The sequence below is a fragment of the Mus musculus genome, chromosome 8, assembly GCF_000001635.26.
Source record: "Mus musculus strain C57BL/6J chromosome 8, GRCm38.p6 C57BL/6J".
In the NCBI taxonomy this organism is placed as follows: Eukaryota; Metazoa; Chordata; class Mammalia; order Rodentia; family Muridae; genus Mus; species Mus musculus.
Window position 1 is genome coordinate 72126551 of NC_000074.6, and position 112510 is coordinate 72239060.

The 112510-nt window shown below is 47.3% G+C and overlaps 5 protein-coding genes across 6 annotated transcripts; 4 read left to right on the forward strand and 1 right to left on the reverse strand.

Annotated features, from left to right (window-relative positions):
- The first annotated feature begins 8737 nt into the window (after positions 1–8737).
- On the forward strand, positions 8738–26592 carry Tpm4 (tropomyosin 4). Its single transcript, NM_001001491.2, has 8 exons — positions 8738–8903; positions 12038–12171; positions 16900–17017; positions 18128–18198; positions 19902–19977; positions 20507–20569; positions 20648–20717; positions 25192–26592. The coding sequence occupies exons 1-8, from the start codon at positions 8772–8774 to the stop codon at positions 25272–25274; spliced, it is 747 nt and encodes a 248-aa protein (NP_001001491.1). The 5' UTR covers positions 8738–8771; the 3' UTR covers positions 25275–26592.
- An 8057-nt stretch (positions 26593–34649) lies between these two features.
- Positions 34650–54816, forward strand: Rab8a (RAB8A, member RAS oncogene family). The gene is made up of 8 exons (NM_023126.2): positions 34650–34932; positions 41877–41937; positions 44690–44750; positions 47976–48053; positions 49290–49379; positions 49773–49838; positions 51070–51120; positions 53495–54816. Exons 1-8 carry the CDS (start codon positions 34809–34811, stop codon positions 53585–53587), a joined length of 624 nt encoding a protein of 207 aa, NP_075615.2. The 5' UTR covers positions 34650–34808; the 3' UTR covers positions 53588–54816.
- Positions 54817–63117: 8301 nt separating this feature from the next.
- Hsh2d (hematopoietic SH2 domain containing) lies at positions 63118–74408 on the forward strand. The gene is made up of 6 exons (NM_197944.1): positions 63118–63137; positions 66889–67035; positions 70246–70335; positions 71189–71354; positions 71818–71937; positions 73727–74408. The coding sequence occupies exons 2-6, from the start codon at positions 66911–66913 to the stop codon at positions 74228–74230; spliced, it is 1005 nt and encodes a 334-aa protein (NP_922935.1). The 5' UTR covers positions 63118–63137; positions 66889–66910; the 3' UTR covers positions 74231–74408.
- A 3376-nt stretch (positions 74409–77784) lies between these two features.
- On the reverse strand, positions 77785–86536 carry Cib3 (calcium and integrin binding family member 3). Of its 2 annotated transcripts, XM_006509668.2 has the most exons (6): positions 86374–86536; positions 86194–86228; positions 83823–83934; positions 80577–80724; positions 79013–79208; positions 77786–77880 (listed from the first exon to the last, which is right to left on the reverse strand). In XM_006509668.2, the coding sequence occupies exons 1-6, from the start codon at positions 86422–86424 to the stop codon at positions 77859–77861; spliced, it is 564 nt and encodes a 187-aa protein (XP_006509731.1). In that variant the 5' UTR covers positions 86425–86536; the 3' UTR covers positions 77786–77858. The 2 variants fall into 2 exon arrangements, with proteins under 2 accessions (NP_001074281.1, XP_006509731.1); NM_001080812.1 differs by lacking the exon at positions 86374–86536 and having other exon boundaries at positions 77785–77880; positions 86194–86287.
- A 6658-nt stretch (positions 86537–93194) lies between these two features.
- Positions 93195–98484, forward strand: Fam32a (family with sequence similarity 32, member A). The gene is made up of 4 exons (NM_026455.5): positions 93195–93310; positions 93391–93532; positions 95378–95431; positions 95632–98484. The coding sequence occupies exons 1-4, from the start codon at positions 93237–93239 to the stop codon at positions 95698–95700; spliced, it is 339 nt and encodes a 112-aa protein (NP_080731.1). The 5' UTR covers positions 93195–93236; the 3' UTR covers positions 95701–98484.
- The last annotated feature ends 14026 nt before the right edge of the window (positions 98485–112510 follow it).

Below are 112510 nucleotides of genomic sequence, written 5' to 3' on the forward strand. Positions count from 1 at the left end.
TTCAGATCTCCAACTCCTTTTTCTCAATTTTATTGACTGCAATAAACTTCTTTCACTGGGCTATTTCCATTCCCTATTAGCAGCTTTTCTCAGCAGATAGACCATGGCTCTGACATCTCGAACATTTTGGGGTTTCCAAGGCAACTTCAGTGTTACAGCTTCTTGTTTCAATGTCTGAGATCTACAAATGATCTTCTGAGCCTTTGGAGGACCAAAGGGTTTGTTATAACTTCTCCAACTCTGCCCTCTGTAGCACTCTAAGCTCCGGTTGATCCATTGCCACTGCTGTTCTTGGTGATCATCCCATGATACTGGTAACTCCAATAATGCTGGGGCCTTCCATTGCAACTAGGCTTCATCAATAGCCTCTCACAGGGTCTCTTCATGGTGCCAAGTCTCAACTCCTTTGCATGATTCCTTCAGTCCTGGGCTGTCAACTGCATCTGAGGCTGCACCTTCACCAATGGTCTTTCATGGCCTCTCACAGTGCCAAGCCTCAGTTGTTCCTCAAGACTCCTTCATGTCTTCAAAACCAGTACGACCTGGGTGACTCTCACACATTACCAAGTCCAGCTGCAGCACGAGGTACAACCTTGTCATCTCTGGAACACAGCTTCTTTGTGCTCTCAAAAAACACTTCCCAGAAGATTTTGCCTCAGTGATGCTGGTCTCTTCTTAATCACCACTAATTTCTTACCTCCAGCTAACCAGCGTCAATTGTACCAGTAGTTTCCTTCTCCTCATGAATATAAAGCCAGAGACACATGGCTGGAGCTGCCAAGTTCTACTGCTTGCAGGAGCTGGTCCCTTGTTCTATTACATTATCACTAAATTCCTCTTTTCCAACCCTGACACTACCTAAGCTTGGCTGACCTGGATCTTGTTTTGTAGATTGACCTTGAACTCAAGAGATCTGCATGCCTATCTCCTGGGATTCACTGTGTGTACCACCACACCTGGATTTAATCTTTTCTTCAGCTAGAACTTGCTGTCTCAGACTGGCCCCCATGAGCGGTCCATCACATACTCAGTGATCTCCTCCTCATTTTAACTGGTCAGTAAAGGCTAGAGCCTGTGATTGGGCAGTGGAGGGAAAAGTGGGAGGGAGGTCTTTGAGAGTGGGGACAGGTGGAGAGAAGAGTATAAGAGTGGAAGGAGTGCTGATAGAAGAAGAGAAGGGAGCAATGGAGTGGATCAGCAGGGCCAGAAGAAATGGCAAATAGCAAAGGGTCTTATAACTGGGGAATAAGCTAGTATAGTGTTAGATCTGCCCAATCTAGACACATAACTTATAATTATAATAACTGGGTTGTGTAGTTTTAATATGGGCTTATTGGCATTGGAAAGAATAAATTCCAATGTAAAAGTTGGAAGCAAACATTCCACCCTATCCTTGAGTCCAAAAGGAACATTATTATCTCTATAGAAACCAAACAGACCTGCCCTCTGCTCCACAAGGGGAAGATATACACCATAGACAAATACCCTGAACCGTAGGAGAAGCTATACTCCATAGGCAAACATCCTTAGAGGCCCAGGCTGCCACACCCCTGAGACCAGATATTTCAGTGTCATAAGTAAACTGTTCCCTGATAGCAACAGACACCCCTTGGGCACTGACTGATTCCTGAGAGTAGCCTGAGCTGTCCCTGGACCAGAAGAGGCTATCCATGGCTTGAGTAGTGGCTTTAGTGTGTAGACTCCAGAGTCCAGAGCCCATGTGCAACTCCCAGGTCAGATATTTGCATAAATTACTAGCTATGAGGAGCATTGGCTGCTGCTTCAGAGAACCTGGGTTCAGTTCCCAACACTCACATTGGGTGGCTCACACACCAGTAATTTCAGTTCTAGGAGGTCTAATGCCCTCTTCTGGTCGCCAAGGATGCTCAATACATATGGTTCACAAACTCACAGAGACATACAAATACACATAAAACCAAGTAAATCTTTCTCTTTCTTCCTTCCTTCCTTCCTTCCTTTCTCTCTCTCTCTCTCTCTCTCTCTCTCTCTCTCTCTCTCTCTCTCTCTCTCTCTCTCTCTCTTTCTTACTTTTTTTCTTTCTTTTTTTCTTTTTAAAGTAAAACGCAGTGTCAGTATATTGGTAGAATTGTAAAACCAAGTGAAATTCAATTGAAGGCACTTGGCAGAGAGCCGCAGGTGCAATAGGGCCAATCAATGTTTACTGTAATTATTATTAATTACCCAACAGTGCTGCTGAGTCTGTGGCTCTGCCTGTTTTGTAGCTCTGTAAACCACATGAGCTTCCTTGGGCCTCAGTTTCCTATCTGTGAGTTAGAAAGTGGGTAAGCTGCCATGAGGCTCACAGGTAGAACTCTGCTCTCCTGCCTAGAGCCTCCCAGTGAGGTCACAGTCGGCAGAGGAACACTTACTGAGAATGTGGTAAGGTGCTGAATTTCACACCCAGCACTGCAAAAAACTACAGAGCAATGCAGCCTAGTGCTATGGTAAAGTCTGTGACCCCAGTGCTCTGCTAGCCTGAAATGGAAGACTCTTGAGTTCCAAACTAGCCTGGGCTACATTGGATGATCCTATCCCAAACAAAGTGAAACTGTATACTCTCCCAGTTAGGCTGGTGACTGGTGTGGTATGCCAGTGGCTTCACTTGGCTGCCCGTGTGTTTTTATCACTGACACTGTGAGAGATACATTTAATCCGGTCTGATTCTATCACAAAGGGAAATGGAATTTGTGTGGTATGGACACAGACCAAATTAGGGAAGGATTAGCGAAAGAATTTATAAAGTCTGGGCTGGGCCTAGAACCTGGACTGAGAAGAGCTTGCTGCTGAGCCAGGAGTCACTCAGGTAGGCTTTCCAGGGATGTGGCATGGCAAGGGGGGGGGGGAAGTACAGGAGTTTGAGGACATTTTCTATTTTTGTAGGTAGTAGGGAGTCATATCAAGTTCTGAAAAGGAAGACAGTATAGGGTCTAAAAAGGGTGTCAGGAGCCCCAGGCCTGCCAAGAGCTGTAAGTTTGCATGAGATTACCCATGGCAGCTGATGGACCAGGCTTCTCAATTTGGTTAGCTGCACATGAGAGAAACCCTGGTGACAAGAGAGACATAAACAGAGATAAAAAAAAGAGACAGAGAGAGGTATAGAAAGAGAGCTGGTGGTGGAAAGGAGGAGAAAGAGGTGCAGAGACTGAGCCATGTGTTGGCACAGACCAAATGAAGAAAACTGGCCCTGATACCCACTGGCAGGACTCAGCAGGGCAAGGTTACAGACCTGGGTGTTCCGTACTCACAAACCTTCATTCTGCCCTGGAACCAGGGAAACTAAGGCTGCCAAGTGCAAACCCCACCCGTGGCCTGGCTACAGGAATCTTTAGAGACCTACCTATTGTCCACAGTCCCGCTTGGGCCCCATACCTGTGTCACTAGATTATAGCTGGAACCTGAGATGGCTTTTTTTTTTTTTCTTTAAAAGCCTAGGACCAAATAAGCCTAGGGCTTCAGGCTGGTGAGCTGGCCAAGTCCTCCCTGCAGCAGACTTGGGCCTCCTCCAAGACTGGTCAGCAGGAGGGTGGGCGTGCAGGGCCTGCCTATAAGGCCTGGTCCTCCACCCTGGGTTGCTCACTCAGCCCCATACCCATGCCCCACAGAAACCATGGAGGCCATCAAGAAAAAGATGAAGATGCCAAGGCTAGAAAAACAGAATGCCATCGATGGCGCTGAGCAGGCTGAGGTGCACAAAAATGTGCCAAAGACAAGTGCAAACAGGTAAGAGCCCTGTGCTGTGCTGTGCACTGTGCTGTGCTGTGCTGCCTCTGGGCTGTTCAGCACCCTCTCTGTGGTGGTCTTTTCTGTTGCCTCAGGCTGGACCTTCATAAAGGGCTTGGCTTAAGAAAGGGAAATCAAGTCTGTGGCTCTATTTTTCACTAATTGTGAGTGGTTGGTCTAGCTTATTCTCCCAAGGGAGCCTAGTGCTCAAAAGAGAAGCTTTCTCAGTCCCCAAGCAGCTCTGTGGCCAAAATAATGGCGGCAGTTTATCCTGCTTCTCAATGGATTTTTCAGGGGTAAGGACTGGTGATCCTCCTGTCACTGACCTCTAAAGTGTTGGGGTTACAGTACAGGTGCATCCATGTGGCTCTTTTTAATATGAGTGCTATGGATTTGAACTCAGACCATCAATGTTTGTGCTGTAAGTGTTTTATCCAGTGAGCTAGTTCCCCCAGCCCAGGACTTTTTAAAGTTATTTTTGGTTTTGGTTTTGTTTCTATATTTTCCAAGTCTTTTTTTTTTCTCAAGGAAATTGCTAGGAGTAACTTGGGTGGAAATCCAGGTGTCTCTCATTTTATTTGTCTACATTGTGTGTGGGGGGAGTGAGAAGCACACATGAAGACTGGAGGACAATTTTAGGGGTTGCTTCTTTCCTTCCATCTCTGGAGTCCTGGGTTCTCAAGCTTGGTGGTGAGCACTTTCATTCACTGAGCTGTGGCAATGCTGTTGCTTTCGACTTAGGATCCAGATATGTAGCACAGGCTGGCCCACAAGTTATCCTCCTGTCTGAACCTCCCAGGTGCTGGGATGACAGAAGTTCACCAGTGTGCCTGGCTAGAGACCACCATCTCTGAAGCCTCAGTGAAATCTTAGGATGCTCTGTGATGGCCAGATATGGGATACCAGGTCCCAGGGGCCTGGAGAAGAAGGCAGGGCGTGGTACTGAAGGTCAGCCACTCCTGTTGGTGATGGAGGCTGCAGGTTGGCTACAGATAACAATATGGACTTCCCTTCCCTAGACTGCAGGAAGACAGAGGGAGCCAGTCAGGACCCATCTGAACCAACCACTGTCCCCATGGCCCCCAGGGACCTCCAGCCAGATCCGGTTCCTGACTGTGCCTGTCCAGTGGGGAAGCAGGATGGAAAACTGGCCTGGCTGTTTCCTGCCTCACTTGCAGCCCAGGGCAGCAACATCTGTTATGCTGCCCTTTGACCCCATATCCTTCCTCCACTTCATTGAACTGTGTATTCTGTAACCACTTTACTGTGAGAGAGAAACTGAGGCCCAAAGCACAGTGGCTGGACAGGAAAGGCTTTGGGCCTGGGATCTGGACAGGAAGCGACTTGGGCCTGGGGTTGGTACTGCTTCCTTTCTCTTCCCACCTCCTGCCACCGGAAGCTTGGGAGTGTGTAGAAATGGCAGAGTGGGTAAAGTGTTCGCCACACAACCATAAGAACCTGAGTCTAGATTTGCAGACACTGTAGAAGTCCATCACAGCAGGGCATGTCTGGGGGGAATCAGGAACAGGCAGCTCCCTGCCCAGCCAGTCTCACCAAACTAATACACTCCAGTTCCAGTCAGAAACCCTACTTCAAAAAAAACAGAGTGGAAATCATGAAAAGAAGATGCCCACCGTTAACCTCTGCCTCACACACAGGCAAGCACACTCACGCATATGCACATGTACACACATACACTATCCACATACCAAAGATCACTTCCTGTATGTTCTGCTGCTGGGGCCTGTGGTGACTTTTCAGCTGTAAACACAGCTCTGCCAGTCAGTGAGCCCAGGCTGGAGGGAAGAGGGATGTCCCCAGCCTTGGGGTGCTAGAGGGAGGAGACTGAGTGAGCACCCTCACAGTGGATAGCAGTCATCAAACCACCATTGACAACCAAGTCCTATGTGGTCCTAGAGTCCATTCTGCTTTCAGGAACTGTTTGCCACTCTGTAACATGGGACTTCTGTGAGTCTGCATCTCTGTAAGTTCCCAACTGTTCTTGTACAAATGCTGTCTCCCAAACTTTAGGAACTCACTTAGGTGCCCAGGCAGGTAAGGGGACACGTGGTTGTCATCCCAGCCCTCTGGAGGCAGAGGCAGAAAGTTCAGGAATTCACGCTCATCCCTGGCTGCACAGGGTTCTGGAAGAATCCCTAGGCTACATGAGACCCTGCCTCACAACACAAACAGGACTAGAGAGATGGAGCCGTGGTTAATAGCACCTTCTGCTCTTAACACATCACCTGGGTTAGGCAACTTAGAACTGCCTGTAACTCCAGTGCCAGGGAACCCAATATCTCTGCAGGCACTTGAGCATGAGTGTACACACTCACACACTTAAAAAAAATTCAAAACCCCTCAAACACCTTTATAGCCTATGATTCATGTCCAGTAGAGTCAAATCTGATTCACACTGAGAGAGTTCCCATGCTTGGCATACAGTAGGTGCCCCATAAATACTCCACTCTACAGGTCCAGAAGGAAGACAAATGGGTGAAGGCCAGTCTTGGTCTTTGAGGTGTCTTTAAGGGAACTGACTGACTCTCTTAGTCAAAGACAGCTACCTGCCCTAAAGTGTTCAAAGTTCACCAGATCAAGGTATTCATAGGGAAACTAAGGCCAGAAAAGTGACGGGGGGGGGGGTTACATATCTGGGGCTGGGAGCAAGACTCCAGGCTCTCTGTCTAGAGGTCAAGGCCCTCCCTTTAGCCTGAAGTGCTAGGAATGATATGATGGGCCCAGTCACATCCATCATAGTGGCAGACTGGGACCAGGTCCAGAGTGGCCTTGGAGATGTCAGATAAGCCAGCTGGAACAGCTGTCTGCTGGCTCATCTAAGCCTGGTTCTACCATCTAGAGGGTGGGCTCTAACTCCTATCCACTAAAGAGTGTCTGCCTTGTGCCTGCTTCCCATCAGCCCAGAGCCTCAGGACTTCCCAGGTGGCACCTCTGACAAGCTCTCCCTGTGGGAGGAAAGAAAACAACTTTAATCCAGGGTCAAGAGGCAAAGGCAGCAGATGTCTGTGAATTTAGAGCCATCCTGATCTATACAGTGAGAAGCAGTGTCAAGAAAAAGAGGGGGAGCAGAAGTGGACACTTGCATGTTCTCACACACACACACACACACGCACACGCACACACACCCGCCCCACACACACACTCACAAGTGTGCAGACACACATATATAGCTGGTTATCATCGTAATACTTACTGTCCACAGAGATCTGAGTATTGGTGTGAGCATGGAGTCCCTATCAAATTTATTTTAAGAACTGGGGGGTTGGGGGAAGTGGTGAGTGGACGGGTGTTAATCTACAGAAAGGCAACCACCCTCAGTGTTTCCTGCTGAGGAAGGACAGGAAGCTTGGCCTGGAGTACTGGGGGGTGGAGGGGAGTCCTGCTCTAGACCACATACAGCATCAGGGATAGAAGGAGATACAGAGATCCTGTGGAGTTGACACAAGAGTGACCCTAGCAGCTAGGAGGTGTCACATGGCTGAGTGGTTCTCAGAGAGGTTGATGGGATGCCTAAAACAGGAATTGTGGGGGACAGACTCTCAGAACAAACAGCACTAGATTCTGGGGAAGGTTAAAGGACACATTAATTAAAACAGATGCATGCCAGGCGGTGGTGGCACACGCCTTTAATCCCAGCACTTGGGAGGCAGAGGCAGGCGGATTTCCGAGTTCGAGGCCAGCCTGGTCTACAGAGTTCCAGGACAGCCAGGGCTACACAGAGAAACCCTGTCTCAAAAACAAAAACAAAAACAAACAAACAAAAAAACAGATGCCTAACAAATGTGCAAAAGTTAGAGGAGTGAAAATTTGATCTTAGAGGGGAATTGGTCCCTGAGAGTGGGTCTCTTCCAGGACAGACCTGAAAGCCAGGTGTGGGAGCCAGATTGGAGTGGGAGCAGGATGTGGGGCTCTTGAGGGTAAGTTTCTCAGCAGGGGAAAGGGCTTGCACACTGGTCAGAAAGTTTCTGCCTACAAAACTGGGAGTTTCTATAGGCTCCACTTTGCTTAAACAGAGATCACCTGAGAGCTGCATTCAGAAAGTGAGAATGCAAAATCCAATTTGTAGTGTTTCAAACTAAAGCTATGACTTCCTCAAGAGAGTGGGGACTCTTATGAGTCCAAGAATGGCCAGTCCTTAGGTCAAGAGTAAAATCCCTCTGTATTCAGTAATGCACACTTACCGCTCTGTGTATGTGGAGGGAGTATTTTATATTTTATGTGAGGGTGTTTTGCATGCATGCATGCCTATGCTAAGGGGTCATGGAAGCAGAGAATGTTGGCTCCCCTGGAACAGGAGCTGGGAATCAACCTGAGTCCTCTGTACAAGACCTTGTCTATATACACTTTTTACTTTCACAAACTTGTGTCCTCTGAATGAGACCTTCTTTATATAAACCTTTTACTTTCTACATTAATGTGGGCGCATGTGTGAGATTAATGGACTCTGGGCATTAGGCTTGGTGGCAAGCACCTCTACCCATGGAGCCATCTCATCAGCTCATAAAGACTTTGTTCATTTGCAGGGCCTTAAACTCCCAGTCCTTCTGCCTCAGCCTCCCAAACTCCGGGCAATGGACCATTAGGCTGACTCATTATCTTCTGTGTCCCCAGGTGAAAGAGCAGCTGACGTAGTTCCAGAAGAAACTGAAATGCGTGGAGGACGAACTGGACAGGCACTCCGAGGACCTGACAGACTTAAAGAAGACTCTAAAGCAGACGGAGAATAAAGGCTCCCAGGTAAGTGCGCGGCCGCTGGGCCAGGCGGGGCGGGCAGTGAGGGAGGACGAGGAGCCCACAGGGCAAAGGCGGCTAGCTGCACCGACGTCAGCCACCCCCTCCCACCCACCCCCCGCCCGGTGCTGACGTCGCGGCCGGCCCGGGTGACCTCATGGGCCTGACAGCAGGGCCGGGGGGCGGGGAGAGGCGGGGGCGGCCCCGGCGTGGCCAAGGCTGGCGGGCCCGGGCGCGGCCGCCCAGCTGTCGCCGGAGCCCAGCAGAACGATTGAGCTATGGCCGGCCTCAACTCACTGGAGGCAGTGAAGCGCAAGATCCAGGCCCTGCAGCAGCAGGCAGACGACGCAGAGGATCGCGCGCAAGGCCTGCAGCGCGAACTGGATGGCGAGCGCGAGCGGCGCGAGAAAGTGAGAGACCAGGACCCGCGCCGTCCGCGACCCCCGCCCGATCCCACTTTTCGTCCCGCGCGCTTCCGGGCCCGCAGTGCTCCCTGGCGCCCTCTTTTCTTCCCAGCTCCGCATGCTTCTAGCTCCCCCTTCCTCCGTCTCCCCTCCGCCTTGATCATCCATACCCTTGGATCCTGGAGCCCCGTACGCTGGCGGGGCAGGAACTGGGAGGTTGCGGGGGGGACAGTCCTGCGCGGGGCACTCCGGAGTAGTGGGGCAAATACCGCGCTCCCATTGTCTGCGGCTGACCAAGGTGGGGGCGGGGGCGGTGCGCGCTTTTGCTTCTTCGCGCCCGAACTTTCCCGGCACGTCCTTAGGGTGCGGCCGCGACACGTCCGCTGAGGGCGGGGTGGGGACAGGAGAATTTGGACGCTGGCCTGCAGGACACCCACCACCACCACCATCACCCTGTGTCCCCCTAGCCCCAGGTAATATCCACTAGGGGGCCTGCCCGACGCCGGAGCGCCCACTGTATGCGCCTTCCCTGAGAGTTCAGGGACCGGGGTGCATGAATAGTTCGGAAAGAGGAAAGGCCTCCGCGCCTCCTCTTCATCCCTGGGTCAAGCCCGGGGCCAGAGATGGGTCTGGGTTCTAAGCCCAGCTCTGGCACCCACAAAGCGTTCGATTCGTGTCTCCCAAAAGTCTGCTACAGGTGGGTAGAAAGAAAAGACTAGGGAGAGGCATTCCAGACGTTTCCGGGGCAAGGAGAGCCCCTTGCCTGAGTAGTAGGGCGGTGTTTGCTAGCGAAGGAGACTCACAGACAAGGGAAGAAGTGTTGTGTGATTGCCCAGGTCTCCTGAAGCCGTAGTGTGGGAACTCAGGGCGGGGACCCTAGAAACTGAAAGGCTAGGTGGAGTTGGCAGTGCAGGTACCGCCTGGACTCCTCCCAAGACTGCCTGGGCGACAGCCTGGCCTGGGTAGAAGCCTTGAATCCCTCAAGGACCGCTCGGGCTGGAGAAAGCCTCAGAACCGGGCGGAAGCTCTGCACAGTAGCTGTTACGGCTTCTCATACGCCCGTCCCACCCTAGACATCTCCAAAATGGCCTCGAGACTCCAGCCAAGCCAGGAATTTGGCGGCCCAAGGGTGGAGTGCGGGGGATGCCTTTTGGAAAACTCTGAGCTGCTTTAAAAGTTCATGTGGGAAAGCATGCTTCTTTTGGTTGTAGAAAGACATCTCAAGTTGATTCCGGGCCAGAAACACCCAGACTAGAAATGGGGTTGGGGTGTGTGTAGCTGATTTCTGGGCTTGTGTCCCAACAGCTGGTTTCATTTAGATTTTTGTGTGATTAACCGACGTCTTCCTGTTGCTTGGCCACAAGTATCTAGCAAGCCTCTTTTACCTTATAAGGGAAACCCTTTGTAGCCGGTGGAAGGCTTTGATTGCAGGAAGGGGCGGAGCTCAAGATGACTTAGGATGTGTGTGTGTGTGTGTGTGTGTGTGTGTGTGAATGAATGCATGGATGTGAACTAGAGCTCTTTCTGTTTTAAACAGTTGAAAATATGCCAAGATCAAAGTGTGCCTCTTCAGTCTAAGTTCTTTTCCTTTTCTTTGAGACAACTCATGAATGTGGAAACTCAATGTGACTGTGAAAGTGATTACTATGTTGGGTGTGGCCTTGAGCCCCCTGCAGCCCAGGCTACTTAGAGGCTGTGGGGTTGTCATTGAATGGTGGGATACTTGCTTAGTATGCACAAAGTCCTGGGTCCCTTCTGCAGGACTGGGTGAACTGGATGAAGTAGAGCCTGCACTTGAGAGATTAAGGCAGGGCAGTCAGAAATTAGGGCCAGACTATGTAGTTAGAGGCCAACTTGGACTTCGTGAAACCATAACAAAAAAAAAAAAAACAAAAAAACAAAACAAAACAAAAAACCAACAACTAAAAGCTCCACCGACTGCAGATGGGCACAAGGTTCTTTTTAGCAAATGGCAAAAGTTAACAAATTAGATAGTGGTCCTGGTTACATAACTTTTGCTAAATATACTAAAAACTGAAGTGGGCGGGAACCAATACTGCCCCACTTGTTGCATATGATAGGTATTGAAGTTCAAGATATAAAAAAGAGGCACCCATGGGCCCCTGAGATGGTTCAGCTGGGTAGAGGTGCTTGCCACTAAGGCTGATGATCTGAGTTCAGTCCCCAGGACCCACATTGTGGGAAGAGAGACCTGAGACGCACAGACACATATTGGTGTTGGGGGAGGGTGGTCACAGATCACAAACTGGGGGGCAAGGGGGATCCTCTGTATATTGACAGGCAACCTGGCCTTGTTCTTTATACTTTCCCTGCTGTGTAAACTGAGGTAGAGAGGGCCCAGACTCACACTGAGTTTTATAGCTGTCCCCATGTAGTGGTTATCCCTGAAAGGAAGCCGGTAGGTAGCATGGCTTCCTCTGCATTTCCTCATGAACCTCATGAACCCACACACTGTTTGAGAATCTAAACTCAGGTCCTTATGCTGGGCAGCAAGTGATTTTACCCACTAAGCCAGCTCCCCCTTTTTCTGGTATTTTAACAGAGATCTTGCTATATAATAGTTCAGGCTAACCTAAAACTCTTTGTCCTTTGGCTTCAGTCTCCTGGAGCTGCTAATTGAGTCTCATGTGACTAACTTTCCATGCTCTTCCTTGAGGGCGGCCATCCCTGGATGACAGAGGGAAGTCACCCCTTGGTGACAGAGCCCTAAGTCACTATACAATACCACTGCACTGGTGGGACCTCCTTGTTTCCACCTGTAAGGTGGGTGACTTGAAGACAAAACAATATCAGGGCTGACAAGTTTGCTCAGTTGTTGAGGTGTGTGTTCTCCAGAGGGGCTGGGCACTGTGGCTTGCCAGGGAGTCTGAGGCAAGAGGATTCCTAAGACCAGGAGTTGGAGACCAGTCTGGCTAATGCACAAGACCCTGCGTCACAGATCCATAATTTTTAAAATCAAATTTAAATTCAAATGAGTATGAATTCCCTTGAGCCTGGGTCCCTAGGTGGGTTGTGGCTGGATATCAGGGTCACTGAGGGGATGGGGCGTGGGGAGACACTGCTTGCCAGCTTGACTCTTCTTAATCACCCAGATATAAGGTGTATATCTGACTTTCCAGGCTGAAGGAGATGCAGCCGCTCTCAACCGCCGCATCCAACTGCTGGAGGAGGAACTGGACCGGGCTCAGGAGCAGCTGGCCACAGCCCTGCAGAATCTGGAAGAGGCAGAGAAGGCTGCTGATGAGAGTGAGAGGTAGGATGCTTCTGACCTGTGGAAGACAGGGGTGGAGCCAGGTGTGGTGGTACATACCTGTAAGTTCAGTGCTGAGGCCAGCCTGGGCTACATGAAGCCTTTCCTGACTTTAAAAAGATGTGAGAGCTCAGTATTTAAGTGCTTAAATCCTACCACTTGAAAAGCCAGTGTGGTTTCACAAGAGGACTTGGGGTTTGCTGACTGTCAGCCTACCTCCAGGTTCAGTGAGAGATCCTGTCTCAAGGGAATGAGACAGAAAGTGACAGAGCTGGATACCTGACATCCTTCTCTGGTCTCCATATGCACATACACAAATGCACATAGACATGTATGAATGGAAAAAATTTTGTGATGGTACTAATGACCTTGGAGCTGAAGGGATTTGAAGATCTGGTTTTGTTGTTAATTTTTTTTAAAAAAAGATTGATTTATTTATTGTATGTAAGTACACTGTAGCTGTCTTCAGACACCCCAGAAGAGTGCGCCAGATCTCATTATGGATGGCTACAAGCCACCATGTGGTTGCTGGGAACTGAACTCAGGACCTCTGGAAGAGCAGTCAGGGCTCTTAACCACTGAGCCATCTCTCCTGCCCCAACCTGTTTGTTTTTAATCCAATTCCCTTTCTGTTTTATTTTGTTTGAGGCAGAGTCTACCTATGTAGTGCTGGGATGACAGATGCTTCACCATGTGCCCTGCTTGGTTTTCTTTATGATAGCTTAGGAGGACACTTTCCAGGAAACAGAGAAAAGCAAAAATGTGCAGAAATGGGGCTAGGGCCTCAGAGTGTGTTATTGCTTTCTGGGGAAGCCCCAGTTGCCTCTCTTGCCCATTCTAGAGACAATTGAGTTTCTAGATGATGTGAAGAAAAGAGAAGTAAAGATAGACTGGGCAGCGTGGCAGTGTAGACATTTATCCAAAGACTAGGGAGACAGAAGCAGGGTGATCTCTGCCATGTGCCTCTGTGGTAGTTCCCATTGCTGTGGCAAGCTTTAAGCTTTTGGATGATGCCAGCTATATTTTGGAGACAGTACATAACCAACCATCACTGTGTTTACAGCTGACCCTGCTACTCTGGTGATATCTGGGCAGCATTTGGGCTTCCACAGGAAGCCTATCCAACTGTCCCCAGGAATGAATGGTTCTAGCATGTCTTGGCTTGGAGAGCTGAGGGACCATATATTTTATATTTTTCCTTTTCCTAACTTGCTACACTTGTTTAAAATGTCCTTCATAAGACTTAACCAGAGAACAAAGTCTGTGATGGGCATTTCTGAGACTTCCTTTGTCAATGCAATTAATCTGAGTCTTTTCACCTTAGCCTGAAGCAGACATTTCAGACAAGGGCAAAAAGTAGCAACATTCTTCACCAAACTATCACAAAAACAGTCTCTAGGCCACATATTGAAATTCTCCACTGAAACCCCTTGGGCCAGGACCATGTAATTCAAATCACTCTAAGCAACAGAGTCTTCCATATTCCTACTAGGATATCCTATTAAGCCCCATTTAAAGCATTCCACCACTTTCCAAATCCAAAGTCCCCAAAATCCACATTCTTCCAACCAAAGCATAGCCAGGCCTATCACAGCAATACCCCAGTCCCTGGTACCAATTTCTGTCTCAGATAGGGTTTTACTGCTGTGAACAGACACTATAACTAAGGCAACTCTTATAAGGACATTTAATTGTGGCTGGCTTACTGGTTCAGAGGTTCAGTCCATTATCATCATGGCAGGAACATGGCAGCATCCAGGCAGGCATGATGCAGGCAGAGCTGAGAGTTCTACATCTTCATCTGAAGACTGGTAGTGGAAGACTCGATTCTAGACAGCTAGGAGAAGGGTCCATGCTTAAACAAAGCATGCTTAAACAAAGTCCATGCTTAAAAAGTCCACCTACTCCAACAAGGCCACACCTCCAAATAGTGCTTCTTCCTGGGCCAAGCATATACAAATCATCACAAATGGTTTCACATTGTGCTGCTGTGACTATAAACCAGGCACTAAACAGCAACTAGAGGCTGGGATGTGGCTCAATAGCAAGTACCTGCATAGCGTGTGTGTGTGTGTGTGTGTGTGTGTGTGTGTGTGTGTGTGTGTGTGTGTGTGTGTGTGTGTGTGTGTGTGAGAGAGAGAGAGAGAGAGAGAGAGAGAGAGAGAGAGAGAGAGAGATCATATAGCAAATATAGGACCCTAGCTCTATACTGTGCACTAGAAGCAATTTAGTTGGGCTGTGGAGGTAGTCCAGAAGGTAAAGGCGCTTGCTACCAAGTCTCCTGACCTGAGTTCAATCCCTGAGTTCCACATGTTAGGAGAGAACCAACTCCTGCAAGTTGTCTTCTGACCTGCATGTGTACACTTAAACACACACAGTACTCATGTTGGGCAGCTCACAGCAGCCTATAACTTCAGCTCCAGAGAATATTTCTGACCCCTCTGTGGGCACCTACACATACACATACTTAGAAATAATAAAAATCCTAAAAAATGAAACAATGACCAGTGAAATTGCTCAGTGTGTAAAGGCCCCTATTGCTAAGTGTGACAACCTGAGTTCAGTTAGTGCCTGGGACCCACACTGGAGGAGAGAAACAGCCCCTGCAGGTATGTCCCACCCTCCACACAGTGTGCTGGGGCACATGCACTCATGCACAAATAAATAAATGTAAAATAATAATAAAGCAGGTGTTTTATCCTCTTCCACACTTTTAAGAACATGTGTCATCAAGCCTTGTGCCTAGCTTCTATCTTTGTATCTTGGGGATACTGTGCGGGTGATCACTTGACCCACAGCCATTTCTCTGGTGCCCATTACCTTGTTTGTTCCAATCCATATAACTCTGCGAAAGCAGGCTTTGCTCTGAGGCAGCTGAGTTTTTCTGACTGCCTGAGGACATCCTTCTTTCTGACCTGCGTAAACATAGTATCCTCTGAAATGCTTGGGACTGAAAGTACTTAGGAGTTTGTGTGTTTCTAGATTTGGGGATATTTGTGTATCAATAATGAGCTATCTTAAAGGTGGTATCAGAGTCTAAACAGGTAATTCATATGCATCCCATATCCCTTGAACATGGGGCCTGAGGGACATTCCATGTGTTTCTAGTGTGCCCTCCTTTGAACAGTGGCCTGCGACATAAGGAATTCTCCATCTGTACTGTGACTGTACTCACATGTTCAGGTTGTGGGTCTCACTTCAGACTCACACAGCACTGGATAACATAAAGGTTTGTTTTGAAAGCCAGGCATAGTAGTGCATACCTTTTACCTCAGTAATAAAACCAAGAGATAAAAGCCTACATCATTCTGGAGCACTTTGTGCTGCTCAGGCTATACCTGACTTTCCAGTAGCTTTTGCATTCCAGCTTGTCCATTTTGTTTCCATTCAGTCCTGGCCCTGGAAGCTTCCAGGAATTCCCTTTCCACCCAGCATAAACATCCCGCCCATCCTGCCCCTGTGTTCTTTCACTCCTATGTGGTTTTTTGGCTGGTTGATTGGTTTGCAGAGATATTTTTTTGTTTGTATATTTTAATACAAAGTCTCATTTTATAACCCTTGAGAGCTGGGACTAAAGGTGTGTTCACACACAGTGCAGCTCTGACTTTATTGTTTTCTTTCTTGTTGTTGTTACTATTGAGACAAAATCCTGTTATATAGCCCTGGCTTGCCTGCTCTCAAAGGCCTGTCTCAGTCTCCCCAGTGCTGAGACAGAGCATTCGCCTGCCATACTCCTCCAGTTCTCTCCAGACCTCAACTAAGCTCTCAAAAACCCTCTGCTCCGCCTCAGCTCCTACCTGCTCCTCAGCGTTCCTGTAGGTGTGGATGCACATTCCACAGTGACTGCTGGTCCTCAGGCTTGTCTTACTGTGAGGAATACAAAACAGGGGTGCACCCTCAGGGGCTAGCCCAACTCTGCTACTTAGCAGCTCTATAACCTTAGCTTTTCTCTGCCTCAGTTTATTTGTAAACTGGGGATAGTAGACCCACAATATGGTATGCTTGTGAAAGCTGGGTTATTTGCTAGTGTGTGGAGGTCCACCAGTCATGATGATGATGCACGCCTGTCATTCTAGTGCTCCTGAATGCTGAGGGAGGTATAGTAGCCTGGGCTAAGTAGCAAAATCTGTCTCCTAAGATCTAAAAAAAGGGGTGGTGAGGGTGGGTAGGATTAAAGCTCAGTTGATAAGAATGCTTGCCTGGCATCCACAAAGTTGGGTTCAATTCTCAATCCCACATAAGCCCATCACCCTAGCACTGAGGGGGAAGAGGCAGGAGGATCAGGGATTCAAAGCCATCCTTGACTGCATAGTGAGTTTGAGACCAGCCTGGGCTGTATGAGGCTGGGGAGATTGCTCTTCGGGTTGAGTTCTTCAGTCTAAGAACCTGAGTTAGTACTCCCCCCTCATATAAAAACAATGCATGGCAGGGGGCCTGCAATCCCAGCACCGCAGAGGCCAGAGGGTCCTGGGGCTCCATGACTAGCCAGTCTGTGGGGAACAACAAGCTCCAGGTTCAGTGAGAGACCTGTCTCAAAGATACCATAGGCTGGAGAGGAAGGCTCCGAAGTTAGCACTTGCTTTCTTGTAGAAGACGTGCGTTCAGTTCTCGAATCCAGACGGCTCAATGAAATAAATATAGAAGTTGACAATAGGTCTTTATCCTTGCCTGGGTGCTGGGTGGATGCATTTGAGGACCTTGCTGTGATACCCCACCCTATCCAACTTGCAGAGGCATGAAGGTAATAGAGAACCGAGCCATGAAAGATGAGGAAAAGATGGAGATCCTGGAGATGCAGCTCAAAGAAGCCAAGCACATCACTGACGAAGCCGACCGCAAGTATGAGGAGGTGAGTTGGGCCTATGGGATGGCTGCAGGAAGTGGGAGGAAATGGTGCTGCCGATAGGAACCCATCGGAAGCCCACATTTAAGACGATTACCTCTGTGGGTTTCCAGACACAGCCACTTGACTGGGAAACTGTCTTCAAACAAAAGTATGGTGGCCACTTGTCTGAGCTGCTGGAGACCAACTCATCAGTTCACTCCGCTTGTCCCTTAAGCTGGATATAGACCAGTTGGAATAAACTTGAGGGTCATGATTGCTAGCCTGATTCTGCTACCCTTTTCTATTTCTATTCTTTTTTTTTTTTTTTAATCTTCATGGATATAGAATTTCCCACTAACTCAGGCTGACCTAAAATTCCTGTGGCCCAGGCTAGCCATGAACTCTTGACTGTCCACTGCCTCAGCTTTCCAAATGCTAGGATGATAAGTATGAATCACTATGCCTGGCTGTCTTGTTTTTGGTTTTCCAATATATATTTGTTTTGTTTTTATTTTTTCTGAGAAAGGTTTTCCTGTATTCCAGGCTGTTCTCCTCTCTATATAGAAAACAATGCAAGGATGGCCTTGAACTCCTGACTCTTCCCTCTCCAAAGTGCTAGGATTACAGACATGAACAAGCTGGCTGAATTTTGTTTTTAAAGAAAGGGTCTAAGGTATCTCAGGCTGGCTTCCAACTCTTTTTTTATATAGTCTGGGGTAATCTTTTTTTTTTTTTTTTTTTTTTTGGTTTTTCAAGCAGGGTTTCTTTGTATAGTCCTGGCTGGCCTCGAACTCAGAAATTTGCCTGCCTCTGCCTCCCAGTGCTGGGATTAAAGGCTGCACCACCATGCCTGGCAACCTGGGGTAATCTTTAATTCCCAATTCTCCTGCCTCTCAAATGCTGGGATTATAGGTCACCATGACTAGTTTTGATTTGGTTTTGAAACTGGGCCTCCTAAATAGAAGGAAGTCAGATGACATCACCACAGTGGGCTCTTGTACTTCTTCCTTTCCTGGCTAAGTGACTCAGCTCTACCGTTTCCTCCCCTGGCTATGGGACCTGAGATGTTCCATCTCTTGCAGGATCCAGAGTATCCGTGGAGATGGGTCTCAGTTGGGTTTTCTGTCTTTGTAGGTTGCTCGTAAGTTGGTCATCCTGGAGGGTGAGCTGAAGAGAGCAGAGGAGAGGGCGGAGGTATCTGAACTGTAAGTGGCAGAACGGGCCTGAACTGCTCATCTGGCTCCAGGCAGAGGAGGGATAATGGGCTGTGTGCTGGCTGGGAACCTCTTGTGGCTGGGGCTGGCCTCTGCTCAAGAGCTTGGGCATTCAGAGTCCCAGGCTCATCTCACCTTTTGCTTCATTGGCTGACAGCTGCTGATGGTTCTTCCTGACAAGGGAAGCTTTGCTGCATCCTTTTCCCACCAAGATACTGGGCAATTGGGTTGAGACTCGAGGACAGCATAGAGGCCCCAAGTTTCCTTCTCCCTGGGCTTTACTTTCTTCCTTCCCTTCCTTTCTCTCTTTCTCTTTCTTTCTTCCTTCCTTCCTTCCTTCCTTCCTTCCTTCCTTCCTTCCTTCCTTCCTTCCTTTCTTTCTTTCTTTCTTTCTTTCTTTCTTTCCTTCCTTCCTTCCTTCCTTCCTTCCTTTCTTTGATGTTTGGTTTTGTTTCTTTGTTTTGCTCATTAAGTGGTTTGTTTTGTTTTGAGACAGGGTCTCTTGTAGCCTGGAATGCCTAATCCTCCTGTCTCTGATTCCTAGAATAATAAGCATGCACTACCACACTGAGTTTAACTTTTGTTTTTCACAATTTTATTTATTTATAAACACACGCTATACTTTAATTACAACACACCCTCTTTTTTCTTCCTCTCACCGTCCCCCTTTTTCTCAGTATATCCTGACTTTGATTTCTTCTTGCTATCCACTGCAGTTATTTAGTGTATATATTATTAGCATGAAGAGGGGTTATTTACCCGAGCAAGGCAACTTGCTGAGTAGTTACACCACTGAGAAATGTATCTCCTCCTCCCCCAGAGGCCATTAACTGCTGATAGCTACCTGGGGAGGGTGGACCTCATGAGCCCATCTCTCTTCTATGATGGAATGTTGACAGGCCTCACCCCCTGCAAGTCTTGTGTAGGCAGTCACTGCTGCTGTGAGTCAGTCCATGGTGCAATAGCCCTGCCCCATGCAGAAAATGGCATTTCACAGCTCTGCTGCCCATTCGCAAGCTGCCCATGTTCGTCCACCCCCTCCCATTTTCTCACTGTTCCTTGTTGGCTGTTTTGAAATTTTTGGGACAGTTTTGCTGTATGGCCAGACTGCCCTGAAACTTGGGATCTTCCTTCCTACCCCTACTTTGCACATTGAGCCAGGCCATTTGGTTTTCACAGAATCCTGTTTATAGGGGGGGCCGGATACCCCACAAGTGTTTCAGGGCATGGCTTCTGATGTTGCTATTGGTACCTTCCCATGGAAACAGCTCGCTAGAATGTCACAGTCCCAACAAACAAAACACCTTTCCCTCTTGGCCTTGGACCAAGGATTCAGCTCCACCGAGAGTCCTGTAGGGCTGGGAGCACCCTGGTTTCCCAGATGTATTCTAGGCTTGCTTCCTGGAGTGTCCTGTGAACTCTGAAGGCCATCTCCCATCTCCCACCCTTGTCTTATTTGCACACCTTCCTGAGAAAACTAAGCCAGTCACAGATTTCACAAGTCCCTATTGCCTCATCCCTGGCAGATTCCCAGGTTGCTTTACAAACCCTCCAGATGCCCTCCTGCCCTGCCTCTGCCTGTGCTCAGCAGGAGAGGGTATGATAAGTTTCCAGCAGTGGTGGAGTGGGGGGATGGACAGTGGACTTGCTGGAAGGGAATTGCCTACATTACAGCAAATCTTTTTTTGGTGCAGAAAGTGTGGTGACCTGGAAGAAGAGCTCAAGAATGTAACTAACAATCTGAAATCACTGGAGGCTGCTTCTGAAAAGGTGGGTTGGAGGGAAACTTGCTACATCTTGTTCTGTTCTCAATCCAGGTAACCTGACATGTGCTAGGGTATTGTCGTGCAGGCCTTTGCTAATGGGAGCCATATTGAGGATGAGTCTCTCACCTGAAGCTCACCTATTTGGCTAGTCTAGTTAGCCAGCTTGTTCCAGGAATCTCATCTCTACAGAGGGAGCCACACCCATCCAACCTTTATGTGGATGCTGGGGTCCTTGCCAGGCAAATGCTTCACTCGCTGAATCATCTCCCCAGCTCCTTCTTCCTTCCCTTAAGTATTTATTTCATATGTGTAAGTGCTTTGCCAGCATGTATGTCTGCACTGTAGGGCAGGGTGTCAGATCCCCTGGCACTGAACTTACAAAATGGTTGTGAGCGTCCATGTGGGTACTGGGTCCTGAACCCCAGCCCTCTGTAAAAGCAACAAGAGCCCTTAACCTCTGAGGCATCTCTCCAGCCTTTTTCCCTCTTTTAAGGACCACCTTTGGGGTTTGTTGGTTTGTTTTTCTCCCATAGTATTCTGAAAAGGAGGATAAATATGAAGAAGAAATCAAGCTTCTGTCTGACAAGCTGAAGGAGGTGAGTGACCACACCCAGCTTTGCCCTACATTTTGAGGGGCTAATCTGAAGCAGGATAGTGACTCTTTTCTTCCCTAGGCTGAGACCCGAGCTGAGTTTGCAGAAAGGACAGTTTCTAAACTGGAGAAGACAATCGATGACCTGGAAGGTAGGAATCTCCACTTCCCTAAGTGACATATCAAAGTTGAGTGAGTAGGTCTGTGGAGGAACAGAGCTGGGCTTTTTTTCCAGAGTGAAGTCTTCAGAATTCTCACAGAGATGCTTTGCATATTTTAAATGCCTCCAGCTCTTGCTGTCCTTTCTCCCAGAGGCAAGGTTTATCTTAGTGTGAGCAAAGAGGAAAAAGGAGACTGCAGGGCCTCAGTTCCCCAGGGGACACAACTCAGCATTTCTTGAAGTGACTATGTTATTCTCCATGATAGAGCACGGAAATTCCAGACACTTGGGGTTGGGATCTTCCAGGAAGGGAGACTCATTCTTCACGAAATCTTTATCCATATAAGGGAAAATGCTCCTATAGCTGGGTGATTAAGCCATCAGAAGTTATCTTTGGCCCAAGGGTGATTGTAGTGGGGGTTATCTTGAGATAGGGTCTTATAGTGTAAACCAGGCTAGTCTTGCCTCTGCCTTCCAAGTTCTGGGATTAAAGGTGTGTGCTACCACGCCCAGCTCACCATTATTTCAAGGGCTTATCTAGGCTACTCCTGTTCAGAAGCCCAGACCTGTTTGTTTGACATGGGGCTCAACTTTGTCTTCGTTCACACTGTTTGTCTATGCTCTTCTATCTCAACCCTCCATCCTATTTCTTCAACCCCCTTCCTGGAGATACCACCCTCTAGACAAGAGTGCCCAAAAGTTCAGGTAAATAGCTATCAGCAAGGATGTGAACCATCCCTCAGTGACAAGACCTTTCTCTGAGGACTGTAGGTGTCACCTTGGCTCCTAGCCATCTCTAGGTGAACTGGCTCTGGTGCTTAGGAGCTCTAGGGAACCCACCTTCTGGTGTAAACTTTAGCCTTTTCCCCATGTGTCTAACTCTGACTGAAATGACAACAGGCCATCTTCATCTTCTGTTCTTGCCACCTCATCTTTGAGCTGGAGTCCGGTGCCTTTGGCCATGACCAGGATGAAGGTGGGCAGTTGGCTGTCTCTCACAGATTAAATCCTCTTTACCAATGGAAAAATGAGGTCCACATGGCCCTTTTCTGAAAATAAGGAAACAAAAGCCTATCTGGCATGATTCCTCAAACACAGCACTAGCTAACCAGGATGGCAGCGCAGTCACCATTTCTTAATGGAGAGTGTCTGAATTTGTGTCAGCAAATAAAAGGAGGCCCTCTTGATTGGGGTCTAGGCTATGAATTCCAGTGGTTGCTTGCATTCTTTTTTTTTTTTTTAAGATTTTTTATTTTTTAATTTTAAGATTTTTAAATTTTTATTTATTATATGTAAGTACACTGTACTTACATTTTAAGATTTATTTATTTATTATATGTAAATTACATGTAATTTATATATATTATATTATATGTAAGTACACTGTAATATATATATTATATATATTATATGTAAGTACACTGTAGCTGTCTTCAGACATTCCAGAATATATATATATTATATATATTATATGTAAGTACACTGTAGCTGTCTTCAGACATTCCAGAAGAGGGAGTCAGATCTCATTACAGATGGTTGTGAGCCACCATGTGGTTGCTGGGATTTGAACTCTGGACCTTCGGAAGAGGTCTTACCCACTGAGCCATCTCACCAGCCCCGGTTGCTTGCATTCTTATGTGACATTTACCCTAACCCATTTTGTTAGCTGGGCAGTGGTTGTACATGCCTTTAATCCCAACACTTGGGAGGCAGGGGCAGGTGGATCTGAGTTCAAAAACAGCCTGATCTACAGAGGACATTGCTATGGAAAAGTGCTGGGGATGAGGGGGTGGGCCTTTTGTAAACCCTGCCCTATACACCTTGTTTTGCATATGCCCTGGGACAGATCACTGGCTTTGGGGGGTGGAGGGTGCTTTTGTTGTTTGCTCAGTATTTCCCTGAGAAATTTCCAGACACGAATAGCCTCCACCCTTTGAAATAACCACCATCCCTTCCTGCCTCTCTAATCATTCTACTAGAGCCCTACAAGAGTTCAACCCTCTCCTATTGTGTCTGAGCTGTGTTGAGAGTCTCAAGGACAGGGAATACTTTGGGGTGAGGCTCTTTCATTTCAGACCTAATTAACAAAACATGCTAGAGAGGCCAGGATTGGTAGTAGAAAACCTGGGTTGCATCTCACCTCTACTACTGGAACTATACAACACTGAGTGTGTCACTTAGCTTTTCTGTAAAACAAAAGTGCAGTCTGGGTTACCAGGAGAACTAAGAACATGGAGCCTAAGAACATGGAGCAGCTGGCTCACAAAAGCATCCAGTTAACAAGTCTTCACACAGCCAGGTCACAGTAGTTTGTTACATGAAGGCTTCTGTGGCTATAGAGAGACGGCTGTCTTCTGCAGTCTAAAAGTGTTTTGTTTTCCTGAAAATTTCCAGGTTGATCTTATCATAGTTTATGAGGCTTTTTGCTTTCTCCCAGGATTTTAATGACTCCTGGCCTTGTCTTTTATCAGCTGTCACTCACACAAACCAGTCTTCCCTCAGGCTGGTCATGCAGAGCTCTCAATGGCTTTTTAAAATTACTGTATTTTACTTATTTGGTGGTGCAGAGCACACATGTGCTACAGTGCACAGATGTGGGGGTTAGGATAACTCGAAGGGATCAAGTTTCTCCTTCTACCACATGGGTCCTGGGGATGGAACTCAGGTCTTCAGGCTTGGCAGCAGGAACCTTGACCTGATGGGCCATCTTACAAACTGACCTATTTCCTTTTTTAAAATTTTACTTAATCAGCAGAATTACTGAATAGTTTTCCTGCAGTCTTAGGTTGCAGTCTCTGTTATTTACCTGGAGTTATTTACTCCATTGCCAGGGGCACCCTGACAGTGAATACTGTATGCCTGGAATTACAATAGCCACCCACAGGTACTCCAAAGGAAAAATGGGTTACACAGTTTTACATTGTCCTAACAGATGTACTAAGTCATCTGTATCTAGTAGCAAAGTCTTTTATGTGTACATCATCTGAATTCTGAATCCTGTCTCAGTTCTCATGAGGCATCTATCAATCACACACACTGGTGGACAGATAGGCAGACTTAAGACCTAGAAAGCTTGAATGGCTCACTCTAATGATACACTTTAGGGCTTTAGTCCAAGTGTTCTGGCTCACAGATTGCTGGATTTATCTGGAAAAGGAAAACAGGACAATAAATCAAGTTTCACCAAGGCAGAAAAGTTGGTTTTTTATTTTTAAGATTTATTTATTATATGTAAGCACACTGTAGCTGTCTTCAGACATTCCAGAAGAGGGAGTCAGATCTCATTACAGATGGTTGTGAGCCACCATGTGGGTGCTGGGATTTAAACTCGGGACCTCTGGAAGATCAGTAAGTGCTCTTAACCATTGAGCCATGTCTCCAGCCCAGAAAAGTTTACTTTTGTATAGTACATTTTATGCACCATTTGAGATGTTAAATTTTTTAAAAAGATTTATTTATTATTATATCTAAGTACACTGTAGCTGTCTTCAGACACACTAGAAGAGGGCATCAGATCTTATTAAGGATGGTTGTGAGCTACCATGTGGTTGCTGGGATTTGAACTCATGACCTTTGGAAGAGCAGACAGTGCTTACCCGCTGAACCATCTCTCCAGCCCAAGATGTTAAATTTTTATTTGTAGTTTATGTTTGTTGAGGAGGTGCACATGTGCCATGACTCATGTGTGGAGGTCAGAAAATAGGTTGTAGGAGTCTGTTCTCTTCCCACTATGTGAGTCCCAGGGATAAAACTGATTATCAAGCCAGGTAGCAAGTGCCTTTTCTTTGTTTGTTTGTTTGTTTTTCGAGCCAGGGTTTCTCTGTGTAGCCCTGGCTGTCCTGGAACTCACTTTGTAGACCAGGCTGGTCTCGAACTCAGAAATCCGCCTGCCTCTGCCTCCCGAGTGCTGGGATTAAAGACGTGCGCCACCACACCCGGCCTGCAAGTGCCTTTTCTTGATGAGAAACCAGCCCCAGGATTTTTCTTTGGGTTGAAGATAGTATTGAGACAAGATCACATACAGCCCAGATTGGCCTTGAATTGACCATAGCCCAGGATGACCTCTGCCTCCTGATCTTCCTGCCTCCATCCAGGTGCTGGAGTGTCAAGTATGCACCACAAAGCCAGGCTGTTTCTGGACACTTGGGTTTTTTGTTGTTGTTTTTGAGACATGATCTGGTGAGATCACAGGTCTGGCTAACCTAGAACTTGCTGGGTAGTCCAGGAACTTACTGGGTAGACCAGGCTGGTCACCTCCCTCCTGAGTGCTAGGATTAAAATAATGCACCAGCACTCCCAGCCTAATATCCTATAGCTATCTCGTTTGCTCTTTGATCCCTATTACTCTGTGGTATTCTGTGTGATTCTTAGCTGTGGCTCTCATTGTCACAGCTTGAAGTGCCCCCTTTCCCTTCCCTTAACAAAGATGCTTATTAATTCATTTTTCCTGTCTTAATCTTTACCAGAAAAACTTGCCCAGGCCAAAGAAGAGAATGTGGGCTTACATCAGACACTGGACCAGACACTAAACGAACTTAACTGTATATAAACTAAACCAGAAGAGTACTGTTTTAACACCAACTCCACTCCAGAGAGTGTGCCCTGTCTTCCTCTTTTGTAAGAAGTTCCGCTTATTACCAGGTTTCCACCTTGCAGGAAATGCCAAGCAGATAATGAATTCATGACCAAATATTTTGTGTTAGACAAGCTTTGAGCACCAGTTAAGTTTAATTCTTTCCTTTTCCATTCAAATGGCACCAGCTTCTCTGATTATTCTTATTCTTAAATTGCATTTATTCCTAAAATAGGCAGGGAATTTCACACTGAGTATAGTTGCTTAAGTCTGAGGGCATTTGGTTCTTGGGAATTAGTCAGCCCCACACTTTGAAGCACAGGCTCAAGTATCTAATCTTAGCTGGTTGCTGTTGGGGAAGTTTTGTGAGGCTAGGGGTTGTCACAAGAAAATATGTGGAAATTTTCCACCCAGAGCAAAAATTAAGTCTCCTATGGGAAGTTATAAAGCACAACTAGATTAGCCTGATCATACTGAGTCTGCTCCACACGGCCCTGTGCAGAACAGATTGTCTTTAAGCATTCCAAGCGAGAATGCTGGGGTGATCATTGTTGCCCATGTGCCTTCTGACTGAGCTTTAATGCTGTTCCATGTTACATCTTTCCTTCACTCCAGAATTGTTCTCTGAGGAGCAAGCGTCTTATTCCAGGACTTTTCTGCTGTGGTCTAATGATATACCCAGCAGGGAATATGGCAGAGTCCAACCCTTTTCAGCCAGGGCTATACGGCGAAACTCTGTCTCAAATAATAAAAAGGCTTAGTTGCCTTCAATACATTGAGCATTGTACTAATACCAAGTGTTGGGCAACAAAAGGTCTCTCCAGCAGCAAAGTAGTGATAGAAAAAGAAATTGGCTTAACTTCATCTCCATTGTTCAGGGAACAACAAATGGAAGCTTGACTTTGCCAAGACTTGAATTCCTTCGGGAATGACACTAATAAAAGACCAAGACCTCCTGATTGAACTGGATGTGGAGTGCTCTGTAGGCTGCACATTTTTTGGCTTTGTAGTTTTCCTTTCTCAGTTAACATCTCACACTGAAACATTCCACATTCCCCAGCAGTGCGGGGCCAACTCAAGTTTACAGTCCTGACTGAAAGTCACCCTGCTTCTAGCTTATCTGAACCCTGCCCCTCACTCCTATTTATTAAGCATCACACTACCAGGGAGATGAACTTTGAGCAAACTGCAATTGATAAAATCTACTCTGTTCTTTATGTTCTTGCTATTGTATCATACGTAATAGTATCACTTTTTCTACATTTTGGTCAAATAAATTTTTGCATAAATAATGTGTCTGGATTTATTCTTTTAGTTGACAGTTTTGTAGGTATATATAATGCATTCTAGTTATTCCACATACACATTCTTATCTCTTTCCCATTCCTATGTATCCTACCTCCATCAATACCAGTCTCTCAGTGTAGAACATTCACTGGAGCCTGGCAGGATTCCACTGGCAGGTACACAACTGAAAGCAGTGACTACTCCACCTTTTCTGAATCTATCATCAAACTAGTTCTGAAGGATGGGACCCCCAACTCCCTCCTCTATCAACACCTAGCTATTGATTGAACAACTTTGGTTCAACAAATGTTAGCAGAATGTTAAGGTGACTGTGCCAATAGCTCAACAAGTAACTTCTTTTTGCCTTACACTGTGACTCCATGATACAAAGACAGTTATCTCCATACTTCAGGTTGGGAGCACATGGCCTCTGTTACTCAGAATGTCTGGCCCTTTGTTATTACTAATCCTTCCTAAACTAGACTGAGCCAAATGGGAAGGATTTTAATAGATGGTGCAGTGGTTCTCAGTGGGTGGTGACCCCTTTGGGGTTTAACCCCTTTTCAAAGGGGTTGCCTATCAGATATTTACATTACAATTCATAACAGCAAAACTAGCTATGTAGTAGCAATGAAAATTTTATGGTTGGGGGGTCACAAAATGGGGAACTGTATTAAAGCATTAATCACACTAAGCTGTATCACAGCATTAGGAAGGTTGAGAACTACTGAGATGGTAGGAGAAAGGTTTATGCTGTCCTAGTTAGGAGAAACCTAAGGCCTGTTGGGATCAGGCTTTTTCTGCATTGCACACACAAGCCAAGCAGAAAATAGAAGAGTGAAAGTGAGGCTGGATCCACATGATAAAAACAAACTTAACTTGATCAGAAATGGAAATAAACAGCAGTATCAGGAAACTGGTTAAACATCTATTTCCAAAAATACTATGGCTGGTTGGTTTTAGAGGCAGGAAGGCAAGGTAAGTAAATATCACTGAACCAGGATAGGGCCTGGCAGGATGGCTCAGGGTTAAAGTGCTTTCTGTGCAAGACTGACCACCAGAATTGGATTCTTGCCTTGGTATAAGGTGAGAATCAACTTCCAAAAGATGTCCTTTCAGGGCTGGAGATATGGCTCAAGAGTGAAAATCACTCGCTGCTCCTGCATAGACCAATACTGAGCAGCTTGCAACACCACCTGTAACTCCAGTTTCAGAGAATCCAGAACTGCTTCTGGCCTCAAAAGGGCACTTGTGCTTATAATACATATACAGATAAGCAGGTATACACACTAGAAATAAAAGTTGTCCTCCTGACTCCGTACATTCACCATGGCATGCATATACCTCTGCTCACACATGAGATCATCTGGGATGGTAGCTGTTACAAAAAAGAAGTGATTCTTCCTGTTTGGCTATGCAGTAGGGACACGGAGCAAGAGCCTGTCACTATAGTTTCACCACCACTACCACAGTTGCTTTAGTGTTTTGCTTCAAAATCTTACCTTCAAGAGGATTTGGAAAAATCCTGCCAGGCCCTATCCGGGTAAGGGATTGAAGAAAATGAGTAGTTTTTGTTCAGGTGTAGTGTTGCAAGCTAGCCTAGGCTGGAGAACTTGACTCCAAAAAAGAATCAAGTGGGGTGGTACAAAGTCCCAGCACTCAGGAGGTAGAGAGACAGGCAGATCTAAGTTTCAGGCCAGCCAGAGATAAAATTCTCTCCTTTAAGACCCTGTCTCACGCTGGAGAGATGGCTCAGTGGCTAAGAACATTGACTGCTTTTCCAGAGGTCCTGAGTTCAATTCCCAGCAACCACACAGTGGCTCACAACCATCTATAATGGGATCTGATGATCTCTCCGGTGTGCCTGAAGACAGCTACAGTTTACTCATATACATACAATAAATAAATAAATATATCTTTAAAAAAAGATCCTATCTCAAAAGAGCTTTCAAAACATTAATGCAAAGTGCAAAACATTTTAAACCAAATTTAATTAGGAGCTTCCCTATTCCAAGTGGACATTGAGGTTAGATGGTAAAGACAATGTCTTCAAATGGTAGAATCCTCTCCTAAGTGCCATACTAACCACTCATACTGATACTACCCCATCAAAGCTTCATATAGGTCTTGTCTCCCTCCTCATCCCACTAAGTTGGATTCTAATTAAACTCAGATAATTTTGGTCACCTTTGTGCCTCAGCACTTAAAGTGTCAGCTTTATTTAACACTACAATGGGAGAATTGGAGCCAATAAGGCTAATCTCAGGTGTGACTATTGCTAATTGAAAACTTTCCCCAGTATCCCTGGTGAGGACTTAGAATATAGTCAGGTTTGACAAGCTTTGACAGACTCTAAGAAGGCTGAAATATCAAAAAGGATCCAGTGTTTGCTGACTTGTCCCAGTTTTGAGGAGCCCCCCCAGGATATAAAGTAACCATCAAGAATGAGCATACCAGAGTGGACTCTAATGCAAACCATAAGGTGGAGAGTAATTGAGGAAGACACCTGACAAAGCCAACCTCTAGCCTACACACACGAATGCACAGACATATACACATACACATATATACACACAAATGCCCAGCAATACACAAAAAGACAGATATAAATAAAATCAGGACCCGAGAGAGATTATAAAAAGTGCCAAAAATTATTTCAGCTTCACTTATAACTTAGAACAAGATAGTCTGGATAATGACCAGAAAGCAATTAAACACGGGCAATGGATGGGTAATTTTTTTTAACACTATTTGCTCATTTATTTTGTGTGTATGGGTCTGGGTACATGGTGCATGTCATTAGAATGTTTACAGAGGTCAGAAAACAGCTTATAGAAATTAAGCCTCAGGCTAGAGAGATGGCTCAGAGGTTAAGAGCACTGACTGCTCTTCCAGAGGTCCTAAGATCAAATCCCAGCAACCACATGGTAGCTTACAACCATCTGTAATGAGATCTGATGCCCTCTTCTGGGGTGTCTGAAGATAGCTAAAGTGTACATATATATATATATATATATATATATATATATAAGAAAGAAAGGAAGAAACAGAGAAAGAGAGGAAGGAAGGAAGGAAGGAAGGAAGGAAGGAAGGAAGGAAGGAAGGAAGGAAGGAAGGAAGGAAGGAAGGAAGGAAGAAATTGAGCCTCTTCTTCTACCACTTAGTTTTTTAATAAAAACTTCAGTATATTTAATAAAAATACTGACTGATGGTTAAGGTGAGGGTAAGGGTTAGACCAGTGTCTTAGTTAGGGTTTTACTGCTGTGAACAGACACCATGACCAAGGCAAGTCTTATAAAAACAACATTTAATTGAGGCTGGCTTACAGGTTCAGTCCATTATCACCAAGGTGGGATCCAAGCATGGCAGTATCCAGGCAGGCATGGCACAAGCAGAGCTGAGAGTTCTACACGTTCATCCAAAGGCTGCTAGTGGAAGACTGACTTCCAGGAACTAGGGTGAGGGTCTTATGCCCACACCCACAGTGACACACCTACTCCAACCAGGTCACACCTATTCCAACAAGGCCACACCTCCAAATGGTGCCACTCCCTGGTCCAAGAATATACAGACCATCACAACCAGCTTTATTAAATATTAAATACCGACCAAAAGATAGACTTTGGTAAGGAACATTCCCAGGAATTTCCCACCTGAGAATGGCCCCAGCCATGTGTTGCTGGGGCTTATACGGACAAAACTACAGGCCACCATACTTTCCAATGAGGTGTTCTTTTCCAAGAACTACAACTCCTGGCATTCCACGGAAGTTACCTAACTCCTGGGGCAGGAGGTGTTTACAGGGTATTACAACTACATTTGATAGCAAGCACCTTTAATCCACAGAGCCACCTCACTTATCCTTGGATGAAAAATTTAGAATTATCCCCAAGAAGATATTAGAAACCACAGGAAAAATCATCCAGAAAATGACAATCAGATGGAAAGAATCTGGCAGAACACAAATATTGAACTACAAACAAAAATCTACAGATGTCTGCAGTGGTGGTGATGATTCAATAGAGAGGCAACTCACATGAAGAGAGTACCAAGAAAAAAAATCTATCAGAGGCAATCAAGAGAAGCAACTACCACAGATTCTGAGGCCTAGAAAGTGGACATCAGTTCTAATGGAAACTTCCCAAGCAGAGATGAATACAATAAGCTAAATAAAACTGAGAAGAGGAAAGGCACAGTCTAGCTTCCTGCATGCCCTTGGATGAATCTCTGCCTTTCTAATACTCCAGAGTAACTTAAAAGTTGCTACTGAGAAATAGGAAACATAGATGAAATCTTTAAATCTTTTTTTTTTTTTTTTTTTGGTTTTTCGAGGCAGCGTTTCTCTGTGTAGCCCTGGCTGTCCTGGAATTCACTTTGTAGACCAGGCTGGTCTCGAACTCAGATATCCGCCTGCCTCTGCCTCCCAAGTGCTGGGATTAAAGGCGTGAACCACCACGCCCGGCTACATAGATGAAATCTTAAGTCCCCCCCCCCCCTAAGGGCCTCCAACCACTAGGTTCCACCCAAAGAACACTCTCCTTAATGGCTGGACCTAACCCCCATGCCTCAACAGTGTAAAAACCCCAAGCTCTGGACTTGAAAACCCACCAATCCCCACCCTAGAAAGTTCCACCATGGAAAGCTCTGCCCCACAAAGCCATTTAAATCCTATCCTCTGTTCAGTCCTTTGCTGCTTCTCTCCAGAGCAGGGGCAACTACCCTTCTGGGTTCTTTCCTCCCAATTTATCTCTTGTGTGAGGTTTATTGTGCAGAGTCATTTTGCAGTATTCCTTGGCTCCCAACTGCCAGGATACCTTTCTCTCCGGAGCTGGGGAAATATTCCCCAGCCAAAGCAGAGCTGTAACACTTCCGCTGGGGAAGCCTTTCACCTCAGAGCTGTAACACACAAATCCTAGCTATTACTCAGTGGTGGTCTGAGGCTCAGCATCAAAGCACTTGCTTGGCATGCACAAGGCCTCTTTGTTCTTACAGGTACCAATCTGCACCCCAGGGGCACCTGCTGAGGTTTCCAGGCTTATATGCCAGGGACATGCAGTAAGGTAGTAAAAGATAGTTTATTTGATACAAAAAGGGTATTTGGGCTGGAGAGATGGATCAGCAGTTAAGAGTACTGACTCATTTTCCAGAGGTCCCAAGTCCCAGCAACCACATGGTGACTCATAACCGTCTGTAATAGGATCTGATGCCCTCTTCTGGTGTGCATGAAAACAGTGTTTATATATACTCATATATAAAATAAATAAATCTTAAATTAAAAGCGATAGTGTTCCTGACAATGAGTGTAGGCTTATGAACAGAGAATGGGCACCCCTCAAAAGCACTGGGTGACAAGACTCATGACCAGCTCCTCCTGTATTTGTACACAGTGGCCTTATTATTATTTTTTTTTTTGTACATGGTATTTGTTACAGATAGTCCAGGTAGAAAAGAGCTTCCAGTCCTTCCCTGGCAACTGGCATTTTGTATGTCATCCTATCGAGCTGTGTGTTGTCATCTTACATAGTGAAAGGTTTTTAATTTGGGCTTCCACGGGGATACTGAGACAGATTATAAGAGTTATTAACACCATAGACAGACAAGCAGCAGCAGGTCAGGAGTTCTAAGAGTTCAGACCCTGTGGCCAGAGGCAGGTAGACAACAGCATGTCAGGAACTCAGAATTCAGGTCCGTGTAGCAGAATAGAGTGGGCTTTCTTACAGGTTTTACAAAAAGGCAGCGGTTCCATGCCATGTAGTTGAATAGTCCACTGTAAGAACTTGCAGTTGGGCTGATTCCCAGCTGGCATAATGTAGGGAAAGTGGGGAGGGACCCATTTAGTTAACGTTTCCTCTAGGGAAGAAGCATTAGATAACTTGGTGTGTGTTAGCTTGAAGCCTGCATGCATAATCAGCTTTGAGAATTGGGAGACACTGGGCTGGCAGGATGTTCAGAGGGTAAGAGCACTGACTGCTCTTCCAAAGATCCTGAGTTCAAATCCCAGCAACCATGTGGTGGCTCACAACCACCCATAATAAGATCTGGCTCATCTTTTTTTTTTTTTTTATGTATAATAAATAAATCTTTGGGCCAGAGAGAGCACGAGGGGGGCCAACCGAAAGCAGGGTTGACAGGAGCAAGCAGAGGACCTAAAATTCAATTCCCAACAACCACATGAAGGCTCACAACCATATGTACAGCTACAGTGTATTCATATACTAAAATAAATAAATCTTTAAAAAAAGAGAATGGGGAGACACATCTGAAGACAGGCTTGACCTGAGTTGGTCTGCCAGTAAGTACTTCACCTCCTGAGCTATCTCCTCAGCCCTCATATATATTATACACATGTAATATTTTAATTACATGTATTTACTTAAGATGTGCTTGCCTGTGGTGGTAAAAAAACAATTTGTGGAAGTTGGTTCTCTTCTTCCACCATTTGTCTTCATTAGGATCTAACTTTTGTTATCAGGTTTGACAGCAAGCATCTTTATCCACAGGGCCATTTCTAGTGTTGATCTTTCTTATTTTTATTATGTTTTAATGTATATGAAGCCACCATGTGGTTGCTGGGAATCAAACTCCAGACCTCTGGAAGAGCAAACAGTGATCTAAACCCTGAGCCATCTCTCCAGCTCCTTAGTGTTAATCTTGATGCTGCTTCCCACAGATTTATATCTTAGGGGTGGGGTGGAGGTTCCAAAGGACAACTTGCAGGAGTTGGATCTCTTTCCAGTAAGTATGCCCAGGAATTGAATACAATCCTCAGATTTAGCAACAAATGACTTACTTTACTGGCTGAGCCATGTAGTCAGCAACTCAGATCTTTTTTTTTTTAATTTATTTATTATATGTAAGTACACTGTAGCTGTCTTTAGACACCCCAGAAGAGGGCATCAGATCTCATTACTGATGATTGTGAGCCACCATGTAATTCAGGACCTCTGGAAGATCAGTAAGTGCTCTTAAACACTGAGCCATCTATCCACCCCCCCCCACTCCTTTTTTCTTTTTAAGATTTGAGTACACTGTAGTTGTCTTCAGACACACCAAAAGGGGGCACTGGATTCCATTACAGATGGTTATGAGGCACCATGTGGTTGCTGGGTATTGAACTCAAGGCCTCTGGAAGAGTAGTCTTAACCGCTGAGCCATCTCTCCAGCCCTCAGATGTTTATCTTAATGTGGCTTTATTTTATTTTGTCACTGTTCTCCCGTTACTCCGGGACTACACCTCAACATATTAAAAAACAGAAGGGAAAAAAAAATGCTACTCTGAAACCTAGGAAAGTCACTTCACCTGTCTTCAGTATACTTACCATAAAACGAGGAAAAGATTACCTACCAAGCCGGGCTGGTGTGGGGTGAAGGACCTTGACTTATTTTTAAGTATAGATAGCACCCGCAAGCACAGAAAAGAAAACAAAACAAAACAAAACAAAAAACGCTGCCATTACTTGGAAATGATAACATAGCCCTACCGGCGCTGAAGCCCTGGGATCGCTCACGGCAATGGCCGGCTTGCCTGTACAGCACCTAAGTAAGTCCAATGGTGGGCGCCAAGGCCGAGGAGCGAGTCTGCAGCACATCTTAACCCGCGCCACTTTTGCACCGCCGAAAATCCTCCTCAGAAGCATTACCACAGGTACTTCCTGCGCTTCGCCTCAGCGCCGGCTGCGGCTACGGCTGCTGCTGCGCAGGCAGAGAAGGCGGGAAACACGAGGCGTTCTCTGCGCGCGTGCGCTCTCTGCCAGAGCCAACCGTCTTCCCAGTACGCTTGCGCCTGTTCACCAAGCCCGTCCCTCCCACTCTCTCATCAACCAGCGCGCGGAATTGTTGGGGTCCCTCCTGTCGGGGGCAGGGCCTGGACGCTGAAGGGCTGAGGAGAAGGCGCGCACGGGAAGGCGGGGTCAAGATGTGACCACACCCATCGCTGGTCATTTGACGCCCTCACCCTCGACTCTCCAGCACTAGCCAATAACAAACCTCCCTATACCAAGCGTCAACCAATGGGCTGTGCAGTCGGCTGCTTCCGGCTCTGCGCCGCTTTCGCCTTTTTCCCCTGGGCTCTCTGCGACAGGCGGGGCTCCGGGTGGCGGGCGTAGGCCTGGATGATGCGCGGCGGGCAGGGGGCCAATAGGGGGCGGGATCTGAGATGATAGACGGGTCCAGCGACCAGTGGCGAGGCGCCGGCCGTACTTCCCGTCGGGGAGAGAGTGTAATATGGCGAAGACCTACGATTACCTGTTCAAGCTGCTGCTGATCGGGGACTCGGGGGTAGGGAAGACCTGTGTCCTGTTCCGCTTCTCCGAGGACGCCTTCAACTCCACATTCATCTCTACCATAGGTAGCGGGGCCTTGGGCGGCCGGTGACCAGGGCTGGACGCGCCCCTATGGGGCTGGGCTGAGGGATCGACTCAGGATCCACTCGGGCCGAGGATCCGGGAGGGTCACGGGGCTGGACAGAGAACCGCAGCGGCCTCCACCTCCCGCCAGGGAGTCCAGGCCGGGACCCTGGCGGGCGCCGGAGACCAAGGTGCAGACAGGGACATGCAGGCTGCAGTCTGAGGAAGAGCCTGCCCTGGGGTCCTGGCGCCTGTCAACTCTCTGTGTCTTTACATCAGACCTCTACACTGTTCTTCCGGGGAGACCCCCGTCTTCCAAAAGTGGAAACTGAGGCATGGAGGTGACACCTGACCTCGTAGTTTCCTATGTGGCAAGCTTGGCATGTGCAGTATCAAATCTGTAGTGTACTCGTGATGGGTGCTTTGTCCCTGGAGGAGGAATTTGAAACTGAGGGAGGGTGCGGCACGCACTGAAGGTCACAGTCTACAGGTATTAGGGATGAGATTTGAACCCAGGTGTGTCTGACTCCAAAATTCAAGGTTCAGCTGTTCCAGAGCTTCAAAGGACCAGCACCACTGATCCACATCTAAGTCAGGACTCCAACCCAAAGTCCTCCTGCCTTCTCTCTGAGGAATGGTGACAGTATCTGTCATCCTGGTGGGAATACAAGAGAAAAAGTTCCAGTAAGAAACTAAGTCCAGCCATGGCTACGTGCAGCCTTGACTGACTTCCTTTCACTGGGCCAAGAACACCACCTGAACAGCTTTTCCCCAGGGCTGCCTCACGGCACAGTTGAACAGAATTGGCTTGTGATGGCCCCAGTTCTGACGTCAAAAATGGTGCTGACCATGCTCCTTACCATGAATAGTCATGGCTCACATTGAGTGTTACCTGGAAGTAAATCCTGCCAAACAGAGTGACCTGGATGGTGTATGGTCCTGAAACAAGAGAATAGTCACTAGGCTTGGTTTATCCCTAGTCAGGATGTGGTTCCATTGTTGGAACCCTGGGTGCCATCTCCAGCACCCTGAAACCAGATGTGGTAGTGAACACCTGTAATGACAGCACTAAGGACAGGGAGGCAGGAAGATCGGGTGCTCAGGGTCATCCTTGGCTACATAGAGTGTTCAAGGCCAGCCTGGGCTGCATGAGACCCTGCCTTGGAAGGAAAAGGGAAACTGGGGGATGATTTCTGTGTAATGTCAACTAAGTTGTTGTCTCCCTGACCTGACCGTCATGTGATAATGCCATCTAATATCTCCTTCCCAGTCAGTGTTCTGAAGCAGTCGTGTGTCAGGCGTCAAGTATAGGGAACTGGACAGGGAATCATCATACTTGAACTCTAGGTTGAGCAAGCTCTAACCCTCACTGACCCAATTTTATTTAGAGTAGATATGGCACTGTCTGTCTTGTCTGGTGCCCTGGGTGGTTGAGGATTAGATCTATACAACCAGTGGAAGGTTCAGTCTGGAGGAAGCAGAGGGTTTGGGCACAGGTGCATTTAAAGCCTCTCCCCCCACACACACCCCCACCCAAACACTCAGCTTTGGAGTTACCCTCAGGTGAGGACCAAGCAGGAAGTGACAGTAGCTACCCACAGGCTCTGGTTTGTTCTCAACACAGACCTCAGTTTCCCATCCTCAGACACTTCCTAGTCAACACCAACATGGTGACATTAGTTCAGGGGTGTTTTGTTGTTGTTGTTCAATTTGGCATGCATGCATGTGTGTGAGCATGTTCCTGTGTGCATACAGGAACAGTCGGGGTTATTCCTCAATCTTCACCTCATTTTTAAAAATTATTTTATTGGGAGTGTATGTGTATGCTTATGCACATGTATGGGTCAGAGGACACCTTTTAAAGTCTGTTCTTTTCCTCCCACCATGTGGGTCCTGGGGATTGATCTCAGGTTGTCAGGTTTATGGGTGAGTACCTTCACCCACCAAGCTATCTTTGCTTGGTCTCTCACTGATCCTGGAGCTCACCAAGTTTGAGGCTGGATGACCAGCAAGCCTCAGGACCCTTCTTTCTTGTCTCACCAGTGCTGTAATGTTATGTAAGTTTATGCCACCATGCCCAGGTCTTCATGCTTTTGTGGCAAGGACTTTAGGGATTGAGTCGTGTCCCTAGCCCTTGTTTGTTTGTTTGTTTGTTTGAGACAGGCTAGCTATATAACCAGGCTGTTCTGGAACTCATGGAAATCATCTGCCTCTGGCTCCCAAATTCCAATGTCAAAAGGCAACTTACAGGAGTCAGTTTCCTCCTTCTACTGAGTAGGACCCAAGAATTGAACTCAAGTCATCAGGCTCAGTGGCAAGCACCTTTATCCACTGAACCATCTTGCTGACCTGTATTGCTTATTTTGCATCTCATATATGTTTGTTCAATTTTTCTTTTTGAAATACTGGGGATGGAGCCAAGGGCCTCAACACAGGTCAGCTACACATCCTTTTCCATCTGGCTGGCTTAAAACATTTTTTTTAAGTTTTTTTTTTTTTTTTTTAATATAGGTGAGTACAATTGTCACTGTGTTCAGACATACCAGAAGAGGGCATCAGATCTCATTACAGATGGTTGTGAGCCACCATGTGGTTGCTAGGAATTGAACTCAAGACCTCTGGAAAAGCAGTCAATGCTCTTAACTGCTGAACCATCTCTCCAGCCCAGTTTGAAACTTTTGGTCAGAAAACCCATTTAATCCTTCAGGGTCCCGAGGAGACTGGCCTCATCCTTTATAGTGAGGTGGGTGTGACTGTCAAGATCACAGTGAGGTGGAGGTGGCATTTGAATCCAGGAATTGGTATCACATTCCCACAGACCTCTGTCTTCTAGAAAAGTTATTCTCCTTGACCTTGAAGTTATAACCTTATAATTCTGGAGCCTCATAAAGTTTACAGCTCCTCAGTCAATTCGTGCATTAATAAAAACCAGGAGGGCTCCAGACCAAAGCGAGATTCATGACTACAGTTGGTTACACACTGACCCTGGACTTCTGTGTGACACACTGGGGAATGTCTCTGGAAGAGTATGTCCCAGCCACCTAGTCCTAAAATTATGCAGGAAGGTACATCCATCCATACTGGCAGCCAGCAGTCTTCTGTGTTCATTAATGAAGGAGGATTGAGTGGTGGTTGTTTTCTGGAAGCTGTACCCTGTGAATTATTTGTGATGTGAACCTGGCCCCGCAGCGCACTGCAATCAGTTCTGAAGCCAGGCTCAGACCCATTCATTGTTCCAGCACACTGTAGTATCATCTAACCATCTCTCTCTTGTTTGAGATAGGACCTCACATAGCCCACCCAGGCTGGCCTCGAAGTCCCCAGGAAGCTGAGGATGACCTTGAACTCCTGATTCCTCTAGATTGCTTGGGTACACCAGGACACCCAGTTTATTGGGTGTAGGGGTTGATCCCAGGATTTTGCTATGTGATTAGTCTACTAGTCACAGCCTGATTCGTTTTTAGTGTTAATCACATTTTTGTGTTGGGTGCTCCTGCCATAGTGCATGTTTTGGTTTTGTTTGTTTGTTTGTTTTGGGGGGGTTGTTTGGTGGGGCATCGAGACAGAGTTTCTCTGTGTAGCCCTGGCTGTCCTGGAACTCACTCTGTAGACCAAGCTGGCCTCGAACTCAGAAATCCACCTGCCTCTGCCTCCCAAGTGCTAGGATTAAAGGCATGCGCCACCATTGCATGGCATGTGTGGAGGTCATAGGATAACTTGGCAGAGATCAGTTCTCTCCTTCCATCATGTGTGGGTCCTGAATCAGACTCGGGCATTGTGGCAAGTGTCTTTACCCACTGAGCCATCTCATCTCAAACTCATTTGTAGCCAAGGTTGCCCTTGTACTCCTAACATCCTGCTGCTCCCTCCAAGTGCTAAACTGACAGATGTGTACTGCCACCTTAGTTTATAGTGGTGCTGGGCCTGTCTTCAGGCTAGACATGCCCTCTGCCACCTAAACCACAGCCCCACTCCCAGATTTTTTAAAGTTTTTGAATAACATTTATTAATTTAATTGGGGGGTGTGCGTGTGTGGACAACTTATAGGAGTTGGCTTTTTGTTTTCATTATGTGGCACTTAAGTTGGAGTGAACTAAGTCATTGGTCTTATTGGCCGCCATTTGCCAGCCTGGACAGTGGGTAGTTTGTGTCTCCTCTAAACTGAAAAATCTACAGAGGACCTAGGCATAGTCATGCTTCTAATCTCAGCGCTAAGGTGGCTGAGGCAAGAGAATCACTGAGTTTCCAGATCAGCCTGGGCTGCTGAGTCTGCTGTAGTGCCGTCCTGAGTGTAGGAGCTACCCCTCCCTCCCTCGATTTTCTCTCTCTTTTCCTCCACCCTCCACCCCTCTGTTTCCCTGACTGGTCTCAAATTCACACCTGGCTACCATCTTCCCTAGAGCAGCTGAGATAACTCCACTATTGACCCTCCCTGAAGGTGGGATGGAGAGGTTCAGCAGACCTTTGCCTACTCTGTCTGCTGCTCCCTCCTACACCTCCCTCCCAGCACACTGTAGTTCTATCCCCAAGCACAAGGTCACAGTGAGTTCTAGAGTACATAGTGTGTAAGGCTAAGTAAGAGTGGACTCTATCCGTATTGGGGGGGGGGGGTTGTTATTCAGTGATCCCCTTCTCCCATGCTCCTGTGACTAAGTCTGCATGGTTCACTCATCAGAGCTTGGATGGATTTATTCCTTTGCTCTGTTGTTAGAATTTGAATAGACAGATACCTGTTCATCTCTCCAGGAAAGTTCATGAAACAATGAAATCCTGTCTAAAAATAATGCAGGCCTATGAGATGGCTCAGCAGATATAAGCACTTTCAGGCAAGGCTGACAACCTGAGGACCCACATGGGAGAGAGAGAGAGAGAGAGATGCCTCCTGAAGTGCACCCCCCACCTTCCAAAAATGTATATTAAAAAAGAAATCTATGGAATATGTTCAGAATTCCTATGTAAATAACCTGTCATAGTATAAGAGGGATTTGAGCATCAGCAGATTTGGGTGTAGGAGTAGGGTCCTGAGCCATCTCTTGCCTATCATGGGATGTGTGTGTGTGTGGTGTGCTAAGTGTTGGAATGGTAATGGTGGATGAAGGCCCCACAAAGCCATTTTGAACAACAACTTGAGCAGGAGAGGGGCACCAGGTGACTGGAAGTAAAACCCATCACAGAAGAGAGAAGACCTAGGGTACTTGGGATATGTGGGGAACTGCCAGGGGACCAACATGGCTGCACAGAGGGCTGCTTAAGCACTGTTCTATTGCTGTGAAAAGACACCATGACCAAGGCAACTCTTATAAGAGAAAGTATTTAATTGGGGCTTGCTTACAGTTTTAGAAATGTAGTCTGTTATCCTGGCAAGGAGCATGGTGCTAAATAAAGCAGGAGCTAAGAGTTCCACCCTTATCCACAACCCAAGGGAGAGAGAGGCTGGGCCTAGCATAGGCTTTTGAAACCTCAAAGCCCACCCCCAATAATGTACCCCCTCCCAACAAGGCCACACCTCCTAATCCTTCCTATTTTTTTCAAAGACATTCATTTCTTGGCGACCAAGCATTTAAATACATGAGCCTTTGTGGGCCAGTGGCATGTTGGCCCCAGAAATCAAACCCAGCCACTAGGCTTGGCAGCAAGACCCTTTATCTTGCCAGCCCTTAATTTTTTTTTTTAAAGCTTTACCATATCTGACATCTGATTGATCCACGCATTTAAAGCACACAAGCTCAGTGCCTTTTGGGGTGCTTTGACTTGCACATCCATCACCATAAAAATTTTCAGAATGTCTCCTTGTGCTAAAAAGAAATACCAGCATCCTTTATGCCCCTCAGCCCTTGATCTTCCCCATGCCCCAGCCTGGCAGCCTCAGGCATAGTCCTTGTCTCTGGATTTGCCTGCTCTGGACACTTCATGTCAGCCTAGTCACTCCATATGTGGCCTTTCCTGCTTGGCTTCTCTCGCTCAGCGTTGTGTTTTTGAGCCTCTCTACAATATATCAGATGGGTGTCTTTCATTCAGTTCCATGACTAAGCCATATCCCACCATATAGATGGCCCATTAGCTGGTCTTTCTGGCTCTTGGTAGCCCACTGGAAGCTCTGGAGCTGAGGCCAAGTTTGGGGCATAGTTACCGTTAGGGTTGGTTATGGTTTTTGTTGATTTTGAGACCTGATATTATACATAAGTGGCCTCACATTCACTATGTAGCTTACCCTGACCTGTTAACCTTTCTGCCTCCACTTCCTAAGTGCTGGAATTATAGATGGGTGTCAGAACACTTGGTATACACAGGTTTTCTTTCTACGTGTCAGAGCCCTGCTCGAGAGTCACTTAAGACCCCTTCCTGGTGGTGCCACCTTTCCCTCTATAGTCCCCTCTCCTGAGGGTGATTTGGAAGCTCTTTGGCACCCACTGTTCCTTCTCCATCTCCTCTATAAGCCTTGGGCTTAAGATGTAGCTTAGAGGTAAAGCACTTGCATACCATCCACAGCAAGCCTGGGGTTCCAACCAGAGCCTCTGGGAGAAGGCAGTGTGATGAATCATACCAGGCACACCAACACCCAGAAAGTAGAGGCAGGAGGATCAGGAGTTCATGGTTACCTTTGCCTACATGAGATTCTGTTCTCAAAAATATAAGTAGCTGAAGCTGTGCAGTGATTGTGGAGAGAGGATATGGCCCATTGGCAACACAATACACTATGGGGTGGCAGGCCCCAGCCTGTAGAAGGCTTTAGGATGCCCACTGTGAGACTGGGACAGGAGCAGCAGAAAGGTGGAGCGCATCTCCCATTCCCAGCTTCCCTTCAGCTACTGTTGTCGCCACAGCCTTAGGCTGTGCTTCTAGCAGGGAAAGATTCTTCCAGAAGCCACAGCCCTGGTAGCCCAGACTGGTAGCCCAGGAAGTGGCCTGGCTTTGATAACACCTTTTATTCTTCCTTTTCTTTCAGGAATTGACTTTAAAATTAGGACCATAGAGCTCGATGGCAAGAGGATTAAACTGCAGATATGGTGAGTGCTAGTGCCTTGTTTGGGCCCTGAATCGTGGCCCTTCGCTGGACTCTACACTGGGAGCAGAGCTGTTGGTGCCCTTCCACATATGCACACTGTCCTTTTCCTTTTCGTTTTTTGAAAACGTCTGTCTGTGTAGTCCTGGCTGGCCTAGAACTTAGTATGTAGAACAAGCAGGCCTCAACTCACTGAGATCTGCTTGCCTCTGCCACTTGAGTACTGGGGTTCAAGGTATACTGCTACCACATCCTGCTGCAAAGATGACTTCAAATTTCTGACCCTCCTGCCTGTTCCTAAGTGCTGGAATGACAGGTGACAATACCTGGTTTTGCAATGATATTATGAAACCAGAGCCCCATGCATGCTAGGCAAGGACTCTACCAATTGAGCAAAATTCCATAGTACCCAGCCCTGAAAACATAGTTCTGTCCCTCAGAAGATTCCACAGTTTCATATCCAGCTCAGGTAGCCATCCTCTGCTGGCCTCTGGAGCCTAACATTTGTGTTAGAGACATAACTTGTAAGAGAAGAGCTACCCTATCAGTGAGCTCAGTGTCCCGGGCTGCATGAGAATTATGTTGAACCTGGAGAGAACACTCCATGCCAGGAGGTAGCAAAGATAACACTAAAAGAGAAAATTCTGGAAACTTTCATAAGCGAGAATGGATAGGATCCCAGAGGCCCAGTACCCAGCAGATATGCCATAAGCCATGGCCCTCCCAAGGAGCTTGGAGAGCAAGCAGGCAGAGGTGGTAGCATAAGAATCCTGGGCTATGAATTTCCTCTTTTTTTTTTTTTTTGTGACAGTGTCTCACCATGCTAGGTAACCCAAGGTAACCTGGGACTGTAGTCTTTAGTCTCAGCTTCCCAGGTTCTGGGATGACGAATGTGCACCACCACACCCAGCTGGGGGTTTCCTTCTGAGCCCATGGCCTCACCCCAAATTTTCAAGGCCTCACACCACTTCCTGTTTTCTCCACTGAAGAGAACTGAGGCCTCACTTCCTGGTGTGTGGACCTGAAACCCACAAACAACCTTAAAGCTAAGGCCAGACCCAGCAGCCAGAAGTACTCATAGTCCTCAGCCCTGGGGGTAACCTTGGCAGCCAGGGTCAATTAGGAAACTGTGAGCATCTAGGACCCCATCACTGATGTGGGCTGCGAAGTAATCCAACATCCTGGAAGGCTGAATTCAGCCAGCCTTGAGCAAACAGACCCAAGTCACATTAAAGAGCAGTGGTATACATTTGTCATCCCAACCCTCATGAGGCAGAGATAGGAGGGTCACAGCAAGTTCTAGGCCAACGTGGCCTACCTAGTGAAAACTTGTGTCAGAACCAAACAGAAGAGTGTAATCAAACACTCAGCCAGCCAGGCCCCCCTGGGAGGGAACAAAGAGCCTAGGTGCCCCTCCCCCATGGCATGCTCAGGTCTCTTTAGTCTCAGCATGAGCCATCACCTGGCTTGTCAGTATCTCTAGGGGAGCCTCCTGGGTCCCCTTATCTCTAGCTAGTCATCAGTCCTGGCCACATGGTAAGTTACAACCCATAGAAGTCCTCCACTTCCAACACAGTGGCCATGCTGCAGCCTTTGTGCCCAAGTCCAAAGTGACAGTCCTAGCCAGCCAAGCCTCCTGCCCCAGCTCCTCCCTTTCCACCTCACCGCTCAGCATTCTCAGCCAAGAGAAGAGTCACTAGAAGGCTGGCCTGGGCAGCGATTAACATTCTTCACCATGTATGTTCTCTGCAAGTTCCACCAGCAAGTCATCTGAGAATTAACATTAACATTAAGATGAGAGATTTGGAGCTAGGAACAGGACTCAGTGGCAGAGCACTTGCCTTAGCATACATAGAACACTTGAGTTCCATCCCCTGTGCCATAGTAAAATAAGATTCAAAGTCAGTGGGCCAGCAAGATAGCTTAGCAAGTAAAGGTGCTTTCTGCAAAGCCTGTTGACCCTGAGTTCAATCCCAAGACCTAGACCTAGAAGGAGAAGACCGACTTCTGCAAGTCTCCAGCCTGTGCTTTGGCACTCACGAACAATAAAAATAACAGAAAACATTGCAGGCAAGATGTAGAGCTCGGAGTCAGCACTGGGCCTTTCTGTGGAATCCAGACAGCCAGGGCCTTCAGGAAGAGCCAGGGGCTCAGTAAGTCACTTTCTTCCAGACCTAGGGATGGAACTATGACCTTGTATGTACTAGGCAAACACTACCACCAGGTACACCCTGTCCCTTTCTTACTCTCTGACAGTGTCCTGCTGTGAATCCCAGGCTGGCCTGGAACTTACAGTCCTCCTGCTTAGGCCTTTCTAGTGCCAGGATGACAGATGAGTATGTAGCTCAGTAAAACACCTGTTTGTAAACCACACACCCCATATATGCAGGTGGCATTAACTCAGATGCCCCCTCCCTGGACACAACCTCCTTCATGCAGGTAATGACAGAATGCACTTTGGAGCAGCAGCCCCTGAGCTCACCCTGCTCTTTCTGACAGTCAAGACTACGGCCTACCCTCAGCATTGGCTGCAGGGACCCCAGGACATACCTTGGAGCTAATACGTGGAAGGGTAGAGGGGGCACAGGCCACTGGGACATTCGACCAGGGGGCTCGGAAGGGCTTTGGTCTATCATTCCATATGCCCTTCTGTGTAATCACAGGAACAGAGGTGACTCTTTGTTGAGCAGGAGGGACTCAAGGGAGAAATCCAGCAGGCCAAGGGTGTCACTAATACCATTCATCTTTGCTTCTAGGGACACGGCCGGCCAGGAGCGGTTTCGAACAATCACGACAGCCTACTACAGGGGTGCCATGGTACTGACTTTTTATTGTTGAAGTAGAAACAAGTAGTAGTAGTAAGGCCTGAGTGATCGGCTTCTGTTGTTATTGTCTCATCTTATTAAAACAGTCCCAAGATATAGCCCAGGCTGGCCTAGAATTCACAATATAGCCAAAGCTGGCCTGGGACTCAAAATCCTTCTGTCTTACCTTACCAAGTGCACACAGTTTGTTTTATATGTTTTTAAAATGTTGTTGTGTGTATTTGTGTGTGCATGTGTGTACATGACTGTGGAAACCAGAGGTCAGGTCACCCTCCAACATTATTCCTTGAGTGATTCTCACTGGCTTGGAACTTGCCAGTAAGACCAGGCTAGCCCAGAACTCACTTTGTAGTCCAAGCTGGCTGGAAACTCACAATTTTCCTGTCTTAGCTTCCCCAGGCTAGGATATCACAGGTGTGTGCCACCATACCTGGCCAACCTTTGTGTCTTGCAGAGCCTGTGTTCCAACTCTTTAGGTAACTCAGGACCCGAACTTGCTTTAAAGAGGTCAGTGTGCCCTGACTGGCTCTCTGAAACATTATCTCCTCGTATATAATAACCTCTGGACCTCAGACCCAGTGTAGGGATGAGAGAAGCACCAGGGAACCATCCTTCAGGCGAAGGCAAGCCTCGGCTAGCCTCCACAGAGACCATTAATACTCTGGAATTTACTAGAACAACTTGAAGTTTGGACTTACTTGGGGTTATCATTGTTCCATCTTCCACCTGGACCTGCACTAGCAAACTCACCCCCACATATTTTCCCTGTGGAGATGGGGAAGGGTAGAGGGGGAGACAGGAAAGAACAGGTTCCCACCCTGACCAGGTGCTGCTTGTGTGAGACTATGCAAAACAATGCGTGAAGGAACAAAGAAAGCAGGAGGAGCCACTTCAGTCCTACCCAGAATCCTGGGCCACCTTCCAACCTACCTCCTCTCAGAAATGTCCCCACATTCCTGGGGAAACAAATGGATATCTGTCCCAGAGTCCCATTCTTTCACCTGTGCCTTCTGTAGCTCAACCAGCCATTTAGGGCCACAGGCTCCCAGTTCTTGCCAGCATGCTATCCATACTGTGAGCACAGTGTGAGTCTCAGTCCTCGTGGAGGCCTGAGAACTTAATGAGGACTGGGATCAACAGGCATGAATAGTGACATTAGACTAAGTATTTAGAGCATCCCAGGAAGGGCAGCCAACATTGGAGACTCAGTCCTATGGTCTGCAACCATAGCATCTTCTATGCTAAGGTTAATTTTTTTTTTTTTTGCCCTTCCTGGGGACTGGGGTCAGGGGTACCTCTGTCCTCTGGAGAGAGCTATTTGGACCTCTCTAGACTCAGATAGTCTCCCTGAGCCTCTCCCCACCTCCCCCCCATGACTGGTAGCACCCTCAGTTTTAGCCTGGTTCTCGTTGGATCATGGCCATGCCCTGATCAGGTGCGGACAGGTGTGGACAGGATCCTGAGACTTGGCAGTCCAGCCTGAGTTCACACACGGATTCACTGGCTGTGCCCGAACCAGCACCAAGACGGTGGGAATCTACTTCAGTGTTGTTTTGATGAAACATGTTCTCACTGTGTAGCTTAAGCTGGCCTGGAACTTCTGATCCTTCTGCCTCAGCCTCCTGTATGCTGAGATGACAGGTCTGTGCCACCTTACATACATGTAAACCATGCCTGGGTTACAAGGAGCCAATGATGGAACCTGGGGCTTCATGCATTCTAGGCAAATGCTCTGCCAACTGAGCTACATACACTTTTTTGTTTTGTTGTTTTGAGATAGGGTGTCACTGTGTAGCCCTAGCTGACCTGGAACTCACTATGTAGACCAGCTTGATTTTGAACTCAGAAACCTGCCTGACCCTCCCTTTTCCTGGGTATTGCTATTAAAGGCAAACACTGTCATACCCAGGCTGATTTTTCTCTTGGCATCATCTCTGAACCTCAGACTTGTAGTGAGCCTCTGCATCAGCCTCCTGGGTGCTAAAATTAGTTAGTGAATTATTAGTTATAGCTTGCGCGGGCTAGTTACAGCTCACACAAAAAGCCCATGTCACTTTGTTTTTATTTGGTTCTGGTTTCAGGACTGGGAATGGAACCCAGGCCCTGACTCGGGCCTGCCATTGACCTATGCCCCGGCTGGTCCTTCCTCTTCCACGGCAAATGTGGGCAGCCTTAGAGATGGGCTGCTGCATTCTACAAAAGACTCTCCCCTGTAGTGGATGCCTGAGGGAGAGGGGCAAGCAAGGCCTAGGCTCCAGCCAGCTACAGCCTGGAAACACACGGTGCTTCATCCTATGTGGGCCTCCTGATAGTGTTACCAACTAAGCCATTGTAGGCGCCTCATAGGAAACCCAGGCCTAGACTCCTGCAAATTCTCTTTTGACCTATACACACACACACACTCCTGAAGCTACATAAGGAAATCCAGGGCTGTACCAGACTATCAGAGGGTGATTGCTCTCTGATTCAGTGTCCTCTGTCCTCTGAGGCTTGTGTGTATGTGTGTGTGGGGGGGGGGGGAGAAGGGGGGATCTACATATAGCATAGGCTGATCTCAACTTGCAAGAGTCCTCTTGCCTCAGCCTCTGAGTATTATTTCAAGCATGAGCCAGCACTCAGGTCTCATGGATTTCCATCTTAACAAAAAGATCTATCTTCCTATGCCTCAGTTTCTCCTCTATAGTAGCAGTGAGTCAGTAGAGTTAAGCTGGGCTGAGGCCACTTTCTGCGTCTTTTGGATCTGTGGACTCTGTTAGGTATCCCCTCATATTCATTAGGGATCTGAAGAGACCACTTATCCTGGTCTCTTCAGAAAGCAGATCTCAGCTCTGAGTCACTGGAAGGCACATGAGGTCAGACATGGTAGGGTCCCGACCCTTCCAAGGGCAGGGCCTGAGTACATAGCCCAACCTGCTGTAAGCCTAGCACATAGTAGATAGGATGCCAGGTATCCTGAAGAGGCACTGGTTGAGTCTGGGGGTCTTTGAGGGTCCAGGCACACATTTGTGCTGGCATAGGGAGCCAGCAAGGCTCATTACAAAGTGTTTCAAGGTCTAGCTTGGGAGTCAGAAAGGTCACTATGTAGGTAGAGAAGATGACAGCTAACTGGCTGGCCAAGACAGTGGTCATCTCCAACAGTGGCCACATCCAGTCCTGATGGGTACACTGCCTGTCCTGTAGACCCTCAAAGTCCATGTCCCACTCTCTCCCCAACCAGGGTATCATGCTGGTCTACGACATTACCAATGAGAAGTCCTTTGACAACATCCGGAATTGGATTCGGAACATTGAAGAGGTGAGTGTACCCTTTTGCTTCCTCTCCTGGGCTGTGACTCGGAGCCAGGAACCTGGGAGACAGGTAGAGAGAGAGGAATAGGACCAAGACCCCTGCTGTCCACCTGAAATCATCATTGGCCCACAAGCCACACAGTGCTATTTGGCTGCTCTTACAATCATTTCTGTTTGGGGTCACATGAGCATTTGGTCCAAACATTTTGAGCTGCTGTGCAACAGGGTATGAGCCTGTCCAAGTCCACATTTGGGACAACAGGTAGTCATAGAATGAGACCCTGAATTATAAAGGGATAAAGAGGCAGCCAGTCCAGCCTACCCTCCCAAAGCCAACTTTGTCCTCTGTCCAGGTGCTAGCCACACCTATTCCCTCCCTGGCCAGCTCCACCTATAGCCCTGATGACTAAGCAGGTGGGGCATTGGATCTAAGGTGTCAAGAACTTCACCTGTCTACAAAACCACAAAGGAGCACTTTTCGCTCTGGACCCAAGACTGGTGGGCACCCAGGCCAGGCAGAGACGAAATTGAGAGCTTTGAGCTTGTGTTGGGACCAGGCCTTTGCCCTGGCTGTAGAAGTCATCTTGGTCAAAAGAGGAGTTCTGATTTTGGCTTTGGGGATACCCTGAGTGATCCTCTGGCAGACAGGAGGTATGACAGGGAGCAAAGAATGAGTTTCCCCTACAGCAGAGCTGCTCTCTGATATTCTCTCCTTTGGGAAGCATGGTCTCTTCTACAGAGGAGCTGCTGGAGGGACTGATGAGGGACCCATCTCTAGGAGAGCAGTCAGAGCTGAGCCAAGCCTGGGTGTTCAGCAAGAACTTAGCAGGAAGTCTTGCCTGTTCTAGGCACAGCCTTGTTTCTAGAATGTATAGAGAAGAGAAAGTTGAAAGATCCAAGCCGGCATTGGGACTTAAGCTGGCAAGTTGTTCAGTGGATAAAGGCACTTGCCAGCAAGCCTGATATACTCAGTTCAATTCCTAGAACCCAGATCATGGAACCCAGATGTAGCATGGTGTGTGCATGGGATGGCTCACAAGCTAACATGGAACTGCTCTAGAGGGCGTGGATAAGGTCTCTGAGCATCTGCTCTGGGAGTCATGCCTCTGGAGCCTAGTGACCATGATCTGTGCAAGCCATTTGCACAGTCAAGAAGTGTTCAACCACTAGGGACATGAGCTGCCAGCCACCAAGCAGTCCACACCCTGCCCTCCACGTTGACCCTGATCTGCCCTCTTCTCAGCATGCCTCTGCAGACGTGGAGAAGATGATACTGGGGAATAAGTGTGATGTGAATGACAAGAGACAGGTGTCCAAGGAACGGGGAGAAAAGGTAGGTGTTGCCCTCGTGATCGTTTTCAGCTTGGGTGCTTCTTCCTAGTCTTTTTGCCATCCTGACTTGCCTGAGATAGAGAGATCCTTGTGAGGTGATAACCCTAGGCAAGACAGAGCTTCCTCGTGGCTAGCAATGAGAGCTTGGCAGTGAACTCTTATCTTGTCACCAGAACCAAGCAAGGCCAGGCACAGCTGGCATCACAGCAGGGAACAGAGCTGGCTTAGGCTATGCCACATTCCTCTCCTCTGCACCCTCCCCACGTGGTGTGCAGTACCATCACACAGTGAAGGTAACACCCTTAGCTTGAGTATGGTAGCAGCCCATCCCAGTTTCCATTCCTTAGGAAACAATGGGAGTCCACACTGTGTTCATGTGTCGCCTTCATTACAGCTGGCACTCGACTATGGGATCAAGTTCATGGAGACCAGTGCAAAGGCCAACATCAATGTGGAGAATGTGAGTCCAGTCAGATCCTGCAGGGAGCCATGGGCTTGTGGGATCAGTGCTCCAGGGCTGGAGGGGCTTTCCTTTGGGAGATTCAGCCTGGAGTATCCAGAGGGATTGGCCTCTGGCTCAGGATGCCCTCTGTCAGGCACTCAAGACACAGTCTCACTAGCTCAGCAAATGAGGGAAATCAAAGCTCAGATTCCAGTACCTAGTACCCACTACCTACACCCAGCTGTGTTCCTCTCAGCCACACTATTAATTCACATCCCCAGTGAGGATCCAGGTCCCAGTGCTGTGCCCTCATCCTTATGTTGTCCCCAAGGCAGTGCCAGCCTGGCACCTGGCCCTCAGCTTTTCTCACACAGCCCTAGTGACACTCAAAAACAGACCTGCAGAGCTACCTGTAATCTCAGCACTCAGGAGGCTGAGGCAGGATTGCTGAGACCAGCCTGGGCTACACATCAAGACTGGGGGCGGGGGCTAAATCGCTCACATCACTCCACAAAGTACCCAGAGGACGGTGGCCAAGGCCTTTGTCCTGTTCAATTCCCTTCACTCCTACTCCTCCCATAAGCCACTTGGGCCTGCCCTCCCCAGCCTTTGCTACACTCCTTTCCTGCCATCAGATTCTTGTTCCCCTGTCCAGGCCAGCCCATCTCCATGCACTCTCCCCTGGCCCCACTTTCCAGGTCTCCAACACTGCATGGAGATGCTAAATCCAACCTACCTCAGATTGTCCCCTCCATGGGACAGCAGTCATTTGCAAACTGGAATTTGTAGCTGTTCTTTAAAGAGAGGAGGAACCAGGCTTGATAGTGATGCCTGTTGTCCCAGTACTTTGGAGGTGGAGGCAGAAGAAACAGGAGATTTAAGGTCATGTTCAGCTACAGATGTCTAAGGCTAACCTAGACTCTCTAAAATTAAAATTAAAAAAAGGAATTGGCATGGACAGAACATAGCCATGGATAGATAATCCTTCCAGACCCTTCTGAACCAGTTAACCACGCAATACCTTTGGGCAAATCACATGGTCTATGAGCCTCATGTCATCAAGGGCCAACTGAGAATAATGCCTGCTCGCATTCACAGGATTGTTGGTTTGGGGGAAGGCCTTTGTTCCAAGGTGCTCTACAGGGGGTGACAGATGGGAGCCTGACTGGGGACAGGAGGCAGACCTCCCTTCCCTCTAGCCAATAACTTCCCACCACTAGAGGGTGCTGACGGCCTGTTCTTTCCACAGGCATTTTTCACTCTTGCCAGGGATATCAAAGCAAAAATGGACAAAAAATTGGTGAGTCCAAGTCCTTCCTCCATGTGGGGTTCTGTAGGATGCAGCCACCCTTGACTGGGACAGCACATCACTGCCCAGACCTGCCATCCTAGTGAGAGTGTGTGTGTGTGTGTGTGTGTGTGTGTGTCAGTCTGCATGTGTGTACATGCGCAAATGGCAGCCAGAAGTCAGTGTCAGTGTGCTCTTCATTCAGTTCCCACCTTAGCTTTTGAGACAAGATCTCTGATTGGACAGTGAACCTCGGGCCCTTCTGTCTCTCCTACCCTGACACTGGGATTATAAGTACCACCACCCTGGCTTGGTCTTTGTTCAGTTTTTTTACAGTATTATCTTATTGGCTTTTTCATAGTATGAATGTTTTGCCTGCATGAATGTCTGCACCAAATGCATGATTAGTGCACTCAGAGGCCAGAGAGACTGATAGGAACAGAGGTACAGATAGGAACTACCATGTCATTCTGGGAATTGAACCCAGGTCCTCTGGAAAAGCAGCCAGTGCTCTAAACAGCTCTTCAACGCTTATTTATTTATTTATCTGTTTGTTTGTTTGTTTATTTGTTTTTATTTAGAGTCTCCCTTTTGGGGCAGGGAGGACACATGTATGCTGGTACCTCAGAGGCATGGGATCCCTGTAGCTGAAGTCACAGATAGTTGTAAGCTGTACCTCATGGGTGCTGGAAATCAAGCCCAGGTCCTCTGCAAAAGCCACTGGTGCTCCAACTTGTGAGCTATCCAGCCTCCACACCTGGCTGATGTCTGCTGGGGGTCAACCTCAGACTGAGCCATCACTGCGACCCTTTCAAGCCTAGCAGGCCATTGCTGAGAAAAGAAGGCAAAGCTTTCCTGACTGAGCTTAACATGTCACTGAAGCCTGGGGACACTAGGAATACAATGTGACCCTGTCCCCTAAGCTCTTACCCTCCCCAGACCTACCTGTGTTACTAGAGATCAGAGAACAATGGTTAGTCCTGAGGCTCTTTTTTTTTTTCCTTTGAGACAGGGTTTCTCTGTATAGCCCTGGCTGTCCTGGAACTCACTTTGTAAACTAGGCTGGCCTCGAACTCAGAAATCCACCTGTCACTGCCTCCCAAGTGCTGGGATTAAAGGCGTGTGCCACCACCGCCCGGCTCCTGAGGCTCTTTGAAGTGTGATCACCCAACAGAATGCGTGAAATACAGCCTGCCCCACACGTTCAACTGGGCTCTGAGCCACCAGTGAGGCACAAGGTGGACTCGTGGCATCTCTTCATGCTTACATCTAAACGGCAGCATTCCCTGTACAACCTATGTACCAGGCAGGCAGTACAGCACACAACTCAGAGCTTCGTTTGATAGCAGACCTATACTGGAAGAAACGAGCTCACACACACGCACAAAAATAAGTAAATCTAATTTTTTTTTAAAGATTTATTTATTTATTATTATATGTAGGTACACTGTAGCTGTCTTCAGACACTCCAGAAGAGGGAGTCAGATCTCATTACGGATGGTTGTGAGCCACCATGTGGTTGCTGGGATTTGAACTCCGGACCTTCGGAAGAGCAGTCGGGTGCTCTTACCCACTGAGCCATCTCACCAGCCCGTAAATCTAATTTTTAAAAACCTTCTTTGTAAGAAAAGGACTAGCGTTTAGCTCCTGTGTTGCTAGCAACAGGTGGACCTCTGCACCACTGGAGCACAAGAGGCAGAAAACTCTATGCCTCCATGATAGACGATAGGGGTGTTTAGCATAGATAGGTGAGTAGATGGGGAAAAGGTAGGGAGGAAGGAGGAGCAGAGGAGAAAACAAGATGATTGTATCGCTGGAGGATGTGGCTAATGATAGAGCACTTGACCAGCATCAGGGTCCTCAGGTCATTGCCCAGTGGCAGCAAGAAACAGAAGAGTGTGGAAGGAGGTGTCTGGGTGTTGGTGGGGAGGAAAAAAGAAAGAGTAACGGCCTGGGGGATGGTGAGAAGCAGATGAAAGCAGCCTGGGGGCCGTGGAAGGTGAATGAACGGTCAGGAGACAGTGGGATGCTTTTGGAAGAGAGTGGCAGATTTTGAGGGTGAATGACTGCAAGAGTTTGAGTGGATGTGATCGATCATAGGGGAGTGGGAAGGGTGATAATGGGTAGGTGGGGGATTGGATAGGGGGTGGGTAGTGATTCAGAAGATAGAGATTCGATGAGTAGATGGACAGTAAGTTAGCAGGGAATGGTTGAACATCAGGGGGACAAATAGATGGATGGATGGCTAGTGGGTGATTGGATCTAGGGTAATGGATGGTGGAGTGATTAGTTGGACAGTTATGGACAGACCATTTGACAGCTGTTTGTGGGTAGTAGGTAGAGCTGACAAGCCACAGTAAGTAACAAGGCAAACTTGTGACTTCAGGAAGGGAACAGCCCGCAGGGGAGCAGCCATGGAGTCAAGATCACAGTGGAGCAGCAGAAGAGGACCAGCTTCTTCCGGTGCAGTCTCCTGTGAGGACAAGGTCTCTGCCCATTCTGAGCCTGTGCTCAGCCCAGCTGACTGTGCCTGCCCCGGGCCAGCCTCCACCTCTGATGTTTGGACACGGCTGCCCGGACTCGATTGAGAAATTGATTATTTTTTAGTAACCGTCTGATCTTTTCCACCTTCAGAGATGGAGAGAGTTAGAATTTTGCTGTTTTTCCTATGTCATCTGCCAGTCAGGCCTATCCGTCCCCTGCCTCATAGGCACAGATGGAGAGAGGTTGGGTGGGGGCCCGGCAGCCTCCATTTCCAGCCTTCTGTCCTTCCAGCACAGAAGGTAGCCAGCGGTAGTGCCCAGCCTGCCTGGCCCCCATACTCCAAGCACCACCACCGGGGCCACTGAGGGACAAGCCTGCACCTGCCTTCAGCTGTTCTCAGTTGTGGACAAGTGACAGCCATGTCCACTGTCTCCTTACGTGTCAAACCAAAGGGAAGCACAAACTAAGGAAAGCTCACTTAGAGGATTTTGGAAGAAGTGGACCGCTTCCATGGCCAGAGCAGGATGGGAGTCTGCGATTCAGACTGAGGTGACGTCACCACCATTCTCCCATGACCCACTGTCATTGGGCCACCTGCCTCAGTGGCACCAAAACCGCCTCCCCAATCTTCTCTGGCTGGCTCTAATCGGATGTTCATTTTCTATCTAAGATGATTTTTTTATTTTTCCAGATTCCTAACACCATGAAATGAATCTGTCTTTGATTTTCTAGCAGCATACCTGGGAAATTGGGAACCAGAATGACTGCCCTGTGCCCACAGGGCACCTGGTCCCTGAGTCCCAGACAAGCATTCCATGGCACAGCGCTCCCCTGCTGTCTTTACCCAGTTGTGATGTGACAGCTCTGTCCTCCTGGGGAGACTGATTGGGACTGATGTCCTGGTGGGAGGGTGTCCTGGTGGGACTGATGTCCTGGTGGGACTGATGTCCTGGTGGGAGGGTGTCCTGGTGGGACTGATGTCCTGGTGGGACTGATGTCCTGGTGGGAGGGTGTCCTTTGGGAGCACCTTTCTTTTTACTCTAACTCTTCCCCCAAGCTCCAAGCTGCTGTCAGTCCAAGCTGTCAGTATCAAAATCTCTCCCTTTTTTGAAATTAAAACCAACGTACCAGCAATAGTCACCTGCCCTCCCCTGGAGTCTCTGATGTACCATGTTTACACTGACTAGTGCACTCAGAAAATTAGATTAAAGTGCATTTAAAAAGAAGTAGTTCCACCTGTGCAGCACCACCAGGTGGCTGTGATTGGTTACAGGTTCAATAGGTGCCTTTTAGCAAAAAGTGGCCTGAGGCCTAGAGAGGTGGCTCTGCAGTTGAGCACTCGCAGCTCTAACAAATGAGCCAGCAGTCATCTATTGCCAGTGTCTCCTCAGTTTGGGGTGGGACATCATCCTTCCCTCCCCATCCACACTAGGATTTTGGCTGGCATGGTCTTTTGGTGGTCTTGTGCTTGCAGTCATAGAATCAGTGAGCTACTTGTCATGTCTGGCAAACACTGCACACATCCTCCCCTCTGGCTCTTACTGCCTACTTCCTACCTGGGAAGCACTCCACCATACTCCCCAAAGTACCTGCCTCTTAAAGGTCCCACCACCTCCTAAGTCCATGCTGAGCTGGATCTGCTTTTTGTGGGGTGTTTTTGTTGTTTTGCATCGGGCCATCATGTAGCCCAGGCTGTTCTTGAACTTGCAGCAAATCTTCTTGACTCAGCCTCTATGATGCTGGAATGGCAGGCAGTCTTCACCAAACCCAGCTGGCTCATATCATTGTGGGCCACAAAGTGGGTCACAGCTCCCACCTCATAGTTTGGAGGAAGATGCCTGGAAGATGGGGAGTGGGTGAGGAAGACAACCAAGATGTGAACACTGGTTATAAAGTTGTACAAAGTGGCACTCTTAAGATCCTTCCTGTAGGAGCTGAAGATGACTTGGTGGTTAAGAGCACTTGTTGCTCTAGCAGAAGCCCGGGTTCTATTTCCAGCGCCCTCCTGGTGGCTCACCACCATCTTTAACTCCAGTCCCAGAGGACTGACACATCTGGGCTCCAACACTATGCACACACATGGACAGACATACATAATGCAGGCCAGACTCTCAAAAAACTGCCTCCTATCTATAGCATAACTCACATCCCTGTAGAATTAGTTGGCCCTCAGAAAGAGCTCAGCATATCTGGTCCTGCCAGGCATATTTGTAATCTGGGTTCCAAGCCAGTGTTTACCAAGCAGGGTGCAAGGACAAGATTTGGTGCCCACGGTCTGCTGAAAATCATAGCCCCTTTTGTTGACTTAGATTTTTCAAAAACCTACTTTAATAAGGGTTCTTAAACACTTCAACCTCCCTTCTAGCCACCACCTACCAGAGGTTGTAGAAGTGAAAAGTTAATAGGAAATGGGGGTTGTGGGCCTGTTTAGAAATAGTTCTTTGGGGCTGTTTCAATCGTTCTTGCCAGCAGTCGCTCGGCAGTCAGCACTCACACAGGAATCAGCACCAGGAGTACTATCAAGAAGAAACTGAGGCTCTGCCAATCAGTCCAGAGTCTGTGGAAACCACCGGAATATCACGAGAAGTTCTTTGACAAGTTACTCTCTATGGAGTTAGGAAACACAAAGATCAGCAAACCCATACAAGAGCGTTGTCAGTGAAGACTAGCCAGGCAGAGCAAGCAAACCCACGCTAGAGCCTTGCTCCACTCTCCGTGGGGTCATTTTTATATTCTGTCTAAACAAAATATCCTTTAACCCGTGTCTGCTTCAGCAAAACATCATCTGATATAATAGTTTCCAAAGAAACCAGAAATTTCTACTTTAGCCTTTGAGCAGAGAGATGTTTGGGTTTGTTTGTTTTTCGATATAATAGAGTAATAATGAAAATATCTAAGATAAAAAGGGCACCAAGGAGCAGGTCATGAGACCTATTTAGGCTGTTCCCAGTACTGGGGAAGTTAGGACAGAAAAAGACTAGTGTGAGCTCTATATGGATTTGGAAGAGGCTTTTTAAATTTATTTTTATGTGTTCTCCCTACATATGTGACTGTGTACCACATTCATGCCTGTTGCCCCTGGAGATCAGGAGATATTTTGGGTTCCTTAGAGCCACTTACAAGTGAGCCACCATGTGGGGGCCCTACCAAATCCTAGTACTCTGCAAGAGCAATCAGTGTTCCTAACCACCAGCTGTCTCAAGCCCTTGGACTTTTTTTTTCTTTTTTTTTTTCTTTTCTTTTTTTTTGGTTTTTCGAGACAGGGTTTCTCTATATAGCCCTGGCTGTCCTGGAACTCACTCTGTAGACCAGGCTGGCCTCGAACTCAGAAATTCGCCTGCCTCTGCTTCCCAAGTGCTGGGATTAAAAGTGTGTGCCACCACGCCCAGCAGACATGTTTTTAACAATCACAGATTTTTAAAATATCCTCCCCAACATCAAGATTACAATATGTTTTATCGCCTAGTCTTCATGCACAGGCCACTACTTCCCATTGTCCCCCTTGGTGAGTTGCCACTGGCAGCCTGTCATCTGTCTGTAGATTTGCCTGCCAAGCTGTGTGCCAGTGTGGTTACACAAACCCTTCTGCTCCTGGCTGATGTTGCTGAGCAACAGCTTCTGATGGATGGTTTTGTTGAGACAGGGCCTCATTATGTAGCCCCAGCCACCCTGTACTCGATATGTAGAGCACTCTGGCCTTGAACTCACTGAGATCTACCTACTTCTGCTTCCCACATGCTGACATTAAAGGTGAGTGCTATCATACCCTGCAGTAGCAAGTTTTTACCTTATACAAGTTGTAGCCTGGGACAGAACTTCCTTTTTTTTTTTTTTTTTTTTTTTTTGGTTGAGTAATATACCAGTGTGTGGTATCATGTTTTGCATATCCTTCCAGGGTTCTTGGGCTCACAGTTCAAGCCCAGTGTGGCAATGTTGAGGTAGTAGAACTTCTCTATTTTTTGAACTTAAAAAAAAGGGGGGGGGGACTGTTCTCTGTGTGTGTGTGTGTGTGATTCCTGGGGATCAAACTCAACTCAGGTCATCATGCTTGGCAGTGAGTGCCTTTATCCCTTGAGCCATGATGCTGCTCACACACATGCTCACCTTTTGAGATAGGGTACAGCGTAGACTGGCCCAAATATAGCTTCCCTCCTGCCTCAGCCTCTCAAAGTTCACAGACAAGAGGTACCCCATTATTCCTTCTACTTCAACTTTGGCATCTAATGTTGTACCTGCACAGAACTGGTGCCAGTCAGTGTTTGAGAAATGAACAAAAGGATGAACAAAAGAAAGAAGAGAAGCAGGGTCATATGCAGAAAGAAGGATAAAATGGGGCCCCACTCCTGGAGTCTGGGCCAAGCTGATGCAGCTCCGCTGTAGCTACCTACCCTAAAGGCTGTCCACTGAAGCTCACCCTATGATGTCAACAGAAGAAGCTGATGTGGAGAGAGAGGGATCTCAGAGTGTCGCCCCCCCCACCCCAGACTCCTGCCACTCTGTTATCTTCCATCAGGTATCCCTGTCTCCCCTGCCTTGGTGGCCACCACTATTCCCTTCCTTCTGAAAGGACTCTGGCCAGCTCCAACACGGGGAGCATGGTTCTGGCAGCCCTTGCCCTTCGTCCAGATACCTTTGTCTTGCTAAAAATCCCTTTAGATTACGTTCATAAAGCTAGCCCCTGAGATCTATTCCCTTATTTGGCTACTTCCTCCTGAGACTGACTACCAAGTTCAAAGTATGAAGTCCAGCAATAAAAAGCCCACTTTGGCTCACCTAACTAACATGCTGTCTTAGTCAGGGTTTCTATTCCTGCACAAACATCATGACCAAAAAGCAGTTGGGGAGGAAAGGGTTTATTCAGCTTACACTTCCATACTGCTGTTCATCACCAAGGAGTCAGGACTGGAACTCAAGCAGGTCAGGAAGCAGGAGCTGATGCAGAGGCCATGGAGGGATGTTCCTTACTGGCTTGCTTCCCCTAGCTTGCCTCAGCCTGCTCTCTTATAGAACCAAGACTATCAGTCCAGAGATGGTCCCACCCACAAGGGGCCTTTCCCACTTGATCCCTAATTGAGAAAATGCCTTACAGCTGGATCTCATGGAGGCGTTTCCTCAACTGAAGCTCCTTTCTCTGTGATAACTCCAGCTGTGTTAAGTTGACACACAAAACCAGCCAGTACAATTGACCCCTTGTCAACTTGACACACAAACACATAACTATTAAGCCTCAACCCTTACATTCTTATTCATCCCCAAGGTCTAAATAACTTTAAACATCCTACAGTCATTACATATTCTTAAAATTTCAATCTCTTTAAAATGTCCATCTCTTTTAACATCCAAAGTCTTTTTACAGTTAAAAGTCTCTTAACTGTGGGCTCCACTAAAATAGTTTCTTCCTTCAAGAGGGAAAATATCAGAGCACAGTCACAATCAAAAGCAAAAATCAATCTCCAACCATCCAATGTCTGGGATCCAACTCACAATCTTCTGGGCTCCTCCAAGGGCTTGGGTCACTTCTCCAGCCTTGCCCTTTGTAGCACACGTGTCATCCTCTAGGCTCCAGATGCCTGTACTCCACTGCTTCTGCTCTTGGTGGTCATCTCATGGTACTGGCATCTCCAAAACACTGCATGACCCCTTCAGTCCTGGGCCATCAATTGCAACTGAGGCTGTACCTTCACCAATGGCCTTCCATGGCCTCTCACAGTGCCTAGCCTCAGCTGCTCTGCATGACCCCTTCATGCCTTCAAAACCAGTATCACCTGGGTGACCCTTACACATTACCAAGTCCCACTGCAGCAGGAGTACAACCTTGGCTATCTCTGGAACACAGCCTCTTTGTGCTTTCAGAAAACACTTCCCAGAAGATGTCACCTCAATGATGCTGGTCTCTTTTTTTAATATTTATTTATTTATTACATATAAGTACACTGTAGCTCTCTTCAGACACACCAGAAGAAGGCATAAGATCCCATTACAGGTGGTTATGAGCCACCATGTGGTTGCTGGGAATTGAACTCAGGACCTCTGGAAGAACAGTCGGTGCTCTTAACCACTGAGCCATCTCTCCAGCCCGATGCTGGACTCTTTTTTTTTATTATTAAGTATTTTCCTCATTTACATTTCCAATGCTATCCCAAAAGTCCCCCATACCCTCCCCCCCCACCCCCTACCCACCCACTCCCACTTTTTGGCCCTGGCGTTCCCCTGTACTGGGGCATATAAAGTTTGCAAGTCCAATGGGCCTCTCTTTCCAGTGATGGCCGACTAGGCCATCTTTTGATACATATGCAGCTAGAGTCAAGAGCTCCGGGGTACTGGTTAGTTCATAATGTTGTTCCACCTATAGGGTTGCAGATCCCTTTAGCTCCTTGGGTATTTTCTCTAGCTTGCTGGTCTCTTCTTAATCACTGCTAATTTCTTAGCTCCAGCTAACCAGCATCAATAGTCCCAGTAATGCAAAGGGTTTGCTTTAGTAGTTCTAGTATCTTGTTAATCACAGCTGATTCTTCAGCCCCAGCTAGCCAGAACTACAGAATAATCAAACTCCAAAATAGCAATGGCCCTGAAAAGAGTCTTTAATTTTCCCTCTGAAATTTCACAAGCCAGGCCTCCATCTTCTGCACTGTTCGCAACATTATCTTCCAAGCTCCTACACAACATCTGACAGAGCTTTTAACACCGAATGGATCTTCTAGCCCAAAGTTCCAAAGTCCTTCCACAGTCCTCCTCAAAACATGATCAGGTTGTCACAGGAATACCCCCACTATGCTGGTACCAATTTGTCTTAGTCAGAGTTTCTTTTTTTTTTTTTTTTTTTTTTTTTTTGGTTTTTTTTCGAGACAGGGTTTCTCTGTAGCCCTGGCTGTCCTGGCACTCACTTTGTAGACCAGGCTGGCCTCGAACTCAGAAATCCGCCTGCCTCTGCCTCCCGAGTGCTGGGATTAGAGGCGTGCGCCACCACGCCCGGCTTAGACAGGGTTTCTATTCCTGCACAAACATCATGACCAAAAAGCAGTTAGGGAGGAAAAGGTTTATTCAGCTTACACTTCTACTGCTGTTCATCACCAAGGAAGTCAGGACTGGAATTCAAGCAAGTCAGGAAGCTGATGCAGAGGCCATGGAGGGATGTTCCTTACTGACTTGCTTCCCCTGGCTTGCCTCAGCCTGCTCTCTTATGGAACCAAGACTACCAGTCCAGAGATGGTCCCACCCACAAGGGGCCTTTCCCACTTGATCACTAATTGAGAAAATGCCTTACAGCTGGCTCTCATGGAGGCGTTTCCTCAACTGAAGCTCCTTTCTCTGTGATAACTCCAGCTGTGTCAAGTTGACACATAAAACCAGCCAGTACACATGCTCAGTTTAAATTAAACACCTCATCCTAAGACAGGGTTTCCCCCTTTATGAACCGATATTTGCCTATGGGCCACATCAGTCTCCTCTATCCAGAGGCAGTACTTTGTCCCCTTCCTAAGCAAATACCCCTCATCCCCTCCCTTGCTTCTCCTTTGTTTCTCTTCCCTTCTTCCTCTCCTTCCTGTCTTTGTACCTTATCCCTGCCCTATCCCTCTAGAGTAAATAAATCTCCTTTGTGCTGAGAACTTGGTCTTGAGGGTCCTGAGAGGATAGTTTTCCTTTCACTTCCCTTGGAGGCTGTGGCTGTGTCCATTTGTTAATCAGAGACATGAGGGTGGGGGAATTCTACTTTGACAGACTGACAAGAAGATGTTAGTCTAGAGGACCACAGTCCCCAAGCTGCTCAGAAGTGGGGTGGACAAAGAGCCAAGCCAAAACAGCTCATGTTCTCCAAGACTGAGTCACATACACAAGAGAACCCCACAGGACCAGCCCTGCGCAACAAAGTGTGAGGAGGATTGGAGAGGTCAAGTGAGTTCTATGAAGTTGGCCCCGCCAGTGAAAGCACATCTCATCCTGAGTCTAGGCAAAAGTCAATGAATTAAGTCACAATAACTTGCCCAGATGTGCTGACTCAGCTGAACCCTTGGGCCCTTAAGTGGGTCTATCATCAGAGCCTACACTGGTTTCCTCCACTGTTGGACCTTTGCAGCCCAGAAACTCCCAAGCCTATGCCACCCTGGAGAGGAGCAGGGGTCAGAGAGGCACCAACTCTATCCTAGAAAGTGTTCATTCCAAAGACCCAGGATAGGTGGAAATGCACTGGGTGCAGAGGCAAGACGGAAATGCACTGGGTGCAGAGGCAAGAAGGGGTGGGCCAGGAAGCTTACAGCCAAGTCAGCTATGCCTGTTAGGTACAGGGACACATCACCCAGGACCCAGAGTGTGCACATACATTGTAGTTCATTTTAAAATCAGAAGAAAAATCAGGCATGGACTGGGTCTGCAGCTCAGTTGGCAGGGTACTCACATATGGTGAAAGAACTCCTGGGTCCCATCCCAGTATCGCAGAAAATACAGACACCTCTATGATCCCAGCACCCAGGAGATAGAGACAGGAAGAGCAGAGATGCAACATCATCCTCAGTGTTCTGTGGATTCCAGGCCAGCCAGGATGCTGTGAGATCCTGTTTTAGAAAAATAAAAAACAGAAGGGAGAAAAAAACCAGAATAAGATAGATGGACTCTATGGTTTACTCCAGTTTGTTTTGTTTGTTTGTTTGTTTGCTTGCTTGCTTGCTTTCTTGCTTTGGTTTAGTTTGGATATTGAGTTTGAATGTCCCTATGTTAGCCCAGGCTAGCCTGGAACCCCAAATCCTCCTGCCTCAGGCTACTGAGTACTGCAACTACAGACCCAAGCCATCTTGCTTTGATGTTGGCCTAGAGGGCAACATGACTGTAGAATGATATTTCAAATGAGTTTTGCAAAGGAAGGTATGATAGGTGTTGTGTGTGCAGCAAGTCTGTCCTTTCATGTCTCCTTCATGTCTGGGGCATATGCAGTTCCCTGTCCTGTATATGCATACTGTTCCTGTATCCTGTCCCCCCCAAGCAGCCTCTCCTACTTGTTGCCTTTCACTCTCTGATTGCCATATGCCCATTTCCTGACCTATGACTACTTCAAGGTTGCTGTTAAGAGGCTGGGAATCTAGCTCAGTAGGTAGAGTGCTTGTAGCTCAGTAGGTAAAGTGATTGTAGCTCACTTAGCAAGCATGAAGCCCTGGGTTCCATCCCCAGCAATGCATAATCTTGGCATGATGGTAAACCCTGAGGTCGAGGCAAGAGTCTACTTCAGCACCCCAATTGGGGTGCATAAAGCTGTATCTCAAGGGGGAAAAAAACTAGAAGAATACCAATATTGGGAAGCAGGGCGGCAGCTGTCTCAGCGATTCCATAGAGTTGGTAGAGAGTAAGTACTGAGCAAGGCTTGGCAAGAACAACTCCAGCCTCAGACTCAAGCCTTGAGAGTTATTCTGGTCCCACCCTGTTCACCTGCTGGAGGAAACAGGAACTGACTGAGGCTCCTGGCCCTGCCCCTCTGACGTGTGGACCCTGAACCGAAACTTAAACTCCAGCTCAAGCCAGCTCAAGAGCCCTTCGGAACACAACCCAAGCTGTCCAAGGTATGCATCCTACATCCTGCACCCTGCATCCAGAATCCTGGCATCCCTGCATCCCAACATGCCCCAGCTTCAGAGGCTCTGGGACTTCAGCACTGGGTGTAGTGGTGCTAGAAGATGAGAGAAGGGTTTACCAGAGGAGGAAAGCATTGCAAGGGCTAAACTCTGGCATGGCTCTCCACACAAGTCATTGCAGCGCTTTGGAGGCCGAGGCAGGCTGTACACGTTTGAGGCTGGTTTCAGCTAGCTACATGGTGAGACCTGATTCATAGAAACCAAGTGTTCCAAGAAAACCACGAGGGGAAGGCAGAGAGAGGTAAAGCCCCTCCGGCCCCACGGGGTTTTACTGGAGCTGCCAGAGAAAGGAAGGAATTTAACTGAGAAGCTCCGGGAGAGGGTGGGACTGTGGCCAGGGTTTTGTTTGAGCAGGGGAGGCAGGGAAGCTGGCTGGAGGAAGGGACATTTGTATTGAGTCTTGAAAGACTTGTAGGAGTGTTCTGAAGTAGAAAGAGAATAAACATTGAGACCTTTCTGTGTAGCATGTAGCTGGGTTCAGCTGTACTTTAGAGACACGTGTATCTGCTTCATGATGGTGCTACACTCTGGGAGACATGTTGGTAGGTGATAGCCTGGACAGGATTGTCTGTTGCACTCCTGGAGGCCTAGACTCCAATGTGCTTGAACACGGTCAGAACTAGAGCACTGTGGCAAACATGTGCCTGTCTCTGCCTGTGAAGCACAGTGAATAATGAAATAAAAAGGGGAAGTAAACTGAAGTGGGTGGTGCACTCCAGAGGCAGAGGCAGAGGCAGGGGGATCTCTGAGTTCAAGGCCAGCCTGGTCTATAGAGCAAGTTCCCCGGACAGCCAGGGCTTTACAAAGAAAACCCGTCTTGAAAAAAAACAAAGACAAAAAAAAAAAAAAAAAAAAAGAAGAGAAAGGAGGCAGTGGGAGACCCTCCTAGGGACGTTGTCTAGTCACACTCGGCAAGGCAGCCAACCTTCATTCAAAGACTGTTTCAATCCATACAGTGAAGAGTAAGTGAGGAAGAGCCAGTGTCAGCTGCAGGCCTACACACACAGCTGCACACACACGTGTCTGTACACATGGTCACCCCCCCCATACACATTCAAAATTTTTAAATATTAGAATGAGGCTGGAGAGTCGGCAGTTAAGAGTGTACACTGCTCTTGCAGAGTTGCTGAGTTTAGTTCCCAGTGCCTGCATAAGCTTAATGGCCCCTGTAAATCTGGCTCCAGGGATCCAACGCCCTCTTCTGGCCTCCAGTAGTACCTGCATACACATGGCTATTACACTCACACACATTCTCACACACAGAGAGGCACACACATACACATAAATAAAAATTAAAATCTTTTTTGAAAACAAAAAGCAATTAAATAAATAAAAACCAGATATTAGGAGAAATTCAGGTTTTTGTTTTGTTTTGAGACTGGCCTAGAAACGTCTGACCCTTCTGTCTCCTTCTGTAAGTACTAAGATGGCAGATGTACACCACTACATCTGGCTTTTCTTTTTTTTTTAAGATTTATTTATTATTATATGTAAGTACACTGTAGCTGACTTCAGACATACCAGAAGAGGGTGTCAGATCTCATTATAGGTAGTTGTGAGCCACTATGTGGTTGCTAGGATTTGAACTCAGGACCTCTGGAAGAGCAGTCAGTGCTCTTAATCGCTGAGTCATCTCTCCAGCCTCTGGCTTTGCATTTTTAATTCAGGATCTCCCTGTGTATCCTTGGCCAGATTTGAACTCCTGGTAGTTCTGCCTCTACCTCCCAAGTGCCATTACAGGTATGTAGCCATAGCCTGGGGTATATTCCAGCACAGTGTAAACTGGACTTGGTAGAATAGCCCTGTCATCCCAGCACTTGGGAGGTGGAGGTGGGAAGATAAGGCCAGCCTGGAATAAACGAATCCACGGGGGGGGGGGGGGGGGAGAGAGAGAGAGGAGAAGAGAGGAAGAGAGAGAACAAACAAAGAGGATGCCTCCCACCTCTTTATATATTCATAGCTGTATAAACAATTTACGTGATGTACAATGCATTGATTATATATATATATATACATATATATTATATATATATTTATATAGTGTTCTATCCCAGCCATCCCCTTAATGATTCTTTTTTTTTTTTTTTTTTTGGTTTTTTGAGACAGGGTTACTCTGTGTAGCCCTGGCTGTCCTGGAACTCACTTTGTAGACCAGGCTGGCCTCGAACTCAGAAATCCGCCTGCCTCTGCCTCCCAAGTGCTGGGATTAAAGGCGTGCGCCACCACGCCCGGCCCCTTAATGATTCTTAATGGCAGAAGTTAAGTTAGTGACTTCATCACACAGCAACTGTGCAGGGTAGAATTTGAAACCAGACCATCTGCTTCTAATTCCAAACTCTTTGATACCTGCCACTGCAGGCCTTATCATGCAGAGTCCCTGGCCTAGAAAAGACAGAACTTGACAAAGATTGTCCACCTCTGTAGAACCCCTGCTGAGAGAGACTAGGAAGGCTAGAGGACAGGGATAGTGTGAGCTTGGTTATTAATGGATTCAATAAATGACTGTCCTCTGGGGGGCCACACCCTTGAGGGAATGTGTTTGTTTTCTGTGAGGTCAGCATCAGCCACCCTTTGTCAACAGACCCCTCCCTATTGGATCACCAATGTGCCAAAGGCATTCTCCAAAGTCCCAGAGCTGGAGGTAGAGACTGCAAAAATCAGGTCTAGGGACTGACTGAAAGTGACTGAGGAGCCATAGAGAAGATCTTTTAGCTGGTTTTCCTTCAATTTAAAACTTAATACTGGAGCCGGGCGTGGTGGTGTACACCTTTAATCCCAGCACTCGGAAGGCAGAGGCAGGCAGATTTCTGAGTTCAAGGCCAGCCTGGTCTACAGAGTGAGTTCCAGGACAGCCAAGCCTGCACAGAGAAACCCTGTCTCAGGGAAAACAAAAAAAAAAAAAAAAAAAACAAAACAAAACAAAAAAACCTTAATGCTGTTTTGCATTTCAGGACCAGGTCACTTCTCTAGCTCTATGTCACCAACCCCCAAAGCCCAGCAGTACCAATATGAATATGAATTAACAGTGCGTAGTGGTAGAGGCAGGATTGTGCCACCAGTCTTGGCTACATAGTGAGTTTCAGGCTAGCCTGTCTCAAAACAAACCAAAAGCCCACTCAATCAGTCAAATACTTCCCATGTGAGATTGAGGGTCTGAGCTCAAATTTGCCTTTCAGCAAGCATGGAGACAACAAAGCAAGACAAACACCCACCTAGCATGGTGTCGGGGTCTGGGAGACAGGAGGATCCTGGAATTCTGTGAGCAGCTGCAGGTTCAGTAACAGACCCTGTCTGGGAAGAGATGTCTCAGCCATTAAGGGCACTCGATGCTCTTTCACACATACACTCACACACACACACACACACACACACAGAGGATGGATAGATAGATAGATAGATAGATAGATAGATAGATAGATAGATAGATAGATAGATAGATAGATAGATGTAAAACCAAACAAAAAAACATAGTACAGAGCAATAGAGGAAGATACTTGATCCCTCCTTCATACTCACTCTTGCTACAGCAGCAGTGTCTGCTACACTGTAGTCACCAGGAAGCAAGTCTGTGTCCACAGGAATTGCCCTATCTCTGGCCACCTGGCAGACTCCCAGCATGAGACACCACCGTCTGTAATATTAGAGTGAAGAGACACTCACCTCTCCCTCCTCCCCCTAGGTGACCACCTTCTCTGGATGCCATGGCAGAAGCCAGGAGGCTGCCCCCACCACTACCTCCTCGGCTGGACTGGTTTGTGCACACCCAGGCGGACCTGCTAGCCCAATCCGGGATCCCCGAGTGGTTCCATGGCACCATCTCCCGAGAGTAAGACATAGTACAACCCCCATCCTACCTAGAAGATCCTACTTCTTGGTCCTTCACGCCTAACCACAGTGAGCATTTGAGTGAGCGATCAGGGGCCCCCTGTTCAAACCAATATCAGTTAGTTCTAGACCTTGAGAAGCTGAAGATCAGAAAGAGATAGGAACTGAGTGAGGTCACACAGTAGATGCATAGCACAGCTGGGCTCTGGCCTCAGTGCACCAGACCACAGCCCCTGCTTTTTCATTTGGGATATTGTGTTCCACCTACGAGGACCTGGGACTGGCAGGCAGGGGCTGTGAGAGGAGATCTACTGCAGGAAGCCTCCAGTGACACCTTCCCTGAACAGGCTTCAAACCACCAAGATGTTATTTGTTCATTCAGAGGCTGTGGCTATGGCTCAATTGATAAAGCGCTTGTAACTTAGTTAATACAGTTTTTAACTCGAGTGCTTGCCTGGCATACACAAAGCACCAAGCTCCTTTTCCACTCCACATAAACCAGTCATACTGTCATCCCAACACTCAGAAGGTAGAGGGCAGAGGATCAAGAGTTCAAGGTCATCATCCTCAGCTACACAGTGAGTGGGACACAACCTGGAGCTACATGAGACCCTCTCCCCAAAAAGGGAAAGAAAGAAAATCTGCAAGTGCGGGCTTCCAAGCTCCAGGGTCTCAATCCTGGAAACCAGGGCAGGGCCATGTGTCCCCAAGGGCTCATGTGGATTTGCAAAAGCTGCAAAATGACCTAGTTATGAGCAAAGAAATAGTGCCGTTAGAGATGGTCAAGATTGACAGGAGGGGCCAGCAAGATGGCTCAGGGGGTAAAGGTGCCTGTGTAAGTGTCCATGATTCACCAAAGCATGGCACCCCAGACTCAGACAGTATGTACACACAAAGAGTGTTTTATTCTATAGAAGTCCAGCATGCTGCGGTCTCCCATTACCAAGATAGAGAGACAGCCAAAGTGAGTTTGTGAAAAGGTCAGCTCGGGAACTTTGGGAAGGTCATGGAACACTTGCCCCTCCAAAAGGGAGAGGCTAATTAGCATTCCTCAAACCACAGGGTGGGAACCAACCTTCGGGTGGGGACATATTTCACAGGACAGACTGCTGCCCACCTTCAGACAAGGGAACTTGTCACCTCATTCCCTAAAGACCAATCAGTTTAAAGGGTGCGGGAACAGAAGCTAACGGTCTGCATACAATGCAGGAGTCTCTTTGGTGAGACTTCCAAGAAGCAGAACAATTAGCCACAGAGAGTTAGCATCAGTAATTTGGAGGCTACAACAACAACCCACATGGCAGGAGAAAACCACCTCTGTAGGCTGTCTCTGACTTCTGAATGTGTCAGCACATCTGCCCGTGCAAACAGGATAAATACATTAAATGTAATAAAAATTAAAAGAGATTGGCAGTAAGCCATGTGACTCAGAATGTTTAAGAATTCTTTTCATTTCCTTTTTTGTTTTGTTTTGTTTTGTTTTTGTTTTGCGTGGTGGTTTGAATATGCTTGGCCCAGGAATTGTGACTATTAGGAGGTGTGGCCTTGTTGAAGGAAGTGTGTCATTGTGGGAGTGGGCTTTGAGACCTTCCTCCTAGCTTCCTGGAAGATAGTCTTCTCTTATTTGCCTTCAAAATAATATATAGAACTCTCAGATCCTCCAGTGCCATGCCAGCTTGGACACTGCCATGCTTCCCACCATGATAATAATGGAGTGAACCTCTGAAAGTTTAAGCCAGGCCCAATTAACTGTTGCCCTTTATAAGAGTCATGGTATCTCTTCACAGCAGTGGAAACCCTAACTACAACAGAAGTTGGTACCAGGGACTGAGATATTGCTGTGTTAGGTCTGACTATGTTTTTGTTTAGAGGAATGTGGATTTTGGGACTCTGGATTTAGAGAGAAGTGAAATGCTTTAAGTGGGACGTAATGGGCCATCCTAGAAGAAATATAGAAGATACTGGTGCCTGACTAGAGACATTTCAGAGGAGAGGAATTTTCGTGTGTTTCTTAGAGATCATTCTTACAGTGTTTTGGTGGAGAATATGACTGCTTTTTCCCCTTTTCTGGGGACTCTGGAAGTGAAATGGAGCTGAATCCCATGCTCAAGGAGATAAAAAGATTAAGGAAGTGGTAAGCTCAGGACAAGATCCCACCTAGCTAAACTTATTGTTTATGTGTTTGCAGTTGAACAAAGAATAGTTATACCATGTTAGGCTTTCTTACTTGGTTATTGTTTTCATTTGGACTTTTAATCAATCCAGAAATGGAGGGCACACTGTGATCCAGGTCTTCATTTTGTTTTGGGGGAATTGTTTGTGTGGTTTTTTTTGTTTGCTTGTTTGTTTTGTTTTAGATGCAGGGTTTCTCTGTGTAGCCTTGGCTATCTTTGAACTTACTCTATAGATCAGGCTGGCCTTGAACTCAGAGACCCACTTGCCTCTGAAGTGCTAGGACCAAAGGTGTGCACTCCAAGAGGAAGAATTCAGTTTCTAGGGGGTCTACTGTGAGTGGTTCTGTTTCGATTCTGACTTGGATTATGTAGGTCTGTACTATAATGCACCTGATTCTAGTCATATGCATGACCAATAATGCACAGGTATAAGATGGGAAATGAAAGATTCACCCAGAAGCCCTCTTGAAGGACATCCACCATTTGCCTGACCATCTACCCAAGACCAGTTGAGTCTGAGTCAGACTTTTTGTTGTTGTTGTTTGTAACAAGATATTTACATTTTTATTATATTTTATTTCTTTAGTATGTGTATGAAGGTTAGAAGATAACCTGTGAAAATCGGTTCTCTCTTTCTACCATGTGAGTGCCAAGGACTGAATTCAAGCAGACAGGCTTTACCCTCTGAGCCATCTGGCCAGCCCTGGATCATCCCTTCAGTTCTTTATCTTAGATACACTGGGAATACACTCAAATAGAAACTAAATTTGACTGTTTTTAGGGGTGAGAAAACTTACCCCATTCTTAAATGAGAGTTGTACACATGGGAGTCCATGGCTGCTGTGTGCATTGCTCAGAGGTAAGAGGGTACACATGAACACACCGAACATGCAGGTGTGAGAGCCAGGCTGTCAATCACACTACTATCAGACGGTTGTGTGCATAGTCAGAGCCAAATGGAACCCTGGGTTGCTAAGCCATCCCCTATGATTGCTTGCCCCATATCCAGCCAGTCTTCTTTCTTTGTGCCTCTCCAGGGCTGCTGAGAACATGTTGGAGTCACAACCCCTGGGGACTTTTCTTATCCGAGTCAGCCACAGCCATGTGGGCTACACCCTTTCCTACAAGTAAGGCCATGGGGAGGCTAGACTGGGGATCCTGGGAGAAGGCCAAAGCTGCCCCCCAATGCCAGAGAGGTCTGCTTCCATCTGCAGACCTAGCTGGAACACTTGGGTGGACCTGAGATTTGTGTCTGAGGAAGGAGGCAGGCAGAGATCTGAGAGTGGGCCCTGCCTCCTTCACCCTTCACCTTCAAATTAGTGACATGAGTCTGGGTCTGGGAAGCCAGGGCTGCAGGCTCCTAGGGCCTCAAAGTTTGATTTTGGCTTCTTAGAATACTCAAGGTAAAGCCCTCCTCCGTCTTTTCTTTTTTCTTTCTTCCTTTCTCCTTCCCCCATCTCTCCCTCCTTCCTTCCTCCTTTCTCTCATTCCTTCCTCCCTCCCTTCCTACTCTCTTTATATCTGCCATTTTGGGAGAGGGTCTCAAAACCAGGCTGATCTTGTGTGGATGCACATCTGTTAACCCAGGATGGTGAAAGCTGAGGCAGAAGGATCTGGAATTCAAGGTTACCCTTGGCTACATAGCAGTTTAAGTCCAGCCTGGACTGCCTGAGATGGTGTCCTCAAAATGAAAGGATTACTATCACTTTGCTACTACTGTTGTAGTTGAGACAGAGTCCCTCTATGTAGCTCAGGCTGGCCTCCAAGCCTCCATCTTCTTGCCCTCAGTCTCCCCAGCACTGGAATGACAGGCCGGCACCACCACAATTAGCTTAAATCTGCTTATTTCACCCACCCAAGAACTGCTGTGATGGCCCTTAAAAACCTTGGGTGGTGGTAATTGGTGAAACTGAGGCACAGTAGGTGCACTGAAAGGCTAGTGCACAGGGCAGCATCCCAACCGCAGCAGTGTCTCCACAGAGCCCAGACTTGCTGCCGTCACTTCATGGTGAAACTTTCAGAAGATGGGACTTGTGCCTTCGCTGGGGACCACATGACCCACGCCTCTCTGCATGCCCTGGTCACCTTCCACCAACAAAAGCCTATTCGGCCATTCGGGGAGCTGTTGACCCAGGCCTGCGGGCAGGTAGGCGTAAGGGGACCCCATCCAGTAGCAAGGGAGTGCCAGAGGTCTAGGCCTGGGCTACTCCCAACTGCCCACCGACCCTCTGGCCCTGCAGGACCCCTGCGTAGCACTCACAAGGGCTCATCTGCAGGAATGGCTTTCCTCTTCAGCCGTTGGGTCTAGCCTACTGATGTGAGATGGGCTCTTTCAGCTTCTGACTGATTTGGTCTAAACCTGCTGTGGGAGGGGCACTTTCCTCTGATGGTCATGGGCGTGGCCTAAAAATCTGCCTTAGAAGGAACTCTTTCTAGGATGTGAGAATTGTATGCAGGGCACTTCCTTCTGAGCCTTGTAGGCGTGGCCTAGGTGTTGTGAGCGTGGCCTGTGTTAAGCGCTCTGTTTAGGAGACCCCCTACCCCAGGGTATTCTCCACAGCTATTCACAATGCTGGGTCTGAGCTCTATGACTCTTTCACGTTTTGCAGGAGGATCCAGCAAACGTGGACTATGAGGATCTCTTCCTATACTCAAATGCCCTGGTTCAGGATGCTGAAAGCCAAATTCTGAGAACGGAAGTTCAAAGGTCTTCCTGCCCACCTGAGGAGGTAGGCCCTGAATACCAGGGAGAAACAGATGCTGCTAGAGCAGACCTTTTCTAGAAAGCGTTCTCTTCTGTAGTTAGGTAATTAAAAAAAAAAAAAAAAAAAAAAATCCAAGCCCAGCAGTGGAGGTGCATGTCTTTTTAATCCCAGCACTCGGGAGGCAGAGGCAGGTGGATTTCTGAGTTCGAGGCCAGCCTGGTCTACAGAGTGAGTTCCAGGACAGCCAGGGCTACACAGAGAAACCCTATCTCAAAAAAAAAAAAAAACCCTAAAAACTAAACTAAAATAATAATAATTTTTAAAAATCCAGTGACTTCCAGACTCTGAGATAAGACTCCATGTTTCAGTCTCTGGGTGTGTAGCTCAGTGCTGACGTCATTGTCAGGTATACCCTAAGGCTCCGGGGTCCATACCAGCCCCTCCAGCACACTAAGCCTGAAACCTCAGCTCCTCTGCCAGCAACTGTCTCTTCTGTTCAGACTCATCAGCCAACTTGAGAACTTTTTGTGCTGTTCTATTCTAGACCTTTCCTCCTCAGGGCCCCTCTATAGGGCCATTGGGCCAGCCTGGCTTCTTCTAGAAGCCCTCGTTCACGTGTCTCCCTCCCTAGTCCCTGGATCTAGAGTCCCATTGTTCTGTGTCCCCTTCCCCTTCCACCCCCATACCTCACCCTGTAGCAGAGAACACCTTCCAAATCGAGGGGCTTCTGTTTATTCTGGGTATATACATCTCCTTTCTGTCTCTCCCATCCAGCTTTGCAGTCCAGGTGGCTTTTCTGCTCTGCTGTCTTCACCCTCCAAGAGAACCTGACATAGTTTTTGTTTGTTTCTGTTGAGACAAGGTCTCTCTATGTATCCCTGTCTGGCCTGAACTCCCTATGTAGTCCAGGCTGGCTTCAAACTTACAGAGATCCTCCCGCCTCAGACTCCCAAATGTTGGGATTAAAGGCCCAGTTTATTGAAGGAGCTGGCCAATGAGTCTTCAGTCTAGATGGATGAATCAGTGGTGGATATGTGTTGTGGCTCCCTGAGGCTAGTGGGCCTTTGGATGCCCCTTAGGTTAAAGTACTTGCTGTACTTCCTGTGTGGCCCAACGTTCTGACAGCTGTGAGGATGGAGCTACCTAGTCTGGATATATGTTTGTTTGGCTTTTTATTTTGTTTTGTTTGTTTTTCGAGACAGGGTTTCTCTGTGTAGCCTTGGCTGTCCTGGAACTCACTATGTAGACCAGGCTGGCCTCGAACTCAGAAATCCATCTGCCTCCCAAGTGCTGGGATTAAAGGCGTGCGCCACCACTGCCCGGCCTGGATATGTGTTTGGATACACATCCAAGAAAGCATCCGGGAGAAGTTTTCAAGGAGCTGGGACATCAGGATGAGGAGCCATGCCAGACAGAGATGCAGGAAGATCATTCTGGGAATGAGGGGGCATGTGCAAAGGTCCTGGGGTTCGGTGTGTCTGCAGAACAGAGCGGCAGAAGGCAGTATATGGATGATTGTGGGTAGGGGCCTCAGGGGGTACTCAGTGACCCTATCCTACCCCCAAATGAGAAGGGTGGGGAGATGCTGATAATAGACACCTTCCCCAAAAGTTCACTGAGCCACACTTGCAGTCCAACTGTGTCTTTTGAGAAAACATCCCAAACCTTGGGACTGGTGGAAAAGGCAGGCACAGAGATGGGCAGATGGGGCAAGGGTAGTGCTTTGAAGCTCCAGGGCACTGAGATGAGGTTCTGAGGCAGCCTGGCACTTCGCTGGACAGCTGGGTCTCAGGCCTCCCTATCTCTGTTCCAGGCTTCTGAAAGGAAGCCATCCACAACAACTAAAGGAGAATTCGCATCAGCTTCCTGCTCCCCAAAAGCCCTTTTCGAGGATTCTGGACAGAAACTGTGGAAGAACCTGAGGTCCCTACCTCAGACTAGCCAGAGGGTGAAACAGCGACTCACTTCACACCTGTTGGCCATGAACCTGCTGGGGGATGCCAGGCAAGTGGCACAGCAGCACCACAGCCCTGTGACTCGAGCATTCAGTTGGGACAGTACTAGCCACTCCGAGGACTCCTGTGCAGCCACCACGTCTCTTCAAAACCCTGCAGAACCCCAGGCCCTGAGAGGCAGAGAAGCCACCTTCAGGGACTCCAGGCCTGCCAGCTGGAGGAAGGCATTCTCAGGGGTCAAAGCCTGGCGTGGAAAGGTGGTAAGGGCCCTGTCAGCCCAGGAGCCTGTGGACTTTCCAGAAGCCCAGGGCTGGTTGCCTGAGGAATACCTTCCACCACCACCTTTCGCCCCTGGGTACTGATAGAACTTTCTGTATCTTGGGTATTCCTCATCTCTCCTTTAGGTCCCCATCCTTGTCCTCACAGCCAGAGAACTGTGCTGAAGAGGTTAAGGGGCTGAATCCTGCAGGTGCCAGCTAAGGGAGCTGATTGTCCTAATAATAATAGAATTACTGCTACCTCTTTAGGGACCTGGTGGAATGGCCCAGTGGATAAAAGGATAAAAGAGCTTTCAGCCATGCCCGACAACTGAGTTCTATCCCCAGGACTCACATGGTGAGAACTGTGGACCAACTTCTGGAGGATGTCCTCAGACTTCCACATACATGTGTTAAAACACACTCACAAGCAGATATAATTTTAAAAGATTGCAGCAGGGACTTGGTGGGTCCAACACGTTCCAGGCCTGTATCATGTGTTATCCCTCCATATTCTTGGGATCCATATCTCACTTTCAGCCACATTCAATTGAAAATATTTTTATGAGGCTGGAGAGATGGCTCAGTGGTTAAGAGCACTGACTGCTCTTCCAGGGGTCCTGAGTTCAATTCCCAGCAACCACATGGTGGGATCCAATGCCATCTTCTGGAGTATCTGAAGACAACTACAGTGTACTCATATATATATATATATATAATAAATCTTTTTTAAAATGTAAAAAAAATTTTTTTCCAGGTGTTGAGGATTTAGCTCAGTGGTAGAGCACTTGCCTAGTAAACACAAGGTCCTGGGTTCTGTCCTTTGCTCCAGGAATAAAAAAATTTTTTCTGAAAGCTTTGCATCATTTGCGGGTTGGAGAAATAACTCAGTGAGTAAAAGGTTGAGAGGACCTGAGTTCCATTTCCCGAAGCCCACAAAGAGCTGATGCAGTAATGCACGTGTGTGTCCTCAGAGCAGCTACAAGGAGATGGGAGGTGGCTGCTGCCTTGCACAGCAGCACTAATGCAAAAACCTTCCTTCAACAAGATGGAGGACAGACATGCAGACAGTCAAACATGCTCCCGCCCACAATCATACACTGGAACACACAGAAAGGGAGGGGGGATGCAAAATGATTGCATCTGTGGCCAGGAGTGTGATATATACCCAAGCATTTGGGCAGCAGAGATGGGAGAGTCAGGAGCCCAAAGCCAGCCTCGGCTTATTTGGAGTTTTGAGATTAGTCTGAGCTACAGGAAAGCTTGACTCAAAGAACAAAAATTGTGAGACAGGCATAGTGGTATACACTATTAATCCCAGCACTCCAGAGGCAGAGGCAGGAAGGGCTCTGTGAGTTTGAGGCTGGCCTGGTCTCCATAGTGAGTTCCAGGGCTACACAGTGAAACCCCATCTAAATGATTTAAAAAAGCGAAATGTATCTGTACTGACCGTGTGATGCTCCTCTCATCTCCCTAAATGATCCAGTGTGTAAGACATCCACATTGCATCACTATTCCAAATTATGTAGACATTTAAGGCCCATGGAAGGCTGTGTGTGAATTCTGTGCAAATCTGCAGTTTGGGTTCCTTGATGGGGAAGGCTAAGGCATGCGCCACCACTGCATGGCTACTCTAGTTCTTAAGAGACAGCAAGCATACATTTTTCTCTTAACGTTGCAAAAGAATTCAGAGATCTTTCTGCCTTTCTTAAGCACAAACAATAAGCAAGTTGAACTCATATTCTTTCTCACAGCCTTATGGGCTGTCCTGAAGGCCCCAGTGTTTACCATTTCATTGAGACACAGATACACCCTCAGCTCTTAGACCGATGCTGTCTGATTATCATGGCGTCATTAATGTCAACAGAGAGGACATTCCTCAGAGGACTGTAAAAATATGTACATTATTACACAAACAAACCTTACAGCCACAGTAGCCATCGACACTCATGGAGACTCGCACTGGGGCTCTGTCCCAGGGGCAGGAACCATGTCACTCTGTCCCCACCATGACCACACCAGGCTCGGCACTAGCCTACTTAGTGGATTCCAGACCTATGTCAAAAATTATCTGAGCCCGGTGGTGGTGGTTGCATGCCTTTGATCCCAGCACCTGGAAGGCAGAGGTGGATCTTTGTGAATTAAAGGCCAGACTGGACTATAGAAGGAGTTCCAGGACAGCCAGAGCTACACAGAGAAACACTGTCTGGAGGGGAGGGGCATTTTGAGTTGGGCAGATGACTCAGGTAAAGGCACTTGCTAAGCCCCAGGATCCATGGTAGAAGGAGAGAGCCCATTCATACAAGCTGGCCTCTGACCTCCGTACATGCTATGGCACACATGTAACTCCTCCCCACCAATGACATAATAAAAAGAATGTAGGACCAGCCTCTGAGGAACAACAGCCAAAGTTGCCTCTGCATCCTCCTGCATGAGAACACACATGCACATATGAATATCCTCCCCCAAAACACAAAGGCACCTGCACAGGGTGTGGATTGTCAGTAGGAGTCCTCTGAAAGGACTCCTACATTAAAGCACTGTGTGATCTTTGATGTGCATAGGCCTTTCTGGTCTCATTTCTTCACTTAGAAGGTGGTGAAGACAGCAGTTACTTCTCAGGGGGACACACAAAAAAGTGACATGGAGGACTGGCTTTTGTTCACCATCATCAGTTAACACAGGCTCTCATTACATATCCCTGGTGTGCCAGAATAGCCTCTGCCTCCTAAGTAACAAGATTAAATGTGTGCCCTCACCAGACTTGGCCCATTTCTATTATCTTTTTTGTTTTGTTTTGATTGGGATAGGGTCTCTCTAGATAGCCCTGGCTTTCTTGGAATTTACCATGTAGACCAGGCTAGCCTCAAACTCACAGTGATTTACCTGCCTCTGTCTCCTGAGTCCTGGATTAAAGGTGTGAGCCACCATGCTCCAGCCAAACCTATTTTCATTTTTTTTGGGGGGGGGGTTCGAGACAGGGTTTCTCTGTGTAGCCCTGGCTGTCCTGGAACTCACTCTGTAGACCAGGCTGGCCACGAACTCAGAAATCCGCCTGCCTCTGCCTCCTGAGTGCTGGGATTAAAGGCGTGTGCCACCACGCCCTCTATTTTCATTTTTTAATGTGTATATGTGTGTTGGTGCAGTTGCTCATGGAAGCCAGAAGAGGGTTTCAGGCCTGCTGGAATAGGAGGTTCAGGCAGTTGAGTCACCACCATATGACTACTAAAAGCCAACCCAAGGTCCTCTGCAAGAGCAGCAGGTGCTATTGATAGCTTTGAGCCACCTCTCCAGCCCCAGGGTCTTTAATCACTGGGTGATCAATCTGGCAAGATTCTGGGTGACTGGATTGTGTGGTGGGATGACTACTTTTTCAGCAGGTGGGTGCCCTAAACAAAGGCCCTGGAACATCCTTGGGCTCTTGGAATTCACAAGACATGGATGTGTGAGTGAAAAATGAGGCAATCCTGTGCTCAGGCTGGCCTCTAGATAGGAGCTGTGGTGTGACCTTGGACTTCCTCCATATGCTAGCTGTGACGTTCCTGTCCCTCTAGAGCTCTAGGTCCAGAAGTCGCCAGTTGTATGAATCCAAGATAGCAACCCAGAGTGGGTGCAGCCACAGCAAAGGCCACACACACAGCAAAAGGCAGAGATCCTGAGGCAGTTTTGATTCCTATTTATTCAGAGAGCAGAGTAGAGATGGGTGAGGGCCAGGTCTTGTCCTCTGAGCATGTCAGATGCGGATGTGGAAGGTGCTGTGTGCAAAAAGTAAAGGTGTCACTGACAGCTCACAGACAACACCCCATCAGGTCCCCAACACCTCCTTTCTACACGCAGAGGCAAGAGGGACCCACGGGCCTGTGAACCCCCCAGAAATCACAGATTTTCTTGTCCCCATGGGACTTGTTGGGGCCAGGTGTGAAGCCAGGGGTCAACCTTGGGGTCATTCTACAGGTGGCTCCCACAATATATTCTTTAAAATATTTCCCTATTTGTGTGTGTGTGTGTGTGTGTGTGTGTGTGTGTGTGTGTGCAGCATGTTATGTGAAGGAACCTGCAGAGGCCAGAATAGTATGCCAGGTCCCCTGGAGCTGGAGTTGTGGAGAGTTTCAAGCCATCACAGGGGTGCTGGGAACAGAACCACAAGAGCAGCCCCTTCTCCAGACCACAAGACCTGTTCTTGATTTGATTGATTTTAGGTTTTGAAGACCCTGGACACCTCTGTAGCTCATGCAGCCCTGGAACTCACAGTAATCCTCCTGCCTCAGACTCCTGGATATCTCAACTACAGATATGTGTGCCACCATGCCCAGATCTCCTTGGGAATTGTAAGCACCTACCTGGATAATATTCACATCCCAACTCCCTTCCAGACTGGCTGTTGGACTAAAAACTGGTAGTTGGCTACCTTTGAGCCTCAATTTACTCATGGGAGTGGCTAGGCAAGTAATGGCTCAAGCCTTTAATCCCAGCAGTCCAGAGGTAGAGGCAGGTGGATCTCTGTGAGTTCAAGACCAGCCTGCTCTATATAAAGAGTTCTAGGCCAGCCAGGGCTACATAGTAAATATAAGCAAAACCAAATCAATCAATCAATCAAACAGACAACAGAGGATGCAGCTCCAGGTTCTAGTCTTCTGACTGTATTAACTATGTACCCACCCCCAGCCTTACAGCTGAGCCTCTGACCCTATCCCAGGGTGCTGAGGACCATTCACAGTAAAACCCTGTGGCAGTTGATGGGAATGCTGCTTCTGTCCACAGGAGATGCTCACAGCCTCCTAGCTATGGACCTCAGGCAGAATGGGCTGAAACTGGAGAAGCTGGGGATGTTCCCTGAGGCCTCTGATGACACAACAGGAATTCTCATTGCTGGGTTTGAACTTTTACCTGAGGAAGTCTGGAGCTCGCAGGATCATATTTTGGAAGTCCTCCAGGGACAGTCGCCCGTCTTGGTCTCCATCTGCTTCATCCAGCACCTTCTCACAGACCAGGGTCACTTCCTCAGCACTCAGTTCCCCACGAGTCAGCCTGGTCACGGTCTGCTCCAGGTCCCATGCACAGATGTAGTTGTCATTGTTGAAGTCTGTGAAGCCGACAGTAGGGGGGACAGCAGGCAGCAGAAGGACACATCTATCCCCCCATGTTTGGAGCTGTACATGGATACCCAGAACTCATGCAGCAGTTATTGAGCACCTACTGATTACCCTACAGCTTCGCACCATGGGCACTGAGAGCCATTGAACCAGTGTGACAACTGTTTATTTTATTTACTGTGTGCCAGGAACCATGATTACTGATCTTCTCTTACTTCGGCATTTATGGAGTGCCTTCTGCATGCCAGGCACTGCGATAGCTTTTTCATTCATTCGGTTTATTGAGTGCTTAATGTGTCTCAGCCAGACACCCTGAATTCATTTCACAGTTTTACTCAACAAGCATTTGTTAGTGCCTTCTGCTTACCAGCCATTGGGATAATGTATTTATCCATCCGTCATTCACAACTGACTGAGCATGCACAGTGTGCCAGGCATATATATAACTGCTCTTCACTTATCCATACATTCAGCAAATATTTACTGGATACCTGCTATGTGTTAATTTTTTGACATTCATTCACTTAAGTATTTATTAAGTATATACTATGTACCAGGCATTGTGATAGCTGCTTCATATTCATTCTCCAGCTTATCAAGTATTTATTGTATGCCAGACCCTGTGGCTGTGATTTTTTTTCATTAACTCCCCCTACACATGCTGAAATAAGAAATAATGTAAAAGGTTGTTTTCACATTACAGAGCTACCCATATGCTCCTGATGACCTCCACAGCAGATACGGCTGAGGTCATACACAGGAGCACAAGTGATTCGATCAACAGATGAACCGTCACCTGTGGGAGCTGTGAACTGTTGGGGCCTGGAAGAGTTTTCCTGGTTCATTTACTGAGCAGCTACGGTGTTTCGGGAACTACAGCATCACTCTTCATTGATTCACCCATGAGTATTAAATGTCTACTATGGGCCAGACTCTGAGAAAAATGCTGTTATTCCATATGTCCTCATATTGAACATTGAATATTGTGCTCTGAAGAGAGACAGATGGGGGCTCCTGGGTGGCATTTCTTGGTGAGGGGCTGGGGCCATGGCTCCAGGGTAGAGCCACTGCCTAGAATCCCCCAGTGAGGGGCTAGGGACATGGCTCAGGGGTGGAACCCTGCCTAGAATTCCCCAGTGAGGCTGTAGATTATAAGCAGAGGGCACAGAAGAAGCAAATGTCCTGAGGCTGGAAGCATTTAATGAATTCAAGGAAGGATGAGCCTAATATGGGTGGAAGAGTGTGCAAGAAGGTCTGAGATAGGGTGGAGGCCAAGGCTGTGTGGGTACTGGAGTCCCTGGGGAGACAAGCATTCAACGGTTTCCTTCTGGTTCCCACCCACAGGGCCCTGTACGCACCATAAATCTTGAAGGCATAGTAGGCCTTCAGGTCCCGTGGAGCCATCTCACTCATCACTGAGAACATATCCAAGAAATTCTCTAAGGTCATGTGACCATCCCCATCTTGCGAGAAGACCTGCGCAATTCTCTGGCGGAAAGGGTTATCCTAGGGACAGGAAGGCAGGTTTCTGCTCTTCAAGGCACCTCCAGAGCCCACAGATGTTATCCATGCCCCTACCCAGAACCCAGGGGCCTGGGACAGAAAGTCAGGCAACCGTACTCCTCACATCTGTGCACCCTGTTTCCAGTTCTACAAGATGCTTGTGACCCAATGAAGCCAATTAGAAGCTGACATTTATCTAGCAGCTGTAACGGACCTGGGAGGGGCATGTTACTCAAGCTAACCAATCAGAGGCTTTTGAGGCGGTTGGAGGCGGTTGGACTACTCCTTGACTTTTCTAATTTGTGTGTGTGTGTGTGTGTGTGTGTGTGTGTGTGTGTGTGTGTGTGTGTGTGTGTTTCCAGGGTTAGAAACAGGGCTACACACATACTGAACAAATACTCTACCACTCAGCTATATCCTCAGTGTGTGTGCACACTCCCTCTCTTTAATTTGTTTTAAAATAATTTCTTTTTTATTATTTGATAATTATATCCACATATATTGTCTTTTTAAGATAAATTTAGGGCCTGGAGAAATGGCTTAGGGGGTAGGAGCACTGACTGCTCTTCCAGAGGACCTAGATTCAGTTTTTATCACTCACATGGTGGCTCACAAGCATCTGTAACCCAGAATCCAACACCTTCTTCTGGCCTATGCAGACACCAGGCATGAATATGATGCACAGACATATGTGCAAACAAAACATCCACATGCATACAATAATATATTTTTAAAGAATAGAAAATAAATCAGGCAGTGGTGGTGCACAGCTTTATTTCCAGCACCCAGGAAGCAAAGGTGAGTGGATCCCAGTGAGTTCGAGGCCAGCCTGGTCTACAGAACTAGTTCTAGGACAGCCAGGGCTACACAGAGAAACCCTGTCTCTAAAAAACAAAAACAAAACAAAGACCTGAAGCACACAAGTCAAAGTAGACTTGGGAAGTCCCTGAATCTGACAAGACTCACTAGCCCTGTCTTCCCCAAGAGCGTATATACTCTAAGAACTACTAAGAGATGCTCTTAAACAAGCTGGGCTGCTTAAAAGAGGCTCCAACCTGAAGAGGTTTAGATCAACTGAGTCACTTGGAAAGAACACTAACACCCTGAGCTGTCTGCAGACTATACAGTGAGCTCCAGGTCCCCAGCTTTGCGAGTTGTCACCCACGCTGGGGTGGGCTTTGGTAATGCACTTGTCTTGGATTCATTCTGCTCCAATAAGGAACATGTGGCCCTGATAGGCTCATATATTTGACTTCTTAGTCATCAAGGAGAATCATTACTTGAAAAGGTTTAAAGGTGTGGCCTTGGAAGAAGTGTGTCATAGGGCTTGGAGGAGCTTTGAGGTTTCAATATCCAGGCCCAGGGTCTTTTTCTTCCTGCAGATCCAGATGTAGCACTCTCAGCTACTTCCCCAGCACCATGTCTGCCTGTGTGATGCCATGCCCCTCCCCCCGTCATGATGAAACTAAACCTGAAATTGTAAGCAAGGCCCCAATTCATGCTTTCCTTTATTTGAGTTTCTGTGGTCATGGTGCCACTTCATACCACAGTGACCAACACAAAACCCCAAGAAAAATCATTGGTTCACCAAGTTGGGCTTTGGTAATATCTGTACTTTGGTCTGTCATCTGGGGTTAGTAAATGTTTATTTGTGTTTCCCCAGGATAGATGTCTCTCATCACCTCTGAATGACACCATAAGAGGTGTCAGATCCTCTGGGGTTGGAGTTGCAAGCAGTTCCCCCCCATACATACATATTACCCTCCCCCCAACACTCCCCCCATACACACATATTGCCTTCTTTACACACACACACATTCCATACATATACACACACATCCCCACACACCTACCCACACATCCCCAAACACACCCCCATATTCCACACACACATTCACACATACCCACATCCTCCACAAAACATTTACACACACATATTTCACACACACACAAATTCCCCACAAAACATTTATACATGCACACATATTTCCCCCCACACCCACATTTCCCACAAAACATTCACACACACACACATATTTCCCCCCACACCCACATTTCCCACAAAACATTCACACACACACACATATTTTCCCCCACATCCACATTTCCCACAAAACATTCACACACACACATATTTTCCCCCACACCCACATTTCCCACAAAACATTCACACACACACACATATTCCACACACATACACCTCACATTCCCCACACACATTCTGACACATAAACACACATTCCCTCTCCATTCCAACATACACATTCCCTCCACATTGTCCCCATACACACACATCCCCCACATTCCACACTCATGCACACACATCACTCTCCACACACACACCTCCCTACACCCCCATTTACTCCACACACATTCCTCCTTTAACGAGCATAGTAAAAAAAAAAAAGTGTCCATTAGACATGAAAAGATAGCTTAGTCAGATCCCCACTACCCCCAAGGCTGCCCCTGTTAACCAGAATGCAGTGATATCACACACTCAAGATAACCAGACACAGTCCTAGAACCCCATGATGCCCGCTGCACAGCTCTGCTCTGCACATCTGGAGAGAGGTCACCTTGATCTGGATCCTGGCCCTCAAATCAGAGACTTCTGTTGGACATTGGACTCGATAATCAGCTAAGACATGTTGCGGCATGGGTGATCTGCCTTGGGAGACAGATTTAGGACCTTAGTAAGGAACTTAGATGATGTGAACCTTGTGTGATGAACCTCAGCAGAGTGAAATACAACTTTTGTGTGTGTGGATTCAAGACATGGTTTCTCAGTGTAGCCCTGACTGCCCTGGAATTTGTTCTGTAGACCAGGCTGGCCTTGAACTCAGATCTGCCTGCCTCTGCCTCTGTGTCTTTCTGATCTACCTACAGCCCAGACTAACTTCAAACTTAGAGACTTGCTTGCCTCTGCAAGAGGTCTGAGTCCCACCATGCCCTAGCCCATGAGTGCCCTTTAACCTTGTCCTTCCTATGTGTGCCTCTTGGAGCCCCAGTTTTCTGTAAGATGGAGGTACCCATGACCACATAGGAAAGCAGTAAAGACATTTTCAGTCTGCTTCTGCTCTTTGTCCACAGCCCAGGATTACCTTCAGCTCTGGCATGCTGCCAATCAGTTCATAGGGCACCTTCACCTTGGGACTGGTCGTGTAGTCAAGAGGCACCAACTGAGGGGCCAGGTCCTGGTATCGATAGAACAGCCTGGTATGAGGAAAGAGAAACCGGGAAAGGCTGGGACCAAGAAGCAGAAGGGATTTGACCCTCTTCTTGTGTGTTAACAGTACTCGCTCTACAAGGTCAAATGCTGGTCCCCAGAAGCCTCATGCATGAGTCTGAATCTTGAGTGCACCGAGCCAGAAAGAGCTACCCCTGTTTCCCTCCTCACAGACAAGGCCAATGTAGAGCAAGGAAGTAGAAACCAGGCAAGGAGGAAGAGCTTCCTGGAGGAAGGGACACTGGTACTGGGCTTAGAAGTAGGAGTTCACCAGGAAGATGGAGCTTGAAGAAAGAGGTGTTAATGGTTGATCATTCCACAGCTAGTGTTTGAGGGACCTGGATATATAACCTATACACTCCATCATCACCTCACAGGATCCTGCTTCTACTGCTCCTCCCCTCTGAGCCACCACTTCCTTTGCTGTGTCTACACTAGGAGGCAGGCTTCCTCCAATGGGGCAGGGGACAGACAAGCCACTAACGCTCCTATTCCTAATGCGTCTGCTCCCCAAGTGTTGGGGGTGATGGGCTTGTGCTGCTTCTGGCTGGATTTTTTTAAGGTAACATACAAAACACTGGCCAGCACACATACAACCTTTCCATACACACTCCTCACCTGCCTCCAAGAGACCATCTTTGATACCCCTGATGTCTGCAAGCTGCTAGGAACTATCTCAGGCAAGGATATCCCTGGGTTTTCTCATGACTACATACCTGAGAATAGCTGGAGAGGAGGCTCAGTTCTAAAAATCCCCTCCCCTTGTCAGGAGTCCTGTGGAGGAATGCCCTGAGTGTTTATCTTTCCTTTAAAAATATTTTTATAGTTATGTACTTATTTGTGTGTATATGTGTGCATGCTATAGCACAGGTGTCAAAGTCAGAGGACAACTTGTGGAAGTGGATTCTCTTCTACTATATGGGTTCTGGGATTTGAACTCTGATCCTCAGGTGTGGCAGCAAGCATCTTTGCTTGTTGAGCCATATTGAGGACCCACAGTTTGTCTCTCTTTGTGCCATTCAGTGAGTTCCTCTCTCCTCCCAACCTTGGTTACTCTGTTTAACAATCTGGAAGCCTGGGCCAGTCAGGACTCTGTCCATCTGCCCTGGGAACTGAAGTTCTCCTTGCCCAAGCCTCAGTTTCCCCACCAGTAATCTGATCGTGATGGCCAAAGTGACCTTCCAGTAGTCCTCACAGACAATGGGCTGATGGGTGAGAGGTGTACCCATCAATAATGGATGCCCTGTACCCACATAAGAGGGACTCGACCTGATGCCCCACAGCTGAACCGCAGCCAGCTTGGGTTTCACAGATAATGGTCCAACAGACAGAAGGGTGTCATGGGAGTTTCATCTCTGTCCATCCTGTTGGGCTCAAGCCAGGAACCTGCAGTCACCCAAGGGCTGCCAATACTCCCCCACAATCTCCTTGCCACTTACAGCTGAGGGCTGGATCTCAGCTCTGCAGTGGACTCCCAACCTCAAAGGGCCAGTGTGCCTCTCCAAGGCTCTCGCACCTTCTGTGGCTCCCTGCTACCCTTAGGTAAAAGGACAAGTTCCTCAGTACAAAACCTCAGCCAGTATGACAGGGTGTGACTTCTCAGCCAACAGTCTCTGCCTCAGTCCACTGACCTTGAGGCAACACCCACATCAAAGCATGGTGGTACAGGCTTGCAAGGCAGAGGCAGGTGGATTTCTGTGTTCAGAGTGAGCCTGATTTACAGAAGGAGTTCTAGGACAGCCAGGGCTACACAGAGAAACCCTGTCTCTCAGTGAAAGAAAGGAAGAAAGGAAGGAGGAAAGAAAGAGAAAAGGAAAACCAAGAGGACCCAATATGGCAACAACCTGCCTGATGACCTGGGTTTGACCCCTAAGACTCATGTGGTGGAAAGAGAGACTGGAAAGCTGGACCAGCTATTTAGTCCCAGAACCCACCTAAAGGGGGCAGAAAAAAAAATCAACTCTGCAAATTGTCATCTAACTGCAACACACACACTATATCACATATTCACACATTTGCACACTCACACATCACGCCCCCCTGCAATAATATTTTTTTTAATTGCAGCCAGCTACAGTGACATATACCTGTGATCCCAGCACCCAAGAGGCAGAGGTAATGTTGAGGTTAGGCTGGGCTCATTCTCAAGCAAACAAAACAGAACAATAGCAAAAAGATTGCACAAAGGCCCAGCAGTGACTAGAAAGTTGTTTTGGGGTGTCACCTCCCTTCATTCCCCCACTGACCTCATGATCTCCTTCCTCGTGAAGAAAGTACAGTCCTGTGGGGAGAGAAACCAGCTTGATCCAGACCTGCCTCTGGGTCATCTCTCCCTGTGCCCCTCTACACACTCCAAATCCACACAGACAGCCTGATGTCCCAAACAGGGCTGTGCCAGCCTGGCAGGATCCACTGCACACACCCACCTGGTATTCCTCCAGCTGCTCGTGACTAAACACAGTCTGCTTGTTGCCCATGCTGCAGACTGCAGCCTTGAATACACTGGAACTGAAATTACAGGTGGCTCCTCGGGAGCACCCGTGCTCATAATGTTTGAGCAGATGTTCCTGCCCTGGCTGTCACCTGCCCACCTATCCAGTTGGTTGCCCCAAGCTTGGTGAAGCTCAAGTTACAGCCTGGCTCTCTGGGCAACCTTTTGAATGTGTCCACAGGTGTGGAAGAGGTCTGTGAGAGGTCACAGAGAAGCCATTCTGTCTGGAACACCTTCAAGGGAAAGCCATGCACATACCCCAGTCTACATCCTAGCTTTTCCCCCCTGCTAGCTGTGTGGTCTTGAGTAATTGTCTGACCTCTCTGAACCTTGCTTGTGAAATTGAAATTACATTACCATCTATAGGATCAGTCTGAGGGTGACAGACATATTGGATGTGGCAGTGTGTGACTGTGGCTGAGGCAGGAGGCGGAGGATTCCTATGCTTGCTTCCCTCTCTGCCTCTTCTCTTTTCTCTTCTCTTCTCTTCTCTTCTCTTCTCTTCTCTTCTCTTCTCTTCTCTTCTCTTCTCTTCGCTTCGCTTCGCTTCGCTTCTCTTCGCTTCTCTTCTCTCTCTTCTCTTCCCCTCCCCTCCCCTCCCTTCTCCTCCTCTCCTCTGTCCTCAGCCTTCTTCTTTTTTTTTTTTTTTTTTAGTTTTTCGAGGGTTTCTCTGTGTAGCCCTGGCTGTCCTGGAACTCACTCTGTAGACCAGGCTGGCCTGGAACCCAGAAATCCACCTGCCTCTGCCTTTCCAAGTGCTGGAGTCAAGGGTGTGCGCCACCATGCCCAGCTTGTCCTCAGCCTTTACTCTTTCCCTTTGGCCCTGTCCCAGTCATTTCTGGGTCCCTTCTTTAATGAGGACACTGGCAGACCTAACAATGCATCACTAAGCAGAGGCTGAATAACACCTTGTGCCTCAGTTTACCTATCTGTACAATGAGGTTGTTCTGCTTAGAGGAATATCTGTGACTGTGAAAAAGACCAATCTGAATAAATCCATTCAGAGTACCAGTCATGACTGCTGTCATCTTCTCAGCATCCGTAGTTTATAAAAAAAAGAACCAGCCAGGCGCGGTGGCGCATGCCTTTAATCCCAGCACTCGGGAGGCAGAGGCAAGTGGATTTCTGAGTGAGGGCCAACCTGGTCTACAGAGTGAGTTCCAGGACAGCCATGGCTACACAGAGAAACCCTGTCTCAAAAAAACACCCCCCCAAAAAAAGAAAGAACCAGAAGCTCAGATGTTCCAGACACTGCCTCAGGAACACACAGCTTCATAGGTACGAGGATAAAGATCTCTAAAGGGGCTCACACTCATCTCTGAGGCCATGTTGCTTGGGTATCTGAGACTTTATTTATTTATGTATTCACTCATTTATACATTCATTCATTTGTGTGTGTGTGTGTGTGTGTAAGTTTGGTTTCTAAAACTGTGATAAATAGCATGACCAAAAATAACTTGGTAAGGAAAAAGTTCATTTCATCTTATAGCTTACAATCCACCATGATGGGAAGTGAGGGCAGAAGCTCAAGACAGAAACCCAGGGGCAGAAACTGGAGCCAAGATGCTAGAGGAGTTCAGCTGGCTTGCTCTTTGGGACTTCCTCCTCCTCCTCTTTCTCCTCTTCCTCCTCCTTCTTTTTCAATTTATTTTACAGAATATATGTATTTATGTGCACTATGTGGTGCCCACAGGGATCAGAAGAGGGTCATCAGATTTCCCAAAACTATAGTTACAGATGGCCGTGAACCACCATGTGGGTGCTGGGAATCCAACCCCATCCTCTGCAAGAGCAACAAGTGCTCTTAACCTTGTTGTGCTCTTGAGCTTGCTTTCTTATTACACCTGGTACCATATGCCTAGGGTTTGCACCACCCACAGTGGGCTGGGCCCTCCCACATCCAGGCAATACCCCAGACTTGCTTACAGGTCTATCTGATGGCGGTATTGTCTTAATAGAGATCCCCTCTTTCTAGATGACTGTGGCTTGTGTCAAATTGACAAAACAAACAAACAACAATAACCTAAGCAGCACAATGTGAGAGGTCAACTCTTAGTAGTTGCTTCTCTCTTTACACCATGTGGCTCTACAGGATGGAACCCAAGTCATCAGGCTTAGTGGCAAGAGTGCTTACTTAGCCATCCAACTCCTACAATATCTCTTTGTTCATGTGAGGTGCCCAGATGCTGGCAGCTCTCAGGCAGAGTCCACAAGTTCACCTCCTATTCCCTGGGTCCTACTACCTGGCTTTAGGCAGTGACCTGCTGTCCCCTGCAGGTGTAACTTGGAAAGGCAGGTGCCGCTGCCTCCCTCCTGTAGATGGATTCTGTTTTCCACCAGGCAAAGCCACTTTAGTAAGGAAGATGAACGAGGTGGTGCATACTTGTCAATGCAGTAGTTGAGAGATGAAGGCAGGAGGATTTCAGGTTTGTGGCCAGCCTGGCATGCAGAGTAACAATTTTGTAACATCAAGAAGCAAGAAAGAGAGTCGGGGCATGGTGGTACATGCATTTAATCCCAAAACTCAGGAGGCAGGGGCTGATTGCTTTCTATTAGTTCAAGGCCAGCCTAGTGTTCATGGAGCATTCCAGGACAGCCAGGGATATATGAGAACTTGATGGGTTTTGGTTGGTTGGTTTGGCTTGGCTTGGCTTGATATTAGCCATTGATGCTGTGCCTGCATTTTGTCTGTGTGAGGGTGTCAGATCTTGGAGTTATAGACAGGTGTGAACTGCCATGTAGGTGCTGGAAATTTAACCTCAATCTTCTGGAAGAACAGTCAGTGCACTTAACTACTGAGCCATCTCTCCAGTCTTATCCCACAGTGTTTTAGTCAGTTTCCTGCACTGTAACAAAATACCCAACATGGAATACTTATGAACACACACTTTAAAAATCCCTTAAGGAACTTCCAGCTGTAAAACCTTAAGAGAAAATGCAGAACAAATTCAAGAACCTTTCCATTGATTTAGTCAAAGCTGTGAGATCAGGCTCAGAAAGGTCTAACATTTCACAGGTTTCCAGCAAGTGAAGGCAGAAACCACAGATGAGGAAGTGGGCTGTGTGAGACACTGACAAAGGTGTTGTGTAAGAGCAGTTGTGTCATTTCAAGTATATGTGTAGAGCAGGTTTGAGAAGCAGGGTTGGAGGAAGAGTCAACAATCTTGGGGAATGGAATAGGGTAGTTTGTAGTATGTGTTTTTAATCCTAGCACTGAGACAGCTGAGACAAGAGAATTGTGAAAAGTTCCAGGGCAGCCCAGGCTGCGAAGTGAGACCCTGTCTCAAAAGCCAAAACCAAAGAAAGGAGGAAGGGATGGGCCTGGGGCTTGGTTAACAGAGTGTACCACATAAAATAGGGAGGTAGAGGCGTGAGGATCAGGAATTCAAGGTTATTCTTGACTACACACACAGACACACAGACACACAGACACACACAGACACACAGAGAGAGAGAGAGAGAGAGAGAGAGAGAGAGAGAGAGAGAGAGAGAGAGAGAGAGAGAGAGAGAGAGAGAGAGAGAGAGAAGCAGGAGCAGGCAGGTTCAGAGGCCAGGAGAGGGTGTTGGATCCCCTGGAGCTGGTGTTACAAGTAGCTGTGAGCCATCACGCAGGTATTGGGAACAGAGCTGACTGCTGAACCATCTCTTCTGCCCCAACATGTGGAATTGAAAGAAAAGAAAGGCGAGGGAGGGGACGATTGAACTCATCTAAGCAGAGTTAGAAGAGTGGTTTACAGGAGCCTGGAGAGAGGCTAAATGTCACACTGTTGCAGATAGGATCAATAAGTTCAAGGGATCAGTGAGCACAACACCTGACTGTAATTGGTGACATTAGATAGTTAATTTTTGTTTTGTTTTGTTTATTTTGAGACAGTCTCACTATGTAACCCCTGACTGGCATAGAACTTGCTATGTAGATCAGGCTGGCCTTGGCTTTACAGAGATATCTTTATGGCTCTATATCCAAGTGCTGGGATTAAAGGTGCACACCTCCAAAGGTTTGAATTTTTGATGCACTCTGTACATCTATGGCCTGGAACTTTCTGTGTAGACCAGGCTGGGACAGGTGCCTTGATTCTCCTGCCTCCTTGTGCTCATCTGAGTACTAGGATTGTGGGGCTGAAACATCACACCTGGCTAGTTTTGAATTTTTTATTTTATGTTACTGGATTTACTTTCCTTTTTAAAAGTGTGCTGTGTTCTCCCTGTGTGTGTGCACCCCTTGTGTACCTATGGATGGTTGTGAACCACCATGTGGGTCTGGGAACTGAAACCTGGTCCTCAGCTCTTAACTGCTGAGCCATCTCTTTCCAGTCCCTAATCTTAAAAAAAAAAAAACTAAGGAGATTTTAAGGGGTTTCAACACACACACATAACAGGGCTAGAAAGATCTCTCAGGCAGGACCTGGATTCAATTCCCAGAACCAACATGGCACCTCACAAGAATTTGTAACTCCAGTTCCAGGGCATCCAACACCCTGTTTTGGCCTCCTTGGGTATCAGGCATACACATGGTGCACTTAGATACACGCAAGCAAAACACTCATACACAACATATATATGTTTTATATATAAAACCATAGAACACACGCACAGAGACACTCTTAAAGCCAGAAAGAAAGTCTTTATTGTTGGCCAGAGGCTGCCTGGTGAACTTCCCATGTTGTGCATCCCCAAGGCTCACAGTTCTTTGTATTTAATGCACAAAAATCACGTCCTGGTTGAGATACTTTAGTTAGCAATAATAGCAAGAAGCAGAAGTGAAAGGCAAGGTTAGTATATTTAGGGACTTTCCTGGATTCTGGAACTATGGACTAGATTTTTGATGGATTAGATCTTTGTTCCCATTTTTGCAGGTTTTGGTCCTGGGTTTTAAGGTCAGAATGGTGCTCTCAATGTGGTTCTGGAGTCTGATTTTATATATATTTAGCCATGGAAGCTAGGGTGGTTCCCAAGCTATGGTCCAGCTAGAGTCCGACAATTCAATAATTGTTTACTCCACAATGCTAAATGTCTTGGCTGGTCTTCAGTATATGCTGGAATCCCAAAGAAGCAGGCTCTAATGTCAGTGAAAGTACAGAATGCACTATAAAAAGCTAGGGCAAACATGCATCAGCTGCCAGAAAAAAGTGTGTCCCAAATTAAAAGTGGATTTTTCCATCTCAAATGATCTGGATTAAAATTGGATCTTCCCATTTTAAATGATTTACTTAGAAAAAAATCAACACTTTTATTGAGTTTTATTTAATTCAAGATGTAGTCAAGCTGTAAACCAAGAATAGCCATCAGATATAGAATAATAAGTGAGCCTGGTGTAGTGGCTCAGGCTTAACATCCAGAACTAAGGGAGTCACAAGCTTCGGGGCTGTGTAAGGAGAGCCTCGCACACAGAGAGAGCCTCTCACAGAACAGCAGTAGGGGCCTGATTCCCTGGACACACAGTGGAAGGAGCAAAGCAGCTCCCACAGTTGTGCTCTGACCTCTACTTGCTCTACACAGCACACAAATAAATAAATGTAACCTCCCCACTCCCCAAAATTGCTATAGAAAAAAAAAAATCCCAGCACATCTGTGATCCCAGTAGTTGGGAAGTAAGGTTGCTGGGCATGGTGGCACGCACCTTTAAACTCAGCCCTTGGGAGGCAGAGGCAGGTGGATATCCCTGAATTCACAACAGCATAGCCTACATAAGGAGTACAAGGACAGCCAAGGCTACACAGTGAGACCCTGTCTCAAAACAAACAAACAACCAAAAAGACAGTTTAATCATCTGCTACATAGCAAGCCTGTCCTCTATAAAACATCAACAAGACAAGCTAGGGCAGTGGCACACACCTGCAGTTCCAGTTTTCTGCATGCTCAGTCAGAACTGCAGCAAGCTAGAGGTCAGAGCAGTCTACACAGCAAATTCCACGTTTATCAGACTCATTTAGTGTCATGACACTTCTGCCCTCAAACTCACAGAAAAATAATTGTGACCATTGAGATGACTCAGCAGACAAAGGATCTTCGTCTATAAATATGACCACATCAGTCTGATTCCCAGGAACCCACAGCATAAGGCCTGAGAGTACTGCAAAGTGTCCTCTGTACTCCACGTGTGCTCTGGCACGTGTGTACACACACTCACATACACGTATACAGGTAACTAACTTTTAATGTAATTTTAAAGATTTATTCTTTCTTTTTTTTTTTAAGATTTATTTATTATTATATGTAAGTACATTGTAGCTGTCTTCAGACACACCAGAAGAGGGAGTCAGATCTTGTTACGGATGGTTGTGAGCCACCATGTGGTTGCTGGGATTTGAACTCTGGACCTTCGGAAGAGCAGTCGGGTGCTCTTACCCACTGAGCCATCTCACCAGCCCCAGATTTATTCTTTCTTATTACTTATTTCGAGACACAGTCTTTAGTTCTGGCTGACCTGAAGTCACTACATAAAACACGCTGAATCCAGAGATCCAGAGATCCTCCTGTCTCTGTCTCTGGAGTTCTGGGTAATTGTAATTTTCTAAATTGGAAAAAAAGTAATTAAGTAAATAATGCCACAAAGCAAAAGTGGATGCCCATAAAGTCAGAAATGGACGCCCAAATACGAAGTGTGTCTTTAGGCGAGCTATGTTGTTGGACAGTTGCCAAGACTACCCGAGACCGGAAGTGTGCACTTACTCTGAACCCTGAGGACGCGTGCGTCCTAGCTGACCAATCAGAAGGAAGCGAGGAGGGTTTCGGCCGGAAGTACTGTATGCAAACAGGAAGTGTGGCGGAGTTCCCGGGGCACGGCTTGCGAGCGCTATGGAGGCCTACGAGCAAGTCCAGAAGGGCCCCCTGAAGCTGAAAGGCGTGGCAGAGCTCGGCGTGACAAAGCGGTGAGGCCCGGGAGCCCGCGGTCTGTCCCTGAGGGCCGACCCCCAGCTCCGGCCCCTCTTACCGTCCCCCTCTCTCTCAGGAAGAAGAAGAAGAAAGACAAAGACAAGGCCAAGATGCTGGAGGCCATGGGGACGAGCAAGAAGAGCGAGGAGGAGAAAAGGCGCTGCCTGGACAAGCGCACGCCGGCGCAGGCAGCCTTCGAAAAGATGCAGGAGAAGCGGGTGAGGCAGGGGCAGAACAGGCCGGCTCCAACTGCCCGTGTAGCCCAGGCCTTCTCCCAACTCCTGGTAGCCTGGTAGCCCTGCCTAAAGTGGTCTTCTTGTGAACTGGGAAGACAGATGTCATCAGCTCTTAATGCTAGCCAAGTTCATTGTTCTTAAGTTACCACAAAGTCTGTTTCCATGACAACTCGCTTTCCTAGCTTCAAATGTACTTTTGTTATTTGAAGGTTGTGTGTGTGTGTGGATGGAACCCAGGCTCTTCTGTAACTCTCTATGTAGGCTGCAGTTGGCCCTGAACTACTGCCTCAGCTTTTTAGTTCCTGGAGAGGCTAGCATGGCCCACAAGGCCATACTAGTTATTTTGGGTGTTTGTTTGTTTGTTTAGTTTGCTTTGAGACAGGTTTCTTTATGTAGCCTTGGTTGTCCTGGCACTATCTCTGTAGACTTGAACTTCTAGGATGCAGTGTTACAATGTGATATCCCTGTTGAGAAAACCCAGGAAGGCACCTTCTCCATCTAACAAAGGGCATCAATTATGTATTGGAACTCCCACAGAGTTTCTGGGATGTGTGGGTCACCTTGCTGTCTCCCAGCCAATTGTGTTCTCTGGTCTGGTATAGCCTGTACTTCAGTGGAGTGTTTTGTTTTGTTTTTTTGCCTCTGCAATTGAATAACGACATGGGCTGGCTGGCTACGGTCTTGTGGCCCTTCTGGGCACCCTAATTGGACAACTTGATACAAACTAGAGTCCCCTAGGGTCTGCCACCCCTTCCTGCTGTCGTTGGTAGCTCTGGTCCTGAGTGGAAGACTTTATTTATTATGTATGCAGTGTTCTGCCTGCATATATGCCTGCAAACCAGAAGAGGGCACCAGGCCTCATTATAGATGGTTGTGAGCCACCATGTGGGCTGGGACTTGAACTCAGGACCTCTAAGAGAGCAGTCAGTGCTCTTAACCTCTGAGCCATCTCTCCAGCCCTGGGTGGAAGACCGTTGGAAATTTTTATTTATGTGTATGAGTGTGTTGTCTTCTTGTGCTGTGCTGCCAGAGGGGGAGCCGAAGGCAATGCAGCTTGGACTGTTGGAGCACACGCTCAGGCATGGTGCCTCCTCAGGCTCCTTTGGGGTACTATGAGACCTGTAGTGGGGTATGTGAGATAGGCTGGGTAGAGATGGGGGTACTGCCAACCTGGTTCACTGGTATAGCCTGTCTTCTACAGGACTTCAACGGACACCTGTACACACTCACTGACCACTGTGACATTCCCATAGGGTGTAGTAGGTGTGGAAGGGTGTCATTACAGAAAATTGTGAGCCACCATTTAGTGCTGGCTCTGAGCTGAACTCAAGATCTTTAGCCCCCAGTGTTTGGGTTTTGAACCATGTAACAGCAAAGGAAAACTGAGTGTGAAGCATGCTCACTTCCATTTATCTCTGTTCTTGACTGAGTTGTGGCCCTTCAGTCTCTGCCTTCACTTTCCCTCTTTATGGACTGTAAGGTGAAATAGCCAGCCAGATAGGCGGGTATGTTGTCATAGCAACAGAAATGCGAGCTGGAGCACTGAGCATGCACTCGGGTTCTGCCCTTCCTACCTGGAGTCTCTTACTCCAGAGAGGAGTCTGCTTGTGTGGGACGTGGCTCCAGGCCTCTCAAAGCCAGTTTCCAGCTTTTGGCAGGATCTGCCCATGAGGAATACTGGGGTTGTAGGGAGACTAAGCAGGGTCCCTCCCAAATATAGCAGCTGCTTTGGGCATCAATGAGCTATGGCTCCCTACCCCCATCTGTGCAGCTCCAGCCTGGGCTGTGTCAGTCATGGGGACTCACCCTGGTCTCTTCTCTCTCCAGCAAATGGAAAGAATCCTGAAGAAGGCATCAAAAACCCACAAACAGAGAGTGGAGGTGAGCCCTGCACCTGTCAGCAGACTGAGCCATGGGGGGGTAGCCAGAGCCCAGACAGTGCAGCTTGGACTGTTGGAGCCCACCCTCAGGCATGGCTTGTTTTGGGTGCTGTGAGACCTGTGGTGGAGTATGTGAGATGGTCTGGGTGCAGGCGGCGATATTGCCATCTGGTTCACACTGATGTGGTCTATCTTCTACAGGACTTCAACCGACACCTGGATACACTCACTGAGCACTATGACATTCCCAAAGTCAGCTGGACCAAGTAACCTGCCCCTGGTGCAAAAAGGCAGAAGGCCAGGTTGACAGTGTTTTGTCTTGTCCCTCCGTGTTTTCTAGAATGTTTTACACCTGGCTGGTGAATCTGCTGAGACCAGGTTTTCTGAGACTTGATTAAAGTCAGGGTGTCCTTTCACTGGGTTTTGGTTTTGGGGTAGTTCCCTTTCCTGTTTGGACAGCAACATTGTAGATTGATATGCTGAGGTCATTTCTGGGTGAAGGCCTTGGAAGGATGGCCCCCCTCCCACCCCCATTGCGGCATCTGTCTTCACTTACACCACAATGCCAGGACAGAAAGCTCACGTGGACCACCACAGAAGTTCCCACAGTGCTGCTCTATTTTGGGCCACCTGGACATCAGATTGCATCTGCAACACCACCTGAAGCAAGAGTGGGACACAGGACACAGGTCTGCAGCACATAGCCTGTCCCACAGTCCACCCTGTAGACTGCCATGGCAGATGTTGCTAATCTCCGTTCTCAGTGATGGCACCTGAGTTTTTAAGTATGTGGCATGTGGCATAAGCCGGGTTGGCATTCCTGGTCTAAGGAGACCAAATGCTAGACGTGGCCCAGGCAGAGTGCCAGCAGACATGGTGTAGTGGTGCAGATGCTGCAGAGCTGTGGCATCTGAGGGACTAAGGGGACCACTTGAAGAGTTTCTGCACACGCTGTTGAGAGATGCAGCTCCTTTTGCCATAGATACTGAAAGAATGACAAATCCGTGGAGCTGACATGTCTGGAATAAAGTGAATACCAGTTATGGAGTGTGAATGTTGTCTGTCCTGGCTGTCCATCACAGGGACACCTTTCCATTCTCGTCCCTGAAGAATGAAGAATGCACTCCAACTCAGCTTGTGAGACTTGGCTGCAAGTGATTTTACCCACTGAGCTGTGTCACAGTCAGGTGGACTGTGTTCACACCTGAGGGAGATGGTGTGTGCATACCTTGTCTCAAGTGTTTAGAATCTTTGTGGATTTGGGGATTTTTCCAGATTTGGGGAATAGGGAACACAATGATTTTTGTAATATGTAATGAGGTGTTGCAGTGACTGTCACAGATTTGCATACATTTGATTTCTGTTCGATTTGCTCCTGTGCACATAGCCTAAAGTCATATTAATTTTTTTCTGTCTTCGAACATAGCATACAATATACACAGTCTTTTTGAAGAACTTTGTGCGTGAAACAGATATATGAGATTTACTTGTTTGGGGTTTTTTGTTTGACTTGGAGCGGGGTTGGAGACATGGGGTTGGCTGTCCTGAAACACTATGTAGACCAAGCTATTAGATTCTCTTCCTTCTGTCTCTGGAGTGCTAGAATTGAAGGCATGCACTACCATGCCCTTTTTTGCTTCCTTTACCTAGGTTCTATAGCTCAGGCTGCCAATCCATAGCCTGAAGACCTAAGTTCAAGTCCCAGGATCCACATGCTGGAAGAAGAGAACTGATTCCCACAAATTATCCTTTGAACTCATACACAATACACACAATAAATATTTAAACAAAAAGTAAGGAGGAGCCGGGTGTGGTGGCACACGCCTTTAATCCCAGCACTCGGGAGGCAGAGGCAGGCGGATTTCTGAGTTCGAGGCCAGCCTGGTCTACAAAGTGAATTCGAGGACAACCAGGGCTACACAGTCTCAAAACCCTGTCTCGAAAAACCCAAAAAGGGGGGGGGGATAAGAAGGAAATGGGCTAATATGATCAAAATACAAAATATTACATGTATGGAAGTGGCAGAGAAATTAAAAAAATTTATACTGGGTCTTACTAGATAACTCTGGCTGGCCTGGAATACAGATCTGCCTGCCTCTGCCTTCCAAGTGCTACTAATATTTTTAAGTTATGTGTCCATGTGGGTGTGTATACGTGAGTGCAGGTGTCCACAGAGGCCAGAGGAGTCAAATCACCTGGAACTGGAGTAACAGGCAGTTGTGACGCACCAGATACAGTGTTGGGAACAATTTGGAGAGAGCTCAGTGGTTACGAGTGAATACTGGCCTGGAGAGATGGCTCAGTGGTTAAGAACACTAGCTGCTCTTTCAGAGATCCTGTGGCTCACAACTATTTATAATGGGATCTGATGTCATTGTCTGGCATGCAGCTATACATGCACATAGAGGACTGATATAAATATTTTCTAAAAAAAAAAATACTGCTGCAGTCCTAAAAAACTGAAGGGGCTGGGTGGGGGGGGGAGCGGAGCTCTTGCTACCCAAACTGAAAACCTGGGTTTGATATCTGGTACCTACATGATGGAGAAAGCTGACCCCTGCCACTCTTCCTCTGACCTCCCTATTGAAGAATGAAAAATTACTGGCCTCTTGTAAGAACATGAATTTTTTACCTCGGAGCCCACCCCCTCCCATCTAGAGATTGTTCTCGGAACACTCCTAAACTTTTCACCCCAAAACTCCTCACCCTAAAGTTCGAAAAAACTGTTCCAAGAACATTTTTGAGATAAAGGCCTCCTGACGTAGATTCCTTGATAGGACATGACTCCTTAGTTACCTAGATTCCTTTGGCAGAACTCCCTAGTGATGTAAACTTGTACTTTTCCTGCCCAGTTCTCCCCCTTTGAGTTTTACTATATAAGCCTGTGAAAAATTTTGGCTGACTGTCGAGACTCCTCTACCCTGTGCTAAGGTGTATGAGTTTCGACCCCAGAGCTCTGTGTGCTTTCATGTTGCTGCTTTATTTCGACCCCAGAGCTCTGGTCTGTGTGCTTTCATGTCGCTGCTTTATTAAATCTTACCTTCTACATTTTATGTATGGTCTCAGTGTCTTCTTGGGTACGCGGCTGTCCCGGGACTTAAGTGTCTGAGTAAGGGTCTCCCTTCGGGAATCTTTCATTTGGTGCATTGGCCGGGAAACAGCACGACCACCCAGAGGTCCTAGACCCACTTAGAGGTAAGATTCTTTGTTCTGTTTTGGTCTGATGTCTGTGTTCTGATGTCTGTGTTCTGTTTCTAAGTCTGGTGCGATCGCAGTTTCAGTTTTGCGGACGCTCAGTGAGACCGCACTCCGAGAGGGAGCGCGGGGTGGATAAGGATAGACGTGTCCAGGTGTCCACCGTCCGTTCACCCTGGGAGACGTCCCAGGAGGAACAGGGGAGGATCAGGGACGCCTGGTGGACCCCTTTGAAGGCCAAGAGACCATTTGGTGTTGCGAGATCGTGGGTTCGAGTCCCACCTCGTGCCCAGTTGCGAGATCGTGGGTTCGAGTCCCACCTCGCGTTTTGTTGCGAGATCGTGGGTTAGAGTCCCACCTCGCGCCTTGTTGCGAGACCGTGGGTTCGAGTCCCACCTCGCGTTTGGTCACGGGATCGTGGGTTCGAGTCCCACCTCGTGCAGAGGGTCTCAATTGGCCGGCCTTAGAGAGGCCATCTGATTCTTCTGGTTTCTTTTTTGTCTTAGTCTCGTGTCCGCTCTTGTTGTGACTACTGTTTTTCTAGAAATGGGACAATCTGTGTCCACTCCCCTTTCTCTGACTCTGGAGCATTGGAAGGAGGTGCGGGTCAGAGCCCACAACCAGTCGGTGGAGGTCAGAAAGGGTCCGTGGCAGACCTTTTGCGCCTCCGAGTGGCCAACGTTTAGAGTGGGCTGGCCACCTGAGGGTGCTTTTGACTTGTCACTAATCGCCGCCGTCAGGCAAATTGTTTTTCAGGAGGAAGGGAGTCGATGTGGAATCCGACCCCGTCAGGCTTCTTTTTCTCTGTTGCTATCTTGTTTTTGCTTGTGGTTTTTGTCATGAGACACAGACACTGTACGTCGGAGATAAAGTGGGATCCCTCCCTGTCTGTATGTCTGTGTGTCTTGTTCACTTGTGTGTCCTCCATTGGACCACCTTCTGATTCTGTTTTGTTTTTGGTTTGTCTGGTTTCAGGTCTGGTTTTGGTCCCAAGGAGTTGACTGATTATCTTGGTTTGGTTTTAGGCCGGTCTCAGGTTCTGGGGCCTTCCCATGGAGACAGGTCCATTTGGGTTGGTCATAGTGACAGTAAGCTTCTCTGGAAATCGCATGTAAGATGCCCTGTATTGGTCTTGCTTGTGTTTGTCATTTCTGTGGTACTGTGATTCTATAGTGGTTGCCTAAAAAACGGTTTCTGTGTGTGTCTTTTGTGTCTCTTTGTGTTCAGACTTGGACTGATGACTGACGACTGTTTTTAAGTTATGCCTTCTGAAATAAGCCTAAGAATCCTGTCAGATCCCTATGCTGACCACTTCCTTTCAGATCCTCAGCTGCCCTGCCTCCCACTCCAACTCCAGAGAGCAGCCAGCGGGTCACAGTGGTCCCGCCCATGGACCTGGAGCCTAGGGAAAAATGAGCTCGGAAATCCGGAGCAAATGAGGAGTGGTCCCTGAGAAGTCAGTGGCCTGGATGTTGTGGCTGCTGAAATAAAAAGAAGAGGAGGCTGTTCGAGTAGCCGGCCAAGAGCGCTGCAGGTTCCCAGGCAGCTTCTCATTCCCCTGTCCCTCCCATCCCGTCTCTTGTTAACAGAAAAACTGCTTTCACTTTAAGATAAGTGCCGGTTGCAGCCAGCTGTGAGAGCTGCACTCCCGTCTCTGCTCTAAAGTTCCCTCATCTCAGAAGGTGGCACCACCCTGAGTTGCTGGCAGTGAGTCTGTTCTAAACTCCAGTGAGAGAGGCATCCACCCACTTGGGGCTTCTGTCCAAGGTAAGGAGCACCTGTGAGTCTAACTGCCAGGCTCTGATGGGGGTCTCGTCTCTGTGGGACTAGAAAGTCCCAACAATCTGACCAAGGTAACAAGAAGTTAAAAGGACAGGGTATAAGAGTCAGACAAGAAAAAGAGTTAAAGAAACATGAGGCTGACAAAGACAGAGACCAGAGTCAGAATCAGAACTGTGCTGTGAGACAAAGAGATAAGAAAAATAAAATGCTGGTCACAAAAGTCAGGAAAATTAGAAAACTTAGATAGTACCTGGCAACAAAAGAAAGCTTTTGGCTGAAGATCAATGTGTTTAAGAAATAACAAAAGGGGTGCTAATACAGAAGCTGAGTCCTTAGAAGAGTCCGGTGGCCTACCTGTTGAAGCAGCTAGAAAAAGAGACTGTGTTTCATACTCCTCCACCGACCAGTGCAAAACAAGCTAAAAAGTTCCTGGGCACTGCGGGCTTTTGCAGATTGTGAATTCCAGGTTTGCTGAGTTAAAGAGATAAACAGTCCTTCGTATAGAGAAATAAAGAGAACAATCTTAGATGGCCTTAGATGCTCTTGAGACTGCCCTGATGTTGTCCCCAACTTTGGGACTCCTAAATGTAAATGAGAACAACGGTTTTGCCAGAAGTTCTTACTCAGAGATTGGGACCCTAGAAAAGACCTGTGGCATACTTGCAAAAAATTAGACCTGGTGGCTGTAGGATGGCCTGCTTGTCTGCACATAGTGGCTTCTGGTCAAGGACGCAGATAAATTGACTCTGAGACAAAACTTGGCACATGTCCTAGAAAGTGTGGTTCAGCCCCCATGACCGATGGCTGACTAACGCTCTTGAAAGCATTATCCAACTGTTCCCCTGACGGATGGACACATTGTCAGAGCTTTTTGTTGACTGAACGAGTGACCTTCGCTCCCCCTGCTGTCCTCAATCTCACTACTGCCTGAGACTTCACCTACTCATCATTGTGCTGACATTCTGGCAGAAGGAACTCATACTCGAAATGATCTGAAGGATCAGATCAGCCTTGGCCTGAGAGTTTGAGCTGGTACACGGATGGCAGTAGCCTGGAGGTTGAAGGTAAGCGGAAGGCGGGGACAGCAGTGCAGTGGTGGACAGAAAGCAAGTGATCTAGGCCAGCAGCCTCCCTAAAGGAACCTCAGCCCAGAAAGCTAAACTTGTGGCTTTAATACAAGCTCTATATATACAGACAAAGAGAGCTGTTGACATCTGCAGAGAAAGACCTAAGATGCTGTGGCTAAAAAAAATCAGGTGGCAAATCTAACCTGTTATTCGACGCGTTCTCACGACCGGCCAGGAAGAACACCACAGACCAGAATCTTCTGCGGCAAAGCTTTATTCTTACATCTTCAGGAAAAGAGAGCAAGAAGCAAGAGAGAGAGAAAACGAAAACCCCGTCCCTCTTAAGGAGCATTCTCCTTCGCCTCGGACGTGTCACTCCTTGATTGGCTGCAGCCCATCGGCCGAGTTGACGTCACGGGGAAGGCAGAGCACAAGTAGTCGTAAATACCCTTGGCTCATGCGCAGATTATTTGTTTACCAACTTAGAACACAGGATGTCAGCGCCATCTTGTGACGGCGAATGTGGGGGCGGCTTCCCACAGTTCCCCCTTTTTCTTTTAATAAGAGCAAATAGGCCACCCATATTAATGAGAGTGGAGATAGAGGTCAAATCCCCAGTGTGTAGGTAAAGGAGCCATGTACAGGATTAGCTCTTAGGCTTACAGGCTTTTACCCAGAGCAACCCTGACCTGCTCCCGTGTCGTTTTGCCTGGGGGAAGGGAACTAGGACACTGAACCTTCATGAAAGATGACATGTCTCCCTAGAATAGGCTCATATATGCCGCAGAGCCTTTCCATTGCAGTGCTTAGCCTTGCAACTCTCTCGGGCTGCTGAAGCACACTCACTCTATCCCGTGCAATGAGTCTAGCCTCATGGGATATAAGAGCTGAGTGGCCAGCGACCTATTGCCTAAGCATAGATAACCATATATCAGGGGGAGCTCCATGTTCTAGTCCTGCAAGCGCCTGGGCAATAACCACCTTGTCTCTCCTAGTTTAGGCCTTAAGCTTACAGACCAATCAAAGAAGCAACACTAATCCACAGCAAAGTGTATCTCCAAATAATATTAATCCCACCCATTTTTTAAAGAAAGAAAATGCTGAGGAGATCCAATTGGGTAATCCTTTGGTCAGGGACAGGTCCAAGCGCGTGGAGTTGACCTGAAGTCTCAATTCTCGAAGGGATCTGTTCAAATTCAGCCGTCCAATTCTGTAACATATACTGAAAAAGACTTTTTGACAAATTAGCTGCCCTAGTAAATTTAACATACTGAATGGAAATAACACACAATCCCGGAAACTTTTGTTCACATCCCAGCTGAGTTATTTGTCATAATACATCTAGTTGTATCTGGACAAGATCTATGAGTTGATTAACCAGCATGAGACCTCTCTGTATCTTGACATTAGCTGAGGCCTGTTCATCTATGACTGTAGTCACTGAGGCTGACAAAGTGTTAATGGTGTCAGTCATCTGGACCTGTCCAGACAGAACCAAGGCTGTCTGAATTAAGGCCAAACCCAGTTCCCAGTTAGTGGTAAAAAGGCAGGAGAATACTTGAGCATTATACATCACCGTCATTGGGAGTGGAAATGTCGACATTATCCCCCAACGCTGCTCTCTCTTTATTATTGACGCCCTGGACATCACCAAGACGAGGGACATTAGTATTCCCTTGGTCAGTCTGGATTTTTCGGGTGAGTCTTTCCGGTACCCAAAATGGGTTGTCTTCATTCTGTGGGAAAACACAGATAGCTCCCCTGGATCTTATCAAGATAGGATCCGGGCCATACCATTTATTATCAAGGACATTTTTCCATTTAACCATCTCATTGGGCCTATCTGGCTCTGAACAATGACGTTCAGCCGCAGTATGGCCATGAGCATCAATATTTAAAAAATTGAGTGTAAAGAGTGCCAAAGACACCGACACTCTTGGTGCTCGGGGTACAGTCTCCTCAAAAGTTCCCCTCTTCTGTTTTATAAGATAGGCTTTGAGGGTGCGATGCGCACGCTCAACAATACCCTGTCCTTGAGGGTTGTATGGAAGTCCAGTCAGGTGGGTCACGTCCATCTGACGGCAGAACTGTTGAAATTTTTGGGACGTATAAGCTGGTCCATTATCAGTCTTAAGGAGTCTGGGTTTCCCCCAAGCACTCCATGCCTCAAGACAATGTTGAATCACATGTGAGGCTTTTTCTCCAGTTAACGGAGAAGCAAACATGATGCCAGAACATGTGTCAATGGACACATGGAGATATTGAAGTTTTCCAAAGGAAGAAACATGTGTAACATCCATTTGCCAGACCTGTAGAGGTCGAATACCGCGTGGGTTAATTCCCACATGAGGAACTGGCAAGAACTCACAGCAGCTTTGACATTGAGTAACAATGTCACGGGCTTCTTTTCTTGTCAAGGAGAAACGACTGCGTAATGTTTCAGCCGTCACATGAAAATTGTTATGAAAATTTCTTGCAGCCTCTACCGGGGATGATAGGGCAGCAGCCACCACTTTAGTGGCCTTATCTGCCAAATCATTTCCCAGAGCCATGGGGCCAGGTAGGCCTGAATGGGCTCTAACATGAGTAATATAAACAGGAGATCTTCTAGATAACAAAACTAATTGTATCTGCTGAAAAATATTGGCAACTCTACTGGAAGGCTTAATCACTCCAGCCACTTCTAAAAGATTTACTGCATTAACCACATAATAGGAATCTGACACAATATTAAGGGGTTTTAAAAAGGTTTTTAAAACTTCTAAGACCACTAAACATTCTACCACTTGAGGTGAATTTTCATTATATTGTTTGGATACCACTTTACCATTAGCCACATAGGCACCTATGCCAGTTTTTGATCCATCAGTATATACCACAATCCCATTTTTAAGTGGGTTTCTTACTGTTATTTGTGGAAACACAACAGATTGATTTTGGGCAAACTGTAAGATTGGATGTTTTGGATAATGGTTATCTATTTTTCCTGAAAAGGAGGTAACTAAAACTGCCCAATCATTAGATGCGGCTGCCAAGGTTTGAACCTGTGCAGCGGTATAAGGTACAATTAAAAGATATGGACTTTGCCCAAAGTGGGTGATTGCTGCTTTTAGGCCTTTAAGGGCAAGCTGTGCAATTGCATCAGGATACCAATCTATTATTTTAGCTGGGGATACGTTTGGATGGATCCACAACAATGGCCCATTCTGCCACAAAACTGCAGTTGGCAATTGTGCTGTCTTAAAGACACACAAACTGAAAGGCTGCGAATCCTCAATACGTTGTAATTGTGCATTCTGTAAGGCCTTTTCCACTTTTTGTAAGGCCTGGTTAGCAGCTAGAGTAAGAGTCCTAGGGGAGGAGATATGAGGATCTCCTTCTAAAATACTAAACAAAGGCCTTAATTCAGCGGAAGGAATCTTTAAAAAAGGTCTAAGCCAATTAATATCTCCCAACAGCTTTTGAAAATCATTTAAGGTATGGAGGTGATCTCTTCTTATCTAAACATGTAAATATTGATTTCTCTCAAAGGAGGAAATATGCGTGACATCCATCTGTCAGACCTGTAATGGCCTGACGCCACGAGGGTTTACCCCTACGTGAGTAGATAAAATTTGACAACAATCTAAAGGCATTATTAAGTAATCAGAATCACTTTCAGTAGAACCAATCCCTCTGGCAGCTCAAGGAATACCAGAAGAAGAAAAAACAGCCATGTAGGCTTGGCAAAATTATTATTAGTTGAGCTATTCTGTCCCTTTGTGATATAGAAAAGACAACTTGAGGACAAGAACAGAGAACCTGAAGTTCCCCTTTACAATTTTGATCTACAACTCCAGGGTAGACAATAAGACCTTGTAGGCTGCAAGAGCCTGCCTCTGTCATTATTGTCCAGTGGCTTCACCTGCTCGGGAGAGCGCCTTCCAGGCCCTAATAGCCTTTTCATTTGATTCAGAACTACTAAAAACTGGCTCCTTGAGCTCATCTAGTGATGAGTATAGGCTCCTTCTCTTAGAAGCCTCCGCTGATTGATCTTTTTTCTTTTCTTTTTCCTTCTCCTTCCTTCTAATCTCTCCCCAGGTATTCTTACCTGACCTAAACTTTTCCTCAGGTTCAAGACCCTTGGAAAGGCCTGTATACTTATTTTGTGAACCATATTTTCTCTTTGCTCCTACTCTCTCTCCCCGCTTTACTTCTGATAGATTGTCCTGAATTTCATCTAGAATTTTTAGCCCTGCCTTAATCACTTGATAACATGTGAAAAGGAACAAAAGGGCTTCTAACACTAGAGAAAGTTTAAGGCCAAGCATACCTCGTAAAGCCATTTCTCACTTCCGTTCCCCAGCTGATGAGTTCTGAATTCGGCAGTTGAATCCTTCTCAACAGTCTGTTTTACGGGAACCTTTATCACCGTCGTTCCCCAGCTGATGAGTTCTGAATTCGGCAGTTGAATCCTTCTCAACAGTCTGTGTTACGGGAACCTTATAACCTTGATTCGCAGTTCTGGTTCTGGAATGAAGTATCCCTCCTGCGCCAGTCCGGAGTTTTTTCTCGTCCCGGATTTTCTCGTCCCGGGTTTCAGCACCAATTGTTATTCGACGCGTTCTCACGACCGGCCAGGAAGAACACCACAGACCAGAATCTTCTGCGGCAAAGCTTTATTCTTACATCTTCAGGAAAAGAGAGCAAGAAGCAAGAGAGAGAGAAAACGAAAACCCCGTCCCTCTTAAGGAGCATTCTCCTTCGCCTCGGACGTGTCACTCCTTGATTGGCTGCAGCCCATCGGCCGAGTTGACGTCACGGGGAAGGCAGAGCACAAGTAGTCGTAAATACCCTTGGCTCATGCGCAGATTATTTGTTTACCAACTTAGAACACAGGATGTCAGCGCCATCTTGTGACGGCGAATGTGGGGGCGGCTTCCCACACTAACCGCCCAGGCATCCTAAAGAGCAATGATCCTGACAGTCTGAAGACTATCAAGTTATAGACAAATTAAGACTGGTAAAAGAAACCCTGTATAAAATAGTAGAAACTGAAAAAAGAAAACTAGTCCTCTCATGAGGAGACAGACCTGACATCTACTGAAAAATAGACTTTACTGAAAAAAATATGTGTATGAATACCTTCTGGTTTTTGTGAACGTTCTCAAGATGGATAAAAGCTTTTCCTTGTAAAACTGAGACTGCTCAGATAGTCATCAAGAAGATTATTAAAAATTTTCCAAGGTTCGGAGTGCCAAAAGCAATAGTGTCAGATAATGGTCCTGTCCTTGTTGCCCAGGTAAGTCAGGGTGTGGCCAAGTATTTAGAGGTCAAATAAAAATTGTATTATGTGTACAGACCTCAGAACTCAGGACAGATAGAAATACTGAATAAAACTCTAAACAGACCTTGACAAAATTAATCCTAGAGACTGGCACAGACTTACTTGGTACTCCTTCCCCTTGCCCTATTTAGAACTGAGAATACTCCCTCTTGATTCGGTTTTACTCTTTTTAAGATCCTTTATGGGGCTCCTATGCCCATCACTGTCTTAAATAATGTGTTTAAACCTATGTTGTTATAATAATGATCTGTATACTAAGTTATAAGGCTTACAGGTGGTGCAGAAAGAAGTCTGATCACAACTGGCTACAGTGAACAAGCTGGGTACCCCAAGGACATCTTACCAGTTCCAGCCAGAGATCTGATCTGCGTACACCTGCGTCATGCTGAGACCCTCAAGCCTCACTAGAAGGGTCCCTGCCTAGTTCTGTTTACTAATCTGCCTTATTCTGTTGTTGTTCCCATGTTAAAGATAGAGTAAATGCAGTATTCTCCACATAGAGATATAGACTTCTGAAATTCTAAGATTAGAATTACTTACAAGAAGAAGTGGGGAATGAAGAATGAAAAATTACTGGCCTCTTGTAAGAACATGAATTTTTTACCTCGGAGCCCACCCCCTCCCATCTAGAGATTGTTCTCGGAACACTCCTAAACTTTTCACCCCAAAACTCCTCACCCTAAAGTTCGAAAAAACTGTTCCAAGAACATTTTTGAGATAAAGGCCTCCTGACGTAGATTCCTTGATAGGACATGACTCCTTAGTTACCTAGATTCCTTTGGCAGAACTCCCTAGTGATGTAAACTTGTACTTTTCCTGCCCAGTTCTCCCCCTTTGAGTTTTACTATATAAGCCTGTGAAAAATTTTGGCTGACTGTCGAGACTCCTCTACCCTGTGCTAAGGTGTATGAGTTTCGACCCCAGAGCTCTGTGTGCTTTCATGTTGCTGCTTTATTTCGACCCCAGAGCTCTGGTCTGTGTGCTTTCATGTCGCTGCTTTATTAAATCTTACCTTCTACATTTTATGTATGGTCTCAGTGTCTTCTTGGGTACGCGGCTGTCCCGGGACTTAAGTGTCTGAGTAAGGGTCTCCCTTCGGGAATCTTTCATTTGGTGCATTGGCCGGGAAACAGCGCGACCACCCAGAGGTCCTAGACCCACTTAGAGGTAAGATTCTTTGTTCTGTTTTGGTCTGATGTCTGTGTTCTGATGTCTGTGTTCTGTTTCTAAGTCTGGTGCGATCGCAGTTTCAGTTTTGCGGACGCTCAGTGAGACCGCACTCCGAGAGGGAGCGCGGGGTGGATAAGGATAGACGTGTCCAGGTGTCCACCGTCCGTTCACCCTGGGAGACGTCCCAGGAGGAACAGGGGAGGATCAGGGACGCCTGGTGGACCCCTTTGAAGGCCAAGAGACCATTTGGTGTTGCGAGATCGTGGGTTCGAGTCCCACCTCGTGCCCAGTTGCGAGATCGTGGGTTCGAGTCCCACCTCGCGTTTTGTTGCGAGATCGTGGGTTAGAGTCCCACCTCGCGCCTTGTTGCGAGACCGTGGGTTCGAGTCCCACCTCGCGTTTGGTCACGGGATCGTGGGTTCGAGTCCCACCTCGTGCAGAGGGTCTCAATTGGCCGGCCTTAGAGAGGCCATCTGATTCTTCTGGTTTCTTTTTTGTCTTAGTCTCGTGTCCGCTCTTGTTGTGACTACTGTTTTTCTAGAAATGGGACAATCTGTGTCCACTCCCCTTTCTCTGACTCTGGAGCATTGGAAGGAGGTGCGGGTCAGAGCCCACAACCAGTCGGTGGAGGTCAGAAAGGGTCCGTGGCAGACCTTTTGCGCCTCCGAGTGGCCAACGTTTAGAGTGGGCTGGCCACCTGAGGGTGCTTTTGACTTGTCACTAATCGCCGCCGTCAGGCAAATTGTTTTTCAGGAGGAAGGGAGTCGATGTGGAATCCGACCCCGTCAGGCTTCTTTTTCTCTGTTGCTATCTTGTTTTTGCTTGTGGTTTTTGTCATGAGACACAGACACTGTACGTCGGAGATAAAGTGGGATCCCTCCCTGTCTGTATGTCTGTGTGTCTTGTTCACTTGTGTGTCCTCCATTGGACCACCTTCTGATTCTGTTTTGTTTTTGGTTTGTCTGGTTTCAGGTCTGGTTTTGGTCCCAAGGAGTTGACTGATTATCTTGGTTTGGTTTTAGGCCGGTCTCAGGTTCTGGGGCCTTCCCATGGAGACAGGTCCATTTGGGTTGGTCATAGTGACAGTAAGCTTCTCTGGAAATCGCATGTAAGATGCCCTGTATTGGTCTTGCTTGTGTTTGTCATTTCTGTGGTACTGTGATTCTATAGTGGTTGCCTAAAAAACGGTTTCTGTGTGTGTCTTTTGTGTCTCTTTGTGTTCAGACTTGGACTGATGACTGACGACTGTTTTTAAGTTATGCCTTCTGAAATAAGCCTAAGAATCCTGTCAGATCCCTATGCTGACCACTTCCTTTCAGATCCTCAGCTGCCCTGCCTCCCACTCCAACTCCAGAGAGCAGCCAGCGGGTCACAGTGGTCCCGCCCATGGACCTGGAGCCTAGGGAAAAATGAGCTCGGAAATCCGGAGCAAATGAGGAGTGGTCCCTGAGAAGTCAGTGGCCTGGATGTTGTGGCTGCTGAAATAAAAAGAAGAGGAGGCTGTTCGAGTAGCCGGCCAAGAGCGCTGCAGGTTCCCAGGCAGCTTCTCATTCCCCTGTCCCTCCCATCCCGTCTCTTGTTAACAGAAAAACTGCTTTCACTTTAAGATAAGTGCCGGTTGCAGCCAGCTGTGAGAGCTGCACTCCCGTCTCTGCTCTAAAGTTCCCTCATCTCAGAAGGTGGCACCACCCTGAGTTGCTGGCAGTGAGTCTGTTCTAAACTCCAGTGAGAGAGGCATCCACCCACTTGGGGCTTCTGTCCAAGGTAAGGAGCACCTGTGAGTCTAACTGCCAGGCTCTGATGGGGGTCTCGTCTCTGTGGGACTAGAAAGTCCCAACAATCTGACCAAGGTAACAAGAAGTTAAAAGGACAGGGTATAAGAGTCAGACAAGAAAAAGAGTTAAAGAAACATGAGGCTGACAAAGACAGAGACCAGAGTCAGAATCAGAACTGTGCTGTGAGACAAAGAGATAAGAAAAATAAAATGCTGGTCACAAAAGTCAGGAAAATTAGAAAACTTAGATAGTACCTGGCAACAAAAGAAAGCTTTTGGCTGAAGATCAATGTGTTTAAGAAATAACAAAAGGGGTGCTAATACAGAAGCTGAGTCCTTAGAAGAGTCCGGTGGCCTACCTGTTGAAGCAGCTAGAAAAAGAGACTGTGTTTCATACTCCTCCACCGACCAGTGCAAAACAAGCTAAAAAGTTCCTGGGCACTGCGGGCTTTTGCAGATTGTGAATTCCAGGTTTGCTGAGTTAAAGAGATAAACAGTCCTTCGTATAGAGAAATAAAGAGAACAATCTTAGATGGCCTTAGATGCTCTTGAGACTGCCCTGATGTTGTCCCCAACTTTGGGACTCCTAAATGTAAATGAGAACAACGGTTTTGCCAGAAGTTCTTACTCAGAGATTGGGACCCTAGAAAAGACCTGTGGCATACTTGCAAAAAATTAGACCTGGTGGCTGTAGGATGGCCTGCTTGTCTGCACATAGTGGCTTCTGGTCAAGGACGCAGATAAATTGACTCTGAGACAAAACTTGGCACATGTCCTAGAAAGTGTGGTTCAGCCCCCATGACCGATGGCTGACTAACGCTCTTGAAAGCATTATCCAACTGTTCCCCTGACGGATGGACACATTGTCAGAGCTTTTTGTTGACTGAACGAGTGACCTTCGCTCCCCCTGCTGTCCTCAATCTCACTACTGCCTGAGACTTCACCTACTCATCATTGTGCTGACATTCTGGCAGAAGGAACTCATACTCGAAATGATCTGAAGGATCAGATCAGCCTTGGCCTGAGAGTTTGAGCTGGTACACGGATGGCAGTAGCCTGGAGGTTGAAGGTAAGCGGAAGGCGGGGACAGCAGTGCAGTGGTGGACAGAAAGCAAGTGATCTAGGCCAGCAGCCTCCCTAAAGGAACCTCAGCCCAGAAAGCTAAACTTGTGGCTTTAATACAAGCTCTATATATACAGACAAAGAGAGCTGTTGACATCTGCAGAGAAAGACCTAAGATGCTGTGGCTAAAAAAAATCAGGTGGCAAATCTAACCGCCCAGGCATCCTAAAGAGCAATGATCCTGACAGTCTGAAGACTATCAAGTTATAGACAAATTAAGACTGGTAAAAGAAACCCTGTATAAAATAGTAGAAACTGAAAAAAGAAAACTAGTCCTCTCATGAGGAGACAGACCTGACATCTACTGAAAAATAGACTTTACTGAAAAAAATATGTGTATGAATACCTTCTGGTTTTTGTGAACGTTCTCAAGATGGATAAAAGCTTTTCCTTGTAAAACTGAGACTGCTCAGATAGTCATCAAGAAGATTATTAAAAATTTTCCAAGGTTCGGAGTGCCAAAAGCAATAGTGTCAGATAATGGTCCTGTCCTTGTTGCCCAGGTAAGTCAGGGTGTGGCCAAGTATTTAGAGGTCAAATAAAAATTGTATTATGTGTACAGACCTCAGAACTCAGGACAGATAGAAATACTGAATAAAACTCTAAACAGACCTTGACAAAATTAATCCTAGAGACTGGCACAGACTTACTTGGTACTCCTTCCCCTTGCCCTATTTAGAACTGAGAATACTCCCTCTTGATTCGGTTTTACTCTTTTTAAGATCCTTTATGGGGCTCCTATGCCCATCACTGTCTTAAATAATGTGTTTAAACCTATGTTGTTATAATAATGATCTGTATACTAAGTTATAAGGCTTACAGGTGGTGCAGAAAGAAGTCTGATCACAACTGGCTACAGTGAACAAGCTGGGTACCCCAAGGACATCTTACCAGTTCCAGCCAGAGATCTGATCTGCGTACACCTGCGTCATGCTGAGACCCTCAAGCCTCACTAGAAGGGTCCCTGCCTAGTTCTGTTTACTAATCTGCCTTATTCTGTTGTTGTTCCCATGTTAAAGATAGAGTAAATGCAGTATTCTCCACATAGAGATATAGACTTCTGAAATTCTAAGATTAGAATTACTTACAAGAAGAAGTGGGGAATGAAGAATGAAAAATTACTGGCCTCTTGTAAGAACATGAATTTTTTACCTCGGAGCCCACCCCCTCCCATCTAGAGATTGTTCTCGGAACACTCCTAAACTTTTCACCCCAAAACTCCTCACCCTAAAGTTCGAAAAAACTGTTCCAAGAACATTTTTGAGATAAAGGCCTCCTGACGTAGATTCCTTGATAGGACATGACTCCTTAGTTACCTAGATTCCTTTGGCAGAACTCCCTAGTGATGTAAACTTGTACTTTTCCTGCCCAGTTCTCCCCCTTTGAGTTTTACTATATAAGCCTGTGAAAAATTTTGGCTGACTGTCGAGACTCCTCTACCCTGTGCTAAGGTGTATGAGTTTCGACCCCAGAGCTCTGTGTGCTTTCATGTTGCTGCTTTATTTCGACCCCAGAGCTCTGGTCTGTGTGCTTTCATGTCGCTGCTTTATTAAATCTTACCTTCTACATTTTATGTATGGTCTCAGTGTCTTCTTGGGTACGCGGCTGTCCCGGGACTTAAGTGTCTGAGTAAGGGTCTCCCTT

What these genes read in the sequence shown, in the direction of transcription:
- Rab8a (NM_023126.2), top strand. Translation starts at nt 34,809, where the DNA reads ATGGCGAAGACCTACGATTACCTGTTCAAGCTGCTGCTGATCGGGGAC. An exon ending in CACATTCATCTCTACCATAG is followed by an intron (nt 34,933 to 41,876) that starts GTAGCGGGGCCT and finishes CTTTTCTTTCAG; the next exon opens with GAATTGACTTTAAAATTAGG. An exon ending in CAAAAATGGACAAAAAATTG is followed by an intron (nt 51,121 to 53,494) that starts GTGAGTCCAAGT and finishes TTGTGACTTCAG; the next exon opens with GAAGGGAACAGCCCGCAGGG.
- Hsh2d (NM_197944.1), top strand. Translation starts at nt 66,911, where the DNA reads ATGGCAGAAGCCAGGAGGCTGCCCCCACCACTACCTCCTCGGCTGGAC. An exon ending in GGCTACACCCTTTCCTACAA is followed by an intron (nt 70,336 to 71,188) that starts GTAAGGCCATGG and finishes GTGTCTCCACAG; the next exon opens with AGCCCAGACTTGCTGCCGTC. An exon ending in CTTCCTGCCCACCTGAGGAG is followed by an intron (nt 71,938 to 73,726) that starts GTAGGCCCTGAA and finishes TCTCTGTTCCAG; the next exon opens with GCTTCTGAAAGGAAGCCATC.
- Cib3 (XM_006509668.2), bottom strand. Translation starts at nt 86,424, where the DNA reads ATGGGCAACAAGCAGACTGTGTTTAGTCACGAGCAGCTGGAGGAATAC. An exon ending in ACGAGGAAGGAGATCATGAG is followed by an intron (nt 83,935 to 86,193) that starts GTCAGTGGGGGA and finishes TCCTCATACCAG; the next exon opens with GCTGTTCTATCGATACCAGG. An exon ending in GCAGCATGCCAGAGCTGAAG is followed by an intron (nt 80,725 to 83,822) that starts GTAATCCTGGGC and finishes TCCTGTCCCTAG; the next exon opens with GATAACCCTTTCCGCCAGAG.
- Tpm4 (NM_001001491.2), top strand. Translation starts at nt 8,772, where the DNA reads ATGGCCGGCCTCAACTCACTGGAGGCAGTGAAGCGCAAGATCCAGGCC. An exon ending in GCTGCTGATGAGAGTGAGAG is followed by an intron (nt 12,172 to 16,899) that starts GTAGGATGCTTC and finishes TCCAACTTGCAG; the next exon opens with AGGCATGAAGGTAATAGAGA. An exon ending in CCGACCGCAAGTATGAGGAG is followed by an intron (nt 17,018 to 18,127) that starts GTGAGTTGGGCC and finishes CTGTCTTTGTAG; the next exon opens with GTTGCTCGTAAGTTGGTCAT.
- Fam32a (NM_026455.5), top strand. Translation starts at nt 93,237, where the DNA reads ATGGAGGCCTACGAGCAAGTCCAGAAGGGCCCCCTGAAGCTGAAAGGC. An exon ending in AAAAGATGCAGGAGAAGCGG is followed by an intron (nt 93,533 to 95,377) that starts GTGAGGCAGGGG and finishes TTCTCTCTCCAG; the next exon opens with CAAATGGAAAGAATCCTGAA. An exon ending in CCCACAAACAGAGAGTGGAG is followed by an intron (nt 95,432 to 95,631) that starts GTGAGCCCTGCA and finishes TATCTTCTACAG; the next exon opens with GACTTCAACCGACACCTGGA.